At 47.5% G+C, this 121,896-nt stretch overlaps 2 protein-coding genes and 2 long non-coding RNA genes across 8 annotated transcripts; 2 read left to right on the top strand and 2 right to left on the bottom strand.

The window, feature by feature from the left end:
- The first annotated feature begins 14,506 nt into the window (after positions 1–14,506).
- On the top strand, positions 14,507–29,307 carry LOC127463085 (maestro heat-like repeat-containing protein family member 6). Of its 3 annotated transcripts, XM_051772130.1 has the most exons (16): positions 14,576–14,619; positions 24,210–24,375; positions 24,617–24,681; positions 24,796–25,380; positions 25,564–25,712; positions 25,976–26,123; positions 26,335–26,522; positions 26,611–26,748; positions 26,924–27,038; positions 27,210–27,347; positions 27,602–27,781; positions 27,907–28,062; positions 28,220–28,321; positions 28,442–28,544; positions 28,744–28,800; positions 29,101–29,307. In XM_051772130.1, exons 2-16 carry the CDS (start codon positions 24,249–24,251, stop codon positions 29,256–29,258), a joined length of 2,409 nt encoding a protein of 802 aa, XP_051628090.1. In that variant the 5' UTR covers positions 14,576–14,619; positions 24,210–24,248; the 3' UTR covers positions 29,259–29,307. The 3 variants fall into 3 exon arrangements, with proteins under 3 accessions (XP_051628089.1, XP_051628090.1, XP_051628091.1); XM_051772129.1 differs by lacking the exon at positions 24,210–24,375 and having other exon boundaries at positions 14,507–14,785; XM_051772131.1 differs by lacking the exon at positions 14,576–14,619 and having other exon boundaries at positions 24,163–24,375.
- Positions 15,267–25,288, bottom strand: LOC127463131 (uncharacterized). The gene is made up of 3 exons (XR_007900664.1): positions 25,167–25,288; positions 24,969–25,067; positions 15,267–15,378 (listed from the first exon to the last, which is right to left on the bottom strand). It is a non-coding gene; the product is annotated as an uncharacterized LOC127463131 (long non-coding RNA).
- Positions 29,308–39,402: 10,095 nt separating the features above from the next.
- Positions 39,403–47,550, bottom strand: LOC127463136 (uncharacterized). 3 transcript variants are annotated; one of them, XR_007900671.1, is made up of 4 exons: positions 47,400–47,523; positions 42,362–42,448; positions 41,600–41,719; positions 39,403–39,732 (listed from the first exon to the last, which is right to left on the bottom strand). It is a non-coding gene; the product is annotated as an uncharacterized LOC127463136 (long non-coding RNA). The 3 variants fall into 3 exon arrangements; XR_007900670.1 differs by lacking the exon at positions 39,403–39,732 and having other exon boundaries at positions 41,483–41,719; positions 47,481–47,550; XR_007900669.1 differs by lacking the exon at positions 39,403–39,732 and having other exon boundaries at positions 41,483–41,719; positions 47,400–47,521.
- Positions 47,551–47,570: 20 nt separating this feature from the next.
- Positions 47,571–114,522, top strand: DDHD1 (DDHD domain containing 1). The gene is made up of 12 exons (XM_051772106.1): positions 47,571–48,465; positions 64,207–64,380; positions 75,934–76,062; positions 77,899–78,046; positions 89,665–89,771; positions 90,084–90,190; positions 101,122–101,384; positions 102,818–102,893; positions 107,559–107,708; positions 109,026–109,278; positions 110,945–111,124; positions 113,480–114,522. Exons 1-12 carry the CDS (start codon positions 47,586–47,588, stop codon positions 113,659–113,661), a joined length of 2,649 nt encoding a protein of 882 aa, XP_051628066.1. The 5' UTR covers positions 47,571–47,585; the 3' UTR covers positions 113,662–114,522.
- The last annotated feature ends 7,374 nt before the right edge of the window (positions 114,523–121,896 follow it).

Here is a 121,896-nt window from a genome sequence, read left to right on the forward strand (position 1 = left end):
ACTTCCTGATTTACCCCAAAACACGCCTTGCCCCCTGTCCACCGTCCCAGTGCAGGGAACATGTTGCATCAACCCCAGTCTCCCTGCTTGTGTCCCATGGATCATGGTGACCTTTACAACATATTTTCTGGAGTATTACACAGTATTATCTGAGAAAAAAACCCCAGTCTAAACCAAAGCAATTCGGGTAATGATGGCCTTTTGTTCCAGTTTATCCTGCATCAAACTCCATAGATGGTAACTCTGAACATTTCCCAGACCTTCACAGTAGACCTTGGAACTGTCTCTCTGATTTATCGGCTGTTTCACAACACATGCATTTCTCCTATAGAATCCCAGTGTTTTGCTTATAAGCCATATTATAACTGTGAATCAATCTTCTTTATTTGAACATTTAGGACAGATTCACACATCATTTTACCATTAGCTAGAAGAGACTCAGCCTCACAGATCTTTCAGGTTTCAAGCGTGGCCGTGTTGATTCAGTTCTTTGCTGCTGCCTGTGCAAAAAAAAAAAAAAGCCAGACTTTGGGGCTTTCTGTTGCAGCATGAAGAAGAACACAGGTTGTTTCATCACTGGTTGTGAGACATGTGTTACCCGGCTCATTAATTCACAACAGTTCTTGTTTTCTCTGCCTTTTTCATGCTGATCTGATACATTTGTGAAGTCCAGGGTTGTACTGCAAGTGATTAATGCTGCAGTGAAGTCTAATAAACTGAGATTCCAACAAAAAAAGTGTGAAAAATGTAATCTCTAATGTTCTGAAAGCTCACATATGACAAAACCCATAAATCACCCCAGAAGCAGTCATTATGGTGAGTTACTAACTAGATTATACAGCTGCATTTGTCATAATTTCCCATTACGTAGAGAATAAACCTATCAGGCTGATTTATGGCAGAAAGCTCCACAATATGGGAACTGGGAACTGGTCTGTTCTGTGGCAAACGAAATGTTGGTCTACTCAAGTGCAGAATGGAAAAGGAAGGAGGGGAGATAACTGTCATTTGAAGGCATTGATTCAGGGCTGAAGACTTCAGATGGGAGTCAGACCCATGGGATGGCAGGAAGAGCATCCACCAACCTGTCCCAACACCACCAGCAGCATCAGAATGTGCTCTGTGCTCTCTTCACAAGAGGAGGGAAGAGAGGAGATGGGAGGTTGAACCACTCAATCTCTTCCAGCACCTGGTGCACGATATGGATGCCCACCCAGAGGCCCTGCAGGAGAACATCTCTCTGTTGATATCAGCTCAAAGGACTCCTGCTCATGGCCCCTGAAAGAGGTGCTCACACACAGAGCTGCGCTTGTGGGGCTCACACCTCGTCATGGACACTGTCTATATTAATGGGAGTTAATTTATAAGTACTTGTATTAGTTTAACAAGATTACAACTTAGAAATTAGGACACTTCAGGTGGAAGTGTGGAAAAGGAAAAGAAACAGCTTTTTATTAACAAAATCTGAATAAACAACAAATGGTGCAATCAAAAATTTCAGAAGAAACAAAACAAAGTCCCAGTTCGCCAGGTGGGGGGGGAGAAACCCACGGCAACCCGTGGAGGGAGGTGGGGAAAAGGCAGGACTGTCCCGGCAGTTCGAAAGATGCTCGCAGCCACGTGTGCTTGCAGCCAGCAACGAAAAAAAAAGTCCTTTTTTCCCCACAGGCAGTCTTGAAAGCAGAATACCTTGCTCTGAGATGGGTCGGTCTCTCTCTCTCGGTCTTTCTCTGCGCTCCCCCTCCCTCCCCCTGCTCCTGCGCTGCCCGCCGCGTGCGGCCCCGCTCCATCCCACCCCACCCCCGTCCCATCCGGGAAGAAACAGGTGGGGTTGGGTGGGGGGCACTTGGGAAAGTGTTCTAACATCTCTTTTCAAACCCATGACAGTAGTTAACATGCAGTTAGTGCATTTATCCCCAGTAATCCTGAACCTGCTTTCCTGTTGTTTCAATAAAACATTCCAGAATCTGGATTGTGCAACTTCTTATTGAACTCAAACAGACCTGTACTGCTGAACTGGTTCTAATCAGAAATTATTTGTACCTGGCACTTCAGCTCTCAGATGACAAGCTGGAACTCAAGCGGATTTATTTTCCGTTCAATTTCTATCCCTTTAATGCATCTCACACCCTGAACCCTCCCAGGGATCTGGTGCCACCGCTCTGGGAGCGCTGGATACAGAGAAGAGGCTGCTCTGTCGGCAGTGGGAATTGCTGCTGCATCTTTCCTCCACAGCTGAAGGGGCCGTGGAAAGAGCCTGGAACCAGAGACTCCCAGTCCCACCTGGACACTGACTGCCCTCCCTTTCCCAGAGAGTCCATTCCCTCTGGGAGCTGCACTCCCTACCGAGCTGCCCATAAATGTGGTGCCTGAGCAAACGCTGTGTCTGTGAGTGTCTGTGCATCCCTTTGCCAGGATCACGGGCAGAGAGTGAGGCTGTGCAGCTGCTGCAGACTCGGGGAGCATTTTGCAGCAGAACCACTTCTCTGGTGGGCTCTGGTTTCTCTGATGGTGGAAGTAAGGCTCCCCCACATGTTTGTGCTCCTGCCTTGGGGCAACTGGAAAAACTGGTCCCTCTCCAGAGCTGTGGGGATGAGGAGATGAATTGTCCTGCACAGCAGATGGAGCAGACAACCCCAGCTGAGAGCTGCATGTCCTGGGGAGCCGTGCTCAGGAATGTCTTGCGACTGTGGCAGCTCTGGGCCCTTTCTCTAGTCGTTGTCCTGCTCTTTGGGCTCTGCTGGTGCCTCCAGAAAAGAAGCTGCCAGGATGTCAGCAGCAGTTAGAAGGAGAGCTCCAGCAGTGACATGGGGGTGGAGGAGGAAGAGGAGGAAGTGCTGAGGTGGTGGAGGTACTTCCACGGTGGTGGATGGTAGCCACTTCCTCCATGTTTTCAGGGAGCTCTTCTGGAATGATTTCTCCCTGGTGCTGCTACAGCCATCAGGATGAGCAGTGCCCTTGAAAGATGGAGCCTTCATGAGGACTGTGTTCTCTGCCCCCTCTTTGTTTCCCTGCAACCTGTCTTTGGGACACACCTCCCACCTTGCTTTAGGTACTGTGGAGCAGATGCTGGCAAGAGACATCATCGTCCGCACAGAGCTGGAGTGTGCCTTTGTGAGGGAATGGCTGCTGGAGAACACACTGTGCTCCTTCCACCACCCTGAGGATGCCTCAATCACCCCCTCCCAGGTCACAGTGCTGCCCTCCTCCCACTGCTGCAAACTCTGACCAGTTGACACCTTCAAGTGGACTTCTGTCATTGTGTTGACATCAGGCAGGGAGAAAGGTCCCTCAGACAACTTCCTAAGGATTTGGTAGATCAAGGCTGCCTTTATTGGCTTTTATTTTCTCTCCAACAGGATTCTTATGCTCAAGTCCCATTAGCTCATCTCACGGTAACATATTCATCCTTCATGGGTCCTTAAGATTTTAAGCTGCATCATTTGGTTTTAAACTGTTTTAGGACAAAATGCATGGGTTAGAGTAGGTAGAGCAAGCATGTGAGAGCTGAATTCTGGCCTGAGTGCAACCACTGGTGCTCCACTTGCTCTCTGGGCAAGCACGATACAGCAACACCCCTCGTGGTGCTCTACAAAGTTGCCACAGCACCTGGGGCCTGAGGGCACTGGCATCTTCTGAGGGGAAATTCTGGCCAAAGCACCACCTCCTGGGGGGAACATGTCTTTCTGTTTCTGAAGGAGACCCTTGAAACTGCTGAATCTTCCCCTGGGAGTCTGGCAAGCTGTGGGTGAGAGACAGAGGCAAGAGGTGAGGCAAACAGCTCCAGTGCAGCAGGGAGCACCCCATGGGGCTGTGCGTGGGGAAGGTGTGGGAGAGGAATGGTTGGCTGGCTCAAAACAACCAGGTGGGAAATGGGGGTGGAAGCAGGGCGAGCTCTGTGTCAGTGGGATGGCTGCTGCTCCGCACGCCTGTGGGCCACACCGAAATGGCGGCGGCCAAATGCACAGCCTGTCCCAAAATGGCAGATTGACCCACAGCCTGTCCCAAAATGGCGGATTGACCCACAGCCTGTCCCAAAATGGCGGATCGACCCACAGCCTACCCCAAAATGGCAGTTTGACCCACAGCCTGTCCCAAAATGGCGGACTGACCCACGGCCTGTCCCAAAATGGTGGATTGACCCACAGCCTACCCCAAAATGGCAGTTTGACCCACAGCCTGTCCCAAAATGGCGGACTGACCCACGGCCTGTCCCAAAATGGCGGACTGACCCACGGCCTGTCACAAAATGGCACTGCATATATTAACATTCTGTAGTCAATGCATTTATCCCTGGCTGTCCTGAACCTGCTTTCCTGTTGCTCCAATAAACTGTTCCAGGATCATTTCTGCGTGTGGTGGTACAGCTTGTAATTAGCTGACCCTCATATGCTGTATGCAGCACAGATAAATATGGACAAACTTCACTGAGATCTCCATTCATTCAGCAACTGCTGAAAGCACCGGGTGGTTTGGGAGCCTGGTGCATTTGTCTGTCACTATGAGCTGCCCCCCACCCCTGCAACAATGCACAGCCAAGAAGAGGAAGAAGTTGCCTATGTCCACCTCTTCTAATTAAACATCACAGGGGCTGGTAACACAGACACAAAGCTTGGAGCAGCAATGTGAACTCCTCCTCGCCTCAGTTTGCTGCTAGAGGGCAGACACTGGAAGTTCTAACATCTGCTCTGAAGGGACTGGAGCACTGAATTTTACTGCAGGGTTCTTGCAGGACTTTGAGTAGGTCTCCTTGGCCTTCTCAGCTCCTCACTTGTAAAATGAGTGCAAGAGAGACTGCTATTTCTGACCCACCCGAGGGAACCCACAGTTACAATGTTCAGCTGCTGAAATCCTCCCCCTGGAGCACCTCCGAGCAACAGGGAACTTCGGGTTTGTTTTTTTTTTCTTCAGATGGAGCAGCTAAATTCATCCACCTCAAAAGCTCTCCAGGATCCTTCCCTCAAAGGCTAGGGAGCCAGAGAAGGAAGGAAACCTGAACAGGCACTTTTGCCTTTCTAGTTGTGGAGAATCAAAAGCAGGTTGTGGGTTGTGGGAGGAAGGAGATGAGAGGCCAGAGGAAGCCAGGAGCTCAGCAGCCAGAGGCCAGATGCCCAGGGCTCTTAAACTCCTCTGACAATCTCCCCCCATGGTCTCAACAGTGTTTAAACATCCCAGACAGGGCTCAAACATGACAGAAATGAGGCTGTGTTTGTCTCCCGGGGGATTTCTGATCATTGTCATTGTGCAACAGGTACAGAATCCCAGCATGGTTTGGGTTGGAAGGGACCTTAAAGACTATCTCATTCCAAAACCCCACAGGCAGGGACACCTTCCACTAGGCCAAATGCAATGAAAAAACCAGTGACCATAAAGGTGATGGAGATCACAGACTTAGGCTCAGTCCTCACTCTCCCACAGGCCAGGTTGCCAGATATTGGGTGAAGCAAAACAACATGGCTTTTTGGTTATTTGTGGAAAACTCTAGTGGTGTTACATCTTCTGAAGGTGGAAGAAGCATGAAGGGACTCAAAAGATGACTTGGCAAAGGGAAATGGAAGTGAGACTATGCTGCCACCCCTCTGAAAATTAGGAAAAGGTCTTTCAAGAGCAATCCCTGTGAAGTGAGCACACGTTGTTTGTGCAGCAACAGGAAAGTGTAACCTGAGCGAAGCACCTTATCTCTGTGACACCTGGAAGGCGACTTGTGAGTCGTTATCGATGAGAAATACTTTGATCTACCAGGTGGGAGCAAAATGAAGCGATGCCACTTGTTTCTCAGGAGACTTCTCCACTCTGAGCTCCCCTGGCCCACCTGAGCTCACCTGCGACATCCAGCTCTCGTTTCAGATTCCCACCCCAGCAAAGCACCTGCGGAGCTGAAATCTACCTTGAAAAGCAACTGAAAAAAAAAAATCAAACAGAAGAAGAAACTTTCTTTTGTGGCAGGCAGAGACGTTTGGCCAGACAGCAGAGCCCTCTTCAGTCCAGTGATGGGTAGTGAAGAGCTGGTTGAACCAACGTGACCTTGCAGGCACTGGCAAATTCCCAGTTGGGCCAAACTGGGGTTTTATCTGGTGCTTGGGTCTAGCAGGCACTAGTGTCTTCAGGACAAATGCACCCACTCACTGTAGATAGAAGACAAGGATCTATCAAAAGCAGAGAGTGGGAAATGCATCATACAATCACAAATCACAATTCTAAGAGGAAGAATTTTTTCATGGACAAATCTTGGGGTGGAGAAGAAAAAAGAAAGGACAAAGGGAGGGATTCTAAAGCTAATAAATAATTTTTTTTAAAGTGATTTAACAAAACATGTCATCATGTGACAAGGTAGTTTTTCTTGCAAGCAGGTGCACTGCAGTTTTAGAAATATTAAATCTTAAGAGGTTTGCATTGCACAATAGATGGCAGCCAGAAAGCATGTTGATGTTTTTTGGCAGTGTTTCAGATGTCATGGTATTTTTTTTTTTTCTTTAAAGCTTCCATCAGCAGGAGGGAAAGCCGTGCCAAGGAAAAGGAATCAAATCTGGATGCAGCAAGACTCACATTCAGGCGGAGGCTCCCTGCCAGATGCTATGAGGCCAAATCGGAAACAACCACATTGAGCTCATTATGAAAACTGCACAATCAAAAGCCTGCAAAAAGGCAAAAAAAAAAATTAATCTGTTTAATACTTAGCTAAATTCTCGACTGTTGAACTAGATTTGAAGAAAAATTCATCATAATCCCCTCTTCCTGTTGAGAAATTCCTCCTTGTTCACGAGATGTCCATGAGATGGCAGGAGTGCACTCTCCTGCAAAGGCTGAAGGGACCGTGACACCGGCGCAGTTTCCTCGCTCCGGATATGGGCACTGCTGAGAAAACACTGATTTATCTTTCTATTTATTGCTGCTGGAAAGAGGTAAGGAAGCAGCATGAATGGGCACATCTTCAGACAAGAAATCCACTGGTCCAGTTTCCTGAGGATGGGAATGACTCTCTTTCATAAAATGGTTTAGATTAAAAGGAATCTTAAAGTTCATCTCATTCCAATCCCCTGCCAGGGCAGGGACAATACTCTGGACTGGGTTGCTCCAAGCTCCATCCAGACTGGCCTTTTATACCTCTTGCTTTCAGCAGCCTCTTGCTTTGGGTGACATAAGCCTGCTCACTGCAGGCCCTGAATCTACAAGGTCATCCCATGCTGTGCACGAGAATTTGGGAAGGGGCACCGAGAAACTGAAGGAGTGCAGTGAGAAAAGGATGCAGACATCTGCCAGAAAGAAATCTGGAGGCTGGGATTTAGAAATCACAGCTCCGGTATTTGTGGCTGGGGATGACTATGGAAAGAGCCCCTCAGGGATGTCCCAGTTTTCAGCTGTTTATTATCCCAAGTTCTCCACTCAACTGGGGCACAGCTGTGAGCCCGCCCCTGGTTAGGCAGGACCCATGGCAGCCCAGCTGTGGCCCAGCCAGGCCAAGGGATGGGCTGGCAGTTGTGCAAGTGCTTCCCTTGGCCAGGCTGCAGAAGCAACATCCCAACAAGAGACTGGTGTTCATGCCTGAAAAGAGCTCAGCTGCCCTGCCCCAACAGCTTCAAGAGAGCAGGTTGCATGAAGGAGCTGCTCTTTACATGCTCAAGGAGCATTAAAACCAGGGGATCTTCCAAGTTTTCATCCACTAGTTTGCCAAATCCATGCTGCCAGGACAGGAAAGCAAAAAGGATCATAGAATCATAGAATGGTTTGGGTTGGAAGAGACTTTAAAGATGACTTTAAAGATCCAGCTCCACTTCCATTAAGAACTCCAGCAGTCTCACACTGGGTCCTCTCTAGCAGAGGGTATAATTGGGACATGACAGCCCACACCTCTTCCCACTGATCCTCTCACTGCATCTGCACCGTGGGAGGACTTAGGAGATGCTGAGGGAGACCCCAAAGGCTCAGAAGATCTGTATTTTTTAGCAGAGAAAAGGCCCATTCCCTTTCCAGTGCCCCATCCCACAGCAGGCACTGCCTAGCAATTCCCAGGGACATCACTGGAGCCTGTAAACAGCTCTGCTGCAGGGAGACACTGCCCTCTGCAATGACCAAGAGATGATGTTGGTTAACTTTTCTTCATGTCTCCTTTCATCTTCCTGTAGATGTGGCACTTAGGGAGATGGGACAGTGGTGGCCTTGGCAGTGCTGGGGAAGGGGTTGAACTCCATGATCTCAGAAGGATTTTTCAACTTAAATGATTCTGTGATTCCTTACCCACCTCTTGGCTTTCAGGCTTTGGAATTCATGATCCCTGATGTGATTTGTAAGGTCGCTTTCCTGTTTTTTCAATTCCCTCACTATACTGCATGAGACATCAATTGGTATCCCAGCTCCTGGCTGCAGAACCAGCTTCACATCGAGACACACGGACCCAGTGCATCACATTGCACAGGTGAATCATCTCCAGAAGCTGATGTTTGACTGCATCCATGGACACTTGGCTTCCTGGTTGTAGATAATGCTCAAAAAGCAGTGGGACAGGAGCAGTGTGAATCCATCAGTGCATGACCCAATTACAAAAAAATCCTTCCCTGTGAGGGTGGTGAGGCCCTGGCACAGGGTGCCCAGAGAAGCTGTGGCTGCCCCATCCCTGGAAGTGTTCAAGGCCAGGTTGGACAGGGCTTGGAGCAACCTATTCAAGTGGAAGGTGTCCCTGCCCATGGCAGGGGGATAGAATGAGATGATCTTTAAGGTCTCCATTCTACCATTCTATGATTCTATGACCTGGCTCCTGAGAACCCACAGAGCCCTGGGGACGGCAAGAGGGTGTCATCAGGATGCAACAGCTTTGAAAATGAGGGGAGAATAGGGTGGGAATTGTCCCCCCCCCCCCCATGAGATCTCTATCACTCATGAGGTTAGTGCCCCATTTCCAAACACATGCAAACCCACAGGACTTGGCACTCCAGTGCTAATCTTGAACCTTCAGCCTGACTTGAATCACTGCTGCTCTCTCCATTGTTTAAATAAATTATTAGAAAACCTCTGCCAAATGCATAAATCCCATCCTAATGCCCCCTGATGTCAGAGGGAAGGTGCCTGGTAACATTGTTGGTCCTTGGATCAGGCCTCAGAAAAGCAGCTGCAAGATATTAACCCACAGGCCCCGAAATTCATCTTTGCTTTAACTCGGTCTAAACCTTTGTAAATAACTCACGATAGGTCAGGGAAAAGAGAAGCCAACAGCTCTGAACCGGCTGTGTTCCCCTGTCCTATAAAATCAGCTTACACTCTTTGGAGAGAGGAAACAAATTCACCCAGAGTGGTGGCAGTTCCCTTCCCACAAACCAAACTGTTCAAGAAGCACAGAAATCACTGTGATGTTGCTTCACCTTTTTCCAGGGCTGATAACAATTTTCTCCTTGTTCTGCTCAGCATTCCCACAGTGACTGTTTCCTATCACTTCCCAGTTGCCAAGAAATCCCCTCCTGCTGCTGCAAGAAGCGTGACAGCTCCTAGCAACTGTCTCCTCATGGCAGGTAAAAGCAAGGTAGGAGAGGAGCAGGTATGTTTTCTTCTGGCATGAGATATCATGGGCAATGTGGTCATCTTGAGGGGTATCAGGCTTTAGGAGGGTGGGTCTGTCCTAGCTTGGGGGAATCATGCCATCATCCTCTGGCTTCAGTTGTGCCAACCAGCACCTCAGAGTGCCACATTAAGATGAATTATAAACTGAACACCAATTTCTTTTGTTCTTTAAAGCGGTTCTGAAGGGGCAGGTGCTGTTACCTGGCTCAGCTGAGAAAATTGCTCGGCGCTGCAGCAGTTTGTGTCGTGATTATCAGCTCCCCAACTGGGAAAACAATGGTTCAATAGGGAATTACAGAGGTGGAACAGAGTGAAGATGGGCGGTGATGGCTGAACACCATGAGAAGATCTCCACAGGCAGAAATATGGAAATTATAGCATATTTTCCACGATGCAAAGGGCAGGATTCCCGTGCAGTGTTGGCATATGCAGAGCAGCTGGGAAAGGTGGGGATGGAACGTACCACGCTGTCACTTCTGGGGAAAGCAGCCAAATGCACTGACAGTTCTCATGTAGGCTGGCTCCAAACCAAATGGCTTCCCAGCAGGATTTCCAAATTACTGCCTTGACCACCACATGTGCTTCTTCCACGGTCTGAAAATCCATCTATGTAAATGAACATTCCTTCATTGTACCAGGATAATTAATTTCTGCCCTAAAGTGCTGCTTTCCAGTTCGCATTTCTCTGGTCCCTGTGAGGATCTTAACAAGGCTGAGAAGCCTCAGGCCTCACCCTGCCTGCATCGAGAGCTGTTTAACTGCTTGTGACTCCTCTCCCAAACCTCCCAAACCCCCTTGGAGGGGGCACCTCCACAGGCCAGAGCTTTGCAGAGCCCATCCAATTGCATTGCAGGGATGAAGGGCATCCAAGGGCTTGCTTAAAGTGCTGCTGAAATGTGGTCTCCTCTGGAATGAAACACAATCATTGATTAACAACATGCACAATTAGCCTTTTAAAGTCCAGCTCGAGGAGAAATTGCAGACAGGAGCAGTCATGGCATGAGGAGGGCAGAGCATCTGGCTCCAGATCACTGCTGAATTAGGTGTCGGAGCAGCCTGGATCCTAACAGCTGTGTTAAACCAGGTGCACTGCTGTTTTCCTATCAACAGGGATTACATTGGTTAAAACCATTTATTTGATACTGACTAATCGAGGAAGGCCCAGAGGAGCTGGGAAATGAAAGGGGTAATCAGATATTCCAGAGCTCTCCCACTCAGAGCACGCACGCGAAATGTTCAAAGCCAACGCGGTGCAGGTGCATATTCCCAAATGCAGGCTGGGTTGGCAAATGACTCTGTTTTCCATGGGAGCTACTGTGTCCACCAACAACTTCCCGGGCTCCAGCTGCCATCTCGTGGTCATATGAGACATCTCCCTATTTTTTTCCCCTTCTGATTACCACTGTTCGTGGCCCAAGCAGTACTTTTCCAGGATTGGAAATGTCAGAAATTTATGGGAAATGTTTTCCTCGGGAAAGCCCTGGTCAAAAGCATCATATTCCCAAATTGCAGTGGGTTTGACCTTCTCACCACACATTAGAGAGGATACTTGGTTTTCCATCGTTTGGAAAACAGTGACATTAGGAAAAGGTGGATTCCAAGGGAGTGGAGGTGTTTAACATCGCTCTTTGTCCTTGAAACCTCCAGGGAATTTTAAGCAGTGTTTAGCAGCACACTCAGGTTTGAACTTTGCTGCTGTCTTCCTCTGACTCCTGGTTGACATCTTCTGGCCCACCACCCCAGTAGGAAAGCTCCAGAAGGCTGTAGGATCTGCAAAGCAGGTCCAGCTATAGCACGCGGCAGTCCCTCCAAGCTGGTGGCTCTGTTGTCTCTTTCCTCTGAGCACTTGCTCCAGCCCTGCTCCATGCAGGAGATCCCCGAGCCATCTGTAGCCCCAGGAAATCCAGTGAAGCTCTGAAGAGGATCAGAGTCCATCTGCACAGAACAGCTTGTGGTACAGAGAGTCCCAGGGTAACATCCTGGCCCCAGGGAAGATGATGGGAGTTTGGCTGGTTTTGAAACAGGACCAAGGTTTTTTTTCCAATGTGATTCAGTGTGTCAGCAGGACTTACAGATGCTCATGGGGCTGCTCTGTGCATAAAATAAGGCACATTTAGAAGGGACCTTAAATACTATTTCATTCCACCCTGTGCCACAGGCAGAGACACCTTCCACTAGACCAGGTTGCCCCAAGCCCTGTCCAGCCTGGCCTGGAACACTTCCAGGGATAGGACTGCCACAACTTCTCTGGGCAACCTCTGCCAGGGCCTCTTCACCCTCACAAGCAAGAATTTCTTCTCAAAAGCAAAGCCAGGATCTCATGTCCCAGTAGGACCCTTGGACCAGCTGCTGTTACAAAATGTTCATGTGTTGTGCAAGGTCCTCGGATCAGAAAAGGCCACTTTCTTTTTATACACTTTTCTCATTTAGAGTAGATATTGAGTCAAACCTTCACAGCATATGATAGCAATAAAATCCAAACGTTTTCCCTCGTAAAACTGGGATCTGCAAAAAACAAAATTAATGGGACTTACAGGCTGAAATAGAGCAGTAAATGGGTAAGGAGAGGAGAGGTTGCTTAAATTTACTTCTAATGCCAAGGAGAGCAAGACTGGGTTGCATGCCTTCAGAACTAGGTCAAATTTCTTCATCCAGAGAGAGTAGTCAGGCACTGAACAGGCTCCCCAGGGCAGTGGTCATGGCCCCAAGCCTGATGGAGCTCAAGGAGCATTTGGACAAGCCTCTCAGGCATATGGTGGGATTGTTGGTGTGTCCTGTGCAGGGCCAGGAACTGGACTCGATGATCCTTGTGGGTCCCTTCCAAGTCACAGAATTCTATGAAATTTCACTGTCCAGCTCATAGAAGCTGGAGTAGGTGAGATAACAGAAAAATTCACATAACATTAGAACATCATAAACACTTTTGGGGGTCTGGGTTGTTTGGTTTTTTTTTGGTCTGGTTGGTTGGTTTTGGTTTGGGGGTTTGTGTATAAACAAAACATACACACACAAAAAAAGTGCCAAAGGCTCAGTCACAACAAAATGCACATGAGGTGCACCATATATTTTGAGGTGAGTCCTGATTATTGCCTCTCAGAGGCTCCATCAGCCACCTTGCTGTTGTGCAGGACTGATGCAACATTCCCGTAATCTTTGCATATCCCACTGGCAAACAAGTCCCTTCTTATCTCTTCTTATCCTTCTAACCTGCTTCCCAATCAGATGAAAGCATATTTCATGTGCTTTGTTCAACTCAGTGATAAGAATCACCAGCAGGAAAGGAGCTCAGCTGCCAGGTAAGCAAGGTTTGTAGCAGTATTTTGCTGCAGGAATGACTAAATAAATCCTCATGACAACACTGGTGAATTTGTCTTCAGGAAAATACCTGAAGGCGTGAGCTTCAAAACAAAATACTGGCAAAAATATTTGCAAGGCAGTTCTGCCCTTTGGGGTTTCTTCTTCTACCATCAGTCTTGGCCATGAGACCTCATCCTCTTCTGGGATTCCCAACCACCACCACAGGACCAGCAACATCTGAGCTACATTTATACATGGCTGAGGTGCTGGTGAACTGTGAGGATTCTCTGTGAAGATGGAATCACAGAATCATTAAGGTTGGAAAAGCCCTCTAAGATCATCGAGTCCAACCTGTACCCCAGCACTGCCACGTCCACCACTGACCCATGTCCCCAAGTGCAAAATCCACACGGCTTTTAAATCCCTGCAGGGGTGGTGAATCCACCACTGCCCTGGGCACCTGTGCCAGGGTTGAAAAACCCTTTCCACGAAAAATTTTCCCTAATAGCCAACATAAACGTCCCCTGGTGTAACTTGAGGCTGTTTCCTCTCCTTCTGCCCCTTCTTTCCTCTCCTTCTGAACCTTGACCCCAGTTTCCCCCTCCAGTCAGGGAGTTGCAGAGCCAGAAGGTGCTGAGAGGCGTATGTGGGGTGAGGGCGTTGCTGCTCCTTCTGAAATGCATTTTAGCCTCAGCTCTGATCATTCTGAGTGGTATTATTTTTCTCAGGTTTGAATATTCATATTATTATGCCTTAATAGAAAACCATTTGCAAACCAATCAATGCCCAGATTTTCTGCCTCTGTTCATGTTTGGAAGTTGACTCTCAGTGGACCATATGAAGGTAAATGAGCTGCAGGTTTGAGATGGGAAGCAAACTTCCAAATACTTGACGTTCTCGGGTCCTCCAATTCAGTGACATTGGGAAGTTTGCAACTTCTTTCAGCTCCTTGAGTTGAGGAATGGGAAGTCAGGCTTTCCTGAACTTAGGAGGATTAAAAGTCACATTTTGCTGGGCCTTGCCAGCCAAGCTGTTTTTGTGCTGCAGGTCATGACTTCCAGGAAGAAATCAGGCCAGGAAGGAGCCACAGCTTCTGCCTTGGCACAGATGCCAAGCCTTGTCCCCAGTGGCTGCAGCCGCTTTTGGGAATGGATTCCTTCTGAGCTGGGGCAGGTTGGTCGGGCTGGGGGAGGCCCCAGGGCCCATGGCAGTGTGTCACAGGGCCCTTTGTGACACGGTGGCCGTCGCCCAGGGGATGGGCCGGTGTCCTTTGTGACCCGTGGGGATAAAGGTGTCGGCGGCAACGCGGCCACGCCACCGTGCTCGGAGCGGGCGACTGGGCAGGACGGGACAGAGCGGTGCTGTGAGGAGCCTCCTCGCAGCCAACTCCTTTCTCGTCGACCAGGAGCGTTTCTGAGAGTTCTTTTTCGATCAACTTCCCTCGAGGCCACACCACAGGAGTTGAGGACCCGGAGCATTTCTGAGGTGACCCCACTCCCTGTGGGAGTGGCCCTCGAGGCCAGGCCACGGGCCTTGGTGACCCGGAGCTTTTCCGAGGAGTCACCAGTCCCTGTGGCAGTGGCCCTTGAGGCCATTTTTGGAAACTTTGCCACCAGGGGCTGTTCCAAGTCATCAGCAGCCACTGTGGCAGTGGCCCTTGAGGCCATTTTTTGAGACTTTGCCATCAGGGGCTTTTCCAAAACATCGCCAGTCCCTGTGGCAGGAGCCCCGCAGGCCATTGAGTCACACTTGGCCGCCAGGGGTTTTTTCCAGGTTTCTCCCCCGCAGGTGCCCTCAACACCAGACTGTGCCATGGCGGGGGGATGCTTCGGCCTGTGCCGGCTGCTCCGGAGGAAGAGGAAGAACAGGAGAGGCCCTGGAGCTGGCCCAGCACAGGAAGCAGAGGAGGAGGTGCAGCACTTCCAGCCACTGCAGCAGGGTGAGTGCTGGAGCTGGGCCCCAGGGATGGTGGCTGCAGCCAGCTGGGCCCCTTGCCGTCCCCTCTGGACATGGCCAGGGAAAGGGAGGGGAAAGAGGGTCCAAGGCTGATCCCCCCGGCATCCGTCCTCCACTCCCTGGGCATCCCAGGGCCGGCCCTGCCTGTGGAGCACAGGGCTGGGCTGTGTTCTCTGGCCTCTCCCATGGCCCCTTAGCTCTGACTGCGCTCGCTCTTTGCCAGATCCAGGCCGGGACCGCCCAGAAGAGCAGGACCGCGCCCGTGGCCGCTTGCGCAGGGCAGTTCAGGTACCTGCAGCCATCCCCCCCCTGGGCTGGGCCTGCTGTCCCTGCTCCGCCTGGCACTGCTGTCAGAGCACTCCATGCCACTTCTCTCTCTTCCCTGCCCTTTCTTCTCCTGCAGAGGTTGCTGAAATTCATTGGAGTTCGGCACAGAACAGCCACGACCGCACCGCCCGAGCTCCCGGCACAGCCTGACACCAGCGCAGCCGAGCTCGAGGTGGAGCCGGATGTCAGCACTGCACCGAGGGACTGTGCAGCCAATCATGACATGGCACCCATGGATGGCACCGCAACCTCAGACATGGCAACAGCTGATGGCACAGACACCACCACCATGGCAGCCATTGATTGCGCAGCCAACTGTGGCATGGCAACTCTTGATGGCACAGACACCTCTGACACGGCACCAACTGATAGTAGAGAAATCTGTGACACGGCACTGATGGATGGCACAAACACCTGTGACACTGCACCGACTGACACCGAGACAAGCTCTGACACGGCACCAACTGATGTCAGGGCGAAAGCCGACACCACAACTGAGGGCATCACAAACACTGACTGCACGCCCATGCACAGTGTGACTGATGTTTCCAGTCTGGGCGTTTTGGAGGAGAAAACTGTCTCCAATGTGAATGAAGTAAGCAGCCTGTGGCCAGGGCTTGAGCCGCCCAGGGGTCTTGTGGCCCTCTGAGCCTTTGAGGCCAGCACAGTGTGGTGGGAAGGGAAGCCCTTCCTGCGGCAAGCTGGGCAACCTGCTGGCTCTAGCAGCTCTCACACTGTCCCCCACTCCCCTCCAGGTGCCGGCCATTGTCAGATCCATCCACCAGTGGCTCACGTGCCGGGTGTCTCCAGAGGTCAGGCCGCCCATTGCCATCCGCAGGCTGGCCCACGCACACCCTGGGCACGTGGTGACGACTCTCCTGCACTGTGCCCCAGCGTGTGACAGGTACAGGGCCCAGCTGCTTTGCTGCCTCAGGGCTCACCAGCCTTTACAACCCAGCACCCCATCCAGCCTGTCCCTCCTGGTCTGACAGACAGGTGGACAGTTTCAGCACCCTCTGGCCCCTCCACTTCCCAGCCCTGGCATGTCAGTCCCTGATCCTGCTGCCATGTGCCCTCCCTACCCCTCAATGCACCATGGCTCTGTCACCTGGGCCCCCACAGCTCCCAAGGCCCAGAGTCCCCTGACCCAGAGCTCTGGCTCCACAGAGCTGCTGCAATCCTGTGGAGGACCATCGCCTCCTCGGCCACCACAGCGCACGAGGTGCTGCCAACGCTGCTCGGGGTGATGGAGGACTGGCCACTGCACAGCGTGTGCACCTCCAACGGGGACCACGTGGACGTCTTTGCTCTGGCTGTGAGTTTCTGGAAGTGGCATTTCCTCCTCCCCACGTCGCCTCTCCAGCGACTCTCCATCTTCCCCCACCCTTGCATCTCCCTCAGGCCTTGGGCTGCAAATGGGGCTGAGGGGCAGGTCCAGGGGCAGCAGGCCGGCTGCTCCCCCTGGCTCTCCCTGGCCTCTCCCTCCCTCTGGGCACTGAGGGTGTCTCCACGGGGCTTTCTTGCAGGCAACCCTGGCCCTGTGGCTGATGGTCCAGGAGCTCCAGTGCCAAGATGCACTGTTCGTTTATGCCCCTCGTCTCCTCCTGGCTCTGCTCTGCCAAGTTTCTATGAGCACTGAGCAGATGCCACAGGAGGTCAGCACCTTCTGGAGGGGATGCCAGGAGCTACACGGCCTTCCCACCCACCCCAACAGGTGCTCCATGCCCGTCCCCTCTCCCTGCCGTGCCCTGGGGGCTGGGGCCAGGGCTCCCAGCCTGACATGGCCTTTGCTCTGCACACAGCTTTGTCGTGCAGACCATCCGGGCCCTGCTCTGCCGGCTGCAGTGGGACCAGGAGCTGGTGTCAGTGGAGCGCAAGCGTGGCTGGGACGCGCTCCTCTCTGCTGACACCCACCACTACGCGGTGGGGCTGCTGGCCAGGTGAGACAGCCTTGTCCCCACTGCCCCTGGCACCTCTGCCCTGGGCACGGGGCAGCCCACACAGCCCCTGTGTGCGTGGGACAGAGGGCCTTGGCACCAAGGGATGGCCCAGCCAGTGCTGGCAGAGCTTTGCCCACCCGACTGAGGGCCGAGGGTTCCCTTTTTGCCCTGACAGGGAGATGCGCCACGTGTTGGTCCCCTCCTATGGCCCGCTGGCAAGGCACCTGCTGGGGCTGCTCAGCACGGAGGGGCCCCGCTGGGAGCTGCCTGCCCTGGCCTTCCTTGTCGAGGTGAGCCCGATGGCCAGCGCTGCCTGGCCCCGCTGCCTCCCCCTCTCTGCCCTCTGGCAGCCGCAGCTGCCCGGGACGGTGCCTGCGCCCTGTGCTGCTGCCTGGGCCCAGCCCTGGCCGGCTCCGCGCTCCTGCCGCCCGCCCACCCCGGCACTGCTCTCTGCCTTCCAGGTCCTCAACTATTTGGACGTGAGCGCAGGTGATGACAGTGTCCTGCAGATCCTGGCAAGGCACCTGCAGAGCCAGTGCCCAGAGAGGCGGCGCCTGGCTCTGCGAGGGCTCCTGGTGCTCAGCGGGGATCCCTCCATGGTGAGAAGGGGGCAGGGGATGAAGCCACACGGGCAGCCTGGGGCTAGGGAGGGCAGTGGCTTGGCCTTGGCTGGGCTTCGGGAGCTGTGGCAGCTGCTCCCAGCTCTCCTGCCTCCCTCTTCATCTGCGATGCCGGTGGCACATTCGGGAAGAAGCCAGTAGCCTAGGAGGAGCAGTACTTCAGAGAGAAGGAGCAGGAGCAGCTCTCTGACTTAGGGAAACACCACGAGGAAGAGACCCATCACCACCAGAAAGAGATTGAGCAGCTGCAAAAAAGGAATTGAGCCCCATAAGCATAAGATCAAGCAGCTTAAAGATGATTAAGCTGGTGCTGTTGTTGACTGTGGGGACAGGCCCACTGTCCCTGTGGGACAGGCCTTTGGCCTCGGGGCCCCAGGGCAGCAGTGTGGGCTTGCAGTGCCAGAGTGGGGTTGGTGGGGCAGCTCTTCAGGGCTTCCCAGCACAGCCTTCTGTTCCCCACAGGCCAAAAGCATCTGCAGCCTGTCTGAGCCCCTCCTGGAGCTGCTGCGGGATGGAGATGGAGAGCTGGTCAGGATGACCCTCTCCCTGTTCCGGAATGTGCTCCAGGATGAGGAAGACAGGAAGGGACTCAGCTCCACTGCCCCGAGGCTGACTGAGGCGCTCCGGCCAGTCTTTGACAACGTAAGTCTCTGTGCCCCCAGCCACAGGCACTGGTTGCTGCCAGGAAATTTGGTAGAGTTTCAGGTCTGGGCCTGGAGGGCCTGGAGCAGGCAGTGCTGAGGTCTTTGCCTCTTCTTTGGCCCCAGGACAACAGCCACGTGCAGCTGCTGTCCATTCGCCTCTTCCGAGAGGTGATGGAGGTGCTGGCGGAAGAGGGAACAGAGCCCTGGGAGATGCAGGTGCGCCAGAGCCTGGTCCCACTGTTCTTCCGCTGGCACGACGAGAACCAGCGCGTGGCAGAGGTGAGCACTGCTGGGCTCTGGTGTCCCCGGGGCAGGGGCTGGGCTGCCTCCTGCCCTGGGGCCTCAAGGGCTCAGGCCTCCTGCTGCCCTTGGAGCAGGGACACAGGGGCTGTGCCCTGGGCTGCGCTGCCATGTCCCGCTCTCTGCTGCTCTGCAGGCCGCTCGGGAAGCACTGCTCTGGGCTACAAGCTTCCTCAAGAGGAAGGACCTGGAGCAGCTACTGAAGACAGAGCAGCCCTTCAGATTCTGTGACTACCTGGTAAGGATGAGTGCAAAGGCCCAGCCCCAGGCTGGAGAAGCCCCCAGTGCCCAGTGTGTCGGGTTGGCCCTGTGCCCCTGCCCACTGCTGCAACCACAGACACCCCCCTGCTCTCTGCAGATGGAAAAGGACAGGAGCCGAAGGGGCGAGCACCTGCAGCAGGCCCTGCCCTACCTGCAGAGCCCACAGGAGCCCCTGCGAGAGGCGGCCGTCAGGTTCATGGGTGAGCCCCAAGGCCGCGGTCCCTCCCCGCCCCGCTGCAGCTCGGCCCCAGCCCCGGCTGCTGCAGCGGCAGCAGGATGGGCCCAGGGATGTGCTGGGGAGCCCCGAGTGCCCTGGCGGCTGCTGCCGCCCTCTGCCAGCCCAGCCCCGGGGCCTCCCCATGCGGAGCCCCTGGGCCCTGACAGCCTCTGTGTTCCCAGGGGTCGCCGGCTGGCACATGAGGGAGTGGCAGCAAGACCTGTGGCCCATCCTCAAGGGTGAGTGAGGGCAGAGGGGCCTCCCTGGGGGCTGCCGGGGACCAGCACAGACCCTGGGCAGGGAGCTGCAATCCCTGCCCTGCCTGCACAGGGCTCTGCTCCCTGCACACCGTGGCCAGAGCACACACACATGGCAGGGGCAGGGTGCCCATTGGTGCCCAGCACTTTCCCGCTCATCCTCTTGGCCCCTGCTCCCTCCTGGCCGTGCCAAGAGCTGCCTGGCATGGTCCTGGCAGGAGGGGCTCCTGGGGTCCCTGCACAGCCACGCTCTGACCCCGGCTCCCTTCCTCTCTCTTCCAGGCCTTACAGCCATGAGTGACGACGACTGCCCCTCCGTCTCCAACATCAGAACTGCACTCATGGACACTTACAGCCGTGCCAGGAGACGACCAATGTCCCTGCAACAGCCCCGCAACAGCCCAGGGACCACTTCTCGGCACGGCTGCACCATCAGCTGATGCTGGACCCAACTGAGCCAGCCCGCAAGGCCAGGCAGCTCCTGGCCTCTGCAGCCCCAGCGACGGCTCCCTCCCTTGCATTCCCTTCTCCTGACCCCACTTCATCCCTCTCCTTGCCCTCACAATAATAAACATTTGTTTTCTCCCCCTTATCTGCATCTTGGTGCAACTGAAAGGGCACAAACCCTCAGCCCTGCAGTTCACGGGCCCGCTCCTGCCTCTCTTTTGCCCCCTGCACCGTGGGCACACACACCCTGGGACACGGGCATTTCAGGCTGCAAAGGGGCCTGTCCTGAAGGGCCACTTGCACAGCATTGTGCACTTGAAGATCTTGCTGATCTGCAGTGCTGGGCTTCCCCAAAAAAGCTGCAGACTTGGCTCATCCCTGGGGAGGCAAGGGGCTTGCTTCCCAAGGAAAGTGCTTCCCAAAGAAGCACTGTCTCCATTGGCAGTGGGTCTGATTTCTTGGACCCAACAGAGACTTTCAGGGCCTCCTAGAGGGTCTGCCAAAGGCTTACAAGTCCTGCGGCCTCCTTGTCTTTTTTAAGAGCTTTGTCCCAAAGACAGGCTCCGACTTTGTCCCATCGTTCCACATCACAGTGTATGGATTTATGTTAGGACAATTGTCACAAGCCCATGCTAACAGCCACTTTAAGTCCATAGCTGATAGCTCTCGCTGTTGCTTCCACAAATTATGTTAAATACTTGGATTACATTCTTATGCTCTCTGGGTAGAGAGTTCCCCATCATGTCCTCGGCTGCTTCCCTGCTGTCCAGCAGGAAGGTAACTGCAGTGCACCTGGGCTTCCTTTCAGCTCATCGTCCAGCCCAGCTACGCCGCGGGTAAGACGTCCTCCCTCTGGGGTTTTATTAAGGTCCCTGTTCAGGTGCCATTTGTGGCATGTTAAATCATGGACTGAGCTCTTTGGGGATACTGAGACCTTTCTTTGTTACAGTTGCTACCTTTTATACCATGTTAATGTTACTATTTCTATCATGCTTCTGCCCCCTAGTTCCCTAAGGCAGCTTTCCACAGCCTCTGCTCCTTCCCACAACCAGTCAAGGCCAAAACACTCCTGGTTGATCCTAATTCACTGAATGCAGCTGCTGCTGGCTTAACTTGTTCCCACAGAAGCCCAACTGGCAGGGGAACAGAGAGGCAGCAGCTCCCTCAGCAGTGCTCCAACAGCCCCCACAGCCCCTGGGCACGGCCCGAAATCCCCTCGCCGTGGTACCCCCAGATGCTCCATGGCCAGGTCACCAGGATCCCAGCCGAGGTCTCCTGGCACCAAGATGGGCCCTGAGTGTCCCCGGGCTGCTTCCCCGGTCTCCAAGCAAGATCTGCCTGGCACCCCTGATTTGGGAGAGCAAGTCCTTGCTGTGCTTTTGGGTTGGAAGAACTGTTTCTCTTCTTTGCTGCTCTGCCTGCCTCTGCTGGCTTGCTGGGTGCCTCCTGCAGCTTTGGCAAGGAGCTCAGCTCCGGCAGCAGCCCAGCTGTGCCATCCAGGCTTTTGAACTCCACGCTGGAGACAATGGCAAACAGACTCCACCTGGCAATCAGACTCCACCTTCTAATCAGTCCACTCCATGGGTGTGGAGGGGGAAGGGATGGGTGGAACCTCCCGGGGGGGGGGGGGGGGGGTGGCCTCGTGTCCCTCAGGGCAGCCCCAGGAGCTCACCTGGGCAAGCCCCGCAGTAGCTGTCAGTCCAAACCAGCCCGGGAAAACTGGAACAGCCACAGCTCCTGCAGCCCCACACCCAGCTCCCACTGGCAGGGACAGGGAGAACCCGACCCCTCAGCCCGGCCTGGAAGCCCCAGAGTGGCTGCTGGGTCACAGACCCCACCTGGGGGGTTGGCCAGAGGGACCGGAGCAAAGAAAACCAGGGGCACGTGTTGGCCTGGTGTGCTGGCCCTGCCACGGGACTGGGGAGAGCTGATCCTCTCCAGGGCTACGGTGGTAGCTCCAGCATCTGTCTCTCCCTCTTTCTCCTCCTCTCTTCTTGCTGCCTCTGCTTCTCTTTCTCTGCTCCTTTCCTGATGCTTGGGGTGGTTTGGAGCTGGAGGGATCAGATCTTGATTGAAGTGTGGGGGAATTGGTTGGATGTTGCCTTAAATGTTGTTGGTTTAGTGGATCTTGATTTCAGTGTTGTTGGTTTACTGGACTTTGACTGAGCTGTTGTGATTCCTAGGATCTGCTGAGTGAGGATTGTGGTGGAACATCTTTGTCCCGCTTGTGTGGTGTCCTTTTGAACTTTGGCCAAGTGCCCTTATTTGCTCCCCTAAAGTAAAAAAGAAATTCCTTGGGAACAAGCCCATGGCTTATTCTCTCGGTGCTATCTCAAGCTATTAAAGAACCCTATATCTATATATTAAAGTAAAATTCCCAGCCACTCCCATGAGCCGGCAGCTCCAAGGGCTTAGAGTCTTACATGACTCCACCACTGCCCTGCCCAGCCTGTGCCAGGGCTGGACAACCCTTTCCATGAACAATTTTCCCTAACAGCCAACCTAAACCTCCCCTGGTGTAACTTGAGGCTGTTTCCTCTCCTTCTGCCCCTTGATCCCTGCGAGCAGAGCCCAACCCTGCTTTGGCTCCATCCTTCTGTCACGGAGTGGCAGAGCCAGAAGGTCCCCCCTGAGCCTCCTTTTCTCCAGGCTGAGCCCCCACAGCTCCCTCAGAAAAGCCACTCCTCAGAAAAGCTCCCTGAAAACATCTCTCTTCCAGCCTTCTGCTCTGCAGATCCATGGGGATCCCTCCAGCCACACCTCACCATCCACCCAGCCTTTCCCAAGTGCATCCAGCTTGCTCCCAGCCAGCTGGTCGGGAGAAGGAAGCTGTCCCAACACCTCTACTGCCCACAAACCTCTTTTCTCCTCAAGAAATGAGAAATGGGCTCTTTGGGGACAAAGCCAGCATTCTTGGCATCCCACTGAAGCACACCTGGAGGGCACCGACCCTGCGGTGACAACCCCCTGGTGACACTGTCCCCCTGCAGCCACTTGGCTGCCTGGGAGGGACAGGTTTGTCCGGAAAGTTCTCAACTCATTGCAAGCCCAAGCAGCCCCAAGTGCCTCCCTGACAATTCCTCCCGTGTACTGCTGACAGCTGCTGCAATATTGCTCCTGTCAAGCAGCATTTAAGTCCCCTTTTCTCCCCAGCTCAGGTTCTCTGTTAGTTCTGGGCAATCCTATCACTGCCAAACAAAGCCCTCCCTTTCTCTACTCCTAGAGATTGGATGAAATTCCTGACTGGGAAGGTGCTGAGAGGGGTGTGTGGGGTGTGGGTGTTAATGTTCCTTCTGAAATGCATTTTAGCTTCAGCTGTGATCATTCTGGGTAGTTTTATTTTTCCCTGGTTTTAAGAGTCCTGTTATTATCCCCTCCTACAAAAGCGTTTGCAAACCAATCAATGCCCAGATTTTTTGCCTCTGTTCATGTTTTGAAGTTGACTCTCAGTGGACCACGTGAAGCCGAATGAGCTCCAGGTTTGAGATGGGAAGCAAACTTCTAGATACTTGATGTTCTCAGGTCCTCCCAATTCAGTGACATTGGGAAGTTTGCAATTTACTTCAGCTCCTTGTACTGAGAAATGGGAAGTCAGGCTTTCCTGAACTTAGGAGGATTAAATGCCAGATTCTTCTGGGCCTTCCCAGCCAAGCTGTTTTTGTGCTGCAGGTCATGACTTCCATGAAGAAATTGAGCCAGGAAGGAGCCACAGCTTCTGACTTTCCACAGATGCCAAGCCTTGCCCCAGTGGCTGCAGCTGCTTTTGGGAATGGATTCCTTCCAAGCTGGGTCAGGTTGGCCGGGCTGGGGGAGGCCCCAGGGCCCATGGCAGTGTGTCACAGGGCCCTTTGTGACACGGTGGCCGTCGCCCAGGGGATGGGCCGGTGTCCTTTGTGACCCGTGGGGATAAAGGTGTCGGCGGCAACGCGGCCACGCCACCGTGCTCGGAGCGGGCGACTGGGCAGGACGGGACAGAGCGGTGCTGTGAGGAGCCTCCTCGCAGCCAACTCCTTTCTCGTCGACCAGGAGCGTTTCTGAGAGTTCTTTTTCGATCAACTTCCCTCGAGGCCACACCACAGGAGTTGAGGACCCGGAGCATTTCTGAGGTGACCCCACTCCCTGTGGGAGTGGCCCTCGAGGCCAGGCCACGGGCCTTGGTGTCCCGGAGCTTTTCCGAGGAGTCACCAGTCCCTGTGGCAGTGGCCCTTGAGGCCATTTTTTGAGACGTTGCCACCAGGGGCTGTTCCAAGTCATCAGCAGCCCCTGTGGCAGTGGCCCTCGAGGCCATTTTTTGAGACTTTGCCACCAGGGGCTGTTCCAAAACATCCCCAGCCCCTGTGGCAGGAGTCCCGCAGGCCATTGAGTCACACTTGGCCGCCAGGGGTTTTTTCCAGGTTTCTCCCCCGCAGGTGCCCTCCAGACCAGACTGTGCCATGGCGGGGGGATGCTTCGGCCTGTGCCGGCTGCTCCGGAGGAAGAGGAAGAACAGGAGAGGCCCTGGAGCTGGCCCAGCACAGGAAGCAGAGGAGGAGGTGCAGCACTTCCAGCCACTGCAGCAGGGTGAGTGCTGGAGCTGGGCCCCAGGGATGGTGGCTGCAGCCAGCTGGGCCCCTTGCCGTCCCCTCTGGACATGGCCAGGGAAAGGGAGGGGAAAAGGGGGTCCAAGGCTGATCCCCCCGGCATCCGTGCTCCATCTCCTGGGCATCCCAGGGCTGGCCCTGCCTGTGGAGTACAGGGCTGGGCTGTGTTCTCTGGCCTCTCCCACGGCCCCTCAGCTCTGACTGCGCTCGCTCTTTGCCAGATCCAGGCCGGGACCGCCCAGAAGAGCAGGACCGCGCCCGTGGCCGCTTGCGCAGGGCAGTTCAGGTACCTGCAGCCATCCCCCCCTGGGCTGGGCCTGCTGTCCCTGCTCCGCCTGGCACCGCTGTCAGAGCACTCCATGCCACTTCCCTCTCTTCCCTGCCCTTTCTTCTCCTGCAGAGGTTGCTGAAATTCGTTGGAGTTCGGCGCAGAACAGCCACGACCGCACCGCCCGAGCTCACGGCACAGCCTGACACCAGCGCAGCCGAGCTCGAGGCGGAGCCAGATGTCAGCACTGCACGGAGTGACTGTGCAGCCAGCGGTGACATGGCACTGACTGATTGCACAGCAACCTCAGACATGGCAGTGACTGATGGCACAGACACCACCACCATGGCAGCCATTGATTGCGCAGCCAACTGTGACACGGCACTGGTTGATGGCACAGACACCTCTGACCAGACACTGGTTAATGGCACAGCAAACTCGGACATGGCACCAGTGGAGGGCACAGAAGCCACTGACACTGCACCTCTTGAGGCCACAGCCACCTCTGACACGGCACTGACGGATGGCACAGCCACTTTTGACACGGCACTGACCGACGCCGAGACAAGCTCTGACACGGCACCAACTGATGTCGGGGCCAAGGCTGACGCCACAACTGAGAGCATCGCAGACACCGACTGCCTGCCCATGGACAGTGTCACTGATGCTCCCAGTCTGGACATTTGGGAGGAGAAAACTGTCTCCAATGTGAATGAAGTAAGCAGCCTGTGGCCAGGGCTCGAGCTCCCCAGGGGTCTTGCGGCCCCTCAAGCCGGCTCTGCTGGGCCCCCAGAGCCTTTGAGGCCAGCACAGTGTGGTGGGAAGGGAAGCCCTTCCTGCGGCAAGCTGGGCAACCTGCTGGCTCTGGCAGCTCTCCAAGTGTCTCCCACTCCCCTCCAGGTGCCAGCCATTGTCAGATCCATCCACCAGTGGCTCACGTGCCGGGTGTCTCCAGAGGTCAGGCCGCCCATTGCCATCCGCAGGCTGGCCCACGCACACCCTGGGCACGTGGTGACGACTCTCCTGCACTGTGCCCCAGCGTGTGACAGGTACAGGGCCCAGCTGCTTTGCTGCCTCAGGGCTCACCAGCCTTTACAACCCAGCACCCCATCCAGCCTGTCCCTCCTGGTCTGACAGACAGGTGGACAGTTTCAGCACCCTCTGGCCCCTCCACTTCCCAGCCCTGGCATGTCAGTCCCTGATCCTGCTGCCATGTGCCCTCCCTACCCCTCAAGGCACCATGGCTCTGTCACCTGGGCTCCCACAGCTCCCAAGGCCCAGAGTCCCCTGACCCAGAGCTCTGGCTCCACAGAGCTGCTGCAATCCTGTGGAGGACCATCGCCTCCTCGGCCACCACAGCGCACGAGGTGCTGCCAACGCTGCTCGGGGTGATGGAGGACTGGCCACTGCACAGCGTGTGCACCTCCAACGGGGACCACGTGGACGTCTTTGCCCTGGCTGTGAGTTTCTGGAAGTGGCACTTGCTCCTCCCCACGTCGCCTCTCCAGCGACTCTCCATCTTCCCCCACCCTTGCATCTCCCTCAGGCCTTGGGCTGCAAATGGGGCTGAGGGGCAGGTCCAGGGGCAGCAGGCCGGCTGCTCCCCCTGGCTCTCCCTGGCCTCTCCCTCCCTCTGGGCACTGAGGGTGTCTCCATGTGGCTTTCTTGCAGGCAACCCTGGCCCTGTGGCTGATGGTCCAGGAGCTCCAGTGCCAAGATGCACTGTTTGTTTATGCCCCTCGTCTCCTCCTGGCTCTGCTCTGCCAAGTTTCTATGAGCACTGAGCAGATGCCACAGGAGGTCAGCACCTTCTGGAGGGGATGCCAGGAGCTACACGGCCTTCCTACCCACCCCAACAGGTGCTCCATGCCCGTCCCCTCTCCCTGCCGTGCCCTGGGGGCTGGGGCCAGGGCTCCCAGCCTGACATGGCCTTTGCTCTGCACACAGCTTTGTGGTGCAGACCATCCGGGCCCTGCTCTGCCGGCTGCAGTGGGACCAGGAGCTGGTGTCAGTGGAGCGCAAGCGTGGCTGGGACGCGCTCCTCTCTGCTGACACCCACCACTACGCGGTGGGGCTGCTGGCCAGGTGAGACAGCCTTGTCCCCGCTGCCCCCGGCACCTCTGCCCTGGGCACAGGGCAGCCCACACAGCCCCTGGGGGCGTGGGACAGAGGGCCTTGGCACCAAGGGATGGCCCAGCCAGTGCTGGCAGAGCTTTGCCCACCCGACTGAGGGCCGAGGGTTCCCTTTTTGCCCTGACAGGGAGATGCGCCACGTGTTGGTCCCCTCCTATGGCCCGCTGGCAAGGCACCTGCTGGGGCTGCTCAGCACGGAGGGGCCCCGCTGGGAGCTGCCTGCCCTGGCCTTCCTTGTCGAGGTGAGCCCGATGGCCAGCGCTGCCTGGCCCCGCTGCCTCCCCCTCTCTGCCCTCTCACAGCCGCAGCTGCCCGGGACGGTGCCTGCGCCCTGTGCTGCTGCCTGGGCCCAGCCCTGGCCGGCTCCGCGCTCCTGCCGCCCGCCCACCCCGGCACTGCTCTCTGCCTTCCAGGTCCTCAACTATTTGGACGTGAGCGCAGGTGATGACAGTGTCCTGCAGATCCTGGCAAGGCACCTGCAGAGCCAGTGCCCAGAGAGGCGGCGCCTGGCTCTGCGAGGGCTCCTGGTGCTCAGCGGGGATCCCTCCATGGTGAGAAGGGGGCAGGGGCTGAAGCCACACGGGCAGCCTGGGGCTGGGGAGGGCAGTGGCTTGGCCTTGGCTGGGCTTCGGGAGCTGTGGCAGCTGCTCACAGATCTCCTGCCTCCCTCTTCATCTGCCCAGGCCCTGTGGGACAGGCCTTTGGCCTCTGGGCCCCGGGGCAACAGCGTGGGTTTGCACTGCCAGAGTGGGGTTGGTGGGGCAGCTCTTCAGGGCTTCCCAGCACAGCCTTCTGTTCCCCACAGGCCAAAAGCATCTGCAGCCTGTCTGAGCCCCTCCTGGAGCTGCTGCGTGATGGAGATGGAGAGCTGGTCAGGATGACCCTCTCCCTGTTCCTGAATGTGCTCCAGGATGAGGAAGACAGGAAAGGACTCAGCTCCACTGCCCCGAGGCTGACTGAGGCGCTCCGGCCAGTCTTTGACAACGTAAGGCTCTGTGCCCCCAGCCACAGGCACTGGGTGCTGCCAGGAAACTTGGTAGAGTTTCAGGTCTGGGCCTGGAGGGCCTGGAGCAGGCAGTGCTGAGGTCTTTGCCTCTTCTTTGGCCCCAGGACAACAGCCACGTGCAGCTGCTGTCCATTCGCCTCTTCCGAGAGGTGATGGAGGTGCTGGCGGAAGAGGGAACAGAGCCCTGGGAGATGCAGGTGCGCCAGAGCCTGGTCCCACTGTTCTTCCGCTGGCACGACGAGAACCAGCGCGTGGCAGAGGTGAGCACTGCTGGGCTCTGGTGTCCCCGGGGCAGGGGCTGGGCTGCCTCCTGCCCTGGGGCCTCAAGGGCTCCAGCCTCCTGCTGCCCTTGGAGCAGGGACACAGGGGCTGTGCCCTGGGCTGCCCTGCCATGTCCTGCTCTCTGCTGCTCTGCAGGCCGCTCGGGAAGCACTGCTCTGGGCTACAAGCTTCCTCAAGAGGAAGGACCTGGAGCAGCTGCTGAAGACAGAGCAGCCCTTCAGGTTCTGTGACTGCCTGGTAAGGATGAGTGCAAAGGCCCAGCCCCAGGCTGGAGAAGCCCCCAGTGCCCAGTGTGCCGGGTTGGCCCTGTGCCCCTGCCCACTGCTGCAACCACAGACACCCCCCTGCTCTCTGCAGATGGAAAAGGACAGGAGCCGAAGGGGCGAGCACCTGCAGCAGGCCCTGCCCTACCTGCAGAGCCCACAGGAGCCCCTGCGAGAGGCGGCCGTCAGGTTCATGGGTGAGCCCCAAGGCCGCGGTCCCTCCCCGCCCCGCTGCAGCTCGGCCCCAGCCCCGGCTGCTGCAGCGGCAGCAGGATGGGCCCAGGGATGTGCTGGGGAGCCCCGAGTGCCCTGGCGGCTGCTGCCGCCCTCTGCCAGCCCAGCCCCGGGGCCTCCCCATGCGGAGCCCCTGGGCCCTGACAGCCTCTGTGTTCCCAGGGGTCGCCGGCTGGCACATGAGGGAGTGGCAGCAAGACCTGTGGCCCATCCTCAAGGGTGAGTGAGGGCAGAGGGGCCTCCCTGGGGGCTGCCGGGGACCAGCACAGACCCTGGGCAGGGAGCTGCAATCCCTGCCCTGCCTGCACAGGGCTCTGCTCCCTGCACACCGTGGCCAGAGCACACACACATGGCAGGGGCAGGGTGCCCATTGGTGCCCAGCACTTTCCCGCTCATCCTCTTGGCCCCTGCTCCCTCCTGGCTGTGCCAAGAGCTGCCTGGCATGGCCCTGGCAGGAGGGGCTCCTGGGGTCCCTGCACAGCCACGCTCTGACCCCAGCTCCCTTCCTCTCTCTTCCAGGCCTTACAGCCATGAGTGACGACGACTGCCCCTCCGTCTCCAACATCAGAACTGCACTCATGGACACTTACAGCCGTGCCAGGAGACGACCAATGTCCCTGCAACAGCCCCGCAACAGCCCAGGGACCACTTCTCGGCACGGCTGCACCACCAGCTGATGCTGGGCCCAACTGAGCCAGCCCGCAAGGCCAGGCAACTCCTGGCCTCTGCAGCCCCAGCGACGGCTCCCTCCCTTGCATTCCCTTCTCCTGACCCCACTTCATCCCTCTCCTTGCCCTCACAATAATAAACATTTGTTTTCTCCCCCTTATCTGCATCTTGGTGCAACTGAAAGGGCACAAACCCTCAGCCCTGCAGCTCACGGGCCCGCTCCTGCCTCTCTTTCGTCCCCTGCACCGTGGGCACACACACCCTGGGACACGGGCATTTCAGGCTGCAAAGGGGCCTGTCCTGAAGGGCCACTTGCACAACACTGTGCACTTCCAAGATCTTGCTTAAGGGTGTGCTCGTGTTCCCCAAGAAAACTATAGAGTTGGGTCATCCCTGGGGAGGCAAGTGATTTGCTTCTCTGGGAAACTGCTTCCCAAGGAGTTCTCGGGGAGGGAGGCACAAATGTCTCCCTCTGGCTCTTGGTGGTCCTTTCCCTCCTTGTGTCCCGTTGCACTTTGGAGAGGGACAGGGCAAGGGGCACTCATCAGCCTGTGGGGCAAAGCCACGCTGGGGCAGCTCTCGAGACTGCAAGCACAGCTGGCACTGCGTGTGCCCTGAGAACAGAGCTCCTCTGCCAGCCTCTGACCCACTGACTTCCAGTGCAGATCCAAGAGACATGCTGGAATCAGGGATCAGGGTGCCTACAGGGTGGCTGTGGGAACATCTTGCAGCACAAGGATCCTTCTCTGAGGAACATCCAAGCACATCCCAGCCTGTTGCCTGCTGTGCTTTGCCTCGCTGGGTTTTGCAGTGATGCTCTCCCGCTGCCCCTTCTCCTGCCACTTCCCAGAGTTTCCCTTTCATTTTCACTTCCAGGTCCCACTTCCCAGCACCCAGGAGCCCCACTGGCTCTTTTCAGCCAAGGCTGCAGGAGGGACACGCTGCAGCCTTTCCCTCTGCCCAGGAGTGCTCCCATTCCCGCCAACAGGAGACAGCCCACAGCATGGAATCATGGAATCATTAACACTGGGAAAGACCTCAGAGACCATCAAGTTCAACCATTCCCCCAGCACTGCCAAGCTCACCACTCAAGTCTAGCCCCATACACCACATCCGCATGTTTCTTGAACTCTTCCAGGGATGATGAGTCCACCACTTCCCAGACAGAATCACCACTAGACCAGGTTGCTCCAAGCCCGTCCAACCCGGCCTGAAACACTTCCAGGGATGGGGCAGCCACAGCTTCTCTGGGCAACCTGTGCCAATGTCTCACCATAAATATGTTACACTGCTGCTTCCCCTTTGTTTTATCCCATGGCAGCAGCGTCTCCCAGCCTGCTGAGCCCTCAGCTGGCAAGTTTTATCTCCCCCCCCAGGTAAATGCTCCTAAACCAGGAGCATTTAGGATGCTCCTGAATGGAGTCACTTCGAGCTCCCCTGTGATGATCAACCCAGACCAGGCCTCTCATTCCAGCAGCACATTCCCCCCACTCCCAGCTGGCACAGGTTTTTGGCAGGATTCTTGCCTGCCTCCCATGCCCTTCTGGCAGAGCTTAACCAGTGTGCTGCCTTCCCAGATCTCCTGGCAGGGAACACACAGAACAGACCCCAAATCCACGTGGAGCTGACTCAATCCCTTCGCTACAGCAGGCTGGACAGGCTGAAGCCCTCTCTCCAGCTCGGCTGCACGTCCCAGCTCCAATATCCCTCCTGCAGCTGCTGCTGCACAAGGCAAGGGAGACCAGAACACCAATGGGGCACACAGGTTTCCTTCAGATGATCCAGAGCAATTCTGGAATCATTAAGGTTGTAAAAGCCCTCTAAGATCATCAAGTCCAACTGTTTCCCCAGCACTGCCAAGGCCACCACTGAGCCATGTCCCCAAGTGCCACATCCACGTGGCTTTTAAATCCCTCCAGGGATGGGGATTCCACCACTGCCTTGGGCAGCCTGTGCAAGGGCTGGACAACCCTTTCCATGAAGAGTTTTTCCTAATATCCAACCAAACATCCCCTGGTGTAACTTGAGGCTGTTTCCTATCATCCTGGGTTCCCTGAGAGCAGAGCCTGATCTCCCCTGGCTCCACCCTCCTGTCAGGGAGTTGCAGAGCCAGAAGGTCCCCCCTGAGCCTCCTTTTCTCCAGGCTGAGCCTCCCCAGCTCCCTCAGCAACTCTTCATCAGACTTGTGCTCCAGGCCCTTCCCCACCTCCATTGCCCCTCTCTGGAAATGCTTCAGCTCCTCAATGTCCTTCCTAAATTGAGGGACCCAAAACTGAACTTAGAATTTGAGGTGCCAAGTACAGGGAGAATATGTGGGTCCACATCTCATCAGCAAGTTTGGCTTTGGGCATCTTGACTTTGGAGCTTAAAACTTTGGCACTCACAGGTGGAAGAGGGAAAATGTGCCTTTTTTCATTCTCTGTCTGAACTAGGTGTGAAGGTTTATCGAGTTCAATTCTCTTGCAGTGCTCTCCAAGTCAATGCCAAGTCTAGGCACGGGCTGGCTCAGTAGCTGCTGGGCTCCTCTGCATGTTTCCCAGCAGAGTTGTGCAATGGATCTGATGTTTCTCAGCAACAGTGGTGGGCAATCTCTTCCTTTCTCAGGGCAAAATAGGCCTTACTAACACATCAGCCAAGATTTTATTGTAAAACCATGGAAGAGGGAGCCACGTGACCAGGGCTGTATGAATGACATTCCAGCCTGTAAATCCTCAGGCTGCAGACTCCCCACCCTGGTTTACAAGCTTTCCTACACCACGATCCTGGTGTCGGCTCGTGCTGGAAAACAGTAAAGCTGAGGCCACAGTCAGTTTACTACACCAGGTCCTGATATGCAAATCATGTCCTTTCCAAAGGGTTTTTACAGCAAGCTTGGTCTTGCCAGGTGCCACACACTCCCAGTTCCCATGAATTTAAGAGGAAGCTCTTGGCAGCACACGGAACTTGGCTCATGCCATATGAAGGAATGTCTCAGCATCTGTGGCACTTGGATTAGCAGGTTCTGCTCTGCCAAGCAGAGCCAAAGCCGACTCCTGACATCTTGGATTAGACCAGCCTTAATCTAATTAACATTGCCTAATAAAAAAAATTCTATCTGTGGTCATTGACCTTCAAGAAATTCCAATTTCTACACTGCAATGTAGAAGCTATGTGCTCTTTGCAGAGCAAGGATTCGGGTGCAATTCCAATTCCTCAGGACTTCTGTGTGTTTCTCGTTATTATATGCTGTACACAGTGTCTTTGGGACATTGATTATCTTAGGAAGAAAGCATTCCACAAAAAGAAGGGTTCCAATTGCTCATATGTTTGTTTTCTTTCATTTAAAAGTCAGACTCCTGCAGAGACCAAAGGTACCTCTTAAAAGCACAGGTTTTGTGTGTGAGACCCAGATAAGTGATGATTTTTTTGTAATTAGCCCTATTACTGCAATTTCTATATGGATTTCTAAAGCCACCCACTGTGTTATTTCCTGCTGGTGTTTCACAGAAGTTGCATGACATGAAAAAAAATCAGCATTTTACCAACAGTGATGCAGGGCTGTCTTTCCATGGGCATTTCTCTCTGCCAAAGGGCAAATCTGGAAGTGAAAATGTGGAGATGGGATGGGAAAAAAGCAGTGTCTCAGCATCACAGGATCAGTTTGAAAAGCCTGCTTTTAATGATGCTTGTAAGGAGCCACAGGGGACAGGAATCTTAAATCTCTGATCCCTCCATCACGTCCTTTTGGACAGTGTTGGATGCACAGTCACCACAGATGGGTTCCAAATGCTTGGGATGGTCTTGCTGCAGAAAAACTAGCAAACTCCAATAAAAAAATAAAACAAAATAGGCTCCTAAGGCAGTTATTTGAACACTTGGCAGCTTTTTATCAATCAGTATTTATCCAACACAGAAATGCAGCCAGCTCAGCTGTACTGACACATGTCTGAACTCGCTTTTTGTGGAGCATGGACACAGTTGTGTCTCCCCCGAGCTGGCTGGAAGGTCTGTGCATTAATCTCTCTCCCCAGCATTAATGTTCTCCTCCTGCCAAGAGGGCCAGGAGCAAGGCTGCAGGAGACATGAGACCTTTCCATCAGCCCTTTCCTGCAGTGCTGTTTTCATCACGGTGATTTTTCCCTGTTCCTTCCTTAAGAGGGGCCCTGGAGACAGATGTGAGAGAGGGAACAGCAGTTATCTGGCTTGGGGACACCTTCTGATCTAGATTCACATCCAGGCTCTGCCAGAGCCCCGTGTGCCCTCCCACAAACCATTTGATCATTCAGTGCTTCACTTTACTCTCTGCCAGCATGTTAAAGCACTTCATTTTCCTTGATTTTTTCAGTTTCTCCTCAGAGTTGGCACATTTCAGGGAGCAAACATGGTTGCACTTCTCTGTTTGGCACCACACCCAGCACAGTGATCCCCTGTCCTGTTTAATGCCTTTAAATTATACCTAATCATATTTATTAAGAGCTATTAAAGCCTCCTGAACATTCTAGATATGTTTTATTTTGATCAGGTGTTTCTGGATCACCAGGTATGTTGTTGCTGAAAGGGGGGGAAAGGATGATCTGAAATAAATGAGCCTCACTATGTGCAAATCAAATTGTGACGCAAAAAACATTCCAGATCTTAAAGAACAATTAACCCAGGCTGAAATCAACCCAGAAGGAAGCTTGAATTTCCAAAATTTGCTGCCTTGAGCTGTCTTTCTACACACACTAATGTAGCCCTGATGAGTTGCTGTGGGGTTAGGAAGGACCAGGCTGTCTGGAGATGGTTTTTGTGATCTGTGCTGCTCTGCAGCATAAAGAGGTTTGTTTTCATGGTGGCTGTGCTTGCTCTTTGCACTTCCCTATCCTGCTGTGCCCTGGCTCCGAGGGCCAGCGTGGTGCCTGCCAGCTCTCAGGGGAGCCCTCCTTCCTCCTGGGCTCCCTCACCTCATCTCCCAGGAGTGGGGGTGGTGGGAGGGCTGGGTGCTATGTGGGGAAATCCCTCCTCCACCAGTTTCATGCCTCCAGGGCGCTGGAGGGGGGGTGGCTGCAAAGGGCCTGCTCTGATTTTTGCAATGTGGGTGGAAGAAAACCCACAGCAAGGTTGGGTGAAGGAGAGAGAAAAGACCCCATGTCATCTTCCCACCCCTGGAGGTGTTCAAGGCCAGGCTGGAAGGGGCTTGGAGCAACCTGGTCTAGTGGAAGGTGTCCCTGCGCATGGCAGGGGCTCAAAATGGGCTGATCTTTAAGATCCTTTCCATCCCAAGCCATTCTGAGATTCTGTGATTGTATGACCTTCAGGGTGAAGGGGGCAGCTGCTCAAGGTGCCAGCAGGTATCAACAGCTGAATAAAATGAATAAAGCAAGAGCACATAGAAGCTGCTGGAAAGGCTCCTGCTTCCTTGACTCAGTCAAATCCTTAGAGAAGCTCACTAATGAATGCACATCAAGTCGAAGAATCCTTCCACTTGAGTGCTACCGACTGGTTTATAACAGGCAGCAGGTGAAAACAAGGAGCTTCTCCTGTCTGCTGTGAGCAAAGAGTTCTCAAGCTGAGCTGTTGGAGTGAACCCATGAAGGGGTCGAGCTGCTTTTCAGAGGATGAGGCCACCCCCAAAAGCAGGAGCAGCGGCCTATGGCAGTGGGAGTGGACTGTTTTGTTCATGCTGAGCACAGACACAGAGATGGGTATTGTTCACCAGCACCCCATGAGCCAAAACATCCACAAGCCACATAAAGAGAAAAAGCTGGATGTGAGAAAAAGGGAAGCTGCATGGCCCTCAGAGAAAGTCACAAGGCGGAGGGATGTTTTTCCTAAGCACAGTGTTTAGTTTGGATGGGATAAATGAGCTTGAGCAGACCACAAAAATGAGGGAAAACTACTTGGCAAAGGTCTTGCTCACCAGCGTTTGCCATGATGTGACCAATAAAGGGGGAGGGATAATGTGCTTGCAATATCTGCATTTGCTTTGTTTAACTGACAGAGGCTCCACAGAAAAAAATGTCCAGATCCCTGGCTTTCCACAGGCAGTACATGCAATAGGCTCTTCCTTTTTTCTTTTTTTTTTGCAAAAAAGATGTGGTGAAAGCAAGGTAAAGTAGATAGAAAAGATGAATAAAAATAGAAATCACTTCTTGATTTCAACTGTCATTTATGATTTGGCCACTGAGAAAAACAGATACTCTTCCCATCTTATCAGCAGCGCTGAAACCTGCCACATTTTTGCTGGCTTTGGCCTCTTTCCTTTGGGTATTGCTTTTCCAGCATCCAAAACAGTTACAAAAGTTACAACAGTTGGAAAATGTGGATTCTTGGCTGGCTTTGCTAAGCCTTGAGAAAGGAGAGAACAGAAGCATATGGAATTGATGGAGAATAAGAAAAAACCTTACAAGACTAGTAGCAATCGTAGAATTCTAGAATGATTTGAGTTGGAAGGGATCTTAAAGACCATTTCATTCCACCCTCCTGGCATGGGCAGGGACACCTTCCACTAGACCAGGTTGCTCCAAGCCCTGTCCAGCCTCGCCTGGAACACTTCCAGGGATCCAGGGGCAGCCACAGCTTCTCTGGGCAACCTGTGCCAGGGCCTCACCACCCTCACAGCCAACAATTCCTTCCCCACATCCCACCTATCCCTGCCCTCTGGCAGTTGGAAGCCATTCCTCCTTGTCCTGTCCCTCCAGGCCCTTGTCCCAAGTCCCTCTCCAGCTCTCTTGGAGCACCTCTAGGCACTGGAAAGGGCTCTAAGGTCTCCCTGGAGCCTTCTCGTCTCCAGGCTCAACAATCTCAATTCTCACAGCCTTTCCTCATAGCAGAGGTGCTCCAGCCCTCTGATCACCTTTGTGGCCTCCTCTGGACTCGCTCCAACAGCTCCGTGTCCTTCCTGTGCTGGGGACTCCAGAGCTGGGGGCAGCAGTGCAGGTGAGGCCTCACCAGAGCAGAGTGAAGGGGTTCTCTTGGAGCACGAGGGGCAGTTGTGCCTCTCATTTTGAGCCGTGTTGAGGTCACAGAAGAGGCAGCAGACAGGAGAGACACTTGTGCTTGGTGACTCTTACTGGGGTCTCTCTCAGACACGAGGCAGTGAAAGATCCAGCACTGGCACCTTGACACTCGTTATGGGCCCAAGACTTCACAGATGTGGAAACCACGATGACAAAGCCTGTCCACTGCCATCCTGCCTCCCACCAGAAATGTTCTCTTTATTTTCTTAAGGACCTGAACAGGAAATTATGGACAAATAGACCCTCTGCTTGGAGTTTTCTCTGCCCAGAGAGTCCAACTGCAGCATATCCACTTTGTCTGACTGTGCTTTACCTCCCCAGCACACAACCTGGAATCCTGGCCGCCCACTCAGGCCAGGAGGGGTTAGAATACAGCACATGGTTCTGATTTTTCTCTCCCCCCTCCGTCTCCCATCAGGAACTGCTGACTTAAAATGACTGTAAAAAGAAGACAGGGCATGGGACATCACTGCCTGAATACAGATGTTCACATCGTTAAACCTGTCATTACTCTGCTGCTCAGTGAGCCGATGGCAGTGCTGACACCAGCTTTGGATGTGTGAAACTGTTACCAGAACCTCCCTCATGAAATACAAATCCTGTGCAATAACCAGGTGATAAAGTCCCACAGCACAAACAAACCCTCAGATCAGGGCGTGGAATCAGATGCAGTGAGAGTGACACCAAAAGTTTGCCTCTCCCTCACCCACCCAAAATGCCATACCTGTTCTGAGCCAATCTGGGAGGGCAGCTGCCTGTTTTCCAGTGCAAGCACCTGTTTGGGGATCAGGGAAAGGATCATTAAAGACAACACTGGCTTGCAGATCCACCCATTCCAGCCTGCTGCACATGTACATGACTGTAAGCTTCTAACTCACACAGTTCACCTGGGGTGAGAGGGCTACCATGACCTGGGGCTTAAATAACCACCCAGCCTTTCCCTGGAAGCCTTTGGAATACTCTGGAAAGGGGCATGATTCAACCTTCTGAAAATACTCTGACAGGTTTTGGTTACTGCATTTATGCCAGCCCAGGCACAGATCCACAGGTCAGAAGCAGGAGGAATCCAGTCCCCTGTGCAGCCACATTGTCCCCAGCAATGGCACTCAGGCAGGAGGTGATGGAAATATTTATATGTCGCCATGTATTATATAAATGGAAATTTTTGGGACTGTACATTGATGTAAGTGAATGCAAATTGATGAGAGGCATAAGGTTTGTTTCATGGCTAGATGGTTGTCTACCTCTGCAAAGAGACGGGGGGGAAATTTCTTCGAGTGGCCTTTTAAATAATCCAAGTCCTTGGAAGTTTTCTACCACAGTCAGGTTTCCTACCAGAGTCAGACTTCCTACCACAGGGAGATTTTCCACACCAGATGCTTGTTCTTTTTTTTTCTTTTTGATCCCCCTGTAGCATATGAACACAGATGGTCTTGTTTCAGCCCATAAGATCTTGGAAAATGTGAAAGCTAAATAATTTAAATGGAAAGAGCTCTCTCTCCGAGGCCCCTCTCCTGACTCTCCTTGCCAGGCTCTTTACTACTTGCTAAAATAGAACTTCCACTATAAATAGGAAGGAGATCTCCTGCCTGCCCCACTGGCCTGGCTGTAGGAACAGTTGGCTTTCAGTCCCTCTTGAAACTACAGTTCAATCCATCTTCCTACAGTGACACCAAACAGGAGACCTTCTAACGGTGCATCAGAGGAGAAGTGAATAAATCTGGTGCTGGAGGCAGAACAAAATATCTGGAATATTCAGCAAGGAGCAAACCCAGAGTGTCCCGAGACCCACAGAAATTGGGGTCTATTGATGAAAGCACTTCCACACAATGAATAAAATGTGGTATATTTATAGCTGGAATGTGGTCCTGGCTGTCACCTGACCGCCCGACAGCCCCAGACAGATGACAACATGGTGACTTTGGCTGCCGTGGCTGCCTTCCACAACCCTCTGCACAGGGACACAGCACAGCCACAGGCAGCGAAGATCCCATTTTACCTCCTAAAACACAAGTCACGAGGACATTCCCTCAGGAATCAGATGATCCGAGGTCACTCACCTACTATCAGGTGACATCCTACAAAGACGTAACGTCTGCCCCTCTGCAGATACGTGCAGGCTTAAAGGTCTTCTCAGTCAGACACTATTTCAGTCAGGCATTTAAGAAATTATCTGACTTTATGTGAATACTTCCACTGCTGCTCTCATGCTGGGAGTTAAGTATGTCCCTCAGTACTTCCACCAAGGATGTGATGACGAGCACTGCTACTATGCTTTCCTAGAACAGCGTGTACAACAAGGACTAGGGAATATATTTTATATCTCTTATGATTCATCGTGTGGAACAGTCACCTCAGGTTTGAGCCAGAAATACATCCAGTGGATTGGGATCAATTGACAATAATAAACGTTTGGGAGGGGAAAGGCTGAACCCCAGAGAGCTGGGGAATTTTTAACCCTGCTGAAATCAATGGCAATACTCACAGTGGTGTCAGTAAGGTCAGGATTTCACACACGATCACACTGACAGTGACCTCAAAGTCACTTTTAGTGCCAAGTGTTCCCAAGGTCCTGCAATTCCAGCACCACTTTTGGGTGTTATTATGAGACAAAACATTTGAGCGTAACCCTCCAGGCCTCGTGACTCTGGCCCTGAGGGCATTAAAGTTTCTTTTTTCCTCATTTGACCCTGCTCTCTAGATCCTCAGCTGTGAACTCTAGCACAGACCTACACCCCTACAAAACCCTCCTCTCCCTGGCCCTGTGTCCCACAACCATCTCCCAGTGAATTTTTCTTTGTTCCTTTTTAATCTCTACTTGCAGAAGTTTTCCACGACTTATAACCACCTCTTGTTCTTGGCTTTTTCAGTCACTCACCAGATGGGGAGTTCTGTGCAGGATAAAGGGTTTTTTATTTTCCTTTGTGGTGAAAAATGCTCTGTGCTTCACATCTTTTCAGATGCCCAACAGTAAGGTGGGTAGGAGAGACAGTGACCTCTTACTCTTTGCCTCAGCATTTACAAAAATGAACCAGCTTTCCATTTTCCCAAAGTTCTGTGATGGTCTCCTCCAGAGGGACTTTCTGCTTTGCCTCTTGGCTCAGTGGTTGGCACAGTAAGAATAGAGAGTCCTTGTTTCCAGCTTTGATCCTGTCAATTCCACAGTCAACACTGACCAGAATGTTACACAACATCCCTCTCTTTGTCCTTACAAAACTATCTGTGTCAACTTCATTTACTGTTCTTGGATCTACAAAACTAATTTGCCCCTTGTGTGCCCACACACTCAGTATCTCCTTTGGAAGAAAAACAACAACAACAACAGCAACAACAAACATGGGAAGAAATAAGCTTACTCTCCAATTTTATTTTTATGGCTTTGTCTAAATGAAGGACTTAGAGAACGTGGAGCTTCAAGGAATTTTTCCTTTGCATCCTGTCACGACTGGTTGAAAACACCAGAAGTACCTTTTCAACACTATTTTCATCCATCTACTCTCTATCCCTAGCAAGGAAAATAAATCAATTATAGCAATCCCTCTAACACTGGGAACTGCCCCAATCCCAGAGCCAAGAGACACGTGACAAAATTCACTTGGAAGAGTAATTTGTAAGGAAGGGACGTATTTTAGAAATGAGATGTCATCATTTAAGGGACAGTGTGTACACAGGGCAGCTGCTGGCATCTTGGAGATTGGCTACATCAATGTTCTGTGAGGAGAAGTACCTGGGTTTGCAGGACTTTAAGTATCTGAAGGAGGGTGTCAGAGGATGGACCAGGCTCTGCTCAGGATGCCCAGCAATAGGATGAGAGGAATGGGCACAAACTGGTGCCCAGAAGTTCCATCTGAACCTGAGGAAGAACCTTTTTCCTCTGAAGTGACTGAGCACTGAACAAATTATCCAGAGAGGATATGGATAGTCTCCCTCACTGGAGATATTCCAGAACTGTCTGGACACAACCCTGTGCCATGTGCTCTGGGATGGTCCTGCTGGAGCAGGGAGGTGGGACCAGATGACCCACTGTGGTCCCCTCCAACCTGAGCCATTCTGTGATTCTGTCACTCTCCCTGGTGCAGGACACACATGTCAAATGGCAAACACATTTATGGGAGAGGTATTTTAACCACCTCTCTGAGCCTACCTTGCAGCTAACTTTTCTTTAACACTCCCCAGAAGAATGCTGAAGGAGTCAGCTAAAAGACTGAGTACAGTCCCTCCATTTGATGCTATTACATCTTTCACATCTTTGCCCCTTTGAATCCAGAGGGACATGTGCAGGGTCGGGATTTTTGGGAGCAATAATTAATCTCCCATATCTCCCCAACAATATCATTTTCTAGACTCACCATCAGAAACCCTTCCCTTATCCCATCAACTTTGTCATATTCAACAGGTTACTCCACTTTCATTCACTCCTGCAAGGACAAAATCCATACCCATGGAGATGCAGAGGGAGATAAGAGAAGCCTGGAGGAGATGTGGGGGCTGAGCCCACACCACCAGAATGGCTCCAGTTCAGTCTTTCTTTTTGCCAGCACCACCAGCAACCTGCCTGTGCCTGGCTTTCTGTGAGTCTCACCCACACAAAGGTGAACACTTCACACCAGGACTTCGCCAGATCAAAGCCTGAAAGGGTAAATATTTCTGTCAGGGATCATTACTTTGCTTTCTTCCTTTGTTTGCCCTGGAACAATGTGGGGAGGGAAAAAAAGAAGGCAGAAGTCTGTACAATTTAACAATGCTGCATTGAGAGAGACAATATCTGACATCACAGAAATGACCCTCTCCTTGCTCCCCAATTCTTGTCTTTTAGAGAGAGGGGGACATTCTTCTGCTCCTTGCAGCAGGGGTGAAGGAATGTGGATCTGTGGCTTTGGAATAACATTTTAGATCTAGTGAAAGGCACTTTGACCTTGGCATAAGAACTCTGCCAATAGTGCTGGTGTTCAAGGAAAAGAAAAACATCAAAAACCAGACAAGCCTCCCATGTCTGACAATAGGGAAAACACTCACAAATGGGATTTTTAAGCCAGTTGAACAATATCTCTTCTAAAAAAGCCACAGAGTTAATGTCCCCTGTGCAGAAAATATTTTAGAGCTCTGCTTAATTTGCTGAACAGTATTTTAGCAGAGTCCAATTACTAATACTCCCTGTGTTTCCAAATATATTTGGGTACCTGGAAAACTGGAAAAAACCCCCCACAAAAACAAACAAAAAACTAAAGCAGAAGTGTTTGATAAATATTTCCTGCCTGTATTTGGGACAAAGTTAAATGTCATTTCCAGAGTGCCATTTCCATGTTATATAATGATGATGAAATGATTCCTATCGAAGCAACTTAAAAAAGAACATCAAAAGCACCACTAACATTTTAAAAACAGCAGGTCTAGAGGATGGTGTGTCATCATTTTAAGAGCTGGTTCTTCAGACGACTGTTCTCACACAAGGTGGGAATGTGAGAGTTTATAAACAGCCCAGGAGACCATTTCTAAGGAGAAAAACAGCTTTGTGTCAATATTTGAAGAGCGTGACTAAGGGAAGTCCAGGTAATTTCAGTCTGGCGAGTCCAACATCGCTCCTGACCTGGCTCTAAGGAAGTGGTTTGCACCAGTTAATAAGGAGATGGAGAGTGGGGGTGTAATGGAACAGCAATCAGCAGTTTTTGTGGGAAATGGTTCCTGTCAAAGAACAAAATTCATCTTGTTCTTTAATAAAATCACGAGTACAGCTGATAGCAGGAACGGTGTTGACTCAGTGCTGTACAGCACAAAAAAAATACATACAAAATCAATACGAGTGCATAACAAATGGTTTAAAAATAGCTATTGGAAAGATCTTAAAATGGCTTTGTAATAAAGGATTCATCAATGAATAAAGGTTGCTTCTAATGGACTCTTGCAGGTACTTGCACTTGTGCTACTCACTGTGCTGCAAGAAAACACAAGATGATCACATCATTTGTAAACTGTGAGAGTTTCAAAACTGTTAAGTAGTTTCATTACTTAAAATTGCACTGATGGGAGTAGCTCGTCTTGTAAACAAAGACTGATGGGATGAGGGTAATCACAAGAACTTGGTAACATGAGAATCACAAAATCATTACACATTATTATATCTACTTTCATGGTACCTTTTCCTCTTGGACAAAGGGAGGTCCTTGAGAGCTTGTCATGGTGCCTCTTAACTCTTTTCCAGAAAGTTCCCAAATGTATTAACTCTGCAGAAATGAAATATGGATATATATATATATCTCCATATATGTGTGTATGTGTATATATATATATAAGTCTTCTGTGAAGGTCTCATGATAAAAGGATCACAGTATCCTCCACTCTTAGGTACAGAATAGAATATCTTGAGTTGGAAGGGACCCACAAGGATCTGTATGGAAATTCAGAATGTTAGATAAATAACATTTCAAAATAAAGGTAACTTAGCTTTAGAACTTCCATATTTATTCCACTGTAAGGAAACGTTCCTCCTCTAATGGTAAATGAAGTTTATATTTTTGGTCTTATTTTTCATTTCTTGTAACTCTGTGGTGATGAAACTTGGGCCCTGTGTCATGCCAAAAACTTTCAAGCTGCTCCACATCTGTGAGTTCAGAGCTGCTAACAGAAAAAAAGGGGGAAATACTCCATTTTTGACCTCAAATGAGAGAGGTCTGGGCTCACAAATTCCTTCACAGAAGGGTAACTAAATGGTCTTTAAGGTCCCTTCCAGCCCAAACCATTCTGTGATTCTATAATCTGAAAGAATATATAAAATAAGTAAAGAAAATTTGAAGTGCCCCTTCTTCATTTGGACAATCTTCCCTGGATGTCAGACAAGGAGTAAAAGGAGGGAGAATTTGAGTAGGATGACATAAAGGGGGAAAAACTTGTTGAAGGAGAGAAGATGAAATCCCACTGGCTTTGATGGAAATGGAGATAAAAAGTGAGAATCCTACAATCTGTGTCTACAAAGCAATCTACAAGATAGCTTAACATTCCCTTTTTCTTCCCCACTGTGGAGAAAAATCTGGGACAAGGCTTCAGAGTGAAATTACCCTGTGCAGTTCATTAGAAATGCAAAAGTCAAACAAACAGATCCTATCCCTTTTGGTAGAGCAATGGGACCAAACACCCCAGCACAGCCTCCTCCCCTGGCTTCTTGTTTGTTCCTTGTTTATCTCCTCTCTTTTTCCTCTCTTTCTCCATTTGAAAAGACAGAACAAACATGTAGAAAGCTCCTGTGGTTGAATTAACAATGTTCTTGGAGCTTTAAGGATTGAAGAGTGCTGCTGATGCATCCAAGGATCCATGGGCAGCCTTTCAGCAGGATTTTAATGACTCAGGGAAACACCACTCCAGCAGCAGCGAACACTTCTAAAAGCTTCACCTTCCCTTCCAGCCTGAACTCAATCTGGCCTCTCTCTGAGTTTTAACACACTCCATTAACAGGATTCCCCAGCTGAAAGCAGACATAGGAGGTAGGCCACAAGCCTATTTTTGGACATCCAACCCTGTGCAAAGCACAGAAGTTCCCTTGTCAGTGCAGACTGTAGGATGGAGACAGGCAGAATGTGTAGGAGAAGGGAGAATCAGGGAACACATGCTCTGTACTCTGGTTTTTTTCCTCCCACAATGGACACTGGGGCTGTGAGGGGGGTTTGCTGTAAATCCAGAAGGAGAATGACACACACGGACATTTAGGGGTGTGGCACACAAATGTATCCGATACTCACACACACACACAACCCTTTTAGGTGGGGTGAAAACCCCCACCATCCCCCAGAGGCCTGCACAGGCAGTTGGGTGCTTTGAGTAATTCACAGGCAGAGGTGACATCCAGTCATCCCCCTTCCCCTGCCCTTGCCTTAGGAAAAAGCGTGTGTGTGTGAGTGTGAAGGTGGGGTTGGAGGTACAATCATCACACAGCCACAACCCCCTGTCAGGCTGTTGGTCACAACAACCCCCTGGAGTGCCACAGCCTTGGGGCAGAATGGCTGGAAAGCTGTCCAGTGGGAAAGGACCTGGGAGTGCTGGTTGACAGCAGCTGAATATGAGCCCAGGTGTGCCCAGGTGGGCAAAAAGGCCAATGGCATCCTGGCTTGGACCAGGAATAGTGTGGCCAGCAGGACTAGGGCAGTGATTGTCCCCCTGTTCTCGGCACTGGTGAGGCCACATCTCAAATCCTAGTTTTTTTGGGCCCCTCATGACAGGGAAGCCATTTTGGTGCTGGAGCATGTCCAGGGAAAGGAACGGAGCTGGGGAAGGGTCTGGAGCACAAGTCTGATGAAGAGCAGCTGAGGGAGCTGGGGAGGGTCAGCCTGGAGAAAAGGAGGCTCAGGGGGGGAACTTCTCACTCTCTGCAACAGGAGGGTGGAGCCAGGTGGGGGTTGGGATCTTAGACAACTAGTGGAAGGACAAGAGGGAACAGCCTCAAGCTGCACCAGGGAAGGTTTAGGTTGGACATCAGGAAGAATTTCTTCATGGAAAGGGTTGTTAAGCACTGGCATGGGCTGCCCCAGGAGGTGGTGGAGTCCCCATCTCTGGAGGTGTTCAAGGAATGACGTGGTACTCAGTGCTCTAGTCTGGTTGACAGGGTGGGGATCGGTCACACCTTGGGCTCGATGACCTTGGAGGTCTTTTCCAAACGAAATGATTCTGTGATTCTGTAGGGTGTACATGGCTGTGATGTCTGGCTACAGACCCACTGGCTGTGATGCGTGTGTGAGTAATGCAGCAGGGACGTTGTACACAGAGGTGTAACGGAGGTGCAGGTATCAGCTCCCTCGCCCGTCCAGGTGTCACTGAGACTGGAGTATCACTCTTCCCTCTCACTGCCTCCTTCCTCCTGGGCATGTTGCAAAAAGGGGAGGGTGTCTCACAAACAGGTGACCCCACCCCAGTAAGCCAGGGTGTGTTTTTTCTGCGAGTATCTTTCCCACACCATAAGAAAGGATGCTAGGGGGAAACTGGCACCGTGGAGGTGATCAATCACTGCCCCTCACTAGGCTGTAAGGTGTTTGTTGGGCCTGGGAGTTATCCCACGCAGGTGTAAAACCTGGGCACCCTCCCTCAATCTTTTTCCTTCTATGGGGTGTCAGGTCTTTTATCACACAGATGTGCATTTCAACACCCCCTCCTGTTGATTACGAGGTGTGTATTGGAGGTGGATATTACTTTCTCTCTCACACAAACAAGTACAGGTGAACCCCAACTACTCTGATTTATGGGACATAGCTAGTATTTGCAGGAGTGGCATTTCTCTCGTACAAGGGTGACTTCAGGTTGTTGACACCATTTTAGTGTGCAGAGTGTGTATTTGGGGTATGCCAGGCTCACTCATCCCCCTAAACAACTGAGAAATGCTTGGCTGAAGGGAAAAGGGGTGTCACACCAATGAGCAGAGTTCAAACCTGACCACCTCTCCCCACCAACCTGTCCAGGTGTTGAGCTGGGGGAGGACATTTCACCCACAGTGTCACCTTGTGCATGATTGTCCCTCCCTACAATACGTGGGGTTTCCTTGGTGTGAGGGGTAGGGGTGCACATAGGAGGGATCCCCGTTGAACTCTGGCAGTCACAGGGTGTGACACCCCCACAAAGCAGCAGGATGAGTGCTGGGGATGTCTCACACACAGACAACAATCTCCCACAGGGCTGCACGATGTGTGCTCTCTCACACTCAAGGGTGCAAGATGTGGAGCATCTGTCACCCACATGGGGACACAGGTCATGTCTTGGGGCTGTTGGCCGCACTCAGAGGGTTGCTTCAGGAGCCATAAACACACCATGCTGTGGTTTGTGTTTTAGGGGTGCTCATCACAGTCACACTGGGCTGCAGGGTGTGTTTCAAGGGGCCTTGTCCATCTGTGAGGCCACAGGTTGTGCTTTGGGGTGTCTCACGCACTCTGGGCCTCAGGCTGTGCTTCGGGGTGTCACGGTGTATCACCCACACAGAGGGCTACAGGCTGTGCTGGTGGCCATCATCATGTCCATGAGGCAGTAGGGTGGGATTTAGGGGTCTCACCCACACAGGTTGTAGTTCAAGGTGCCTGCCATTCATGGAGCCACAGGCTGTGTTCGGGGTCTGTCTGTCTCACACACACTCCTACACAACCGAGAAATGCCTGGCTGAAGGAAAAGGGGTGTCACACCAACGAGCAGAGGTCAAACCTGACCACCTCTCCCTGCCAAGCTGTCGGGGTATTGAGCTGGGATCTCACACAAGACATGGCTGCAGGCTATGTGTGAGGGTGTATCACACACATACGGGGTCACAGGCTGTGCCTGAGGGTGTCACACACTCATGGACAGTTACAGGCAGTGACTGGTAGTGTCAGACACACACGGGGCTGCAGGCTGTGTCTGAGGGTGTCATACACACAGACAGGGCCACAGGTTGTGTCCGTGTGTGTCACATACACGCAGAGTTTACAGTCTGTGTCTGAGAGTCACACATGCGGCCATGGTTTCACACTGTGTCTCTGGTCGTCACACACACATACAGGGTTACATGCTGTGTCTGAGGATGTCACACACACGCAGCGTTACAGCAGTATAAGAAAGATATTAAGGTCTTAGAGAGTGTCCAAAGGAGGGCAGCGAAGATGGCGAAGAGCCTTGAGGGGAAGCCATGAGAGGAACAAACAGCTGATGGTACTTGGTCTGTTCAGCCTGGAGGAGACTGAGGAGATACCTCACTGAAGCTACAACTTCCTTGCGAGGGTAAGAAGAGGGGCAGGTTCTGTTCTCTTCTCTGTGGGGACCAGGGACAGGACCCCGGGAAACGGCCTGATGTTGTCAGGGGAGGTTTAGATTGGATCTTAGAAACTAAGGTTCTTCCCCCAGAGGGTTGTTGGGCACTGAATAGGCTCCCCAGGGCAGCGGTCACAGCCCCAAGGCTGCCAGAGCTCGAGGAGTGTTTGGAGGATACTCTGGGCCACATGGTGTGACTGCTGGGGATGGTCCTGCGCAGGGCCAGGAGCTGGACGCTGTGATCCCTGTGGGTCCCTTCCAACTCCGCATATTCTGTGATTCTGTCCGTGTCACACACACATGCCTGACAGCGTCTGTGTCTGAGCACGTCTCACACACACACGCAGAGCTTTCCACCCTCTCCCTCCGAGCGCGTCTCGCACGCTCGGTGTCACTGGCTGTGTCTGAGCGCCACACACACACACGCTGGGTGTCACACGCAGACATGGGGTCACAAGGCCGTGTCAGGACGCCTCTCTCACACACACACACACACGGCCTTACGCCGTCCCTCACTCCCGCTCTCCCCGCCGTGCCCGAGGCCCCCCTTCCCTCCCTCGGCCGCCGCTCCCCCCGCCCCGCCCCGCCCGCGTCGCGCCGCGCGTGACGATGCGGCGCCGCCCCCGCCCGCTCGGAGCCGGCGGCGGCTGCGGCACCGCGGGCCGGGGCTGGGGGGGAGCGGGGCGGGGAGAGCCGAGCCGGGCGGGCGGAGCGGAGCGCCGGGCGCGGGGGCGGGCGGGGCGAGGCTCGGCGGCCCCGCCGGGCAGGGCGCGCTGCGGCATGGATTACCCCGAGCCCGGCTCGCCGCAGGGCGCTTGGGACCTGTTCGGCTCAGCCAGCGGCTACGGCGGCTACGAGCGGCCGAGCCGCGCCGAGCAGGAAGCGGCGGCGGCAGCAGCAGCAGCAGCAGCGGCGGAGCAGGAGGAGGAGGACGAGGCGGCGGCGGCTGCCCGCGCCCGCCCGCCCCGCCGCCCGCAGCCGCCGCTCCGCGCCGCGCTCTCCACCTCCTCCTCCGAGGGCGACCCCGAGCCGGCGGCGCCGCCGCGGGAGCGCAGCCTCAGCGACGAGGCCGCCGGCGGAGACTTCGACTCGGCCGAGTCCGGAGCGTCGCTGCGGTACTCGACGGGCACGGGCGGCGAGGGCAGCGAGGGCGAGGGCGCGGGGCTGGGCAGCAGCGACAGCGGCGGCAGCGGCTTCTCGCTGGCGGCCACCGCGCTGCCCGAGAGGCGGCGGCCGGGCGGCGGCCGGCCCCGCTATGAGGTGGTGCGGGAGCTGGGCGCCGAGGAGGTGCGCTGGTTCTACCGCGAGGACCGCAAGACCTGGAAGCCCTTCATCGGGTACGACTCGCTGCGGATCGAGCTGGCGTTCCGCGCCCTGGCGGGCAGCGGCGGCGACGGGGAGCCGGCGGCCGTGGAGCCGGTGTGCGTGCGGAGCGGGCTCTACGAGGTGGATGTGGCCAGCGCGGAGAGCTACCCCGTCTATTGGAACCGTGAGTCCCCACCGGGGGGGCCGGGGGATCCCGGGGCGGGACACCCGGGGGGTGGCCGGGCTGCCCCTCGCTCCCTGCGAGGGATTCTGGGCATCCCCCGTGCGCGCAGAGCCGGCCCGGGGTGACCCCGCCGTGGGGACACCGGGTGGCTCTTCCTGACCCTCCATCGAGCCCGCGTAGGGGAAAGGGGAACTGAGCACTCCCTGTCAAACAGGCCGGCCGGGGGGACCTGGCAGCGCTTGCTGCCTGTATGTTCCTGTATAAGAGGTACAGGACAAAATATTCCCCAGGGAGAGGGGACTCGGCGTGCCCATCTCTAGCACATACCTGAAAGAGGAGGCACTGGGAATTCCCCTTCCGAGTCTCAAGGATGTGATGGGGAGGGAAGGGAGCGCGGCTCGGGGCATCCCACCCACCCGGCTGCACTGGTCAGGGAAGTGACATGGGCATCCCTGAGCATTCACTGGAGAAAGGGGCCACTGGACCTCCCTCCCCCCAGAAGAATGAGAGTACCCCCCACTCAGGGTGTTCTGGGCACTTCTGCCACGTCCAGCTGCAAAGGGGACTGAGCATCTTTCCCTCTCTCCTGTGCACTCACACCTGAGGGAGATGATCTGGGGCATTCACACCTGGCATGCAGAGAGAAATAGGGATCTGAGCACACACACCTGGCAAACAGAGACATGGAAAAGGGAGGTCTGGGCATCTTCTCATTTCTTGGCAGGTGTGGAAGAAAGTGGGAGAGAAGGTGGCTGAGAACCTTTTTACTTAAGCTTCCCCTTTCCTAAGCAAAGGGTGAGTGTGAGTGGATATTTTTTTCAGCACTCCCCCTTTCCTTCCCTGCACAGCCTGCCTTCAGAAGGAGCAGGGTAGACACATCAGTTGTTTATCCACTGCCTCCCCGCCACACACACACTTCTGATCCCTTATGTTTAGTGAAGAATGATGGAAAAAAAGGGCTGATACGTGGCTTCACCTCTGTGACCCTTGTCCTCTCCACTAGGGAACTGATGATAATGTGCTTTGTATTTCCTTTCCCATCACCTGTCCACTGGCAGGGGTTATGAAATGGGATTTCTCCTCCCTTCTGTTGGAGGGGATGCAACAGGCACCTCACACACACAGTCCTTAATTCTTACCCTTCCAATAGAGGGGAATTTGCTTCACCCCCTCAAATTCAAAATGAAGTGGGGATACACCTCCTCTCCCACTCTTCCCTTTGTATTCGTGTGTCCTTTGCTAGAGGAGAAGGGCCTTGGGGAACAGAGATGAAAGAGGAGCAGACACTTCCAGCTCTCTGCCCCTTTCTTTGGTGGGAATGTCTCCCAGGGTCTCACTGGACAAGTGAGCACCTGCTTTCCTGGTGCTGTCAAGCTGTGCCACTGCTCACCACCTGTCCCTGAAGGCTGACTTGCTTTACAACTGCATTCCTTCAAGGACAAGGGAGATGTTACAGAGTAGAGTGAGCTGCAGAGTAGCCAAGTGTGTCCTGGCATGGGCTTGGGAGAGGGGTAGGCAGGTTTCTCTCATCTCCTCTGCATATTTTTGAGACTCAGTTGGGAGTCACAGAGGAACAGCAGAAGTGTTTCAGAGATGAAAACCAGGGCTTTTAGTTCTTTTTTTTCTTATTTATCAGCATCTTTACAGGAGGGAGATCCATAAATGTGTGGTACATTTCACTTGGCTGACAATTTGTCTTTCAAATCCTTGCCCCTGCAGACAGACACTGAGCTTGAGGAGCAAGCAGAGGGTTTAGTCCACATGTGTTTTGAGTTAGGGGAGCCTGGGCACAGCTCCTTGAGCAGAAAGTGGAGGTGGTTTTCTCCCTGTCACCACCCTGAAGCCCCTGCTGTTGGCACTCCATGCATTTGCCATGTGGTTACTGGGAAGAGAAGATGTGGATCATCCAAGGGATGAGGAAACTGCTTCCATCCTTGTAGCTGTGTGGTAGAGAGAGAGGGGAAGGAGCGAGCAGAGCTGTAAGGTGAGGCAGGATTGTTCCTGGTAATGGGAGCAAGAGGCTGCGCTCGTCAGCAGCTTAAAGGTTTAATTTCTTGACACTGTGCCTTGTCCATTTTGGAAGCTGATTCAGTCTTGTTAAGCTTGAGGAGCAGATGTTTCAGATGACAGCATACACTGTGCAGAGACGGTTCCTGGTGCTTGGAAGGAGGGATTCCCAGAGGTTAGCACCAGAGGCAGGGGAGAAATAAACTCCTGGTCCTGAGGGGACTAATGACGGGGATGATTTCTAGTCCTCAGAAAGCTGATTAAGGGAAGTGCTCAAGTCTTTTCTTATTAGCAGGTCCACTCCTTTGCAAGACTGAGATCATCTTTTGGTATTTCAAGGCTCTTTCAGTGACTTCTGGTTTAACTTATCTTTCACCTGCATGTTTCCTTGCCTCTGTTTCCTGTGTACATGGGTGCTCTTGCCTTTCTTCCTTTCTTCCCTCCCAACTGCTGCATCCAGATCTGAGAGAACAGCAAGGCCACATCACAGAGATTCAGTCTCATCTGTGCATTTGAAGGCCTTGGTTTAGCCGTTATTCCCAAATTATTCCCATCTGATGGTGTGTTGATAATTGTGGATCCAAAGGGGAGCTGCTACATTGGTCTGCCTTACTCTGGGAGGAAGCTGGTGGTGACAAACCAGCTCTTACACCAGCCCATGAATAAGGCAGGAGAATCCTCCTCTCTGACCATAGGAGCATGAAGTATAACAAGCACAACTGACTTAAAATATGCTGAGGTGCAGGTTCAAGAGTACAGAAACTGCTGGCTGTTTTTGCTGATTCATGGTTCAGTTCAGAGCAAAGGTCAAAGGCTTTTATCTTTGTTATTTTGCCCTTTTTCCTGTATGTGCTGTACTCCAGGGGAGGCTGCTATCACACAGCTACAACACTGAGCAGTTGGTTCCTCAGCTGACAGTTCCTCAGCTTTTGGAACATCTCAATGCCAGGAAAATGTTGATTATAGCTGGGCATGTGCTGAAATATTTTTTCACTCCACATCTTTAAGCTCACCACAGGATTCGTTGGAAACATCAGGAATATCAGCCTGAGTTACAATTTGAGCAGATTAATTACTGAGAATTTAATCCTTACCTTGTGACCTCTGGGATTTATTTAATTAGTGTTGTAGAACCAGCAAAAATGGTGCAAGAGGATGAAAATTACTAGTGTAGGTTTTCAGATAAGTGAGTAACTTGCAGCTGGGTTGCTTCTTGTTTTCTGTGGGCGTAACAACGAGTGATATTTTATTACAATGGTCTTCTGTTTAAATCACCTTAAATTAGCCAGCCCTTTTCTGCCCTCCCAGTTCTAGAGGGCTGCTTTACAACAATCTTTCTGTAGAGTTGCTCAGTCTAGTTTTCAAAGTCCTGGGTGAGTCTGTTAAATCCACAGCCTGTGGACTTCTGGGTGACTTCCCTGTTCCTTGGCTTGTGAGTTTGTGCCATACAGCTGTTGTCCTGTCTGGTATTTGCTTTTTCCTTGCTTTTTTTCCATGGTTACATTCTCAAGTTGTCTGTATTTAGCTCTTGTGGTGTTTTCTTGGAAAGCAGTCACTCTCCAGGTAGTTTTCTTCATCCCAGAATGTTTCAAGGCTGAGTTGGATGGAGCTTGGAGAAACCTGGTGTAGTGAAAAGTGTCCCTTCCCATGACAGGGGGGTGGAACTGGATGATCTTTAAGGTCCTTTTTCTAATCCAAACCATCCTGTGTTTCTGTGATTCACCAGTATGAATTCTGACTGTGTGTTGGGAACACTCATCACCTTGGCTGATGTCTGTCGTGAAACAGTAGATTTTAAAGTTGGACTTCTGTAAAATCTGTGGTGATAGGTGGAGAGAAACAACAGCAACTTTATGTATTTCTAAAGCCATTTGAGGAGCCTGTGGAGCTTTGTCTTTTAGGGAAGGACAAATAACTTTACTCCCAGACACAGGTTTGGGAAGGGTGGGGAGTTTTTGTTTGTTTGTTTTTAACATAGATGTTTTTGTACCTAATAGTTGCGAAGTCTATTAAGTAAAATACCTCTTTTTGTATTTAAAAAAACCATTTGGTTCACTAGGACCATCCCTGAGTGAAGGTGTGCTGATATAACAGATATTTTACTGTCCTTAACCAGGAAATACCTGTGAATACTGAGTGGACCGCTGGGTCTTAATTTTAAGATCTGTCTGCTCAGGCTGGAATTGGGCAGCTTTAAAGAGCATTTCAACTGCCTTTTAGCTTGGACTGAAATAAATATCCAAGCCCATGTGTTTTCTTTTGTAAACAATCTGAGAGCTGCTGTGTAAACTAGAAGGAGAGGAAGGCGTTAGCACCCGGCAAGATGAGATGTGAGTGCCAGGGCAGTGTTACCTGCCCTCTGAACTCGGAGCTGGGCAAGATTCCTGAGAAGGCTTGGAGCCCAGGAGTTGATGTTGGCGCCACACGGTTACAAAAGGCTCTTTTCTCAGTGGGTTTTGTTTTATCCCTGTGCTCGTTTGGTGCAGGAGGTAGATGTGATAGCGGCAAAATAGGAAGTCTTTTGTACCTCAGTCACTCGTGGTTCTTTGGGCTGTGCTGTCAAGACTGAAAAAATCAACATTTCAGAGCTTCTCTGTGTTGTGCAGGAGCCCTGGGTGCTTCTGCCTTCCCTAGGCCTGGCAGCATAAGTTTGTGTCTTGACATTTTACAGACTGACAGCCCTAAACCAAAGTGGAGGCCCCCCTAGGCCTGGCTGATTTAGTCAGTGTCCCTTATTTCTTCTGAGGCTGCGTGTTTAGTGTATGGGTTTGTACTGTATTCTGAAGCAGAATTAAAACAGAAACATGAGGCAAGATGAAAATTAAGGGCTTTGAATCAAGAGTTTATCAGTATATTTGTGACTTTCATTCGTTTTAGTCTGGTTTTAGCAGCGTTTTTAGTTGCTTTACAGCACTCTTAGAAAATTGCTTTTGGTGTGTTGGACAGTCTTGGAACTTGATTATACAACTTCCTCTGTATAAAGGATGTTTTGATTTAAGGCTGAACTCCTCAGTACTGTTTTATTGGGATTTTTATCTCCAGGTGTGTTATTCTTTTGCAAATAAAACACTGATACTTTACTTGGTAAAGGTGAAGTGCTACTTTTGCTACTCAAAATCTTTCTGAGTTTTACTTTTTTGCTTCTGCTTTCACTATACCATCCTTTCAGAAGCATCTCATTAGTTTTATCCAGCTCCTTTCTGACCAAAAGGCCTGGAAGTGTTCAAGTGTCCAGGGGTCTTGGAGCAACCTGGTCTAGTGGAAGGTGTCCCTGCCCATGGCAGGAGGTTGGAACAAGATGGTGTTTAAGGTCCCTTCCAACTCCGATCAGACTGGGTTTCTGTGATCTAACACACATAGATGAAACAACTTTTAAGTTTGCAATGTTCCATGTGTTAAATCACACTTGTTTGTATATATGTTCTGCTTTTGTTTGGGGTCTCTGGTACCTTCTCTCAGTAGAGGGAACCTGTGACATTTAGGCTGCTTTTGCTGGAACAGGGGGGAGATGTCAGCACTTTGCTTGGATATGTCTGTGAGGGCAAGTTTCTTCCATGTCCTCAGCTTTTATGTTTGTGATTTCCAAGCATTGTTTAAGCAAAATGAATCTGTTGTCTTACTCCTTTAAACAGTACCAGAATCACAGAATCCCTTTCCAGTGGATGGTGTCAACTCCAGCAGAGTAGCTAAGGATGGATGTGGCTTAGAAAGCGAGTTGTGTTTGCCCTTTGATGTGGTCCAGCACTTTTCCTGGCTGGATGTTGTCAAGAAGGACGAAGGCAGAGATGTAGGGAATACTTGGGTTGCAAGCTGTGGGTGAGAGAGTGTCAGAAAATATTCATGGGATGAGGAGGATCAGGAGTTGTGTTGTGACTTAATTCAGGCTTGAATACTGATAGGACAGTGGTGATATCAAAGAAAGAGGATGGGATTTAATTTGGAGGTGACAGAGCTGGATTAAAGACAGATGGCAGGTGAATTTTTATGTGTGTGTGTGATATTCTTTAGGGAAAAACAGTACTGGAAGCAAAGAGAGACATTGTACAGAGCTCCCAGGGGGGCACGACAAGGATCTGTAAGAGCTGACACTGTGCCAGTTGCTAAGCAGAAGGCCTAGATGGAAGAAAAATCTGCAAAAGAGGAAGAAATTAAAGTAAGAAGCATGAGCAATTCTCTCAGTCATATCTGCAAGGTTGAAAAAAGTAAAGATGAAGTAGCAGTTTGAGTGTTGGCCAGAGGAAGGGTCACTGGTGTGATGTGATCTGTTTGAGTGGGTTGCAGAGTAGCTGTAGCCACTCTGGAGTGGAGCTGGAGAGGAGAAACTCCAGAGATAGTGAGTGCTGTAGAAATCAGCACTGGGATGAAGGAAGCACGGGGTGCAAGTGGGATCCCAGGCAGTGATACTGAAGGTGAAAGACACGAAAATGGTTATCCAGAGAAGCTGTGGCTGCCCCATCCCTGGAATTGTTCAAGGTTGGATGGGGCTTGGAGGAACCTGGTCTAGTGGAAGGTGTCCCTGCCTGTGGCAGGGGGTTGGAACAAGATGGGCTTTAAAGGTCCCTTCCAACCCAAACCATTCTGGGATTCTGTGAAAATCACGCTGGTTTTCTTGGGGGGAAACCCTACAGGGTTTAAAGAAGAATTGAAGGAAAAAGTTAAACATGAGGATGAAAGGGTAGGGAAATCTGGAGTTGGGATAGAGTAGACAGAAGAAGGAAGTGAGATTAGGAGGAGAGAACAGGAAAAAAAGAATTGTTGTGAAGGAGAAGGGAGGAGTTGACAACAAAGGTTATTGTGCCCTTGGATGGGTTCACCTTGTTCATTAGTGGCAGGTCTGAGGTGAGCACAGGAACATCTTGCTCTTGTTTTTTTTTAAATATATTCCTGTATAAGAATCTATGGCTCAAACTGTTCATCCATGATCGTTTGTGCTGGTGGAGCCAGGGAACAAAGCCTGATTTGGGAGCACCAGGAGAGCACACACGGGGTGTGAGGGGGGGATTGTGCAAAAGCCCCGTGACTGTCGATGGGGTTGGAGCACATTCTTACCTTTTGGGAGGGACTCACATGTTTGTCACATGTCACAGTTGTTCTTTTGTGGGTTTAGCTTTGACCTAATGCGGTTTCAGAAATTCCAGGTCTCCCTGAGTGAGAAAAGAGCTGACAAGCTCCTACAACTCAGTGGTTCCAGCAGCAAACACCGGTGGTGGAAGTATTTCCCCTCAGAGCACTACTGTTGAAATTTGGGGTACTCTTTTAACTGTTAAGAATTAAAATTGCAATCCCATTTCATGTTTCAGCAGTCCAAAGGTTTTGTTTTTTTTTAATGAGTGTTTCCTGCTCATCCTTGACACAACCAGTTGGTGAGCTTTAGGATTTTGACTTGGAGCATCAGGATCAGGTCTGTGTAAACAGCACTTGTGGATATGTTAATTAAACTGGTATCTCAAATAGAAAAATCCTTCCTGAGAAACATGATGTGTACTTTATAGCACCTCTGCTCTGGAGACAGGCTGAAGAGAAGGCTTCAGGGAGACCTTAGAGCCCCTTCCAAGTGCCTGAAGGGGCTCCAAGAGAGCTGGAGAGGGCCTTGGAACAAGGAATGGAGGGACAGGACAAGGGGGAATGGCTTCCCACTGCCAGAGGGCAGGGTTAGATGGGATATTGGGAAGGAACTCCTGGCTGGGAGGGTGGTGAGGCCCTGGCACAGGTTGCCCAGAGAAGCTGTGGCTGCCCCTGAATCCCTGGAAGTGTTCAGCCTGGTCCAGTGGAAGGTGTCCCTGCCCATGGCAGGGGGGTTGGAATTGGATGATCTTAAGGTCCCTTCCAACCCAAACCTTTCTGTGATTCTGTATTTTTGGTTGATTAATAGCAATTGAGATGAGAGATAACTTTGAGGACATAAATCTCTTTTTGAGTAAGGACGTGTCTCTCTTTTTGTGGGGTTACTTCTGTGTTTGACATTTGAACTAGTCCTTTTGTTCCTCTTTTGGATTGCTCACTTTATCACGTAAACCTATTAAAAACAGTTCAGATAAAAACAGTTACAGGCTGTTGCTTGAATGCTTCAGGCAGTCTTGGTAAATCAGAGGTAATTCCAAGTCTGCAGCAGAGCAAAGTGTGTGTTCCTGCCTTTTGGATCCAGCTTTGAAGCAAACACACAGAGGCTCTGTAGTTCAGTCTGGAAAGAAAATCCCACCTGTGCCAATTGGATTGCTCTGAATGTGTTTAGTTCTCCGTGAAACTCAAAAGCTACTTCCACCTGTAATTTTGAAATTGCCTCAATGAAGCAATTGAGAATTATTTGATGAACCAGCAAAATAATGGTATTTACTGCTCAGTGAATTAAACCTCTTTGCAGCTCAGGCGCTGGCTCAAAGTCTGGCTCAGAGTCCATGTTACTCTAAAGTTTTCTGAGGCTGAGATGTCACCCTTGAACTCCTCCTCGGGACTTGTTGCTTTCGAGAGAGCAGGACGGGTCACATGTGTTTGTGGTTAAACAAAGGGAGGTCACGGGGCTGTGATTAAACGAGCTGCTCCATTTATTTAAACCTCAGTCACCTGCTCCGTTGTGAAATAACGTGAGGGAAGAGCTAGAAAGATGTAGAATTTGAAGCTATTTAAAAAAAAAAAAAAGTTAAAAGGTGTGTTCTGTTACCCAGCAAGCATGAAAAAATGCGAGTTTAGTTTGGGGCTATTTTATTACAACATCTCTCTGTTCACCCAGCAAACATGCTCATGTCACTGTCAGTAAAATGTAGGGACCTCCCATGTCACAGTCAGTGTCTGTAACTGTTCTAATTGTGAAGTTTCCTGTCCTCAGCAGATTTTTTTTCCTCATTTTCCTTTCTCTCTCTCTCTCCTTTTCCTTTCTCTCTCCCCCTCTTTTTCCCTTCTCTCTCTCTTTTTCCTCTCTCTCTTTTTCCTCTCTCTCTTTTTCCTCTCTCTCTTTTTCCTCTCTCTCTTTTTCCTCTCTCTCTTTTTCCTCTCTCTCTTTTTCCTCTCTCTCTTTTTCCTCTCTCTCTTTTTCCTCTCTCTCTTTTTCCTCTCTCTCTTTTTCCTCTCTCTCTTTTTCCTCTCTCTCTTTTTCCTCTCTCTCTTTTTCCTCTCTCTCTTTTTCCTCTCTCTCTTTTTCCTCTCTCTCTTTTTCCTCTCTCTCTTTTTCCTCTCTCTCTTTTTCCTCTCTCTCTTTTTCCTCTCTCTCTTTTTCCTCTCTCTCTTTTTCCTCTCTCTCTTTTTCCTCTCTCTCTTTTTCCTCTCTCTCTTTTTCCTCTCTCTCTTTTTCCTCTCTCTCTTTTTCCTCTCTCTCTTTTTCCTCTCTCTCTTTTTCCTCTCTCTCTTTTTCCTCTCTCTCTCTCTCTTTTTCCTTTCAAGACTCTACAAACCCAGCCACAAAGGAACTAGGTAAACGTTGAAGTGTTCAGGGACAGGTTGGACAGGGCTTGGAGCAATCTGGTCTAGTGGAAGATGTCCCTGCCCATGTCACAGTGTTTGGAACAAGATGATCCTTAATGTCTCTTCCAACCCAAGCCCTTCTATGATTCTCTCATGCTTACTCAGTTCCTAATGTCAACATTCAGGTTTTTGTGTGTATGACAGTTGCAAGAATTGCTGTGCTCCAAGTCATCTGATGTTCAGCACTTGTAGCAAACCTTTTGGGGGAAAAAAAAGGAGAAAAAAACCAAACAGACTGTTTTTTGCCAAGAATTTTTATCCTTGGTAGATGTGTGGGCACTTCCTTATTTAACTAAATTTCAGTTCAAGATGTCACGTTTGTAGCCTCACAGTTGCCTTCATCTTGTGCAGATTATGTCCTCACATACTGAAAATTTTTTGCCACTTGTAGAAAGAAGGAAATCAGGCTTAAGGAAAAGCAGTTACTACACCAAAAAGCAGGAATCTGAAATTACTGCACTGAAAAGCATCTCGAGCTGACAGCGTTCTGCGAGCTTGTGTTTCTTGTCCAGCCTCTTGGCTTTGGGCTTGGAGAGCTGGGAATTGGCAATTTGAGCAAAACACAAGCTTTAATTTAAATTTCTGAGCCTTTGAATATTCTGTTAACCTTTTAGATCTCATTTGTGGGCAAATTGTTATAGATGTCTTGAGACTGATGGATGCAGAGGGCCAGGAGTGCCTTCACTTGGCCATCTGAGCAGGACTTTAGTCATTATCTCTTAGTTTTGTAACAGTTTCCTCAATCAAGTCAGGTGAAAGAGGGTTGTTTGAGTTGTACAGTATTTAAATTTAGGAATACACCATTTCAAGCAATGGGCTGGCAGGAAATGTATGATAGAATTGATGTAATAGTGCAAGAAGGAAAAGGAAAGCAAATTCTGCTCAGAATTACTTTGTTTCGATGGATTACCCAGCTTTTTAGTAAATTTATATTAGATATGATCACAGTTTAAAGGTCTTCACAAAAAGGTAGCTGGGTTATACAGAGACACTCCACACATGTGCAGTGATTCATATGTTGCATACAATTTTTATTTTAACAGAATTTTTGTTATTCAGAGGGTTTAGGTGATTATCATTACACAAGTCACTTGTGTTCTTATGGCATCATTAATTACAGGACTTGTATCCTTTTATTCTTTGGATTTTCAGGGAGAAAAAAGGGCTGTTTGTGTAAAAATAAATAAATCCTTTGTTGCAGAGTAGATCTCTTAAACTAATTTCCTGTAAAAGTGGTAAAATATGTGTGATTAATTTAAATAAAGGGCTTTTCATCTGCTTTTAATCCCCACCATTCAAATTTATTTAGAAATTCTCATATAAATAAACCATGCAAGTGTATAACCAGTCAAATGTGTTGGTATCTCTCAGGCTGAAGCACTGCCAACTGCAGATTATGTGGTGTAGGACTTAAGGCAGTAAAGAAATCAAGGCAAATCCTTTCCTAGGGATCGAGATTGCAGGGATAAGGGTAAATAACACTTCATATAATAGATTTGGAATTATGCATTGACAAAAAACCAAGCTAAATTGCAACATGATTTAATGCCAGTGTGTTTAATTCTTCCATAAAACAAAAATATCTGACAGAATGTAGTTCCAGCTTCTCTGAAATCATCTGAATATCCAAGACATGAATTAATTTGTTGAAGGTGGATAAGTGAGTGAAATTGGGTGCCAAAATGGCAGTTTTGGTTCATCACTTTTTAATGCTGCTTACTGTAATAGTTTCCATCAAGTTCTCGGGATGGAAACACAGGGGAATCTTTCAGTAGCAGCACCTGTGCAGGATTAAACAGAGGAACTGTGGTTAGGAAGGCCTCTCTTCTTTCCCACAGTGAACAAATTTTACTGAAAAATCTCCTTGTGTTGCAGTCTCCTTGTTTCCTCACCCAATCCAGAGTATTCCATGTAATTACCATTAATATACCTCCCTGTCTTCGTGACTGAAATGCCACCTCCTTTTGGAGCTGGTGACCTCTGGTAGGTTGTCATAGAATCCCAGAATGGTTTGGGTTGGAAGGGAAAGTCAAGATCATCCAGTCCCACCCCCTGCCATGGGCAGGGACACCTTCCACTAGACCAGGTTGCTCCAAGCCCTGTCCAACCTGGCCTTGGACACTTCCAGGGATCCAGGGGCAGCCACAGCTTCTCTGGGCAACCTGTGCCAGGGCCTCACCACCCTCCCAGCCAGGAGTTCCTTCCCAATATCCCATCTAACCCTGCCCTCTGGCAGTGGGAAGCCATTCCCCCTTTTCCCAAGTCCCTCTCCAGCTCTCCTGGAGCCCCTTTAGGCCCTGGAAGGGGCTCTCAGGTCTCCCTGGACCCTTCTCTTCTCCAGGTGAACCCCCCCAGCTCTCCCAGCCTGTCTCCATGGGAAATGGCTCTTTGTGGGTTCTGTTCACAGATTTGAGTATCTCAGTTCTAAAAAGACCATGTTCAGTTTTCTGAAAACCAAATCATGCTGCTGATGGCAGGAATTGTCCTTTACTTGTTTCCTTTTGCTTCCAGGTGGTTTTCTCTTGAGGTTTCCCAGTAGCACAGTGTTCAAACCTGCCATCCAGCTCGTGATGTGAAATAAAAGCACCTTGTAGCTCAGGGTGCCTTTGGCTGCACTAAAAATGTCCAACAGCTTAAAGGAGGAGATGAGTTAAAAAACCCTCCCTGGTCCTCCTAAAATCCCACAGAACTGGAAAACAGAACTGCCTCACTCAGGTTTTTAAACCGAAGCTCCATAATAATCTGTCTTTGGAAGTGAAAGTGATTTATGTTTCCATATGTTTCCAGACCCTGAGCCAGATATATTAATTTATTCCCAAGCTGAACTGTTCTGCAAAGATTTTATGTTAAAATTTTTCTTATTTCAAACAGTTTTTCCTGGCTGAGCTTTTCTGGGAAAGGCTCTGCCCATGTTATGTTTGAGAGCTGCTTTTGAGTACTATAGACTCCTGTTGTAAAGAACGACTCTGGGAAAGTTTCTCTCAGGTGAAAAGAGCCTGAAAATGTTTATTTTAATACTTTATGGTTAGAATTTCAGAAATCTGTAGGTGGAAATTCCCATGTGAAAAACTTAAAGCCATTCAAAACTGAAAAATAGGTGTCTTGTACTCTAAACAAAATGAATACAAAATAGTATTCATATGATTATGATTCAAAAATATATATCTTTTTGTGGATTCAATGAATGGAGCCTCAACAGGCTGGTTAGTCAAGAATTAAGGAATTGCTTACAGATTTTCCCAGTGAGGATTAACATCTGACGTAGTTGTGTCATTGCTTCAGCCACAATGGGATCCTTTATCTAGGCTCACATTTTATGTGCATTTCATTCCTTCCTACAGACAGAGCTTTGTTTGTAAAGGGCAGCCTAACTGGATCTGTGTGCATTGGATGTACTGAAAAATGTGGATGTCTGGCAGGTGTAAAATATCTGGGAATACAGCAAAGGCTAAGGAAGGAGGCTGCTGTGTGTGGTGACAACTAACACTGCTGCAAGTGACTTTCATCTCATGAAAAGCAAATATTCATCTTTCACACCTCATTGATGGGATGTAGACTCCAAAGTTAGTCCAAATTTTCACGGAATATTGGATTTCCTGTGCCATTTGTGGTGACTGTGACCTTGTGCAGTTTAAAGCCACTCGGAGCTTTTGTTTGGGATTAATTTCCACTAAAGAACTGTGCCATTGGAACACTCCAACCTCTTTATTCATCTGCTGGATCATCAACATGCCAAACATTAGGAATTCAGCACGTAACAATTGGCTTCTACCTGGAATAGCTATTTTGGGAGGGCAGAGAGGAGCTGAGTGGCAGAACTGGGTCTTGCACTACTTCTGTCTGGGTTTTGGTCAGGCCACAAGCCTGAGTTGTCTATGTTCCATTTAGGCAGAGCTGAGGGTGCAGGGGGAGCCAAGAGCTTGAATGGGGCTTTGGGAGGGTTGAACCAGAACATGTAATGCCTGAGAGGGGAACTGGGATCTGTGGGAAGCTGGGATGAGAGCCTGGCAGTGCTTGGAGCCGTTGTTTTGGGAATTTCCTCTGTGTTGTGCCATGTGTGCCCCGAGGGGCTGTTCTACAGCATTCCCAGTCAGGAGAATGCTGGGGTAACTGGGAGAGCACCTGTGCCAGCACCAAGTGAGGGGAATTCAGTGGTAATTGGGCTCTTTGCTCCAGATCATCTGCTTCCCTCCCTGCTGTGAGCTTTCCTGCTGTTCACTTTTCGTTGGGGCAGGAGCAGCGTAGGGATGTCATCACCCACTCCTGTGCCCTCCTTCTGTGACAGAGGTGGGGTGCTAAGAGCTTTTTGCCACTTTTAGTACTGTGGAAACAGTGTTTTCCTGTAAATCCCCTATGGGACAGGTTTCAAAATTTGGCTTTGGAACCTTTCGAGTGTTGTTTACCCTGTGGGAAGATTATTGCAAGGTGATTTTCCTCTTGCTTTCATAGCTTGTGCATTCCGTGGTCTGAGGGATGAAGAATTCAGAGTGGTTTAGAGGTTCCAAGTAAGCTGGGGGGGGGTGTGTGTTCCAATTAGTTTTGCAGTTAGTATGAAAATTACTTTTGGTGTGTACCGGTGTCTGCAGGCACAAGGAACAATAATGACATATCTGTAGCAGAGGGCAGTGCAGAGACATCAGAATGTCAGTGGGATGTGCCCATTCCCAGTCTGGGACTCTGAGAAACAGATGGTTTTGTGACCTGGATTAGTGGCTGTGCTCACAGAGCTCTGTGACCAGCCTAAAAACCACTGCCCGTGGCTGGGTCACCTCACCCAGCTGTGTTTGCTCTGCTCTGGTGATAGGTCAGAGAGATCCCTTCTGTGCTCAGTAACTCTGAAATCTATTATTTCATGGTTGTTTTTCACCTAATTTTCATTTACTGTTTCTTTTCATCAATTTCCAAGTTGTCATTTTTTTTCCCCTGTTTCCAGGTAGAAAGAGATCTTTGAGTAGTAAAGCCTATTCCCCCCCCATCTCCTTTTTAAGCCTCAGTTCTTATCTGCTATGTAGAGCTAAACTTTTGGGGTTTGTATGCACACACACAAGATGTTTGCAGTTGGCTGAGTCAGTCTATATGTACATATATAGTTATATACACACACCTCCAAGTGTGCACTGGGGGTCACTGGTCCAACTGTTCTGGGCTCTCAGCATGCCTCTATCTGTGCTAATCCCATACACCTGGAGTTTGGGGTTTTACAGGCTTGTGGATCACAGGCACACACAGTATTTCTCCTTGATTTTTCCAGGTGTGGGAGGAGAAATTCTAATCTGAGTTAAAATGGGTGTTATTGTCCCATCTTCCTTGCAGGGATGGGTATAGGAAGGTAATTCTTGCTCCCTACATTGCTCCCAGTGGTTAGTGTGGGCAACAAGAACAGTTTGATGTAAAATAAGAGCCAAGATACATTTTTCTTAGAGATTTCTCTTTTGCCACGTGGGCAGTAAATGCTGTTTCCTCATTTGGAGAACTGAAACGAGATTGACAGTGACCAAAACCAGCCCTCAGCAAAAGACTGATTTTAATAAAAAAAAAAAATCCTTTCATCTTTAAATATCACCATTTATGCTAATCGTTGTGTAATTTGGGTTCTTGGAAGTGCAATTCCCAAAGGAAATAAGGCTCTGTGCAGTCAGAGTAAGCATGAGTGGGTTTGCATCTCCTCCTCTTTCTGCATCCTCTTGATAACTTGGAAACTGATGGTTGTTATCAGTCAAATTGTGTAGAGGAGCATAAGCCTCACAAATAGCTTAATTATTCAAAAATTCAAGGCAGCTGAGTGGAGAGGAGTATATCCCACTAAAGCTGGGCTGTTGTTTAAATTAAACCTTTAATAAATTTTGCAGAACCCTCATCTGAGTTGCCCAGAGAGGTTGTGGACTGCCCCATCCCTGGAAGCGTTCAAGGTCAGGTTGGGCAGGGCTTGGAGCAACCTGGGATAGTGGAAGGTGTCCCTGCCCGTGCCAAGGGGTGGAACAAGGTGGTCTTTAAGCTCCTTCCAACCCAAACCATTCTGGGATTCTGTTTTTCTGTCCATCTCTCGCATCCTCACACACACTTGGAAAACTTGGCCTCGTTGCCTCCAGGTTTGCAGATTGAACTCCTCATTTCAACCCCATGGGGAAAGGTGATGGTGTTTCTCAAGTCATTTATTACGGATCCCAGCAGCAGGAGTGTAACTTTTCCATCAAGACACCCAACGAAATTCCCTCCCCTTTTTCCTGCAGTCAGTTTGTGATTTGTTGCATTAAAAAAATCTTCTTTTTTTTATTTCAGAAACAGAAAAGATCCCTGTAATGCGTGGACAGTGGTTTATTGATGGCACATGGCAACCTCTGGAGGAGGAGGAAAGTAACTTAATAGAACAGGAGCATCTCAACCGCTTCAAAGGCCAGCAGCTGCAGGAGAGCTTTGACATGGAAGTATCAAAACCTGTTGATGGGAAGGAGGGTAAGATTGTTTAGATCACTATAATATGTTTTTTGGACACTTGGGGTCTGGTTTTCTTAAGCAAGAATATGATCTGTGTTGGTTTTCCATTCTACATAGTGGGAACCATCAGTTTGCTCTCCCATTTTTCAGTACGTCTTGATGTGGGATTTCCTGCTGCAGCACATTTGATGAACACTGTGAAAATTGTATTTATGGATAAACATCATGTTCCCATTTTTGTTTATGTCTTTTAACTGTGTTTGAAGTCTCACTTCAAACTGAAATATCTTGATGGGACAAAAAGAGTCAGTGTCCAAATGCAGACTGGTTAATAGATCTCTGTCCAGCATCCCTATTTTTGCCCTAAAGGGAGTAGTGTCAGTTTTACAGAACACATTTAATTTTCCATTCTTACTCATTCTGTGAATTTATTAGTTTTCAGCTTTAGCAAATCTTGGGCATTCATTCTGTTGTGGTAGTCCTTATGTTTTAATGACCAGGCTGAGGACATTCACTTAGAGTTGCTGGGAATCTCAATCCAATGCATGGAACATTTTTAAGAGTAGATTTCTGAAATTAGTGATCTGTTTAATGTAGACAGTTGATTGGGTTGCTCAGAGTAAGTATTGCACAGCAAAAATTCAGTGGTTTTGGCTTTCACACTTTATTTCTGTTGGTTGGTTGTCACTTGGTGAACAACCTACAAACCACGAACTGCAAGTACAGAGGCCTCACAATATATTTCAGTAGGGATTTGGTCGTGTTACTCTTTATAAAGCAGCTTTATTTTTTACCTGCAGCTTTGTACAAAGCAGTTACACAGAGTAGGAATGGCTGTGTTTGGGCCACATGCCCACACAAGTAAAAGCTTGTGAATAAATTGGAGGCAAGGCAATATTCAGGGGAATTCTGTAATCACTGTAAGGAAAACCAGAGTGTTATTTGTTTTTCCAGCATTTCAGAGAGTAGTTAAGTTTGTGACTCCCCTCAAAGCTAGTGAGGACTTTATGAATATATTTTTTTTTTCCTATTTGTACTACTTTAAAAGATCCTTTCCTCTGGTCTAGCCTGCAGTATGGTGTTCTGCTTCAACAGCTCTGTCAAAAAGGTGGATAAAGTGGTATGACCCCTGAGCCACAGCACTGTGCCAGTACAACCTCCCTTCTGGGAGGCACTTTTACCTGTGTTTGTGTGTCTGTGCTGATTTAGTGTTCCAATGTTCTGGCACAAAGCTCACCATTGTTAGTGGCACGGTATTGTGCTCTTACATGGAAAGCAAATCTATGTTTTCCTGAGTGCTCCCAGCCTTTGGTAGCTTAATTTCTGATGGAAGGATGGATGGCTTCAGTGGTACTTGGATTCTCCTTATTGAGTAAGGAAGAGAAATCAGGGATTTTTATTTTTTTTTTTTTTTTTAAGAAAGAGAACAGAAATTTTCAGATTTGATGTTAGGGAGTTTGGGGAGAGTGATGAGAAAGAATAATCTCTGATATTTGTGAAAACACAGAAGTTCAGAAAAAGAAACTCCAAATTCAGGCACCAGTGCCTTTTCTAAAAAGTTAAAAGAGGAAAAAAGCAAAACCAAAAAAAGTACACCCAAGCTATGTATGCCATCACTTCAAATGGAATATGTGTCAAGTCACTAACAACTTTCAATAGATTATTTTTTTTTTTGTAGTAATAGGAGAGTTGCAGGAAAATTACAGCTGACAGTGTGTGAAAAGTGGTTTTGTCATTATAATATGCCTCTCAATACATCTTGGATCCACTGACATCCACGATTCCCGTTTGCAAAGGCACTGAGAGGAGCTTTGTAACTTGCATTATTATTACTGGTGGGGTAAACATAAGTAGTTGGAGAAGTGCTGAATTCAGTTTATAAATTCCTTAAGTGCTACAATTTGTTGTAATTGTGTCCTGTATGAAACAGATTTTGGTCCCATCAAGGTTTCCAGGGAGCTGTTATCTATGGCTAGTGAAAATCAGAATAAATCTGGGAAGCAAAGTGACTGCTCTCAATGATATGATAAAGCACTGAAGGGGATGAAAAACTAACCACGTCCTCTAATTGCTCAGCAAAGTTAATACAAGCTGCTGTAACAGTCTGTTAGTACTTAGAATTTCAAAATAAACCCAAAGTAAGTCAAATCCAGTGATTTTATTTATTAATTCTGCTCCTGGATTGCAGCATGTTAACAAGGAAATAACTAAGCTTCATCCAGGGCATTTGTTAGGATGATGTTTGATGATAGGATGAATAAATGCCCCGTTATTAAACTCTTAATCCAAGCAAACCTTCCTCTGAAAAAGAGTCTCCAACCTGTGGCCTATAAATAACATAATGCCCGTGCTGCATTCCTGTGGGTTTTTTTGGGAGCATAACAAACTTTAAATGCTGAAGGTGACAGAAAGTATGTGGCTGTGTCCTGTATGACAGTGAGTGATTTCTCAAGCTCTGTTTTTCATGGTGCACCCTGGAGATCACTGCTCCGGGGGGACATCCCGCTGTTTGCTGAGCAAACTGTAGTGGAATTTTGATTTTCATCCTTACAAAGTATTTCATTCCATGCCTTGCAAAATGAACTGAGTTTATGGTGCCTGATGTTGCTGACTCCTCTTGGTGTCTGGTCCCCTTCAGTGCATCACCTGTATTGTTATGGCACAACACAGAAATGGGACACCTTATTATCAAAGAAAGGTCAAGGCAGGGGGGATTGTCTCCCTCTTGTGCTCTTGTGAGACCCCACTGGAGTTCTGTGTCCAGCTCTGGGGCCCCCAACATCACAGGGATGTGGAGCTGCTGGACCAAGTCCAGAGGAGGCCACAAAGATGCTCCAAGGGCTGGAGCCCCTCTGCTCTGGAGCCAGGCTGGGAGAGCTGGGGGGGTTCACCTGGAGAAGAGAAGGCTCCAGGGAGACCTGAGAGCCCCTTCCAGTGACTAAAGGGGCTCCAGGAGAGCTGGAGAGGGACTTTGGACAAGGGCCTGGAGGGACAGGACAAGGGGAATGACTTCCCACTGCCAGGGCAGGGTTAGATGGGATATTGGGAAGAAATTCTTGTGTCTGAGTGTGGTGAGGCCCTGGCACAGGATGCCCAGAGAAGCTGTGGCTGCCCCTGGATCCCTGGAAGTGTTCCAGGCCAGGTTGGACAGAGCTTGGAGCAACCTGGGATGGTGGAAGGTGCAAGAGGTTGGAATGAGATCTTTAAGGTCCCTTACAGTATCCAGTACAGCTACAGGAGGAAACTGTACTTTAAGATAAGGAATTAGGGGTTGGGCTGCATTTTGGCTGCTTTGCAGTGAAGCTGAACCTCTGCACTTGCCTTTGAGTTCATGCAAATCACACATTTGCACAACTGCAAATCTGCAGGTTTGGGAAGGCACCTTCTGGCTTGTCATTACATAAAGTAATTTTACGTGATTTTTATGAGCAAAACAAGAATCATCACATTGTCATTTTATAGTTGGATCAGGGAGCAGAGGTTGGGTTCAGCACTCAAATCTATGCTGAAAACAGTCAATTCTAATGACACCTGAAACCCCTAAATGAGAGTCTGCAGTGCTGTAATGTATATATGAGCTTCCAGGTCTGACTGGTTGTTCTGCTGTTCTCTTAACAGAGATATTGTAGACAATACTGGGGGACTTTGGACCCCCACAGATTAATTTGTCAAGTACTTGTTTTTGTTGTTCATCCAGGCAACACTAGGCTTTTTTGTATATTGACTTTGCTTGTCCTTCTTAAGAACAATTCATTCTTCAGACTTTACATGTATAAATTAATACCAACACAAGACATAAGGCAACATTTTAAACTGAATTCTTAGGCTCAAAATTTTAAATATTTGACACACACATCAACCCTTAAAATGTGGAAATATCCTAGGTGTTTATTTGAACCCACTGAGGATGAGTTATATCCCTGTGCAGAAAGCCTGACCTTTCTTTTACTGCCTATGCCAAGTGATTACACTTCAGTATAACACCACTGGAAAATAATTCTATTAATACTTCTGATAAAAACCTAGTTGCAATACTTGTTCTGTGAAGCAGTGTTTAATCTGAAATAATTTTGAAGGGGAAAAAAAATGTAGCATAATACCTGTTTAGCAGTGAATAAGTCTAAAATTTACGTATTTAAAATAATATTTAGAAAGTGCCTTTTCTGCATATTTAGGCAGACAGTGAGTTCAGGACCTGTCTGAAGGAGTCCACCAAACGAGCAGCTTTTCTAGAGATTTCAGTCATATCAAAGCTTTGTCAGCTAAAACAAGACCAAGTTGAGTACCTATCAATCATCTTTTTCAGAGATATTCTTTAATGAGGATGAAATGAAGCTGAAAGCTTAATTTATGTGGCAGTAAGATAGGAATAGATGTAGTTCATTGTTTTTGCACGGAGAGATGCTCAAAATTCAGCTGGAAATCACCCGTGCAACATGATTCAAACTTGAAATTGGATCCAACTTTAAAGCTGATCCTGCTCTGCATAGAATATTGGAACAGATGAACCCCAGCAATCCCTCTGGCAGAAATCATTCTGTGATCAAGTCTATGATTCCATGATAGCTGGTAAGAAATATGGGGAAAAAATCCTGTGAGAATCAGAATTAATGTTTTAATGCATTGCTTTTGAGACAGCATAAGCCTATTGGGTTTTTTTCCTGGGGAATTTCAACATATGGTTAATGCCACAAAACCTATAAAAGTTGCATTTGGAACAGCTGATTTTTTTTGTCTTAGATTTCAAATAGCATTTTCTCTCTTCATAAAAAGTTTATATGGGTTTTTGTCCCAGCTAAGTTAACCTTTAGCTGAGAAAGTCGAATTCATAGAAGCAGAGCATGGTGCAGACCAGGAGGGATCTCTGGAGGTGGTCTAGTCCAGCCTCCCTGCTGAGAGCAGGTTGCCCAGGATGTTTCCCTTGGGATTTTCAGAGGCTCCACAACCTCTCTGGGCAGTCTGTTCCGTGTTTTACCACCCTCAGCACAAAAAACAATTTTATTTCTACTTTCTCATGTATTTCCTTTAGTATATTCTTCTCAAGTGTTGCACTCCCACAGCCAGTAAAATATTGCATGGACTAAATTATTCCATGGAATCCCAAGTAGCTCTGAGCCTAATTTTCCTCTCCTCTAGAGAACTGATGGGCAACAGTAAATACACTTTATTGACATCTGCTGACAGAGCTGTTTGCTGAGTCCTGGACCAGGACAACTGATAAAAGCATGGAATATCACTCACTTGTACTGGCTTTGAGTTACTGGATCAGAGTGTTGCGTGCTCCTGGGGCCTTGCAGAACAGGGTAAAAATAGGATATTTTGTCTAATCTAACTTTCAGTGATCCTCTTACACTTTTTTTGGGAAAAAAATTGAGCTGTGCTTAAAAGTGAGTTGTTTAGTGTACATTTATAAGGGTTTGCTGTGTTCTGTCCAGTACCAAGTAGGGTGATGATGTTTTTGTCCCAGCTGTCTCTTACTAATGCCTTTAGCTTTGTTGTGATGCCATGACTGGTTATGAACACTGAAGAAACTGAATTTGGCTAAATTCTTCAGCAATTAAATTTGGGACCTGACACTTCTGCTACAAAATCTGCTTTTTAAGTATATACTTTTTTTTTTTTCCAGAAAATGTGCCAATTTTTTTTTTTTCTAAAAATGGTGATACTAATGAAAAAAATGACACCCCGTTTAAAAATTTTACTTTGAAGCTCAGTGTTTTTACTTTTAGTTCTCTACTACCTCCCTCCCTTCTCCCTCCCTTCTTTGTTCAAATGGAGAGGATATAAGGAGAAATCAGATGCTGCATGTCTTAAGCGAAAGCATTCCCAAGGTACAGTAATTGTAGATTTCTTTTTTTTTTTTTTTTTTTTGTAGTACTCCTGGCTTAGGAAGCTTTAAATTCTAGTCTGCTTATATCAGTTAAATGTGTTAGATTAACATGCTTCAGTTTTTTTGAGCTGTATTTGTGCCATTTCCTTCCAGATGGAAGGAAAGAGCATCTTAAATCTTAGAAGAAAAGTAGAAGTGCTGTGAATCTTAGAGAGTAGATGCTCACAGTGTCATGCAGAAATGGTGATTATAATTGTTTGTTGACTGATGAAAACTCTAAACATTTGTTTCTCACACTCTTTATATGTGGTTTGGCTTTTTCAGTAAAATAAAAGCAACTTTTTTAGAATTGCAGCAGGCCTAGTATGGGATAATTTATGTCAGAGAAGGAACAGAGGGTTTATACCAGACAACGTTTTGCTTGCCGCTTTCTTTTGGCTAATAATCTATAATTTTACGTTGTAAATTATTTTTACTGCAGCTTTTGTGTGAGTACTGGAATGAAATGAGATACAGGCATAGGATATAAAAAGGGAAGCTGCATAAAATCCATGGTAAAGGCTGCTGTGTTGCAGAAAACATCCCTGACCTTAGCAGCAGCTGACGTTGTGCAAATTTAATTCAGAAAGCGGGAATAAATCTTACAGGAGCCATTTAATGATTGCAGAAGGCTCAGAAGTTCTTGTCACTGGGCTTTCTCTGCCACCAGTTAAAACCAGTAGTGATTAAACTTTCACTGACTGCAGTGACTGTGGAAAATCTCCTGGAAAGACTTCTGAAACCCTCAGTTTAAAATGTAAATGCACGTGGTAAGTTCGGAGTTATTCTTGTTGTACCATGTATTCTTGTAGCTCCTGGGGATGTTGTAAAGTCTGAGAATTTATTTTGACATGCATAAATGTTTGCCTTTTGACTTCCTTTAATTATTTTTTTTTTCTATCATTGGGTTCAAATGAAAATGCTTGAAATCAAAATGTTTCCTAGTAAACTTTTTCCTGCTTCTTCTCACACATGGAACTCAAGTCTGTTAAAGGTGAATAAGCATAGCTACTGTCTGGATAAGCAAGAAAGGACTTCTATGGTTGTAATTATTTTTTTTAATTATTTTGTGTGGTTTTTTTCCTCAAATCATGTTCAGTTGTGGTAATGAGCGTGCTTGAATTAGAAGTTGAAAGTGGGTGCCTGTGTAACCAATAGTGACACTGAGGAATGGAGAGGTGGTGAATGAATATAAAAATGACAGCAGTGTGAAGCAGCCCTTTTTAATTCAGAGCAATAGCCTTTTTAATGACTTTCTTTTTAATAAATAAGAAAAGGTTTTTAAATCTACCTCAGGTTTATGTGTCCAGACCTTCGGTGTCAAAAATGAACAGCAGCCAAATTATGCTCTCAGCTACTTGAACAATGTGTCAGGCTTTTGTGTGGCACCTGCTGCTTGCAAGACAGATTAATTTAAAAATCCTTGGGAAAAAAAGAAGGCAGGAAAGGTTTTCAGGCAGTCTGTATCCTTCCTCTGGTCTTCAGCCTGACTGGAATGACAGTGCCTTTGTCACTGGAGGCAGTATCAGCTCTGAGCTCTTCAAAGATGCTTCCCTTGGGATTGATTTTGGCTTGAGCATAGTCAAAGTCTGGGAGAAGAGAATCACCCCGTGCTTCGGTCTTGGCAGGTGGATGAAAGCATCAAGTAAAAAAAAAACGGTACTTACCTTAAAAGATATTTAATTTTGAACAGTTGGAACAGAGATGCCACGTTCAAGTGCCTGTCTGTCCACACGTGGTGCTGGAGGTGTCCAGCCCCTCAAGCTCTGGAGCTGGGAGGATGTTTGCACGTGCAGGGTGCACACTCCCAGCTTCTCCACAGGTTTTGTGAGCAGAAAAAATAGCACAGGATTTCTTCTCCTCAGTTGTTCTCCAGTTATTTTGACTCAAGATGAATTTCTGCGGCCTAATTGAAATCAACTTCTTCAGGGCTTTAGGAAAATGGATTCTGGATTTTAAGTTTTACAGCTTCGTTTTTCATATTCAAACTTTTTAGAGGGATTTTTTTTTTCTCCCTTTGGATTCATCTGTCTTGCTGAAAACTGGAGGTTTGTGTGATAGTAACCATTGATTTCTTCTACTGAAAGAAATCCTTTCTTGATCCCTCTCACTTCCCCTGTGCTTCTTTCCTTGTTTTTCCATGACTTTGCTACTGTCTTTCAGCACCTCCAGTGGGGTTGGGCCTTCCAGGGACTCACACTGTAGGTGTTTTTCTTGGTTAATATTCCTAAAAACTGTTTCATTTCTAGTTTCTGGCTACAAAGGAACCCAAAATTTGGTCTCATTTCTGTGGACTTGGCCTTCAATCCCAAACTAGAATCATAGGATGGTTTGGGTTGGAAGGGACCTTAAAGATCATCTAATTCCAGCCCCCTGCCATGGGCAGGGACACCTTCCATTATCCCAGGTTGCTCCATCCAACCTGGCCTTGGACACTTCCAGGGATGGGGCAGCCACAGCTTCTCTGGGCAACCTGTGCCAGGGCCTCCCCACCCTCACAGCCAAGAATTCCTTCATTACATTTAATCTAAATCTCTCCTTCAGTTTAAAACTCTTTCCCCTTGTCCTACCTCTATCTCCCTGTGTAAAAAGTCGCTCCCCCTCTTTCTATAATCCCCCCTCAAGTACTTGAAGGCTGCTGTAAGATCTCCCTGGAGCCTTTTCTTCTCCAGAAATGTGTGCAGAGTACCTGGAGTTTTCTGTGCCTGGGGAAGATGCACCTATGGAGGTGTCCTTGTGAATGCTGTCAGTGTCAAAGAAGTGTCATGTGGAAGCAAAGCTGCGAGGAATCCGATCCAGAGAGAGATTCCTGTCCCCATGGCTTTATGAGAGACCTTTCATCTCCTGTGTCTGACACTGAGAGGTGCTTTAGGCACAGTCACGTCTCAGTGAAGCTCAGCAACATCCCAGCCAGGTGCCGTGGAGACAGTCCCCAAATGTAGAATGTGTGCTCCTGAGGGACCCAGCAGGCAGAGGAACGAACAAGGAAGAGCATTCCCCTGTGCCATTCCCACTGCCCATTCGGAATTCTGCAGCTTGGCTTCCTCAGACATGCCCTGGTGACTTCCTGACGTGCTGTGACATCTCTTGGCGTGAAAAGCTCCCGGGGTTGTCAGTTTGAGCACCTCTGCAGCACACAGGAGGTTTATAGGAAAGAGAATGTTATCTCATCCTCAGGAAAACATTTCCCTTCCTCAGGTTCAGTTTCCTTTCAGGTTCAATTTCAAACCAGCGATGGCAGCCCTTGTTATCCCACACCTGTGGGATAGCACAGTTTGCATATTTATTTTATTTTAGGATGTTTGTTTCCAGACTTATGGCAGATCGTCTCCAATGACAGGTTTTCGTGTTCCCTGTCTCACTTTTAACACACCCTGGGGCTGTCAGCAGCAGAAGTGCCTTTTGGTTGAACTCTCAAGTATCTTAATAATCTCTTCACTGTCACATAATCACTGAATAGACTCACACAAAATGGTTTGGGTTGGAAGGAACCATACAGTTCATCTCGTTCCAGCCCCCTGCCATGGGCAGGGACACCTTCCACTAGACCAGGTTGCTCCAAGCCCTGTCCAGCCTGGCCTGAAACACTTCCAGGGATCCAGGGGCAGCCACAGCTTCTCTGGGCAACCTGTGCTGGGGCCTCATCACCCTCACAGCCAACAATTTCTTCCTGATATCCCATCTAACCCTGCCCTCTGGCAGTGTGAAGCCATTCCCCTTTGTCCTGTTCCCTCCAGGCCCTTGTCCCAAGTCCCTCTCCAGCTTTCCTGCAGCCCCTTTAGGTACTGGAAGGGGCTCTAAGGTCTCCTTGGAGCCTTCTCTTTTCCAGGCTGAACACCCCCAGCTCTCTGCTGGTCACACTTCTTGTGATGCAGCCCCAGACACATTTGGCTCTTTGGGCTGCAAACACATTCCTGGGTCTTGTTGATCTTCTCATCTGCCAACACCCTCAAGTCCTTTTCTTCACGGGTCCTCTCAATCCATTCCCTGCCCAGCCTTTTTTTGTGCTTGGGATTGCCCTGACCCAGGTGCAGGAGCTTTCACTTGGCTCTGTTGAACTCCATTTGCAGCTCATCAGTTCTTCCATGTCTTGTAGTTGATTTTGATATTCCTTATTCCTTCAATATGCATGTTTAGAAGAACACCATGTTCTTCCCAAGTGAGAGTAATTAATACAGGGCACAGAAAAGCTACTTCTTCCTGTATATATTTTTTTTTTTCCTGTAGAGAGGCTGGACTTGATCCTGGGAGGAGTTTGAGGATCACTCCTCCCTAAATTGCTGTTCTTCCATGTTCATGGAGTTCTCACTAGATTGCTGCTTGCTCTGGCCACCTTAAGCTGCCATCTCTGCTCTTCAAAGCCAGGCTTGTTTCCCTTCCTGTCTTGCTCTGTCAGTGTAAAACAACGATATAATTACAGTTATTTTTAGTGAATCAGATGTTTACCAGGGCTAATCCTCTCCTAATCCCCTTGTTTCATACAGATTTCATTTAGTTTTTCATCAGTCTGTGTCAAGTCTGTCTGCCTTGGCAAAGAGACAAAAATTATCACAGGAGAAAGGTCACAACATCTGGCTGCACGTGGTTGGTTTGTCCTGTGGCAGAGTTAGAATATGAGATCACGATGGCTCAGGCCTTCTCAGAGTGTTTTTAAAAGAGTATAAAAAATTCATTTGGGTGGTTCAAGTAGGAGACAGGTTAGAGCTCTACTTGCTATGGAAAAAACAAACCCCAAACAGCCCCTCTGGGTGTTTTCCATGACTTTGGACTTTTTAGCAAGACCAATGACAGTTAAATAACAATTTTTTTGGGCACAGGGCTGTTGCTGTTGTCAGGACACCCCATATTAGATGAGAGCTAAGCAGCAGATTTTCAAACTCTGGTGAAATCCGAATTCCTTGTGATACATCTCGGATGCTGCTGTGCCCCTGCAAGCTCCAAGCCTTGGATGATTTTGATTTGCATTAAAACATTCCTGTTGTGCTTAATCCCGACAATCAGGCAGTGTGTCATGAGGTTTGTCCCAGAGCTCAGTCAGTTCCAAATCTGGAAAACACAGTAACTGCACAGAAAAAAAAAAAGAAAAAAAAAAAGAAAAAAGCACACTGGAGCTCTTAGTGGCTTTTTGAAAGAGCTAAATTCTGTTCTGTGCCAGAAATTGCTCATTCAGAGCCTCACTGGGCTGCTTTTCCAGCTCCTGGATGTTTCTGAACGGAAGAAATGCAGGAGGTTTCTAGTAATGGGGCCTTGAAAGCTTCTGTTAGTGCAGAGCAATCAGACCACAGGATTTCACAGGAGAGAGGACTGAAATTCCACTTTTTTCTTTTTTTTAAGTGATGAAAGTACCTGGAGCAGCCACCTGCTCCTCACACCCACCTGCAGTATTTCAAGATCCATTCCCCTGCCCCCTGTCCCTGTTTTTTAAGGGAGTATTTTGGGAATCTACCATCCCAAAATGAGGGTGAGAGGAGATGGATGTGAAGTGTCCTCACAGGTGCTCTCCAAACTGCTGCGTGTCCTGGTCAGATTAATCCTAAATGTAAAAATTTCTCAAGGTAAGAAATAATAAGAATTCAGGTATAATGGAGCTCTGTATTTTAACCCGTGTGTAAGTTACCCTTCTCTCTTCTCTCTCTGTTTAAAGAGGATTTTTCTTTTGTCCTTTACCCATATAAATGAAATATTGTTGCTTTTTGCTGCAGCTATTCATAGTCTAAAGCTGAGTCGGAACCACGTGGACTGGCACAGTGTGGATGAAGTGTATCTGTACAGTGATGCAACCACATCCAAAATTGCAAGGACTGTTACACAAAAGTTGGGGTTTTCCAAAGGTAACACTTCTCAGAGTTTGTCAAGAATATTGTAAATACCAGTGTTTTAAGTTTTTTTTTTACTTTAACACTAGAGGAAAGTTTGAAGTTTTAGTATGTGAGTAGCCTGCTTTGGCCATTGCATTTTTTTATTTCATATGAATGTTCAGAGTCCTTAGGTTGTGTACATTATTGTAACTAGATGTGAATTTTTAATTTTAATTTTATGTATAGTATATATTTATTTTATTATATTTTATTTTTAATACATATTTTATTTTGGCTGTAGCATTTAGCATTACATAACAAGTACATGAAAATATTACAGTGGCAGAGCAGCAGATACTGTAAAATCAGAATTATTACTGTAGTAATATAATATTACAGTTCCCTTTGCAACCTTAACTTTACCACTGTGTACTTGCATATTGTGATGCATTTCTTAAATCCGTGATCATACCTTTGCTCTCACCATCTCCTGCCCTTTTTTTCCATTCATTAAACAGACATATGAACTGAGAGAAGGGGTGAAGCATTTAGAAAAAATTAGAAAAATCGACATTTAGAAAAAATTGTTTGCAGTAGGAATAATTTCCAGTAGGAATTCCTGCTCATTTAAGCTCAGAACTCCCAGTCATAAAGCCAGCAAGGCTGAGATGGTTGGAAGAGAGGATGGTCCCTCTCAAGGAAAAGGCAGATTATTGCCAACCTAGAAAATTGGAATTTTTTTCCCTCTGTCATGTCCTGTGCAGGACAGCTGCCAAAACAAGAACATAAACATCTGTTTTGTTCCTTGGCCTCTGAAGAGGCAAGACCAGGTAATAGGTCTGGCTTTAATCTCCATGCCTCTGTCTTGTAATTAATGCCCTCTTAACCCCCCCAGGGCTCTTGGGTGGGTACTTAATTAATGTTTGCCAAAAAAATAGTATAATTCAGTGCTTCAGTTCCAGAAGAAACGAAGTAATTTATCCAAAACATGATTTGGAAAGTGTATAATAAATAATAAATCTCTTGTAAACAATTTGGGGGCACAAATATTAAATAGAAGACTAAAGCTGTCTTAGGTGAAAAAAGTCCTTAGTGGTTTTGTGGTGTTTTCCTCCTTCTTAGGAACAAAATCAGCTGTTTGTTTCAGTTTTTGAGGCCAGCACTGGTGCCAGGCTCTGGGTCCCCTCCGTGGGTCTGTCACTAGAGGGGGATGGAGACACACAGTGCCAGTGGGTTTATCAATCCATCAGCACAGCAGGGAGAAAATACCCATATTTACCCTGGGTAATTGATTTTTGGTTTGAGCTGGAGAACGAGTTTGCAAATTTTGAGGTTGGATCAGCTTGAAATAAAACAGGTTTTCCCCATCAAAATGAAAAATCGTGAAGGTTTTCAACCAGCTCTTTTAATGGGGGCAGATGGAGTGGTGACACTTAATTACTTACATGGCCAGATAATTTCCATGATTCTTCCATCCGTGGGAGTAAGGTGGAGATAAAAGGAGGTTTAATGATGGAGACACCCAGAAGAAGAGTTTTGTGCTGTAAAAGTGGGTGGACAGTTACACAACTGTTTTCTAATTGTTTTTCGAAACATTTCTCAAATTAGTTCTCTAAACAGTGGAAATGGCCTTGTAATTCATGGACTGATACAATTCACATCACCCAGTTGCTGAAATCTTTCAAGAGTTTAAAAGTGGATGTATTTAAAAATATGTGATAGCCCTTTAATCTTACAGCTCTCTGTTATAGAATCTTATTTTCAAAGTGCTTTAACCTGTTGGACTGAGAAAAGCCAAGCTGCTGTCAACAGGTAAGACCTTTGTACTTCACAGAATGTGACTGATGTGGGATAATGTTCTTTCTGCAGCTTCGAGTAGTGGGACAAGGCTACATAGAGGCTATGTAGAAGAAGCCACATTAGAAGACAAACCACCACAGACTAGTCACATTGTGTTTGTTGTGCATGGTATTGGGCAGAAAATGGACCAAGGAAGGATCATCAAAAACACAGCGATGTGAGTGCTTTGTGATGTTTGAAGTAGCCTGAATATAAGTGACAGCACAGCCTTTGGTTTAAGCCAAACCTTTCCCTGTTTCCTTCTCCTCCTCTTTCCCCTGAGTTGTTAATCTTTATGTTGTGGGTACACTGTTTTCTGTGTTAATTGGGTGGTATGGACTCAGGGAGGACAGCTGGGAGCAAGAAGAGCAAAGATTTAGTCTGGTTTTATGGCCAATACTTGTGACTTTTAGGGAACTGGCCCATGAGAGGACATGGCCTCAAGTTGCACCAGGAGAGGTTCACGTTGGATATCAGGAAGAATTTCTTTATGGAAAACCTTGTCAGGCACTGACATGGGCTGCCCAGGGAGGTGGTGGAGTCCCCATCCCTGGAAGTGTTCAGGAAAAGACTGGACGTGGCACCCAGTGCTCTGGGCTGGGTGACATCGTGGGGATTTGGCACAGGGTGGACTTGATGATCTTGGAGATGTTTTCCCACCTAAACAACTGTCAGTGACTCTGCTGAGCAGGGAGAGGTTTTCATTTGGTTGGAATCAAAGGGATTGTAATTTCTACATCGTACCTGGGTGAATTAAGTAGATATCAACTGGGAAGAAAGTGACTGGGCAGAAAAATTTTGCTTAAGTAGTATAGGAAAGTTAATCTCTGAGTGGAATCTCTTGTTGTTCCAGCTGGTTGTCAGAACAGTGAGCAAGCAAAGTGCATACTGGTAAGAGAGGGGAAACAGGGAACTACCAGCAGTGTTGTCATTCCTAACAGGACAGAAGCCCTTCACGCAGTTGGAAGGTGTTTCTGTGAGACTGTTCATGGAGTTCTGTGCCAGTTGAAAAGTAAAACATGATTGAAATCTTACCAGATCTTTTCAGTTAATGTCTTTTGTGAAAAGTGGTTTGAAAATGGATTTTGGTTTGACATCTAACTCAGCTAACTCAGAAAGCCAGTTAGGGTGCTGGTGAATGGGAAGAGAAATCCCTGAGATATGGGGAATTATGTTTCCCAGAGAAGCTGTGGCTGCCCCTGGATCCCTGGAAGTGTTCACAGCCAGGTTGGACAGGGCTTGGAGCAATCTGGTCTGGTGGAAGGTGTCCCTGCCCATGGCAGGGGGCTGGAACGGGATGGTCTTTAAGGTCCCTTCCAACCCAAACCATTTCGTGATTCTCTGTACCTGAAAAGATGTTTGAATACTAGAAGAAATTGTAAATTGTGGTGACAGCATTGTGGGGGACAAGGTGGCATTGAGGAATCCTTCGTTAGCTGAAAGAAGAGGCTAAAAAAGTGTTAATTACAGATCTGTATGGCACAGATGGTTCAGTCGTGGGCCCCAAATAGTTCCACGTTCCATCAAAGCTGACAGAAACAACGACAGACCCAGTGACTCCTGTGGAAGTGTGTGTAGAGCTGGGACTGTTTTGTGGTAGGAGCTTTGTGAAGCTCCCTTTGAATCCAGGATGGGAATGTAGGTCAGTGCTCATGTGCTCTGTGGTGTGTGCCATCATGTCAGCAGGCTCTCGTGCTCCTGCAGCTCGTTCTGCCACTCCAGTGTCCTCTGGCGCGGCAGAGTAAACTTTCTGGTGTCACTTCTGTGTCATTTGTCATCTCAAAGCAACAACCTGCTGCTCCCCACTCCCCTCGTTCTGCCACTTTGCTGCTCTGTTAGTCATGTTGTTGAAGAGCAAGCAATCCAAACCAGAGAGAAAACACTCCACAGCCCCTGATTAAAAGTTAGTCGTGCAATAATAAAAGTTCAGTTTTTGTAGGATGCAATTACACTGGGAATGAAAATACCCTAAATATAAGTTGCTGCTTTAACAGCAATGAGAAATAACACTTCCACCTTGGAATAATTAAGTTTTTCTGCTTTGTCTTTCTCCTTCCCCCATTTTCCATAAATACAGGGGTTATATGGGTGGATTAACTTCAGCTCAGGCTGCAGTGCAGAGATGTTCATTCCATAAGTCCTCCTTTAATTGGCAGCCCAGTATATGAAATACTTTCTCAAAAAGGGAAACAAGATTTTATGTGCTTCAGTAAATCTCTCTCATACCCTCAAGAAATATCAGACAGTATTGCATAGCCTTTTAAAATGCTAATTATTGGCATAAATTGTGCATTCTCTACAAAGTCTGCAAATTAGAACATCGTTTTAGATTGAAGTCTCTCTTTTTTTTCTTTTTTTTTCTTTTTTTTTTTTTTTGTAAATAGCTTAAAACTTACCATTGAAGAACATCCCATATGTTCTGAGAAGAAATTTTAGAGGAAATGTCTGCCAAGCTCTCACAAACCATGCTAACACTTTCTGTTAGCACCTTCATCCCTGATATATGTGTGCTGTTTGGTTTTGTTGGGGTTTTTTTTTACATTCTTTTACATTAGGGACATCAATCAGATGTGTCCTTTTGAAAAAATAAGATGAATACGGAGAAACACTTTTTGACCGTTCACACTTTAAAGTGGAAACTAAGGAGAAGAGATGTCAGTGGGGTTTTTTTGCTTTTTAAAGGCACATTCTTTAGCAGGAAAGTTGTAGTTGCAGACATGTTAAATCTGTGACTCAAGCCACAGGTCTGTCCTTCAGTGTCACTGCTCTTTTCTTCCCTTATCAGTGGCTGGGTACCACCAGCACATGTAGAAGGTCCTGTCAGAGCTCAGCATTGTCTGGGGCTGTGTTCAGCTTTGGAGGACTTGAATCTTACTTGGGATATAAAATCACAGAATCCCTGAATGGTTTGGGTTGGAAGGATGCTTAAAGGTCATCCAGTTCCAACCCTCTGCCTTGGGCAGGGACACCTTCCACTATCCCATCCCAGGTTGCTCCAACCTGGCCTTGGACACTTCCAGGGATCCAGGGGCAGCCACAGCTTCTCTGGGCAACACATGCTAGGGCCTCACCACCCTCACAGCCAGGAATTCCTTCCCAATATCCTATCTATCCCTGCCCTGTGGCAGTGGGAAACCATTGCCCTTGTCCATTCCCTCCACCCCTTGTCCAAAATCCCTCTCCATCTCTTTTGGAGTCCCTTTAAGTACTGGATGGTCCATGTGGTGCTCGGGTGAGACAACCACCATGACACCCTGCGTTTTTTTGGAAATGGTGCTTGGAGGGACTCTGGGATTTCCAAAAGGGAATGCTTGTTCAGGTGCCTTTCATTTCTGCCATCCACAAAAAAATCTCTTGTCCATTTTATCTTTGCATTGTACATTTATTGTTGTTTCTTTTGGGCTTCATTCCGCTCTGGGATGAAACTTCTGTGTTTATTCCAAGATGTGTGAGCACAATTCATACATAGCACAAGAACATGGCCTCACTTGAACAAGGAGTTGTAAAAGAAATAAAAAGAAAGTGCAAAAATATACACTTTATAACCCAGGCATGGAACACTCTGTAACCCAGGCCAGAGAGAGACACCCACCCAGAGCTCATTTGACAGGTTCTGTCCTCAGGTTACCGCCTTGAGAAGAACCTGGTGCAGCTCACATGATGCTTCTGCATCATTAAGCAGATCCTGTTGGTTACAGAGGTGAAAACAGAACTCTTGTCCAGGGTAATTTAAAATTGTCTGCACTAATTTCATTAAGGAATGGAGCTCAATCTCCTCATTAATGTGGTCGGGTGCTGTGGTTGCAGAGTATCCTGGAAGTAGGTAAATGGAAAAGATGGACTTTTATCGATGGTTGGGTGAACAGTTCTGGGGTAGATGTGACATAATTTTGTTTCTTCACTATGTAGTTAAACACATTTATTATCTAAATGTAGCACAGCAGCTGGTGCAACAAGCTGCTCCTGTCAGCACCAATATTAACTGGGAACTCATCTGGGAAGAGACAGTCCCTCTTCCAGGCTAGAACAGTGATTCAGCTGCCCCAGCATGAACAGAATAATGTGCTGTGAGCTGCTTTGGTAGCCTAGAGATGGTTATTTATGGAGAAGATAGCATATTCTCTATTTCTCTGTAATACAAACCAAGATATTATGGCATAATGTACTTAGTTGGAGGGGGTTTTATTTGCCATCAGGTGCAGAATTCTGGAATTACCAGGTTTATGATAAAGTAGATGTCAGATTTAAAATAAATAATTTTGGCATATCTTTTTATTCTACTATATGCACTTTCATGTTATTATTTGGAATATATTTTTCACTGAAGCCTCACCTCTGATTTTGTTGAACTTGTGCTTCTAGATTGGGAGTGGGAGATGTTGTTACACATGTTGAATGTAGTTTAGAATTACAGAATGGTTTAGGTTGGAATGGACCTTAAAGTTCATCTAATTCCAGCCCTGTGTCATGGACAGGGACACCTTCCACTATCCCAGGTTGCTCCAAGCCCTGTCCAACCTGGCTTTGGACACTTCCAGGGATCCAGGGGCAGCCACAGCTTCTCTGGGCAACCTGTACCAGGGCCTCACCACCCTCACAGCCAGGAATTCCTTCCCATATCCCATTTTTCCCTCTCCACTGTCAGTTTGAATCCACTTCACCTTGTCCTGTCACTCCAAGCCCTTGGATTCTCTCCATCTTTCCTGTAGGCCCCTTTAGGTACTGGAAGGCCACAGTTAGGTCATCCCAAAGCCTTTTCTTCTCCAGGCTGAACAATCCCAATTCTCTCAGCCTTTCCTCATAGCAGAGCTGCTCCATCCCTTTAATCAACTTGGTGGCCTCTTCTGGGCATTTAAGAAATGTTTACTATCCATGTTTCCAACCTCCTTAACAAAATCCTGTTGTTTTACCTGGCTTAGGTAAAGGTCAGACCTTTCACCTGACTTGGGTAGAGCTCAGACATCTAGGCTGACTCTGAATTTCATCATCTCCTGTGCTTGAGGGATGAATGAAGAAACTCTTCTGTATTTTTCCATAATTACTGTAATGTTGTGTCACTTCTGGGCTGCTCTCACCCTAAAATTGGTCTCTGTCTGCCTCTGTCTGGATTTCCTCTTTGGATTCAAAAATTCCATTTGTCTGTGATGCTGTTTGTAGCACCAAAAAAATGCTGCCTGCATAAGCAACACCATCTTGGTGTAATCACCAATTATGTTTTTATTGCAAGTCCCATTAGAAAACATTTTAATTGTGGATTATCATTATGATAATTACCTCAGAATAGCTATTTTGGTACATTTCCATTGCTGTGCAGGTCCTTACAGAGCCTCTCAGAGGTCTTTCAGTGCATTAATATATGCTGCTGGAATCTTAAATGAAGATTTCCTGTGATTTTTTTTTCTATAATTTTTAACTTTTCAGATACTTGGTAGTTTTATGTTCCATTTAAGTGCTTGCATTGCATTAAATACATATCACATGCTTGTTTTTCGTCCTTTGGTGCTGGTATTAATTCTGAATTAATTATCCAAAAAATTGGCTTACAGGTTTCAACTTGAGCTTGTCTTGCAAGAGAAGTTCAGCCCAAGAGGTAAAAGGTGATAGTTAGGGCATGAAATACTTTTGTAACAGCTCGTTTTGTGTATATTTATTCTCTAACACACGGCTGCATGTTGGACACAAGCTTTAACAGCCTGCTTAGGACTTGGGATGTCTCCCCAGTCTGTTCTCATTCCCACCCTCACCCCACCCCTTGTTTCTCCCTGGTGCTGCCCTTTGCTTGCCCACACCAGCACAACTCTGTGCTCCTGTTGTGAAGTGGATCACTGCAAGGGGTCCAAAAATGTGGAACTCCACCTGGAAGATGGGAGCGAGTGGGGAATGCCAGCGGGGACAGGGAATGCCTACTCTGCCTTATGCCAGAGGCAGCATCTCCCTGCAGGGCAAGCTTTCCTGCCCTTTGGAAAGCAGTGCTTGGAGGGAGGCACTGGAAGCACCTGGATCTCCCAGGCTTGTCTCAGGATGGTGTGATCAACCAACTAAGCAGCTTGAGTTCCTTTGATCATGCAAAATCCTGTTACTCTTCAAAAGGATGAAGTGTGAGTCACGCTGGTGCTTACTTTGTTTGCATTCTAGAATTTCCATCTTTCCTCTGAAGTAAAATGAGTCTGTGTGTGTCAGAGCAGTGTTTTTCATAAGTCTGCTCTGAGAGCAGCTGGATCCCTGAAGAACAGTGGCAGAACATGACTTGTGTCTTGCAGTTGCTCTTTGAAATCCAACTTGAGTTGGCATTTCTGCAGTGCAGCTCAGATTTGGAAAACAGACGCCCTTTCATTTCCTCTGGCTGGAGCAGATCTCAATTTTTATTACTCATGCCGGCTACTCTCACTTCAACTTACCAAATTTAGCTCAAGCCAGCCCTGAGTTTCCTCAATAACTCGTGGTATTATTTCCTCAAAGAGGCGACGAGGGCTTCCCCTCCATTTGAGGGAACTCCAGGGTGGTGAAAGCAGTTGGGGAATAATTTAGAACATGATTTACCAGTGGTGTGACCAAAATCCAGGAATAGATCCACATGGTTTTACAAGAAGTAATGAGAGTTTAGGGCTTTTTTTCTGAGAACATCCCATTGCCCTGTCTCTTAGAATTAGGGTGACAGGATAAGGGGTAATGACTTTAAACTGACAAGGGCAGGTTTAGATGAGATATTGGGAAGAAATTCCTCACTGTGATGGGGATGGTGAGGCACTGGAACTGAGGAACAGCTTGCCCAGAGCAGCTGTGGCTGCCCCATCCCTGGAAGTGTTCCAGGCCAGGTTGGATGGGGCTTGGAGCAACCTGGGATAGTGGAAGGTGTCCCTGCCCATGGCGGGGGGTGGAACAGGATGATTTTTAAGGTCCCTTCCAACCCAAGCCATTCTGGGATTCTATGAAATCAGGAGTTCAGAGTAAGAGGTTGGCTGCTGTGCTGCTTTTTAAATAAAAGAACATTCCCTTTTTCTTGGCTATGGATCATCTGACGGAAGAGCGTCTGCAAAGATATCTTGGGAATAAATGAGTAACTTCTTCAAGCCTTCAGGCATTTTGCTCTGTTACCAGCTATCAGCATCATTTTATGAAATTTGTGAACTAACATGGTTTGTAACTCTCCAGTTTTTAATGTAGAATTTGTGAATGCCACACAAGTGAAACCAGTAGCATGAGAGTAAAAAACCCACGGCAATAATCCTAAATATGTTAACATATCCCTGGAATATACTCACTTAAGCAAGGATGAATACCTGTGAAAATAGGGATTTGTTATTTATTATTTTAATCAGAGAAAGGCAAGCCAAGCACATTTTATTTATGGTGAATCCTAAAGCGTCTATTTTCAGGCCATTACTTCTCGTCTGGAAAATAGCAATATGTCAAAATTCTTTCTAAGATATGTGTTGCATCTGTGCCTGAGTGACTTTTTTCTTTAAAAAAATCATAAATTATAGTTATTTCTGTGTGTTTCAATGTATAGATTTAAATAATTGTTGCTCTGAGGTCTGTATTTCAACATCCATTTGTATCGGAAAGGAGTGGAATTCTCTGCCTGTTTAGATGAGGATTTGTTACTTCACTTGGTGATAATTTAGCAGGGGAGTAGAGGGATTTGCCATCTAATAAAATAACACAAAATATTTATTTTTGAAAGGCAGAAGAAGAAAAAAAATTATAAAAACAACTTTATAGCAGAACAGATAAGCAAGTGTATAGCAGGTCTGTGTGCTGGGGGTTTGCATGTGAGTGTAGCCACATTGCCTGGAAATTAAACCACAGTTTTCTTTAGCATTTTATCAAACTGTTGATCAGAATCAGTGGGGGATGGGATGTGGTGTGGTGCCACTGGCTGTAAATGGGATGTGTTGCCCTGGGAATTGTTCCTGTGAGCAGGAGATTGATGTGACATTGCTGCTGTAAAATAATGAAAGAGAGGATAACTGCACCTCTGACAGTGTTTGTTTGGGAACATCGGACTGGATTGGCTCTGAAACTGTAGTGGAAAGCATAAAAATTAAATGTTTTAGTAGCTACAGAGTTTGTAATCAAACAAACTTGAGTCAGTGGTGTGTGGTATTACCCAGCTCTGTAAGGTCAGTGTGTCCGATGGGAGGGCCCTGCTCAAAACACCAGGAAATGGAATTGCTGCTTGATTTGATGTCAGTGAGGGGACAGGTAACAAAAATTGGTTAAAACAAAGCTTTTATGCACTTCTACCAGACTGGATTTTGCAAGGCATAGGGAAGATCCACACAGAGTTGGGTTTTGGTTTTCTCATGGACCAAGTGCTTGTAAGTGTTTGGCCGTGGTCATTCAGGCAGAAGAGAAGGCTCTGGGGAGACCTTGAAGCCCCTTCCAGCACCTAAAGAGGCTCCAAGAGAGCTGGAGAGGGACTTGAGACAAGGGCCTGGAGTGACAGGACAAAGGGGAATGGCTTCCCACTGCCAGAGGGCAGGGATAGGTGGGATATTGGGAAGGGATTCTTGATTGTGAGGGTGGTGAGGCCCTGGCACAGGTTGCCCAGAGAAGCTGTGGCTGCCCCTGGATCCCTGGAAGTGTCCAAGGCCAGGCTGGATGGGGCTTGGAGCAACCTGGTCTAGTGGAAGGTGTCCCTGCCCATAGCAGGGAGTGGAACTGAATGATCTTTAAGGTTCCTTCCAACCCAAGCCATCCTGGGATTCTATAAGTTTGAGACTATTCTGCCAAAGGCTGGATCATGCCCAGACAACCTCCCCCAACATGAGGGGAAACCTCCAGATCTGAATAAAATTAGGTTTTACATTTCACAAGATTTTGGATGACACAAAGCTGGCACGGCTTTTAGGAGCGCAAGCTTGAAGCTTTTCCCAAAAGCTTTGGCAGAATAGCAAGGCTGCACTATTTTCTCCAAATCCCTGTATTTGGCTTTAGAAAGAAGACTTCTAGTTAAAAAAGAATCCCCTGTGTTAGTTTGTCTGTGAGTAGCTTTAATAAGAACCTGAACCCTTTCAAACAGAAGGAAGCCCTGTAGCTGTTGGTTGAATTTGAAGATGGAGATGTCTAATAGCTATTCCTCCATAATATTTCCAGCTGCCACTGATATGTAAATACTTTGAATGGCTTTTTCCTGTGCTATTAGGACCAGGTTATTTACCCTTTCCTTCAGCTGAAGTAATTATTTCTGTGTAGAATTCTGTGCTTTATTCATACAGTATTCCTATGCTTTCACTGCTTTTAAGTCAAGCAGCTTTAGTTTGCTGCTTGGCCAATTTTCTGCTGAATTTAGCTGGTTCTGAACTCAGGGTGTCATGGTTTAACCCCAGCCTGAATCTAAGCACTACAAAGCCACTTGCTCACTCTCCTCCCCACCACAGTGGGATGGGGAGCAGAGTTGGAAAAAGGTAAAACCTTTTAATAATTATTAATCATTTAATAAATATTCAAATAATACGTTGATTATTCATTATTTAATAATTGTTGTTATTTTGAAGAAATAATAATAATGATAATAATAATGATAATAATAATAATGGGGGAACAAAAACCCTGTTGGAATAACTCTGGGTCAGCTGTCCTGGCCATGTTCCCTCCCAGCTTCTTGTGCAGCTCCTCGCTGGCAGAGCATGAGACACTGAAAAGTCCTTGACTCAGGGTAAGCACAGCCAAAACAACCAAAATATCAGTGTGTTATCAACACTGTGCTCATCCTAGATCCAAAACACAGCACTGTACCAGCTACCAGGAGGAAAATTAACTCTATCCCTCCTTCACGAAGAGAAAGTTAAGCTGACTTGGCAATAACAAGGAATTGTTGGCATTTCCAAAGAATAGGTGTGTTTCTCTTTTTGGTTACTCAGGGAATTCCAGAAATGTTAATGTATTCACTGAATTTTTATCTTCTTGATAATCTAGAAATTTCCTGGGCTGAAGTTGGGCTCTCACATAAGTGTCCTCAGAGGGCTGTTGTGTGTGGGGGTGGCAGGGAGGGCTCAGGTCAGCTCAGGCCTTAAATCAACCCTGATTTAAGCAGATCCTCTTGCTGATTTATTTTTTTTCCCCCTTATGATGGAGAGGACTTTCTGCTTTATTTAAACCTTTGCTGTCTCGCTGGATGAGAATCCAGGAGATTAGGAGTGCAATCACACCAGGCTTTAAAAATAGAGATGCTGAGCAGTTGTATTTCTTGACTGTTTGGTCAGGCCATCGGTAAATGCTTTGGAAGAAAGGATGTAAAGAATGCTACTTCCCTCTTCCCCCTTTTTTTGTCCCCTTCCCCCTTTTTTTTGTCCCCTTCCCCCTTTTTTTTGTCCCCTTCCCCCTTTTTTTTGTCCCCTTCCCCCTTTTTTTTGTCCCCTTCCCCCTTTTTTTTGTCCCCTTCCCCCTTTTTTTTGTCCTCTTCCCCCTTTTTTTCTTCCCTTCTCCCTTTTTTGCCCTTTTTTCTTTCCTTTCCTCCTTTTTTATCCTTTCCCCCTTTTTATCCCTTCCCCCTTTTTTCCCCTTCCCCCTTCTTTTTTTCCCCTTCCCCTTCTTTTCCCCCTTCCCCCTTCTTTTTTTCCCTCTTTCTTCCCCCTTCTCTTTCCCCTTCCCCCTTTTTCCCTTCCTTCGTCAAAAAGTGTCAGTTATAGAAAAGTGTTTTCACTGCCTTCTTCAAAAATGTGGTACATTATTGGTCTGCTTTTTTAGTAGTATAGCAGGCTTTTCTTTTCCCTGGAAAAAAATATGATAAAGAAGAAGAAATAATTGTCTTTGTAGAAAATGTTTATTTCAAGGCAGTAATTTTCATACACCTTTCTGGCTCATCCTCCTCCTTTTCAAGGGGGCTGGAAACCCAGCACTGCTACCCCTTGGTTTTATTTAGTTTGTTGTGCTCATCCTCAAAAATGCTTATACCATTGGGAGCTAAAATTCGTGTCAAGGAGATAAAGGCAAATATAATACTTTCAGTTTGGATGCTGAATGATTTTGATAAAATGCATGGATATTTAATATCTTGGTTTTCATTTTGTGCTGATGGATCTTTCACACAACACAAAGTCACATTTTTACAAGAGTATAACATACTATTATTCCCCTTTTCCCTCAAACAGCAGAAAGGGTCATGTATGGTTTTGGGGTTAGGTATTTTAATTTTTTCTCATCCCTTGAGAAAGGTGCATCAATGTTCATGTTCAGATTGGCTGTAGAAATGAAAAGCCTTTTCAAAACCTCTCCATCTGCCACTGCAAGTTAAAACACTAGTAAGAGACCTTATTTCTCACCCTCTGAGCTCTCAAGCCTTGCAATTCAGTATGTAAAATTAAAATAAAATTCTCACATCCCAAGCCATGTTTTTAATAGTTTCCTTTGTGTTTAAAGGCACTGAACAGTCTTCCTTACATACTGGTTAAATGGTTGATTTCAGTGGGTTCTAGATTTCGAGGCAGTGGTGAAATTCTTAATTTTCTATTTTCTGATTTTCTAATTCTTCTCTGATTTTCTAATTCTTATTTTCTGAGTTTTGATTTTCACATTCTCCCCCAAACCTACCAGGATTGAGAGGTATCTTTGAATTGAATTTAGGTGGCTTATGCTAAGCCCATAGTCTGATAAATTTAAACTCTTTTGAGCATGTAATATACAGAATTTTTCATTCTGTGAGAGTTTAAGAAGTACTTCAGGGAATCACCTACATAGTAGGGATTGAAAAATAGCACTCTAGGAAGTGTGTTGTTCCTGGATGCATTGGTTTATTTGCTAAAAACACCAACAGCAATCTTTACAGGAACATGTTCCTTTCTGTTTTTATAGGATGCGAGATACTGCCAGAAAAGTGGAAGAAAAGTATTTTTCCAACCTTGCAACACATGTAGAATTCCTTCCAGTGGAATGGAGATCAAAACTGACCCTCGATGGAGGTACTTTGCTTGGTTCTCTTGCTGTTGCCAGTAGCTGCAGTCTGCAAAATCCTCCTCAGAACTTTCAGCCTTTGTTCTCTGCCTGTGGCTTGCTTGGATTTTTCTTTGGTTTTGTTTGCACATCCCATCCCTTGATGATCCCATCCCTTGATCCCTTTGCATCCCTCCCCTGCTCTAGTGGAAGGTGTCCAGGCTCATGGCAGGGAGATGGAACCAAATGGGCTTTAAGGTCCCTCCCAACCCAAACCAGTCTGTAATTCTATTTTAACATTCTCCTGTATGTAAGTTAAGTCTCCTTTTCTTTTTTCCCAGACACTGTGGACTCCATTACCCCGGATAAAGTCCGAGGTTTGCGGGATATGCTGAACAGCAGTGCCATGGACATCATGTACTACACGAGTCCTCTGTACAGAGATGAAGTAAGTGTGTAAAGCCTGGTTTTATGTAAGTTTTGCTAGAGCAGGGCTTGGAGGCTGGACTTGGGAATGTCAGCCCAGTTTCCTTCTGAGAAACCCTGATGTGAAGGATGTTAACACTTTGTAGGAGCGTAATGGTCATCCACAGTAGTCAAACACAGAGTTTTAAAAGTGGGGGGAGTAGAGAAGCCAGAAGAGGGTGCAGTGTAATTTATTTAGAGCAGAAATGTCTGTCTAAAATGGTTCTGTATCAACAACTTAGAAATAGAAAGGATTCCCACTGTGTTTTCAATAATTTCTGCGTATTTAGAGCAATGGGAGTCCACAGAGCTGAGATTCTTCTTACCCCTCACAAAATCGTTGGACATTTGTCATTTCCTTTTTGTCAGATGGGATGGCAGCACGTGCAAATATGCCCTAGGCAGTTTTAATGCATTTGTGTACACTTGGCCTTGCAGGGAAGGCAAAATGATTCACAATTACTCAGTGTATTAGGGGACTGTTTATTTTTTATTTATCCAGTTTATTCTGGATGCTCCTATCTTGCCTTGCCACATCTCTGTAGCAGCATGTGTGCTCTAGTCTGTGCAGCTGTAAAGTGACCCAGTGAATCAGAGGGGAAAAGCCTCAAATAAATGATAGTAGCCTTTGATAATGATAACCCTTGAATAAATGACAATAAAATACAATAAATAACTAAATGAAGTAGCCTGTAGAACATGCACAGTGCATCACCCCAGTAACATCCCTCATGTATCACACTTACTGGAAAACCCGTGGGGCTGTTTTAGGATTAATTTCTGTAGGAATTGTAGTTTTTTTCTGTATTGGCTGCATTATATATGGAATAGTTAATCTTTTGACAATCTTGGTGCCCTGAGTATGGTTAGACTGGGGCAGGGTGAGATTTCAAAGCTTACAAGGTGTTTTGATGCTACTTTTCAGTAAAATTAGGTGTGTTTAAGTCCTTTAGACTGTCAGTTTTAAAACTGAAAGCTCTCTTCCTGCTCAGTAATGCAGAGTTCATTGATCAGGGTTCTCCCCTGTGTCTCAGGTTTCTCTGCCTGTTGTGTAACTGAGGCCAACATGAGCTATTGTGGCAAGTGACGAAAATTTCCCTGGCAGCTTTAAAACAGATATTTTTAAACTGCATTAGAGGCTTGGCGTGTCTGTGGACATCTTATGGGAGACGGATTAGTGAGTGAAGTTCAGGTGTGCTGGCCAGCAATGCATGAAAAACTTAATTCACTGCTTGGTAGAACTGTAGTTTTACAGGTTTATCACCATCCCTTGGGTGTGAGAATTGACAAATAAAATGAATGTGCTATGGCTGTGCTTAGATCTGGTTATGGAATACTAAGCTGTGTTTTTCATCAAATCAAGTGAATTTTCTTGAAGTGTTTGCAACAACATACCCAAGTTACTCTTCCTTATCCCATTTTTATTTTCTCTGACCTAACTTTGCAGAGTTTAACACAATAGTATCAAATGGAGTTGTTTTGTGGCACTTTACTCTGAGTGCTCATTCCAGCTCAGAAATGAGCCTTGTCTTCAAGTGTTCACATGGTCACACATTGCTCAGAATTAATGTACCTGCTCAGCACTCTGTTACACCGACACAATTCTTTGTGCACCGTGGGCACTTCTGGTGCTTTCCATCCAGAAATCCTGAAAGTATCTCGAAAGTTATTAAGCTTCACTTTGCCTCTGTGAAATAAATTGAGCAATGTGGTGAGCTCAGCCTAGAGAAGGGTAAAGCTGCTGTTCACCTCATGACACTCGGCAGTCATCAAATCCCAGAGTGGTTTGGGTTGGAAGGGACCTTAAAGATCATCTCGTTCCACCCCCTACCATGGGCAGGGACACCTTCCACTAGACCAGGTTGCTCCAAGCCCCATCCAACCTGGCCTGGAACACTTCCAGGGATCCAGGGGCAGCCACAGCTTCTCTGGGCAACCTGTGCCAGGGCCTCACCACACACACACAAGAATTTCTTCCTCATATCTCATCTAACCCTGCCCTCTGTCAGTGGGAAGCCATTCCCCCTTGTCCTGTCACTCCAAGCCCTTGTCCAAAGTCCCTCTCCAGCTCTCCTGGAGCCCCTTTAGGCCCTGGAAGGAGCTCTCAGGTCTCCCTGGAACCTTCCCTTCTCCAGGTGAACCCCCCCAGCTCTCCCAGCCTGGCTCCAGAGCAGAGGGGCTCCAGCCCTTGGAACATCTCCGTGGCCTCCTCTGGACTTGCTCCAGCAGCTCCACATCCTTCTCATGTTGGGGGCCCCAGAGCTGGACACGGCGCTCCAGGTGGGATCTATGGGATCCTGGCAGAGGGAGAATCCTTCCCTTGACCCTGCTTCCCACGCTGCTGGGGAGGCAGCCCAGGACACGTTTGGCTTTTGGGGCTGCCAGCACACATTGCACAATACTTGGATACAACTTTCCTTTCTCCTTTCAAGAATTTTCCCCACATCGAGAAGTACCAGAAGTGCTTCTTTAAAGCTTCTTAGCACTCTTCAAACAGCTCCTTAAGGGATTTGCAGGTGGGCAGAGTGAGAGGCAGCCACTCTCTCCTTTCAGGGGGAAGAGTCCTTGTTCATATCGTTTTCACGCAGGGCAGCAAAGAGCTGTCCCAGAGGCACTGGATGGCTCAGCTGAGCCTTCCAGGAGCGTGGTGGGTTGACCCCCTCTCTGATTTCAAGTATTGTTTCTTCTCCAGCACGGTAGGAGAGTATCCAAAAGGTTCCTCTGACTCCTGACATGCAACGTGATACCAGACAGGCATTAATAATTCAGCACAGCCCTATGAACACTTCAGACAGTCTGGTCTCAGACTGCAGCCAACAGATTCAGCCGTGGCGGTTTTGTGTGGCTGCAAGTTGTGCTGTTCAGGTCCTCACCCATACCAAATCCCTTTTTAAACATTATCAGATAAGAAGGAAAAGCAATAAGTTGATGTTTTGCTGCAGACCTACCTATTTCTAAATGAACAGTCATTTCACATTCTGCTTCTGACCTTGCTGGTGCCATCTGTGGTAACCTAATCTTGGGGTTTAGTGTCTTCAGTGGGCGACTTCGTTTCACATCTGTGTCACTGTAGCTTCATATTTCTTTAATAATGAATGGCTGTAACAGAGATTAAAAAGACTAATTGATGCATAGTAAATTCAGTGTTATCACCTTCATTATAGTGCTAAATGCTTTTTTTTACTGATCTTCACTGTACTCACTTGCAGGCTAATTGTAATTCTGCAAATTATTGATATATGTCATGGCAGAAAATGCCTGTAGTACAGGATAAATATTATTTACATCAGTCATCCCAAAATCTCTATAAAGATTTGGTGCAAATACTGTAGTAACCTCAGATCAGTAGGAGATGTTTTTGGATTACTTCCTTCTCAGCTGAAGAGCAGGGAAACTTCATTGTCCACCTTAGAATCATGGAATAGTTTGGATTGGAAGGGACCTTAAACACCATCTTGTTGCACTCCCTGCCATGGGCAGGGGCACCTTCCACTAGACCAGGTTGCTCAGAGTCCTACCTTGAAATGGCTTCATGATTTGCCATTAAACACATATTAAAAAGGAGAATTAATGACCATACTCTTGAAATTTAGGGCACGTGTTAACTTATAGCAGAACTTTCATCCCTCTTGCCTATGAGGTTTTGCAATGGGAATATCCTTTCTTTGTGTACCCCTTTCAGCAACTAAAGGGAACTGTTTTAGGAGTGTTTGGAAACAAGATGTGGAGCAGGAAATTTTAAACTGAGACTATTTAACACTAGCTTTGCTTATTTTGTTGAACCTAATAATGAAGATGCTGCTTGGCAGCACTTCCATGGTTTGCTTAATTAATTGGATTGTCCTTGAATGAATTCTCAGCTTTATGAAGTGACAGGTTAATGGCTCTGCCTGAACCTAAGAGTGACTTGTTAGAAATGGGTTAGACTTAGCTTTTCAGCAGCAAGAGTGGTCCTGAGAGAGAGACTTGGGTCTGGACAGACCCACAGATCCTTTTTTTGTTCCATCACTAAAATACACAGCCCTTCCCATCTGTTCCCACAGCTCCCTCTCATTCTGGCCTCTCATCTGTTGTTGTGACAATCCCCTGGCATCCTTCAGTGATGCCATCAGGGAGTGTGACAACTGTTGTATCCTGAGGGTCAGCAGCCTCACCAGCTCTGCCTCATGTGTTGGCATGTTCTCCTGGTTCACGTGGAACAAAAACTCCTTGTCTTCGCTTTCCTGGTCCTTTACAGTCCATCCTTGAGCTGCAGCTCTTCTGTTGGCTTTTAAGGGCCCTCTTCTCCCCCCAGTTGGCTCACACACTGCCTGCTTGCTGAATTTCAAATGAGTTTGCACTTTCTCCTGAAGTTCTCTTGACATTTGGAAAGGGCTGCTTGCAAAACTAACTGTTCCTCAGATCTCCTTGAAATTCCTTTCCCACAAAGGTACAAAAACACAGTCATGCTGTTCAAGCTGGAGGGGGTGCAGAGGTCGTGTTTCCTGCACTCTCTTTTCATTGGTAGCTTTCTGTTATTTTAGTTCTCTTAGGGTTCAAACTGTTCATGTGGGAAGACAGTCCAGTGGGTGAGGGTCCTGTGGAGATGGCATGGAGAAAGGAACTCTGAGAGTTACAGCAAAGGGATGGTCAGAGCTGAGAGCAGTCTCAGGAGGGGACAGTCCACATAGCCCAAGAGGAGAGGAAGTTTTTTTGTTGGATTTGACGGATCAGAAAGGTTTGGACTGGAGTGCATTGTCCAGGTTTTGGCAGCAAGTGCCAGGGGAGGCTCAGGCTGGATATTAGGAAAAACTCCTTCACTGAAAGGGTGGTTAAGCAGTGGAACAGGCTGCCCAGGGAAGTGGTGGAGTCGCCATCCCTTGAAGTGTTCAACAAACAAGGAGATGTGGCACTTCACGATATGGTTTAGTGGGCATGATGGTGGTGATGGGTCAGGGGCTGAGCCTGACGATCCTGGAGCTGTTTTTCCAACCTTAATGATTGTGTGAATGAGGATTTGAGCAAGAGCAGCCTCAAGCTCTGTGTTACTGCTATGCCCAGGTGCCAGCAGGGGTTTTGTACTCCTTGTTTTCTGCAGTGGTAATTTTGGCACGCACTGAAAAGCCCCTTTGACCCCAGTGATCTGCCCACTAGAAGGGACCAGGGGATGGAGTTCTTCCTCCTGCCTGGATCTACTTGGTGTGGGTCCAGGAGGAGTTTGTCCACCACACACACAGCCCACTTCCTTCTGCTTTGAAAGAACAGACATGCTGCTCATGCTTATTTGTGCTGATGTCTCACAGGGCTGCTTTGCCTCAGAGGAGAACGAGCAGCTGTTTGAGATGCTGGTGCCAGGGATGTAGAGGTTTGGATTTTTCCAGCTCAGCACAGGATGCTGTTAATGTTCTGCACAAAACTGAGCCAGACAGCAGCTCTGGATGTCTCACTCCCCATCATGATCCAGCAGTTCAGACTTGCTCAATACCCAGGAGGTGATTAGAGGCATGATCCTGCTGCCCTTATTGTCAGCCTTCCCACAGATCCTTCTGAAATGACAGTGATGTGTTTTATTTGACTCAGACTCCTGTCTTGTCCATATAAAGCACATGCCTGTACCACCAGGATTCCTAAACGGATGGAATGGGCCATTATCTTTGGATTCCCTGGAAGCCATATGCCAAGCAGGCATGTAACTGGAAAGTAAAGGGCATTTTTTGGCCTGATCAAGTCCAGCATCCTGGTCCTTGGTTGACAGTCTGTTTTTTTGCTTTACCTTGAATTGCACAAACTGTCACAGAATGAATGTGCAGAAAGACCATTCCTGACTCTGCCTTTAATTTGGTTTGTGAAGAGCACACAGTGTTTAACCTCAGTTTGTCTGAATATAAGCTGATGACTTCTGAGCAACTCGATCCTGTGGGCTTGAGTTTCCTGCATGGAAGATTTATTGGCAAAACTTCAGCTGCTAAATGGAGCTTCAGGCAAATAGTAACCATAGAATGGTTTGGGTTGGAAGGAACCTGAAAGATCATCCAGTTCCAACCCCCTGCCATGGGCAGGGAAACCTTCCACTAGACCAGGTTACTCCAAGCCCCTCCAACCTGGCCTGGAACACTTACAGGGATCCAGGGGCAGCCACAGCTTCTCTGGGCAACCTGTACCAGGGCCTCACCACCCTCACAGCCGACAATTCCTTCCCCATATCCCATCTAACCCTGCCCTCTGGCAGTAGGAAGCCATTCCTCCTTGTCCTGTCCCTTCAGGACCTTGTCCAAAGTCCCTCCCAAACTCTTTTGAGAGCCCCTCTAGGCACTGGAAGGATTTTCTCTGGGTATCTGTGAGTATTTAATGTTACACCTGCAAGACTTGTAGCATTTTAATCCTGCACTAAACTTTAGTACTGAAACAGCTGGTCTGCAAAAGGTGCTTCCCAGATTTTTCCCTAAAAATCAGAACAGGGAGAAAGGACTTTCCTGGGAAAGAGAATGGGAACAGCAGAAGATTTTCTCTACCTTTCCTTGAAATATTTCAGTGTTTGATGCTAAACTAACACTGGGGTAGGAAGGCCAGCTGGGAGGATGGGATTTGATACAGCTCTTTCTGGGAGAAATAGGAAGAGTTCCCTTTGTTGCAGTGTGTGATCTGTTCAGTAACAGACAGGTAAACATGCTGCATTTCCCTGGTCCTTCTGGAAGAGCTGAGGGTAACAGAGCAGAGCAGGCAGAAAATCAGCAGTCGGAGCAGCTGCACAGGGATCAGGGGAGCAGCTCACTGGGAAAAACATTGGCTGCTGCCTCATTTATTCTGCTGTGAGATGTTTGAGCTTGTTTGGTCTGTGGGAGAAGCCTTGGGAGGTGGTTATATGGGTTGGGAATATGGGAAACTCAAGGAAACTCAGTTTGTGGGGAAAGCCTTGTGAAGACCTTGGATGGAGAAACAGCTCTGTGAGTGTTCAGTCCCACTGGTCCCCAAAACAAGGTGGGAACTGGGAGGGAGGAGAGGAGATGGAAAAAGAGAGAGGGGTCTGGTCATGTTGCATCCCACTATTCCTTGTTTTGTTTTTTTTTTTGTAGATGATTCCTGTTTTCCTGTTTTCAGGCAGAACCAACAGGTGCTTCCTCTAAGCACACGATAGATCCTGTGGATCAGCAGGCAGTGAGGCTTGGGTTGTTTCCCAAAGGGAAACCTGTGGGAAAAGGGCTCCTTTAATCAGGAATTCCTTGATGTAGGTGCAGTGAGAGCAGGAGAAGCGTTCAACAAGCTCAGGGTGAGGCACCCATTACTTATAACCTGACCATGAGGTGCAGCCACTTGGGTGTTGTGGGTTTGGGAGGATGAGTTGTTATTTTTTTGTCATTTGGGAGTTTTTTTATTTAATACTATTTAATTAAGACTCCCACAGACCCTTCAGAGGGAGCAAAAAGACAAGAGTGCATAAAAAAACATCAGCTCCTAAAAAATTGATTTTATTACAGTGATGCCATTTAGGAGAGAAAATTTGATAGACAGCTACATTTTTCATGTTTAAATTCCAATGAAAAAAATCACTGATTTTAGGAAATGCGAAGCCACTTGTTGTTTTTAAAAGGTATTTTTATATGGAGTGTTAGGATATATATCAAGCTGTAACTGCAAAAGGGATTTGAAAGCATTTCATGTTGCAGTTGCTGGACTAAAACCCTGTTCAAACCAAACTTTCCTTTCACAAGTTAGAATATTTTATGCTAAGAAAGCAAATCAGGACTAAATCATAGAATGGAATGATAGAATGGCTTGGGTTGGAACAGACATTAAACATCATTACAACCACCAATAAATATTACCTTATCTTCATATATTACTTAACCAAACAATTTTTTAGCTTGGACTTTAAATGAATATGCTTTTTCTTTTAATTTCCTTTTTTTTTTCTTACTACACACCAAAAAGGTTTGGTTTCTAATCTTAGTGCTGGCACAGAACTTTTGGCAGGACACCAACATCCATAAGTGCTCACTGCAGGTAGAGGGCTTCTGGTTTGGCAGAGCAGCAAAACCAGACCATTCACAGTACCTGGAAATCTGGAGGATTTCCTGCTTCCACTCCACAGTTAAGTTTGGTAACCAGGAATTTGGAGTTTAGGAATAATCTCCATCAGATGATTCAGTTGAATCCAGTGCTTGGACTCTGCTTTGCAGACTTCCAAGTATGCAGCTATTTGGAAACCCATGCACAGTTTCTTAGTTGATGTCCATGGTTTTGCCTATCTTCCCAGTAACAGCATATATTTAAGGAGCAGGACAGTGAAAAACAGGGTTGGACTCAGTGTGCAACCAGGATTTTCCAAGAATATTCTGTTTTATGCCTCCAGATTGCAACAAAAAAAGGGGTTAATAATGGAAATGCCATAGTGTCAGAAGATTTTTTACCCACTCTGTTCCTGGGGGGGGGAGATGACACAATATGATTCTTCCTGGAAGTTGTCTCCTTTTCCAGGGAAACAGGCTGTGCAGGAATGGGCTACAGGAGAGTAGAGTACAGGGCTGTTGAGCAAGTTGCTGTTGAGGTCCCTGGTGGCAGGATGATGGATGTTGGGTACTTTGGAGGGTATCCCAGCAACCACCCATGGAAGTGCTGGAGTTATGTGTCCAGCTCTGTGGTCTCCAACGTGAGGAGAACGTGGAGCTGCTGCAGCAAGTCCAGAGGAGGCCACAGAGATGCTCCAAGGGCTGGAGCCCCTCTGCTCTGGAGCCAGGCTGGGAGAGCTGGGAGTGTTCACCTGGAGGAGAGAAGGCTCCAGGGAGACCTGAGAGCCCTAAAGGGGCTCCAGGAGAGCTGGAGAGGGACTTGGGACAAGGGATGGAGTGACAGGACAAGGGGAGTGTTTTCCCACTGCCAGAGGGATATTGGGAAGGAATTATTGGCTGTGGGGGTGGTGAGGCCCTGGCATAGGTTGCCCAGAGAAGCTGTGGCTGCTACTGCATCCCTGGAAGTGTTAAAGGCCAGGTTGGAGGGGCTTGGAGCAACCTGGTCTAGTGGAAGGTGTCCCTGCCCATGGCAGGGGGTTGGAACAAGATGGTCTGTAAGGTCTCTTCCAACCCAAACCATTCTATGATTCTATATCAGTGCTCCCTCATTTCACTGAACTCCTGGCAGGAATCCCAAACCACTTTGATTTCAGCTATTTTGTTCTGGGTTTTAATCAAAACCTTTTTAAATTGAGAAAATATCAGCCAGCCAAAGCTAGTCCTGATTGATATTTTCAGCTCCAACTCTTGCTGAAAGCTCTGTTTATTCATGTGTGAAAGTGGTGCCCACAGTCTGTATAGACCCAAATGCAAGAAGAGGCAGCACTACAGTCAAAAATACTTGAAAATAGGTGTTCTGATACTCATTTCTCCAAGCTGTTGCAAGGCTTTGTTAATCATTTCACAGCACTTCAGGCATCAGGTTTGTTGTGTGGATCCTCACTCAGTAAAATGTATATCAAACACTGACAGTCCTGGTGCTATTCATATTTATATTCAGTAATGACTCAGGCTCTTGAAAAATCATGTTGAAATTACATGTTCTATAGCTTTAATTTCCCGTTGCTAACAAGGGAATGATTTGCAATTTCTTGTTTGTCCTCCTCTGTGCCATAGCCTGGAAGCATTGCTTGGTTTCCATGCTGAGTTTCACAGGCAAAGCTGCATTTTTTTTTTTTTGCATTGGCCAGTTCCCAAATCTCCTGTCTTTCAACATTTCTCTCTAAAATACTTGTGTGAATCTGAACCTCTTTATCCTATAGCGTAGGATTCTGAGCAGATAAGCTTCTCAGAGACTCATAAGACCAATATATATTTACTGCTGTAGTACTATGGATTAGTCTGTGATGTTTAAAAACCATGTTGCATTCCTTTTTCCCCCCCCCTCAAAAAAAAAACTCTCCTAGAAACCCTGTAAGTAGAAGAGTATTTTTCTTGGCACTGTTTGTATAAAGGGTTCAAATTCTGTCTCTGCCTTGTCTCATTTTTGCTTTTTCTCTTCCTGTATTATCCTTTTACCTGAGATGAGGCTTTTTATTCTTTAGCAGCATCCTTTCCTTCAGATTCCTTTGGAAGAATTTACAGTAAGTGCAGGTGTAGGAGGGGAAGGAGGACACAAAACTCCATCTCCTGGCAGCCAGGCAGGGGAATGAAAGACTTGATGACTTCAAGATCCAAAAGCAATTAGAGGATTTTTTTTCCCAGAACCCATTCAGGCTCTCACTGTAGTATCTGAGCACTTCCATTTTCATGGATTTCTCTTCCCTGTGCCCAGAAATGAGGTAGGAATGCTGTTGCTCACTTTGATAAATGGAGGAAGTGTTGCTCACTTTGATAAATGGATAAATGACTTGTTTAGGGTAATGCCAGGATTGTACCAGAGATATGAGTTGATTCCAGGTCATGTGTAGCTCAGGCCCCTTCCATCCTCCTTAAGTTAAAAAAGGAGCTGAACCTCTGACACAGGAGAAATGTTCAGAGCTGTGAAAAAGTGGAGAAAATGAGGGAGAATCAAGCCAGAAGGGAAATACCACTGTGTTAAAAGTCACTGCTGTGCTGGTGAAAACCATGTCCCTTTGTTCACCTCAGAGGATGCTGTGAAGTACTTAAAGCACAACTGTCATTTATTGAAGTGTTTACTTCAATTCAGTGCCTTGGGCCATTTGGTGTAGCAGTTCTGGGGTCACCACATGTCCTGTGTGGTGGTTGGTGCTGGCTCTGGAGGGGGGAGATGAACCACTGGAGTCAGTGACAATCAGCCAAGCTGTTGCTGCCGGCCTTGAGATTGTGCTCATCTTCCCAACCAAAGTGCACAGACCTCTGTGCTCATCCTAGGAAGGGGTCAGTGTAGGATGTGAACATTCCTGAACACCAACAGGAGTAATCAAATGTTGATGTTTAACTGTCTTTCCTCACCCTCTTCAAACAGCTGGTGAAGGGGCTGCAGCAGGAGCTGAACCGGCTGTACACGCTCTTCTGCTCCCGGAATCCGGAGTTTGAGGAGAAAGGAGGGAAAGTCTCCATCGTGTCCCACTCACTGGGCTGTGTCATCACCTACGACATCATGACTGGCTGGAATCCAGTCAGGCTTTATGAACAGTTGCTGCAGAAGGAAGAGGAGGAGCTGGAAGACCGTTGGATGAGCTACGAGGAGCAACGTTTACTCGAGGAACTTTACCTAACTAAACAACGGTAATGCATCCACTTCCAGTTGTTAAAGGAGAAAACCACAGCCCTAGATAACGCCCTTGGAGTGTTTCCAGAACCCTCCATGGCTGTTATCTTTTGTGGGTGATGTTCTTCTGCTGGGGCTGGGTGGTAGATGCTAAAAACAGGACTGGACAGGCCCTGCTGGAGGAACTCTGAATCCACACAGACTCATGGAACGGTTTGGGATTGGAAGGGACCTTAAAGATATCCACTTCTGCCCCCTGCCATGGGCAGGGACACCTTCCACTAGACCAGGTTGCTCCAACCCCTGTCCAACCTGGCCTTGGACACTTCCAAGGATGGGGATATCAAGTTGTTATGAGACACCCATTAGATAGAGAATCTAATAACAGTAACTTGAGCTTCAGTCTTTCAAGTGGGACATGATAAATCATGAATCATAGTTTTTTGGTTCCTTCCTGGAACCTATCTTAGTATTGGTGGTACTTTGGAAGCATTAATACAGCAACAGATCTCCTGCTGTGCTTGCAATCAGGATGGGATGTGTGTTATAAGGGAGTGGTACAGGGCGTCTCTATCAGCTGCAAGGCTGGATAAAGTTTAATATTTCTGAGAGAAGGGAAGTTAAGAAACCTAATGAGAAGGGAAGTTAAGAAACCTAATGAAGTGTTCCAGAGGTAAAATGATCCTTCAGGCATATGCCTGGCTTATGATCAGGGGAAAATGACTATTTTCACACTCATGCTCCAGCTCCTTAGTCATCCTCTGAAGAGCTTCTGGTTGGATCCACAGTAATCCTGAGTATCATTTGACACTGGCACTTCTGTATAGAAAGAGTGGCTCTCTATTTCTTGAGCCATTTTAATTCAGTTCAGTCTGAAATGATGGAAAACAGACTGTAACTTCTGGAATTCTACTGGGAGTGGGGACAGTTTTGCCCATCCATATGTGAGCTTTATATTGTAGCTACTTTTTTAATTTGGGATAACTAGAAAAACGGATGAACAACCATTTTTAATGATAGCTGAAAGGGTGGGACACAGTCCTCCAGTGTTCCACTGCAGTACAGAACTCCATAATGCTCAAGCCATGAAGTTTCCCATGGCTTTGGTGTTGTTTGGGGTTTTTAAGCAAAGTAAAGCAGGTGATTTGGCTGCAAAATCACCAAGGAAACAGGAGGTGAGTCACCTACTCCTGAGGAAGGAGGGTGGGCAGATGCTTTGGGGGGGTGAACAAGGGAACTGTCACGTGTCGATTGATTCCTTCTGTGTTCAGAGGAACAGGATTTGACATACATTGATTCTTAATCAGTTGAGCTGCTCCAAGAAATACTGACACCATCACTCTCTCTTCCCAGCAGACAAAACTGTTGGACCCCACAGGAATGCCTGTTTGGATCAGAGAGGTTAAAGCTACATTTTTTATTGGATCTCAGAAAGATCTCTATTTTCTAGGTTGAGAGAGATAGAAGAGAGGTTACATGGGTTAAAGGCATCCACCATAGCAAAACCACCTGTCTTAAAATTTAAGGTATGTATGTCTGAGAGGTTTTTCCTGAATGTCCTGCTTGCTGCAAAAATACTGCAATGAGTCATTCTGCTTACTTTTTTTTTCCCCATGTCCCTAGGCATGATTTTGGTAGAATAATTGGAATGTGTTGGATGAAGTGTGTGTATGTGTGTGTAAACATGGTACTTTATTAATATCTTACTATTTGTTACAAATACATATTTGTAATAAATTTAGAGCAACCTGGTCTAGTGGAAGGTGTCCCTGCCCATGGCAGGGGGTTGGAACAAGATGGGCTTTAAGGTCCCTTCCAACCCAACCCATTCTATGATTCTGTTATATGTGTTCATGGGTAGTTATATGTAAACATATATCTAAATATATAGGTAATAAATACATGTAATATGTAAACTTGTATATAGATTGTTACTGTATTACACACACACATACAACTCTATGGGAAGGTAAAAGCCATTTGGGAAATTACATCAATCATGTATCTTAAACAAATTCACTTCTACTAAGTTGAATAATCCATTTTCCTCGGGGACTACTACTAACATGTCACATCTCTGAGCAAATCTGATTGAATTTCCTCCAGCAGTGGATTTTCCTTCCAAATTATTCTGGTCTGACAGTCAGCACACTTCTAGTCTCATGAAACAGATTGCTTGCTAATCAGCTGTACAAATTGCTAGAATTCCTTATCGCTGGGAAAAGGCATTTTCCGGTTTCTGGGTGGGATGTGTGACACTTTCTAGTTGCTCAACTCAATCCTGAAATATTAAACCATAAAAATGTGACATGATAGATGAGAATAAAAGAGATTATTGTTTCTTAACTTGCCATTTTTCTTTCCTTCTGAGTTCAGAAGGGCTCCTGGAAGCCAAGGTCAATCTTGAGCCATAAAAAAGAGGAAACGAACTATAATTCATTTTGTCACATCCTTCTCCTTTTCATCACTGCTTGAAAGCATGTGTCAGGCTGTTATCTCCACCATCAAGGAAGCTGGAGTCAGGCTGATACTCCCCCAGCTCTGTGAAAGATTAATCTTCACTCAGTTGTGTTTAAACTGAAGGTTTTTTGAACAGTTGCTTTTTTGAGATGGAGCAGGAAAGGAGGGAGAAAGAAAGAGGTCAGAAAAGAGGACATTATCTATCTAAATAGATCAGATAGATAATTTTCAGGTAATTTTTCCAGTGCAGTACATCCTTTTTCTTACCCTTGCTGACCAGGAGGATGTTTTGTTCTGTGAAGCTTTACACAAGTGTCTCCCATTGGTGGGGACAGAGCTCCAGAAAGGGAAAGGCTTTCCATGGAAGTGAAATAGGATTGCTCATCAGCAAGGCAGTCCAGCTTACAGAGGGTGACTGGCTTGTTGAAAGAGAACAAACTGCTTCGTAGGTACCAACCACCTCCCCTTGGCTTTTCATGGCAGAGCAGAGCTCTGGTTTGATCAGGAGCCTGCTGTTCACCACAAAAAATGCTTGATCCACTAATTATTTGGTCTGTGCAACGCAGGAGACTGGAGTCTTTGGTCACTGATCTCCTTAGGCTCTATTACTCCATGGAATGGGCATGTGGAGCTGTACTGGCTCTTTTATGGAGTGAAACAAATTAAGCTTCCCAGGATGAGACAGAGTCACTGGTGCTGTTTGAAGAAGAGTTAAGCTTTGCTTGATGTTGAGTGAGCACAAAGGTAGCTTTTGGCAAGACAAATGCAAGAATAAATACAGCAGCTTACTTTGTATTTAATACTAGAGGAAACTATCTGGGTGTTTGACTGACCCTTTGGAGAGGAGAAAAACCTACAAAACATAAAGATATGGAGTCCAGTACTATACTGGACAAGCCACCAGAATGGGAACTTGAGGGTGAGGTATCTTTGTCTCTTTTCCTCTCTCTTCCTCTTCTTCTCCTCAGATGGGATTATCTGCTAAACCAATAGGAGCTGTGTGAGTTAAAAGCAAAGCCCACACCTATTTTAAATGTAAATCTTAAAAGGACAGTCTTCTCCTCACCAGATATGTCAGAGGAATTGGAGTTAAAAGCTAAAGAGGCTGAAGAACATGGAAACATGGGGAATGGTGTGATACCCTTTATGACTCTGTGGGGTATGAAAATAGCAGTGTTGTAGGGTGATTTTCAGTCCATCAGGAAGAGGAGGGCAGGATGTACCTCAGTGGCTCCTTAGTTCTGAGGTGGGAATTCATTTAAATCTGGGCTTGCAGTGTGCTGGCCCAAAGGGCTTCAGGGTTCCTGAGCACTTCTCATTCACCCAAGGTTACAGAAACTCTTCTGGAAGAAGCTCCAGCTTGTACTTCATGTTCATTTGCCCCCCCACCCCCCACGTACCAACATACAAAAGGCCTGTGCTGCCTCACTCCTGTTGACTCATTCAGCTTTTTTTTTCAATTTAATTAAGAAAATACTGCAGTCTTAAGTTGAATGGATGACCATTTGGCTCAGCTTCTGCTTAAAATACAAATAAATTCATTAAGTGTTCTCTTTATGAATCATAACCAGGAGAAAAGTACTGCACTGAAAGGTCATGTTCATAAACATGTCTCCTCTGTTGCTGAACATTTACAGGAACAGACGTGAAATGCCCCACTCCTGCTTCTAGAGAAACACCAAAATTAATACATGTTTGCTATAAAGATTTTAGTCCTTTCTATAAAGATTTTAGTCTTCTGTTCCCAGTAGGTGTCATCACACAGCAGTCTGATTTTCAGCCACGTTCTAACAGCACTGACAGTCTAATGGCTGCAATTTAAAGGACTTTGTTTTTAAAAACATAGAATAACAGAGTTGTTAAGGTTGGAAAAGACCTGTTCCCCACTAACCCACGACCCCAAGTGCCACATCCACACAGCTCTTAAGTCCCTCCAGGGATGGTGACTCCACCACTGCCCTGGGCAGCCTGTTCCAATGTCTGACCACCCTTTCAGTGAAGACTTTTGATTTTTGCCATTTACTGCTTCAATATTGGTCTGGTGCCACCTACTAAGATGCCCACCAGCTGGTACTTTGACTCTGTAAGCTGGAGGACCAGGTTGAAAGGCTTTTTGCATGTAAGAAAGCACAGCAAGGAGCGGTGCCCTCCAAGAAAGCATCTGGACACCGCTGATCTTGTGTTTATCAATAGAAACAATGGAACAGAAGTGGAACAAAAAGCCACACACCGTGTAACCACTGAAACCAGTTACCTTTTGAGGTTTTTCTCAGTCTCTTTTGAACCTCTGCTAAGTGTAAGCTGGCAGGCACTGTCTGATTTCTTTCTAAAGCAGAAAAACCGTAATTGTGCAGTTCAGATGCTCGACACAGGAATATCAGATGGGCAGGGTTAAAGGTTACTTATTCAATTTAAGGCATTGCACTGGGAATATCTGTTTCTATTGTATTTGAAGATGAGACAGCTCTTTGTCCAGACAACCAGAATGTAAAGTCTGTGTAAGGCTGAAGAAAGGAAAACAGCTTTGCTCTAGACCTGAGTGACAACACAGATGACAGAGCTGTGCTTTGCTGCAGGTGACATTGAATAGCCATGCTGAACACCTGGAGTTTCCTTTTTCCATTGAGCTGGCACTTAGGCATTCTTTTGGAAGGCAGAGCTGGGGCACCAGTGCCAAGTCAGAGGAGGAGGAATGTTTTGTACAGCGCTGGAATCTGAGAGATGAAATGGACCATTATTCCTACACCTTTGCTCCATGTGCTGACATACAGGGAAGGCACATGGGATCCCAAGCATCCCATTTAGCAAGAATTCAGCAATTTCTCTTGCTGGTTGAGTAGCAGCACGCTAGGAGTTGCCCAGTTGTAGTGCCCTGCATTCTGGGCGCTCCTAGGGAAAGTGAAGATCTGATGATGGTAAAATTAATTTTTTTTTTAAAAAAAAGGAGATTAAAAAGTAATTTTGACTTATGGAAATATTTTTTACTACCTTGTTATATATTTGATGTTTTTAGGAGACAATGTCTGAGGATTGGTAATGGGATACAAAGCCATTCACCTCTAGGTCACCGTTGAATTCCGACCTCAGGTTGGCAGTGACCAAAAGTTGTTACCACTGATGCAGGCTCAGTGACCTCTGGCAGATGTGTCAGGTCAGGTTTACTCAGTTGCCTCTTGGTGTTGGAGGCAGGACTTAGAGCAAGGTCACAGCAGCTTTGGGTGATGTGAGGATCCCTCATTGCTGTCCCTGGGCTGTGGTTCCCAGCGTGGGACGGGGTGGCACTCGTGACAAGCACCATTCTGTTCACTGGACACCAGGTGTTTTGAGGTGTGTGTAGCAAAAAAAAATCATAAGAGTCCCGGGTTAGGGATAAGATTAAAGAGGTGTGGTTAGCTTTGGGAAGGTTCAGGAGAAATCAGACTCATCATAGTTCCTTGGTGTCATCCAAACTCTTCTTGCTGCAGCCTTTCCAGTGTTGGTAGAACTCTGAGTTCAAATATCCGACTTGCTTTTTGGTTTTCCAGCTGTGTAGCACCACAACATGCAGCCAAAGGAAATGGGAAATTGAACCTCCATGTCTGTATGTTATAGTGGCCTTCTCCATTTTGACTGACTGATATTATCGGACTCCCTCTCTGAAACTGAGAAATCAGTTGTGAGAGAAATCAAATCCCGCTGTGTTAAAAAGCATCATTTCCATCCTTATTAACGTGGATGAAATCTCTCCTTAGGTTGAGAATTTCTTCTGTATGGGATCTCCATTAGCAGTGTTTTTGGCACTGCGTGGCATCCGTCCAGGAAACAGTGGGAGTCAGGACCATATTCTGCCCAGGACAATTTGTAATCGCTTATTAAATATTTTTCACCCAACAGATCCAGTGGTGAGTCTTAATTGCAGCTTTTACCTTGACTGTTTTTAAGCATCAGCTCTCTCATAATGTGTGATCTGCAAAGTGTGTGAATCAACACAGAGTGTGTTCCAGCAGAGACAATTTGTTAATGAGTATTGTACAATGTCTTGGGTTTTGGAACTGTAGAATAACAATTCCTACAAATAATTGCCTGAGGTATCATATATTTTGCTTCTCTTTTCATATTAATAAGCACAATATTTGAGATTACACTGATTATTTTTTGTTGCAAAGAAATAATCCTTTTCAGATGAGGATTTTGTGTTTAACTTTCTGGCTTCCATTAAATATCATCTGTTCTAAGACAATACTGCTGTTAAAAAAGGCTTCACAAGCAGTTTACAAGATGCTACAGAAAAAAAAAAAAGACTGTTTTTTTCCCAAATGATTCTGAATAACAGCTTGTTAGAGGTGGGATAGTACTTGGAAGAGAATTATTGGTGCAGCTTTATCCTGTCCTTACACTCTTTCCATAGACAGCCTACATTATCTGTTACAAAAGGCAGGATGATGAAACTGCATCACCTTGGCAACTTCTTTGATGCAAACCTGATTTGGAATTTGATGTAGAATAGCAGTTGGGGGATGCTTTTGCATTTAAAGTGCTTCACCTTAAGTATATTCAGACTTCTTTCCAAACATGCTGGTTCTTCCTCATCTCAAGGTCGTGTTCAGCTCCAGCTACTCCAAAATCAGAATTTTCCTGGGATGTGTAGAACATGGTCAGTCTGTGATCCCACAAATAGTAACTTCACTTAGTTTTAAGATAAAGAAGTGCAGAATGTTTTTCTACACTTAAGTAAACAAAGAAAAACAATGAATCAATAGAAAATTATTTTTTTAATAAGCAGAATTGACGATTTGCACAGGGGTCAACAAAGAGTCATCAAACAAAACATTTACACAGCCAGTTCCTCCCTCTCTGTTGTGCAAAATCAGCTTAACTTTATATAAAGTTTGCTCTGGCAGTGCATATAAAAATCCATCTGAAAGGAACTTGTGTGTTGCTAACAGTCAGGTACAGGTGTTGCATGTGTGAAAAGTGAATGCACAAACAACTGGGCAATTCATAAATCTTCCAGGTGAAAGTAAACTTCCCTGTGAAAATAAAAGTGAATCAGACCATAACACCAAAACTCTGTCACCTTCTGGGCTTTGCTTCTTACAGATATTTTGGATTTGAGGTTGGAGAGGACTCTGTATGTGAAAAGAACGTGATTATTTTTCAGTCTTGACACTCAAAGGTTGTTTTGTTGGTTTGGTTTTTTTTTTTATTTCCTCTTGCAGGCCTATAGGTTAGAACCTTTAATTCTGAAGCACTACAGCAACATTTCGCCTGTCCAGATCCACTGGTACAACACGGCAAACCCTCTCCCTTACGAGCACATGAAGCCAAGTTTCCTCAACCCCACAAAAGAACCTACCTCAGTTCCTGACAGCGAGAGCGCTTCGGCGGCGCCGAGCCCGACCACGTCCCCGGTGATGGTCCGGCGGCACTACGGGGAGTCCATCACAAACATAGGCAAAGCCAGTATATTGGGTGAGGTCCTTTGTGCCCTTTGGGTCGGGAACAGGAGCCCCCTGTGGAGCTTCACTGCTCCGTGGTGCTGGGTTATAAACAAACTCTGCTCTGGGGACAGGCTGGGAGAGCTGGGGGGGTTCACCTGGAGGAGAGAAGGCTCCAGGGAGAGCTGAGAGCCCCTTGCAGGGCCTAAAGGGGCTCCAGGAGAGCTGGAGAGGGACTTGGGACAAGGAGCTGAAGGGACAGGATAAGGGGGAATGGCTTCAAATTGCCAGAGCACAGGGTTAAGTGGGATATTGGGAAGAAATTCCTGGCTGGGAGGGTGGTGAGGCCCTGGCACAGGTTGCCCAGCGAAGCTGTGGCTGCCCCTGGATCCCTGGAAGTGTTCGAGGCCAGCTTGGATGGGGCTTGGAGCAACCTGGTCTAGTGGAAGGTTTCCCTGCCCACAGGACAGGGCTGGAATTAGGTGATCTTTAAGGTCCCATGATTCTATTCCTGTCTGTTTCACAGAATCAGAGAGGTTTTGTTTAATTTTTTTGTTTTAATCCCAGCTGATGTTTTACTTCAAAGAAGAAAACAGTTTACATATGCTGGAGTCAGGGCTTGCTGGAAGATGATGTAGTTTATGCTATTGTTGCCTTACTTTTGTCTCTCTTATTGAAGTAACATCCCAATGATTTAATAGTTTCCACTCTATTTCATGGAAAAAAAGTTAAATTAAAGCTTGTGTTCTGACTACGTTTTCTGGTATTGGTGAATAAGAGAAAAATCACACCATGTAAACTATTACAGTTATATTTAACTCATGATTCTACAATAGGAAATTCAGGCTGTTTTAATATAAAGTCTGTTCCCTTCTGGCTTTCTCAGTCAAAATAAGCCCTGGTTTAAGTGAGCTTAAACCCCCTTCACTGGAGCTTATACTTGAGCATGCACTTGCAGTTTTTGTTGACTCAAGGCTTTTCTTTAGCTCTCTGTGTGGGATTTGGAAGAATCTTAGTGCCAGGAATCTTCCCAATCAAATAAGTAAAGTATATAAACGCAGTCTAGTCCTTAAGTAGAAATATGTGGTATTTCAAAGCAGGGTGGCTTTTTTTTTGGGTTACTATAGTAACTTTAATGTCTTGTCCATGAGGTGGCAGCAAAGTCGGGATAAAACACGACACGACTGCTCTTAACTTTTACACTCGTCTTCCTGAGCAACCAAAATAGTTCTTTTAAAGGGTGATATAACATTTTTAAGTGTCTGTAAGGGCAATGCCAGCTTAAGGACCCTTAACCAGAAGAATGCCTTAAATGTCCTGATGGGATTCTTAAGTGCAGGAGGAGCCAACGTTGCTATAAAGCATTTTGTCTTTGACTTTTTATGAGAGAGAAATTACAGCATGTCCTTTGGAGTACCAGATTTCTCGCAGAAGAAGTAATCTCATGTGTTTTTTTTCCCCTAAAAGCAGTTTCCAAATTACAGCTTTTGCTTGTGCACAAGATTAGTCTTGGGATAAACAGTGCACTCTTCAGTCAGCGCGCTCTTCAGTCAGATGAGCTGTTCCCACCCTAGGAAAGCACTGAGGAGTGTTTTCAGTCGCCTGTCACTCAGCTCTAATTAGTGGGTGCTACACTGACTTTAATTTGCAGTTTGATTTATGCTCCTTGGGGTTTTTTTCCCCCTCCTTGCCGGATGCAGGAGCTGCGAGCATCGGGAAGGGCCTCGGAGGGATGCTTTTCTCGAGGTTTGGCCGATCCAGCACAACCCCACAGACAATGGAGACGGGAAAAGAAGGAGCTGAGGGAGAGGACAAGAAGGCCACAACTGTTGGGACACCACCTTTACCCCACAGCAGCTCGGGCTTCCTCGAACCCACAGGTGGGTGATGAGTCCACCTGACAGACTGGCACAGGTTGCCCAGAGAAGCTGTGGCTGCACCACAACTGGAAGTGTCCAGGGCCTGGAAGTGTCCAGGGCCAGGTTGGATGGGGCCTGGAGCAACCTGGGATAGTGGAAGTGTCCCTGCCCATGGCAGGGGGCGGAACAAGATGGTCTTTAAGGTCCCTTCCAACCCAAACCATTCTGGGATTCTGTGAATCTGTTCCTGTGTTTTGAATTTCTCAAGACTCCAACGACTGACTCTTTGTTCTTCCTTTAATCTTTTTGTCCTCTCAAAGGAGGTTTATCTCTATATGTGAACATACATGTACACCATATGTACGTGTATGTACATATGCCTATAGGAGTTTGGGCTAATGGGATCTGCATATCAGTAATTCCTAGACTTCCAATAGAAAAGCAATATAATTGCTACATGGAATCCCACTTACCATTCATGATTAAATGGATTTATTTAAATTTTATAGAATGGTTTGGGTGGGAAGGGACCTTAAAGACCATCTCGTTCTACCCCTGCTGTGGGCAGGGACACCTTCCACTAGACCAGGTTGCTCCAAGCCCTGTCCAACCTGGCCTTGAACACTCACAGGGAAGGATTTCTCCCTAATCTCTAACCTAAACCTGCCCTGTGTCAGTTTAAACCCTTTCTCCCCCATAGATTTCCTATTTCCCCACACAATTCCAGTTCTGAAGCAGTCTGGATTTAAAGACACATCATACTGGAAGCAACAGAAGTTGCCTCCCTTGTCCTGATCTGAACCACCCAGAACATAAAGTGCAATTTTAGCAGCTGAGGGGTTTTTTTAAAAATAGAGGTACTTCCTTTATGGGAATTCATTCTTGATTTTATTTCTGAAGTCCCCATCGCTGCAGGGTGGGGGGGTTTTTGCAATCAGAGGAGTCACAAGTGTGTTGTATCTTGTGACAGCATCCACATGATGGATTGTTTTCTGTTCATCACAACAGATAACCTGTCTGAGTCACTGTTTGAGGACAAGAAACTCATTTTAGGCTCGAGGGAAATAGAGGGGCAGGACAGTGACTGTCACGGAGCTGCCCACAAGCTCCTTCCGGGGGCGGCTGGCACGTCCAGGGCTTTCTGCATGGATCCCACATCCCTCTGTGCTGAAAGCCATCCCTGCTCCATAGAAGGAGAACGTGGAGCAGAGGCCAGCGAGGCTGAATGATGCAATCCACAGCCAAGGGCTTTGCTTCTGAGAGGGCGGCTTGTGGTGGGGTTTGGCAGCCGCCCAAGTCCCGTAACGGCCTCTCGGAGCCGGTCGGGGTGTCCTTCCTGCAGAGCCACTGGGGTTTTTTTGCATGTACACATCTTCCTGGAAATGACTGTGGTTGTCTCCTGGTATTCCAAGGCTCTGAATCCCTCTCCTTGCTGCAGAGTGGGGTGATGCTCCTGGGAGAGCACGGAGACGTGTCGTTCTGTGCCGGTGCTTGTGCGATGCTCCCTTTATGTGCTCTTGGAGCCAAGAATTAAAATTCTTTCAAACTGCCTTTGATAAATGGCTGCATTTTTGACTCAATATGGGGGGCTGGCTTTTGTAGCTAAGCAGCCCTTTAGGTTTTTTTGTCCTTTTTATTCTATTGCTCCTTGTAGAGATTTTCTGACCACTAAAGTGCCTTAACAATGGATTAACCATCGGTCCAGTTAAAATGCAGTAAAAATTGCTTTGAATGTGGCATTAATCAAAGAGCCATTGAAATAAAAGGATAACTGCTGAAATATATTTGGAATAATCAGGATATTAAAAGGGCTAGAGCTGTGGAGGGACAACTTTGCAGAAAGGACTTGTAGTATTGGGTGTAGTCTCCTTGTATAAACACTAAAAATGAAAGAAATCCATTTATTTCAGAAAGTTCTGAGCACCCACCTTCTGAAAGACAGTGTTTCCTAGTGGGGCCTCAGCATTTGCTGAATATTTCTCTGTAGTTATCATAACAAGTATAAATAAATGTATTTATAGACTTACTATAAGGAAAACAGCTGCTTAAAAACATGCCAGCTTTTCCCAAGCTTTAGAATCATAGAATCATATAGGTTGGAAAGGACCTCTAAGAACAGGTTTAGTTTCCTTTTAGCTTTTGTTTTCCTGAGCTAAGCACCACTCTTAGGTCAGGTTTGTGCTAAATGCATGTGCATTAAAATGTATTTGTATATTAATAAACTTTGATTTGGTCGAGTGTCCCGTGAAACGTAAACACAGAGGTATTACGTTTGTTTTCTGTACAACAAGTAGAATCAGAACCCAAAGCTGATGGCAAAACATGCTGGTGTTTTTACAGTTCTAACACCATTTTTGTTTCGTGTTCATTTTCCAGTGGAACTGGAGCACAGGATCGACTTTGAGCTCAGGGAAGGTCTCGTGGAGAGCAGGTACTGGTCCGCAGTCACATCCCACACTGCTTACTGGTCATCCCTGGATATTGCTCTGTTCCTTCTAACCTTCATGTACAAACAAGACCAGGAAGAGACTGACAAATCCAATTTAGACACTATTTGAATTTCTGACCGTGGATGGGAAAGGAACTTTTCAAACCAGTGGCACAAAACGGATGTTTGACTGCAGAGCTGCAGCGTCCCAAGGCATGGAGGTTTCAGGTTTAAGTGCATGTTTGGAGGTTTTTTTCCTGTTTCTAAAGAGGAAAAATGATTTGTATTTCGAAGCACTTTATAGTTTTAAACATTTTGCAGTGCTTGACCAGACCTGAAAGGGTTCCAAACTCTTGTTAACGTGGGCTGTGTAAAGAGCCAAATCCAGCGTGTCCATCCCGTAAGCACGTCGTGCAGTGTGCTTGGGTGACATCCTTGCTAATGACCATAATTGCTGTTTAGTTCGTTAAACTGTACAAAAATTAGTTGATTTAAAAATAAAACCCACTAAATTAATTTCCAGTAACAAAAATACATAGTTCAATGCAAACCTAAAACTGCCATGTTCTGATGTTTTATGTACTGGTGAATAACCAATGGTGGTGTCATTTTTCCAGGACTTTTTTCAGCTCCACATCCAATTATCCACATTGAAAGCCCATTCTGACTGCTGGCTTCTGGGGGCCTATTCTACGTGACACATTTAGAAAACTAATGCTGAAGGAAAAAAAAAAAAAGCATGAGGCAAATATTTGAAATACTGTAATTATAATTTATTATTCTCTCTAATCGTTTCATTTTATTCCAGTGTATAAAACATGACTTTTTTACTGGTTTCTTTTGACATAATTTAAGAACCACATTTATTTTCTACAGTGTTTAAGACTTTTTCTCAGAAATACATATCTTTGTACTACTATTCAAATGAATATATGGACACTGTGGCACACTTTAAGTATTTTTTCATTAAAAATAAATATTTGTGGTTTCACACAAATGACATCAGTCACGTTCTTCTCAGAGGTAAGTGTGTGCCTTTGCTTTTTCAGGTTCCAAGTGCTTCTCAGGCACATTAGATTGGTTTGCAGAGGATCCAGCTGTCCTTTGTTTACCACAATTAAATGCATATATATGTGTGTGTTTGTATAAAAACATATGTATGTTTATGTGCAAGGATCTTATCGTGAGGAAAGGGAGCACCATAAAATAAACTTGGTGAGGCTTGAGAATACCAGCATTTAGGTTAGGCTTGTATCTGCAGCTAATTAGAAGTCAAGAGGGAAATACTGGGATGAAAGGATTAAAACAACCTGGAAGGCTCTGGAGTAGAAATGTTGGATGTTTGACCTCTGAGCTGCCTTTGCCTGAGGTATTTATGATCTGGATGGCACATGTGGAAGCTGCAGAACCTAAATTTCAGTTAAAAAAAAAACAAAAAACAAAAAAACAAAAAATAAGTGTGGTGTTGGTGAAGAGTTCTCAGTGTAAACAGATGTGGCAACATCAGCCCAGAGCAGCAGAGCAGTGGCTTGAGATATGGAAACCATCCAGAGTTCCCTTTTTGAGGGGAGACAGTGGCTCTTCTCCCAAATCATATTTATTATGGGCTGCTGGGGGAAGGAATTGGGATCTAGGACTTTGTGTGGTGTTATGGACTTGGGAATAATTCTGAAGGGGGAAAAAACAACACGGAAGGGAGGAGTGGAGGGGATGGGAAGGGAAGGTGACACAAACAGCAGGGAACCAGGATCCAGCATTCAAATGGTGGAAAGGACCTTGCTTCAGTGTGGGTCTGTGAAAAATTCCATCTGGCCTCAGAAAATTGGAGCTCTCCTGCCTGACATGTTTACCTTGGGTGATGAGCAATCGTAAGAAAGGAAAACAACCCTCCAAGAGGAGGGAGCCGGACACCTCTGCTCCAGCAAACAGCCTGGTGTTTACAGTACTGCCTTCCCAGATAAGTTGTTTAATCAGCTCTTCCTAATCAGGACAACTGAAACACAAAAAGGAGAATCTCCTTTTATATTTAGCACGTGCAAAGCGTTTCCAAATGTGCGTGGTTGGTGTTCCAGGAGTCGGAGTTGGATCGTGTCGCTGCTGCCTTATCCCTTTACACCCCTGGATCCACAGTGGATCCCTTTTTAAAGGCTGTAAACAAAAGGGGTTAATTCCTGTCATTCTTGTGGTCTGTGTAAACTCTGCTGTTGTCCAGAACATGTTTCAGATTTATGGAATAGCTGCTCCCCTCGCCTCAGAACATGCTGGTACTTGCTGACTGCTCTCCATATAAGGGATGGGATCCTACTTTTAGGTACGTGCCCCTTGGAAAATCGGGGAGAAGATGGAGCTGAGGAGTAAATCATATTGCTGGGAGGAGAAGGGATAATGAGGACCAATACCTGTTCATCCTTTGGCATTTTTCCTGAGTTAATGGACGTGTTTATTTATGATTTTGCTCTAATTAGTAACTCCACGGACCACCTACTTATCTCCAAGCTTAATTCCAAACAAAAAACACACCTTGAAAGAATAAATGGAGATTTATTTTAAGTGTGTATGCAGAGATGTTAAGCACTCTGTGGGCAGGCTTTCATCTCTTTAATCCTCAAAAAAATATCTCTCATCCTCCTGCAAAGATGAAATCCTGTTTAAAAAGTCGATTTTGAAGGTGGCAGAAAAAGGATTGCCCCGTTTCTGTTCTGTGGTGTAGCAGGGATTCAAGTAGGGTCACGTCTCTGCATGCTAAAGTCTAGATTTCATGCTTAAAACTTTCTGGTCAGATGGTCTGTGGCATAATACAGAGCTGGAATGTCCTGGCTTCCAATTACTGACTTGTTTTCCTCTGCAAGGACAATGTTTAGCTTTCCAGGCTGTGTTGACTGGTGGTTTTTCTTGAGAAACCAAGATAAGGGGAATGTTCTGCGCCACTGTCAGTCTCGGGCCTGATACCGACCTGTTTTCAAAACTTGGCCTTGAGCTCTTTGTCCAAATTTGACAAGGTCGTTTTTGCAGATAATGAGCTTTAATTTTATTATTTTTTCTTCATTCCGTCCCTTTGCTCCTAATTATTCTGTCATGGTTTTACTACAACCTCCTTTCCATTTATATACACTCACGCTCTGCTTTCCTGCCAGAGTTGCTGGAGTCAGACACCCTGTGCTTTATTTCACAGTCTGGCTGGCCAACTCCAATTATTTTATCTCCTTTCCTAATTAGCATTATCAGGCTGAACTGAAATATGTTCCCCATTCTCATCCATGTATTTTGCCTGGTTGCCACCTCTTCTTCCTGCTTTCCTGCTCTCCTGGTGCTCCTTTCCCATCGAGCCAGTTCTGCCCGTAGCTGAAGAGTTGGGAATTGATTTTATTCAAGTCGAGTCCATGAATCACTGTGTCAACTGTTTGCATTTAGATAGTTGATGTATATTTGTGTGCCCTCTGCCCAGCAAGTTTATTTGGAATTCCTTGTTCCCTGTTTTTCCATTATTGACTTGGAGATTAGGTTTCTGCCTCCACGCATCGTTTTTTCTACTGAATTTGGACTTCAGGTGATTTATCTGTGGTTGTACAGGGTCACCTCCCCAGTCTCTGCCAAACATCTTCAGTCACCATCAGGAAGCTTTTACACACCAAGACCCAGTTTGAGCTGCATTTAATAATAACTTTCTACCAGAAAACCACCCCTTTCTTGGTATAGCTTCTCCTTCTCTCTTCCACAGGTATTTTTTAGATATCTTGTCTCTCTCCTCTGACACTCAAACCTCTTCTGAAGAGCTGGGGTTTCATCTCTGCTTGATTTCTGTCCGCTGTTTATCGTTTGCTTCGTGCTCGTCTGAGCATCCTCAAGACTTCAAGGGAAATTTTGGCACCCACTTGAATCCTAAGGGGCAAATCCTAGTGTTGTGATCCCCCAGACTTCTCCTGAAAGCTCAGCATCAGCAAATCCCATCTGGACGTGCTCAGCTCCCAGGATGGGTTTGCATGTTCCCTCTCGCTGCGTTTGTGTCGTCTCTGGCTGCTGCCGTCAGCTGAACCCTGGGACTGACAAAGCACTTTCTGTCATTGTCCATGAATTTTGGCATGTCAGCCGGCAGTGGAGCTGGGCTGGTCTCTCCTAAGGCTTGTTCCTTGCTCCTTGTGTTTCTCCTGCTTCCCTGGGGGCCCATTTGACCCACACTTTGCTATAGAAACACAATGTTCTGTGTTTCCCTGTGTGCCGTTGCTGAAGCACTAAAACTGCCAGCACAGCTCACAGTGTGTTGACACGGACTCCTCTTCCAAGAGAAGTCCTGATCCATGGAGAGAAATACCTGGCTATGAAGTTTCAGTTCACCCTGGAGGTCAGCGCTCTCTGGTCCCATTGGAAAGCAAATTCCAACCTCAGCCTTTTCCCCTCTCTCCCCAGCTGCAGCTCTCTAGCAAACCTTGGCCAGTCCTTTCCTCTTGGGAGTGAGAAATCAGTGGGCACCCTGCAAACATGAGATGTCCCAGGAGCCATCTCTTGTGGTTTGAAAATCCTCGATGATTTATCCAAAGAGGGGTTTTTCATTCGACAATTCTGAGAGCATCTGCCACGGATTAACTTCTTTCTTTGTTTCATAAATAAAATACCATTTCTGCCTGTTCCCTGGGGCCTCATTGATCATGGGCACGGACACAGAATCATAGAATCCACAGAATGGCTTGGGTTGGAAGGGACCTTAAAGATCATTTAGTTCCAACCTCCCCTGGGGTTGAGATGGGAGAGGTGAAGTCCAAATTTCTCAGCAGGCTGCAGCCCTGACCAGACACTCGAGCTCCAAGGGCCCCACATCCAGTTTGTTGTTCTTGCTGGTTTTATGCCTCTTTCAATATCTCCAGAAAGTCAATATCTCATCTCAGGCTGGTCCCATGCTGTGTGCTTAAAGGGCAGCTCTGTCTCACCATCTCACTCTGCCCTTCTGGTTTTCTGTTCGTGTTCCTCTGCCTGCACAAAGCCCAGACTGGTTGGAAACCAGAGCCATGGGAAGGGGGGAAAGGAGAGCAGCTCTGACGGCTTTGGATTTGTGATCTCTGCACCTAGTGCTGTCTCTCACACCTACCCAAAACTAAAAACAAGTTTGTGCTGCCACCAAAAAGAATCCCAGAATGGTGTGGGTTGGAAGGGACTTTAAAGTCATCTAGTTCCAAATTCCTGCCATGGGCAGGGACACCTTCCACTATCCCAGGTTGCTCCAAGCCCTGTCCAACCTGGCCTTGGACACTTCCAGGGATGGGGCAGCCACAGCTTCTCTGGGCAACCTGTGCCAGGGCCTCACCACCCTCACAGCCAAGAATTCCTTCCCAATATCTAAACTAAATCTCTCATGAAACCAGCCAACCCTCAGGGAGGGATTGGGGCTCCCCCCTCGCCGTGGGGCTGCCCCAGTTCCTGCCCTTTGTGAGTCCAGCTGGGCAGGAACAGGCCCCCCCCCTGCCAGCTCCCAGGGCAGGGGTTTCCTGTTGGAAATGCAAAATTGCAAAAACCTCTGAAAGATGAGAAGAGCCAAAACATGCACAGATGTTTTATCTTCCCACCTTTCCACCCCGCTCCCGGTTGTGTTGAGCTGAAGGGCCGAACGGGGAGCATCCATCTTTTCAGTCTGAAAATGCCTGTGTCCCGCTGGATGTGGATGTCTTATTACTGCAGGATTTGTCAGAAATTTTCACATTCGTAATTACTTTTAAGTAACAAATAGTTAAGTTTTAAAAATAACTTCACGTACTTTCAGCATTGCGAGATGCACTTTCAGTATGGAAATTCTTAGACTAATTTGCAAAGAGGGACAGACGACTTGCAAAACAAACCCCACTTTTTAGGACAAGGGGGGGTGGTTTTAAACTAAAAGAGGAGAGATTCAGATTGGATTTTAGGAAGAAATTCTTGGCTGTGAGGGTGGTGAGGCCCTGGCACAGGTTGCCCAGAGAAGCTGTTCAAGGCCAGGTTGGATGGGGCTTGGAGCAGCCTGGGATAGTGAAGGTGTCCCTGCCCATGGCAGGGATGAGCTTTAAGGTCTCTTCCAACCAAAATCATTCAGGGATTCCATAATTTTATCTCCCACCTTCTGTCTTACAGGAGTCTGTTCCAGCAATGCCACCACTGCATTCCACCTGTGTTTTCCCAAATAGTTTCCCAACTTCTGGGCTCTGAAAGGCTCCTTCAGTTAATCTCTGTGCTTTGGATGAGGTGAGATCCTGTTGGAAAAGGAATCCTTAAAGGTCTGGGATGCAGCCTTGTGTGCTCTGCAGGGAGGCCTCACACTGAGACAGCAGTTGAATGTTCTGTGTTTACAAAGCCTGATGTTGGGATGGGACAGTTCTGTCTCTTGGCAAACTCCTCGGGATTTCTCCTTTATGCCTTCCAGACTGACCCTCGCATGCAATTGTGTGGGGGGGGGGTTGAGTTTTAATTTTCATATAAAACTGGAGTATTAAAAACCAGCAGGAGATAGGGAGGGAGGTGAGTCTGCTTTGTGGTGGCTGCAGAAAAGGGAAGAGGGTAGAAATGTTCTTTCCATGGATGTGCGCTCCGCTGTCACGAATCCACCTTCGTGTTGGATAGACCACATCTGCATGTGGAGGGGAGGAGGGGGGAGACAAACCAGGCAGGAGAGGTGCTGATTAAATCAAGGCAGAGCTTGGCAGCGCTGGGGAACAGCCTGATGTGTATCAGCCAGCACGTGTGCAACACATGTCGGAGCTTGATGTTCCCACCAGGAGCCGTGGGCGCGCGGCAGATGGCAGAGAGCAGGATGAGAGGTACAGACCTTCCTCCCAACGGGGGCTCAGTCCTGCCCCAGCACCCTCTTACTCACAGAATCCCAGAATGGTTTGGGTTGGAAGGGATCTTAAAGATCATCTCATTCCATCCCCTACCGTGGGCAGGGACCGGGTTGCTCCAAGCCCCGTCCAACCTGGCCTTGGACACTTCCAGGGATCCAGGGGCAGCCACAGCTTCTCTGGGCAACCTGTGCCAGGCCCTCCCCACCCTCACAGCCAAGAATTCCTTCCCAATATCCCATCTAACCCTGCCCTCTGGCAGTTTAAAACCATCACCCTTTGTCCTATCAACTATTCTTTGGGATTGAGTGATCCCCTCCTACTCACCATGAGCACACCTGAGCTAAGGAACTTACCCAGTATGTCACTACCACAAGGCTTATCCTGGTGGGATTCAGTTCCTCCAGCGACCACACTCATCTGGGAACAGTCCTGCAAGGCAGCTCATCTCCTGTCTGCTTAGATGGGATCCCCCAGAGCTGGAGCAGGGAGCCCACAGCACACACATCTGTCTCCAGGGAGCTGCTGGTCTCTTCTCCCAGGTAACAAGTGACAGGACAAGAGGAAACAGCCTCAAGTTGCACCAGAGGAGGTTTAGATTGGATGTTGGGAAAAAATTCTTCATGGAAAGGGTTGTCCAGCCCTGGCACAGCTGCCCAGGGGCAGTGGTGGAGTCACCATCCCTGGAGGGATTTAAAAGCTATGTGGATGTGGCACTTGGGGACATGGTTCGATGGTGGGCTTAGCAGTGCTGGGGGAACAATTGGACTCAATGATCTTAGGGGGCTTTTCCAACCCAAACAATTCCATGACTCAGCCTGTCCCAATCCTGGGGGTCACCTGGTGCACCACCTCCAGCCCGTTTTCTGTGAGCAGCCCCTGAGGAGCAGCTGGGTTGAGTTTCCTGTCCCAGAGCCACCTAAACTCAGGCACTGATGGATAGCTTAAGTCAGGAGGGATTGATGTGTCAGCTCCTCACCCAACACCAGGCTGCTTTCTAGGGATTATTCACTTTCTTTCCCAAGTCCTGGGGCTGCCAGAGTGTTACAACTTTACTGCAACCAGAGTCTTTTGGGGGGGGGGGGGAAATGTCGATGATTTGCTGCTTCAGACTCTCTTTTCCTGCAGTGACTTTTGCCTCTGAGTGACCTCAGCAAATGCCAGTGCCTGGGAATGCCTGGGAATGTCATTCCTGTGCTCTGCAATGCGTCCCCAAAGGAAAGTCAGAGTCCTGTGGATTTTGCAGCAAATGTGTTGCCAGTTTCTAGTCCTGCTTCATAACCCTGATGGCATTCTTGGCCTCCCTGGGTTTATGATTTATGGGGATGTATTCCCAGCCTTTTGGGGGAAGCGGGAGCTCTGGCTGCAAGCTGTTCCTCTGTAAGCATCAGGCTCCTCCTGAGTTTATCCTGTGCTATCAGGAGAAGCTGTGTGTGCATCTGAGCACGGACAAATGCATTTTATGTGTTAGATACATTTGCAGTGCTCACTTGTGACGCTTTAAACACACACCAAAGCTGTGCTTAAATCAGGGGTTTTAAACCTGCTGCAAAATCTCACCCTCTCCA

Source organism: Manacus candei, unplaced genomic scaffold, assembly GCF_025592945.1.
Source record: "Manacus candei isolate 608988 ecotype Guabito, Panama unplaced genomic scaffold, ASM2559294v1 h1tg000150l, whole genome shotgun sequence".
In the NCBI taxonomy this organism is placed as follows: Eukaryota; Metazoa; Chordata; class Aves; order Passeriformes; family Pipridae; genus Manacus; species Manacus candei.

Coding starts and splice junctions, on each gene's coding strand:
- LOC127463085 (XM_051772129.1), top strand. CDS start 14,659: ATGGCGGGGGGATGCTTCGGCCTGTGCCGGCTGCTCCGGAGGAAGAGG. Junction 26,124..26,334: donor TGGACGTCTTTGCCCTGGCT/GTGAGTTTCTGG, acceptor GCTTTCTTGCAG/GCAACCCTGGCCCTGTGGCT. Junction 28,801..29,100: donor CCTGTGGCCCATCCTCAAGG/GTGAGTGAGGGC, acceptor TCTCTCTTCCAG/GCCTTACAGCCATGAGTGAC.
- DDHD1 (XM_051772106.1), top strand. CDS start 47,586: ATGCGGCGCCGCCCCCGCCCGCTCGGAGCCGGCGGCGGCTGCGGCACC. Junction 64,381..75,933: donor ACCTGTTGATGGGAAGGAGG/GTAAGATTGTTT, acceptor TTTTTGCTGCAG/CTATTCATAGTCTAAAGCTG. Junction 76,063..77,898: donor AAAGTTGGGGTTTTCCAAAG/GTAACACTTCTC, acceptor TTCTTTCTGCAG/CTTCGAGTAGTGGGACAAGG.